This window comes from Dendropsophus ebraccatus, chromosome 10, assembly GCF_027789765.1.
Source record: "Dendropsophus ebraccatus isolate aDenEbr1 chromosome 10, aDenEbr1.pat, whole genome shotgun sequence".
Lineage (NCBI taxonomy): Eukaryota > Metazoa > Chordata > Amphibia > Anura > Hylidae > Dendropsophus > Dendropsophus ebraccatus.
Window position 1 is genome coordinate 69,356,604 of NC_091463.1, and position 144,179 is coordinate 69,500,782.

The window sequence follows — 144,179 nt, forward strand, 5'->3', positions numbered from 1 at the left end:
CAGAGACCGCTGCATGTATGTGCCCACATCTGCCCTGCTCATTCCTTCCTGCTCCCTGCAGTCTCTGTCCGCCCTTGTTTCCCATCCTCTCCATTACTGTACAGTAACTTATAATATCACATATTCTGCTGTTTCTGAATGTTTGTTTCATTAGTTTTACATGTTATTCAGAATAATAAATCATTATTTTGGAGTGTGGAACCAATTGTCTGCATTTCTATGAATTCTTATGGGAAAATTTGCTTTGGTTTAAGAGTGGATTTGGATTACAAGCACGGTCCCGGAACAAATTATGCTCGTAATCCAAGGCACCACTGTATTTGGTATCGCCGTGTCCGTATTGACCCCGTCTATTAACCCGTTACATTAATTGTCCCGCCCAATTAACGCCGCAAAAAAATATATAAAAAAAACTAATCAAAATAAAACATTTTTGTTAATCCCGCCCCCTCATTTATAGACACGTGATAATATAGCTATACCTAAACTGTTTTGTGTCACGTCTATGACTGGTGTATTTGCTACAAAGTATACAAGCTGGTGACACCCTGTAAGTAAGGGGGTGGCCATAGTGCCCTATCAGAGGGCACATTATGTAGCATAGGCTTCTCCTGTCTTCAGTAGGGAGTGGTGGGGAATGGACATTCTCTGCAGCCCTTAGTATCAGAATAATTCCTGCTTGTAAAGAGGCCTTTTTGGTGATAATTTTATATCATTGTTCATGATATTTCCCTATATAATAAACCCCTTGTGTATTGATAATTATTCTTCCTCTGTCTCTGGACTAAATGGCTCAGACCAAACCGGGGTGGCTACAGCTTTGTTCATTGTCTATGGGGCAGCTGAATGCTTGCTGACAGAATTTAAACTTGCCTGGGATATATATAATTAGAGATCCCAGGCAAGAGGTTCGCTCATCTCTTATATATATATATGATAAGAAGGGAAATACAAAAAGAGCAGACTAGATGGACCCAGTGGTCTTTTTCTGACAACAATCTTCTATGTTTCTATATGATCAAGCTGTGTGATTAATGATAAATTTTGCGCACAGACTGATGATTTTCACACAAAAGTTCACACGTGCAAAAATTATAAATCTAGCCCAAAATGTTGATTTACGCAGCTTCTTGTGAACAGTCATAGTGCTGACCAGCATCAAGGTAATTTTCAGAAATGAAGACAAACAATTGTGTAGTTTCACTCACAATTACCCCCCCAGTTATGTTATGGTCATTATAATAATAATAATAATAATAATAATAATAATAATAATTAAATATTTATTGGCTTTTCAAACTTAATAATTGTGTTTTTCCACTCGTGACTTTTTGCAAGATCAGAATATATTTTATAGAATAGCGAAGAGAGAACTGAAAACAGGATATGATTACAGCACACAACGCGCTGCTAAAAAAGTATAGTGGAGATTCTGTGAAAAGAAGGAAATGGCTTCAGTTTGTTTGTCTGAAAGATTAAGTTGCATTTTGCAGCTGCGCAGTAAAGGCTACGGACAGAATCTGTGTTTTTAATGTTATGCATGCATTATGTGTAATGAATCAATTGATTATAACAATTTTTTCTTGTTTTTCCTGGTTTTTTTTCTTCTGCAGCTTGCATAAACTACAATACACTGCAAGCTGCTCAATTACGTTTAGTTTAAACAGCAAGATAGTTGTTCATTTGCAAACAGGAGACAGTGGAGACTCCTTCTGGGTGCAGTAGCCTCCATTTGTTCTCCCTCTGAGATCAGGTATACTGTGACTTTTTGCACTGTTACAAGACTGATTTTAAGTGTAGTCATCCATGCTTTTGAGCCCTGCAAAAAATAAGAATACGTCTGGGAAATAGACAAAATGTAGTGACAAAGCGGAAGGTTTATCAAACATGGTGTAAAGTGAAACTGGCTTAGTTGCCCCTAGCAACCAATCAGATTCCACTTTTTATTCACACTCTTTGGAAAATGAAAAGTGGAATCTGATTGGTTGCTAGGGGCAACTGAGAAAGTTTCACTTTACACCATGTTTGATAAATCTCCCCCAAAATGACTATGTTCTGCCCATTAAAGCCTTCGTAGCTGTAGGCCCCACACTGGGCTGCACATCGGGTTTACTTCAGCATCCTTTTTTTTTTATAGATTCCTGAAGTGTAGCCCAGTGTGGGGCCAAAAACATGATGTAAACCTAACCTAACCCACTCATAGGTAGTGGGGAGACGTGTAGAGCTCCCAGTAGAAGTTATGGAAATCAGATTATATTATTACCGATTCAGTGGTCTTCCTTTAGTTGGCATATGGCTATAAGTTTGTCTCACGTCTTGGCACCTCCTTTCTTTCATCTAACTATACTACCCCCAAAAAATCTGACCAATACAATGCAAGTAGCTCCGAACAAATGAATATAGTTAATTCATATGTAAACCATTAATGGTCCTACTAAGAGCGGAATCCCTCTGATGACTAAAAGAAGCTATGTAATCCCAACCCCATCCTCCCATTCTGTTAGATGGAAGCTTCTCAAAAAGCATCTTCCATAGGCACAGGTGATTTTACTATGGAATATACTATATATCTAAATGACTTATAACAAAAACAGGAAAAACGTCCCTTCTGTCCTAAAGCACAAAGGCTAACATAAAACTCTGAATATGTCTTTTACTGATGAAAGATACAAGGTTGTCATATACTAACTGTGGTTGAAGCATGTCTTGCTTTTTATAGATTACAGCTTACTGGTTGCTTTGCTGTACTGTTTCTAGCCACTCATATTCTGTGTGAACTCTACCATAGACACTTGTTTTTTTTCTGGTGAATTGTGGCAAAATAACATGGGTCACATGACCAGATTACAGTGCATCATCTGATGGAAGTAGGTGATAAATGCAGACAAAGAGCCAACAGTAGTAAAAAGGAGGAACTGGTTTTATCATAATGCATTATATGTGAAGATTTTCTATACTTTCTCTAAATTAGAGAATGGAAAAACACCACTTTATATTTTTATACTTTTTAAACGTACCAAAATATAGACTGAAACTACTTGTAACGGTGGCCAGGCATCCTAGCTGCCATCCTTTTACTCACCACTGTGTCAATCTTCTCCCATCTGCATCTGGGTGGTGTGTCCATTCTACATCTTGGTCTGGGTAATTCAAGCCTTGGGCCTAGCCGCATGGAGCAGCATGTGTCCTCTCTTCGTGCATGCCCATCCTTCCCAGATTTAAAGACTTTAAGGAGAAGTCAGACGAAATTTTTTATTAAAGTATTGTATTGCCCCACAAAAGTTATACAAATCTCCAATATACACTATTACGGGAAATTGCTTTTTTCCCTGCTCTTACTACTGCATCAAGGCTTCACTTCCTGGATAACATGGTGATGTCACAACCCGACTCCCAGAGCTGTGCGGGCTGTGGCTGCTGGAGAGGATGATGGCAGGGGGATGCTCAGTGTCCCTCCAGTGCCCTGTGTCTCTCTGCCATCATCCTCTCCAGCAGCCCCAGCCCCAGCTCTGGGAGTCGAGTTGTGACATCACCATGTTATCCAGGAAGTGACATCATCATGTTATCCAGGAAGTGAAGCCTTGATGCAGTAGTAAGTGCAGGGAAAAAAGCACTTTATAAGCATTTTCCGTAATAAGTGTATATTGGTAATTTGTATAACTTTAACTTTAATAAAATATTACTTTAATAAAAAATTTTCGCCTGACTTTTCCTTTAATAATCCCCCCTGTGGGTTAGGTTTATAAGGAGGCTTCCTGCACATGTGCCCTTCCTGATTGTCATGGTGCTGTTTTTGCAAAAGTTTCCTATACCCATATTACCCTACTACAGTGTTCCAACACTCTCCATCCTGATTCCCCTGGCCTTTTTTTTTTTATTAGATTGGTTTTTATTAAAGTAAAAAAAAACTTAGCTTTTTCTTTTTTTGAAAATACAATCAAACAAAACACCAAAATAACATAACAAAAGTTCCCGTGTCCTAGTGTTCCTGCTGTCTGGCCCTGCACCCCCAGTTGGTTTCCGTATTCCTGCATGTGATACTGACCCGACCTGTGTTTGTAAAAGCTACCCGTTCCTGCAGTCTGACCTGCACCATGTGAGCTGCACCGTCTGGCCTGCACCTGTGTCTTCGTCTCCAACATCTGACACCTACATCTGTCACCTGCATCTACTGTCTACATATTTGCTTGTACTGTCTATTTGGAAACTGGAATGGCTACCTTGCCATCTGTGCTGCCCGGACCAGCTGCCACGTAAGGTAGCAACCTGGCGTGTCCTCCGGGCAAGCCTATCTACACCAACAGGAGTATCTTATGGAGAATGGAGTTTATACTAAGGGTACTATTACAAGAAATGATTATTGGCCATACTTGGCCGATTACCGGGCGATAATCGTTTAGTGTAATGGGTCATGCTAAAAGGCAATAATCAGCTAACATGCTCGATGACGGCTGATCTTTGCCTTGAAGCATGTTTTAAAAAACGTTAGCGACGGTCTGCTAACTGTCGCTCCGTGTAATAGGAGCGGTGGCCGCAGACCTCCGCTACCTTCTATGGGCCACCCGGATGATCTAAAGATAGTCCGGGCAGCCCCTCCTGCTGCTCCCTGCTCAATTTCTTTGCGACAGGTTGGCGCTCGCTTGCTCCTAAATATTGGCCCATCTAATACAACCCTAAAACAACGTCCTTAGGGACAGATGGTCTTGTGGCACAGAGGGCTCACGTCCACTGATCCTGACACTACTATGTTTGAACATAGGCTAATTGACAAAATTTTGTTAGAGCTAAAATTGCTGATTCACTAAACATTTAACATATAGGGTTGTGATATTCTTGTGTGATTGTGTTCAAAGCTCAGCTAAGCATTAATTTGCTGCTTAAGGGTCCTTCCATCCAAAGATAACATAAGTTAATGATTTCATAATTTGCACAAGAACATGGAAATCACCCAATACTCGCTTTCCAATGAACTAGCGTGATGAGAAAAAGTCTAAATAAAATTATCACACTAAGAACTATTAGCCTGTTATTAACTTTGCCAGTTTTATGTGACCAACAACATAAAACTCGAGTACTAATTTAAGACTTTTTTTAATTACAAAGTCTGAGAACAATATTGTAAAACAGCCTAACCACATCAAGGCAAATCCATTTATAGCATGTCCCATGATGGTTCTAATATAATTTCTTTTATAATAGGCTAAAACTGCCTGCATGTCTCCTTAAAAATAAAAAGATACACTCACAGATATAGTGCAATATACACCTGGGGTAATCTTATAGAATGTATCCACAGAAACTAGGAGCATCAAGTCAAATTTAAAGTGTCACTGTCGTTATAACTTTCAAAATCTAATTCAACAGTAGAATAAAATAAATTTGAAATAAAGCAAGTTTGCAATATACATTTATTTTTTATTTTATTTTGTTATCATGCTGTAAAACAAAGCTGAACTTACCAGAAATCCAAGTCCAGTCTCCAAAAGGCAGGTTTCCTGACTTGTGCTGGTTGAAAAAATTAGACTAAACACAGGAACAGAGAGTCACGGCTCAATGTGTCCATCAATCACATGACTGCCTTCTCTGTGAGCGCTCAGATGTCCTGGGATACACAGGACTCCCTGTTTTCTGACTGTTTCCTGTTTTTTGAGAAAAAAAAAGTCAGAAAACAGGAAGTGCCGTGTTTTCCATGATAACTAAACAAAAAAATAATGAATGTATATTGCAAACTTGCTTTATACTTTCTATACTTTCTACTGTTAATATAGATTTTGAAAGTTATAACAATGGTGACACTTTAACTTGTAATAAACAGTAGAAGGACTTAAAGGGAACCCATAATATTCAAATCTGCTAGCATCATGTTATAGAGCAGGAAGAGCAGATTGATATATAGTATAGTGAGAAAAGTTTCAAGATAATTTGTCATTGCCTTATAAATCTGTGCTCGTTATGGGCTAAGCAGTCAAGTGGGCGGTCCTATTGAGCAATTGACAGCTATCTGACTACAGTTGTGTGTAGAAATCTATAGAAGAGGGTAGAGGGTAGAAGAGGGTGGTAGAACATAGACAAAGGCAGAGACAGTGCTGCAGCTTGCAGTAAGTATTATATCTAACCTCATTTATGTGTGTTATTATTTTTGATACTTGTAAAGCACCCTTGATTCCAGATCTCTGTACATTATAAGAGGTTAACATAAAGATAGAATAAAATTAAAGAGGTTTTCTAATGTAACCTTGCTTGTCCCCTATTAACAGGGGATCTCTCTTGCTCTTCCCAATGGCTCCAAAAAGAACAAATGGTGCAGTGGGTCACATGTCCACACGGGGCTCCATTCATAACAAAGAGTCGGGGTGCCAATCTAGAGATCCCCAGGGAACACAGAAGTCGGACCACCCGTGATCTCACACCTGTCCCCTATCCTGTAGATAAGTAATTTTAAATCGGAAACTCCCTGAGTAAAGTAAATGACATACTGGTACATAGGAAGAGAAGATTCTGTCTAAAAAAGCTTAGAATCTACAAGTGTTTAGGAGCTAATATAGCAGCTAGGCTCCACCCACTACCTCAGGGACAACTGAAAACTAGAGACAGCTTATTCTGGTGCAACATTAACCTAGTGCAATATATTATGCTTGGTGCATAACCCAAAGGGGTGGTGCATAAGTCCTTGAAATATATATATGTATGTATACACAGTATACATCCTCCCACACTCCAAAAACATTTCAAGTAATCAGAAACCTCAAACTATGAAAAATTAAGTATTCTGTGCAACAAACTGTATGTCTATAGAAGCAATTGTGAAACAAGTTCCAGGAAGTAACAAGAAGACTTAACAAGAACAACCATTGACTTCCCTATAAAACTTGTCAGCTTTCTTTATTCGCTGTGCCTACACGGTTCTGTTGTAATGATCAAATTAACACGTACGCAAAAGAACTATTGCAAAAGAAAAATGCAGAAATCAGGAAGGCTATATTCATTGTTTTCAGTCTGCCACGGATAACACCACTAGCTTTATTTGCAATCATATTTAGGAATATCCATTTTTTCTAGTAAACAAAAGTTGTTACTAATCTGATTTTGAGAATGGATCACAGTTTAGCAGGAAGGGGTGAGAGGGATCATGCTTGATAACAGAAGAAGTAAGCATTTTTGTCTGATAAGATATATTACAGAGCTTGTTATATTCACTTATACGATATATATTTGCAAAGTTTGCTTGAACTAGAGTGCCTATTTAAGATGGCAAGAGAATGTTTGTATATAACAGGAAGTCCTAGCTTTATTGTACCCTCCCCTTCTTCTCATCTCATCTTGCACAAATACAACCCTATGAACCTATGACACGCATGTCAGCACTGACGTGCGCAGCTATTTTCAATGACACGTGGGCGCATACAGCGAAGTATGGGGCCGCATGCCGAGAACGACATTTTACCCTCGGTTCCTGTCTGGCCAGGAGCAGTAGCCGAGGATAAAACATTTTCTGTAGTGTAGTGTACTAGATGCTCTGTACCGGAGGTCTGTAGGCCAAAACAACAGACCTCCGGCACAGAACGTCTACTACACTACAGCAAATGTTTTATCATAGGTTACTGCTCCTGGCCGTGCAGGAACTGAGGATAAAACGTCCTATCTGGGACTTCCGGTTAGGCCAGGGACTTTCGACCTCACCTCCGCCCGTTGCAGCAGAGAGACGCAGGGGACACTTCTCTGAGGGCCTTGTGATCGCTATTACCAGCAACCACATAATGGTTATAACCACAGCAACCATCATCCAACCTACTGTTTTAGGGGGCCGTGGACTTCTAAATCACAATCATTACTGAGATAAGTGAGGGGGAGGCTGGGAGAGGTGAGAGCCTGTGCTATGTTGTTATTAAACAATAAATATCACTAAATTATCTTTTTTTTTCTTAAAGTGACACACCACCTGAGTTATGCTCATTTTTTTGGTGAATTTTGACACACCAAGCTCAAAAGGTTGCCCATCACTGGCCTAGAACAAGGGAAGCCCACTGCAGCTGACATCAAGGCACAGAATGGAGGTGCTGGAATGGTGCCATGACATCATGCTTCCGGCAACAGAGCTGCACACATAGTAAGCATGGCCGGTGAACCCCTTTAAGACAAAGCCCCCCCTCTATAGTATTATTGAAATGCAATTCTTACAATTGCCCTATGATCTGTTGGTATACAAAAAAGATAAGTTTAAAAAAATAGAAACTGAAGGAAGACAATTAGTAACGCAAACCTTAATTTTACCAAAAGCCCCAGAAGCCTGATGGGAGAAACTGAGAGTCAGATTGTGCTAGGTTTGATGCAAAGTGCCTGAACTTTATATTGGTTTGCGTACTTCTGGATGTGAAGTTCTCTGTAAGCACAGAAAGAAAAAATGGCCTGCTTTTCTGACATCTGACAACTTTTATTGTATCTGATGGCCTGTAAAAAATTCAAACTATTGTTAACAAATATATGTTCCTTAAAGTCGCTCTATTCCCAGTCTTATAGCGCTTTTATCCTTTGGTCTATGGGGCTTTGTGAGATGTCATTTTTTGTGCCATGATGTTTTATTTCTATGGGTACCTTGACTGCCCATATGCGACTTTTTGATCGCTTTTTATTACATTTTTTCTGGATTTGATGCAACCAAAAATGCGCAATTTTGCACTTTGAGATTTTTTTACGCTTACGCTGTTTACCGTGCAAGATCAGGAATGTGATAAATTAATAGTTCGGGCGATAACAAAACATGTTTATTTATTTATTTATTTATTATTATTTATAACATGGGAAAGGGGGGTGATTCAAACTTTTATTAGGGAAGGGGGCTTTTTATTAATAACACCACTTTTTTTTTTTTACTTTTACACTTATACTAGAAGCCCCCCTGGGGTTAGGGTTAGGACAGTGGAGAGGAAGGACAGAGAGGCGGTGCAGGCCTAGGGAACAGACACCCTAAGCCACACCAATTTGACACAGGGCTGCAAGTTTAAAAATAGTTTCTAGGACAATAACTACATCAGTTGCCAAACAGACCCCAATACAGATCTTGGATTTAAAGCAGCTATGCGATGGTACAAGCAGGTGGGGGGGCAGATTGTGGGTACAGAGTCGCTTTAAAGCCTGAATAAACCGATTTAGTTTTTCTTTCTGGTGACCATTGTCCAAGCCTAGAAAAACATGGCTGCTTTCCTCCATAAACAGCATCATCACTGTGGGGTTGTGCAGCTCGGTTTAATTGAAGCGAATAAAGCTGAATTACAATACCACACACAATCTGGGGACGGGGTTGACGCTGTTTTTGCAAAAAAGTAGCCGTTCTTTTTCTAATGCTGCATGACCCCTTTAAAAATCAATAGTAGGTCAAACAATACCAGTACTACCGTATCCACAATTGCAAACACACTAGTTTGCCCAATTAGCCACCTATAGGGATCGACGACTAGATAAAGAAGGACAAATAGTATTTTAGAAAGAACAGTACACCATGCGCTCTATCATACTGTGCAGTAGAGTAACTACAAAAAAGACAAAACAACTAAAGTGTCAGTGTGAATGATACAAAACGTTACGTTCAGTATTAGTTACAGACGGCTATTTAACATAACATTCCTGTTTCATTGTGCATTAGAGTCACTCAAGCAGTGTACGCTATTTTTCTAGTTGATCCTTTGGCCAGTTTCTCACTATTGTATTTACTGTGCAATATGTACATAGTGTGCACAGTATAATGTTCTCTAAAACCACTTTCACTTAGAGAAGGAAAACAACACATAGGGTGCTCTATGAGACAAGCATCCATACTGGTGTATAGCCTGGGGGGGGGGGGCTCTTCGAGATAACAGAGGTTCTCAGTGTATTTTATCATGTTTAGAGCACCACATGCTGCAGGCCTTATGGCATTTATAAAGTAACAAAAGTTTTCTATAAAGTCAAAGCGAATGTACCATTTTCTTCATGTGAACTTCGGCCCACTCTATGCACTGTAGGCGGGCCCGGCGCCCCCCAGGGTAACAATATCCCCTTCCCTTGGTGACATGGCTTGATTAGAATCAAGTCTGGCCACATCACAGAGGGGAAGGTGTATTGTTACACAGGGACGCTGGGCCCGCCTTCAGTGCATAGAGGGGGCCGAAGTGGACATGTAGAAAATGGCGCCAATCGTGGGAACTGTTTTTTTGTTTTGAAAAAGCACCACGCCGCCAGGATTTCTGTGCCGGAGAAGACTAGGTAGTGTAAAAAAACCAAACAAGCGAATTGGAAGGGGGTGGCAATGGCATGCATTGGTAATCACCTTCCATGCTAAAATTACTGTTTTGGTCACAGCTGTTAATTTGGCAGACTCATAGGGGTGGGTTCACATGCAATGGATCCGCAGCAGATTTCACAGCAAAATCTACTGCGAATCCCTTACTGTCATTCTGAAAAGGATTACATACTTGCAGCAGAATTTTCATCCCAATGCGAGTATGTGAACGCCGGCCCCCATAACCCCCCGCCAGCCCGGTGTATACATTACCAGTCCACGCTCCGGCGTGCTTCGGGGGCTCCCGGCACATAACATAGAAACATAGCAGATTGTTGGCAGAAAAAGACCACTGGGTCCATCTAGTCTCCCCTTCTAGTATTTCCCTTCTTATTATCTTAGTATAGATATACAGTGGTGCCTTGGATTACGAGCATAATTCGTTCCGGGACCGCGCTTGTAATCCAAATCCATTCTTAAACCAAAGCAAATTTTCCCATAAGAAATCATAGAAACGCAGAAAATTAGTTCCACACCCCCCAAAAAATGATTTATTTATCTGAATAACATGTAAAAGAATTGAAACAAACATTCTGAAACAGCAGAATATGTGATATTATAAGTTACTGTACAGTAATGGAGAGGATGGGAAACACAAGGGCGGACAGAGACTGCAGGGAGCATGAAGGAATGAGCAGTATAGGGCACAGTATAGAAGCACTCTGTCTGGGGAGAGAGGGGTTACAGCTATGGAGAGATTACCTCCACAGTCCTGTCCCCTGATGCAAGCCCCAGCCTGAAGTGGATCTGCTATGATTTGGAAGGTGAGGGAGACTTCCTGGGTCAGAGTACAGTGCTGTAGACCCTGCTATGCAGACCATGCCCCTCCCCCACTCGCCCTCCCACCCAGCACAGGGAGCTCTTAAACCAAAGCAATGCTCTTAGACAAAGTCACAATTTTGAAAAACTGTGAGCTCTTTTTGCAAAACACTCTTATGCCAAGTTACTCTTAAACCAAGGTACCACTGTACGTTTATCCCAGGCAGGTTTACATTCTGTTATTGTAGATTTACTAACCACATCTGCTGGAAGTTTGTTCCAAGCATCCACTACTCTTTCAGTAAAGTAATATTTTCTCACGTTGCTTCTGATCTTTTCCCCAACTAACCACTCACTGTGTCCTCTTGTTCTTGAGTTCATTTTTTTCCTAAAAACACTTCCCCCTGAACCCTATTTAGTCCTTTACCAGATATAAAGATTTCACATCATGTCTCCCTCTCTCTCTGCTTTCCTCCAGACTATACAGATTCAAATTTCTAATATGTTTTATGTCTGACACCCTCCACCATTTTTGTAGCCTGTCTTTGGACCCGTTCTATTTTATCAATATTCTTTATTGGGTGAGGTCTCCAGCTTTCTAATCAGTGGCGGTCCCCACTTCTATATCTATACATAACTTGGCCAATCTGCCTCTCAGCAGTCTGGGAAAGCTGTGTGACAACCTCTACCATGGCGGCCACTTTGGTTCAAACCTGGAAATAAAACCTGTTAAACATAACTTAATCCAGCGCTACAAAAACATGGCCATTTTTCCCCTACTGTTGTCTCCAGTTCAGGTGCGGTTTGCAATTAAAGAGGATGTACCACCAGGTACATACTCTTTAACTTGAAAGCACTGATCGAACGGCGCCGGCATGGGGAAGCCGGTGCCGCGGTCTGTTTTCCGGACTGAGGCCCGGTTCCCGTACACGGCGCCGTTCTATGCACGGGATCCGGACGGTGCTCAAGCACTGGAGGCCGGCCGGGCCGCCCCCAGTGGGAGGGTATTCCCTCCCCTGTATGACGCGGCTCCATTCATTATAACGGAGCCGCGTCATACAGGGGAGGAAATACCCTCCCACTGGGGGCGGCCCGGCCTACCTCCAATGCTTGAGCACCGGCCGATTCCGGTGCATAGAACGGCGCCCTGCATGGTTAATCGGGCCTTGGTCCGGAAAATGTACCGCGGCATTGGCTTTCCCGTGCCGGCGCCGTACGATCCGTGGCTTCAGGTTAAAGAGGATGTACCTGGTGGTACATCCTCTTTAAGCTCCATTTACTTCAATGGAACTGAGTTTCAAAACCCCACCCAAACTGCTATATTCCCCCATACAGAGGTATGTTCTATACTACCCCATACAGGTGTGTGCTATATTCCCCCATACAGAGGTGTGTGCTAAATTCCCCCAAACAGGTGTGTGCTATACTCCCCCATACAGAGGTGTGTGCTATACGCCCCCATACAGAGGTGTGTGCTATACGCCCCCATACAGAGGTGTGTGCTATACGCCCCCATACAGAGGTGTGTGCTATACGCCCCCATACAGAGGTGTGTGCTATATTCCCCCATACAGAGGTGTGTGCTATATTCCCCCATACAGAGGTGTGTGCTATATTCCCCCATACAGAAGTGTGTGCTATATTCCCCCATACAGAGGTGTGTTCTATACTCCCCCATACAGGTGTGTGCTATATTCCCCCATACAGGTGTGTGCTATACTCCCCCATATAGAGGTGTGTGCTATACTCCCCCATACAGAGGTGTGTGTTGTATTCCCCATACAGAGGTGTGTGCTATATTCCCCCATACAGAGGTGTGTGCTATACTCCCCCATACAGAGGTGTGTGCTATATTCCCCCATACAGGTGTGTGCTATATTCCCCCATACAGGTGTGTGCTATATTCCCCCATACAGGTGTGTGCTATATTCCCCCATACAGGTGTGTGCTATATTCCCCCATACAGGTGTGTGCTATATTCCCCATACAGAGGTGTGTGTTATATTCCCCATTCAGACGTGTGTGCTGTATTCCCCCATTCAGACTTGTGTGCTATATTCCCCCATACAGAAGTGTGTGCTATATTCCCCCATACAGAGGTGTGTTCTATACTCCCCCATACAGGTGTGTGCTATATTCCCCCATACAGGTGTGTGCTATACTCCCCCATATAGAGGTGTGTGCTATACTCCCCCATACAGAGGTGTGTGTTGTATTCCCCATACAGAGGTGTGTGCTATATTCCCCCATACAGAGGTGTGTGCTATACTCCCCCATACAGAGGTGTGTGCTATATTCCCCAATACAGGTGTGTGCTATATTCCCCCATACAGGTGTGTGCTATATTCCCCCATACAGGTGTGTGCTATATTCCCCCATACAGGTGTGTGCTATATTCCCCCATACAGGTGTGTGCTATATTCCCCATACAGAGGTGTGTGTTATATTCCCCATTCAGACGTGTGTGCTGTATTCCCCCATTCAGACTTGTGTGCTATATTCCCCCATACAGAGGTGTGTGCTATACGCCCCCATACAGAGGTGTGTGCTATATTCCCCCATACAGGTGTGTGCTATACTCCCCCATACAGAGGTGTGTGCTATATTCCCCCATACAGAGGTGTGTGCTATACTCCCCCATACAGAGGTGTGTGCTATATTCCCCCATACAGAGGTGTGTGCTATATTCCCCCATACAGGTGTGTGCTATATTCCCCCATACAGAGGTGTGTGCTATATTCCCCCATACAGAGGTGTGTGCTATATTCCCCCATACAGGTGTGTGCTATACTCCCCCATACAGAGGTGTGTTCTATACTCCCCCATACAGAGGTGTGCTATACTCCCCCATACAGAGGTGTGTGCTATATTCCCCCATACAGAGGTGTGTGCTATACTCCCCCATACAGAGGCGTGTGCTATATTCCCCCATACAGGTGTGTGCTATATTCCCCCATACAGGTGTGTGCTATATTCCCCCATACAGGTGTGTGCTATATTCCCCCATACAGGTGTGTGCTATATTCCCCCATACAGGTGTGTGCTATATTCCCCCATACAGAGGTGTGTGCTATACTTCCCCATACAGAGGTGTGTGCTATATTCCCCCATACAGAGGTGTGTGCTATATTCCACCATACAGAGGTGTGTGCTATATTCCCCCATACAGAGGTGTGTGCTATATTCCCCCATACAGAGGTGTGTGCTATACTCCCCCATACAGAGGTGTGTTCTATACTCCCCCATACAGAGGTGTGTGCTATATTCCCCCATACAGAGGTGTGTGCTCTATATTCCCCCATACAGAGGTGTGTGCTCTATATTCCCCCATACAGAGGTGTGTGCTATACTCCCCCATACAGAGGCGTGTGCTATACTCCCCCATACAGGTGTGTGCTATATTCCCCCATACAGGTGTGTGCTATATTCCCCCATACAGAAGTGTGTGCTATACTCCCCCATACAGAGGTGTGTGCTATACTCCCCCATACAGGTGTGTGCTATACTCCCCCATACAGGTGTGTGCTATACTCCCCCATACAGGTGTGTGCTATACTCCCCCATACAGGTGTGTGCTATACGCCCCCATACAGAGGTGTGTGCTATACTCCCCCATACAGAGGTGTGTGTTATACTCTCCCATACAGAGGTGTGCTATACTCCCCCATACAGAGGTGTGTGCTATATTCCCCCATACAGAGGTGTGTGCTATACTCCCCCATACAGAGGCGTGTGCTATATTCCCCCATACAGGTGTGTGCTATATTCCCCCATACAGGTGTGTGCTATATTCCCCCATACAGGTGTGTGCTATATTCCCCCATACAGGTGTGTGCTATATTCCCCCATACAGAGGTGTGTGCTATACTTCCCCATACAGAGGTGTGTGCTATATTCCCCATACAGAGGTGATGTGCTATATTCCACCATACAGAGGTGTGTGCTATATTCACCATACAGAGGTGTGGTGCTATATTCCACCATACAGAGGTGTGTGCTATATTCCCCCATACAGAGGTGTGTGCTATATTCCCCCCTACAGAGGTGTGTGCTATACTCCTCCCATACAGAGGTGTGTTCTATACTCCCCCATACAGAGGTGTGTGCTATATTCCCCCATACAGAGGTGTGTGCTCTATATTCCCCATACAGAGGTGTGTGCTCTATATTCCCCCATACAGAGGTGTGTGCTATACTCCCCCATACAGAGGCGTGTGCTATACTCCCCCATACAGGTGTGTGCTATATTCCCCCATACAGGTGTGTGCTATATTCCCCCATACAGAAGTGTGTGCTATACTCCCCCATACAGAGGTGTGTGCTATACTCCCCCATCCAGGTGTGTGCTATACTCCCCCATCCAGGTGTGTGCTATACTCCCCCATACAGGTGTGTGCTATACTCCCCCATACAGGTGTGTGCTATACGCCCCCATACAGGTGTGTGCTATACTCCCCCATACAGAGGTGTGTGCTATACTCCCCCATACAGAGGTGTGTGTTATACTCCCCCATACAGGTGTGTGCTATACTCCCCCATACAGGTGTGTGCTATATTCCCCCATACAGGTGTGTGCTATACTCCCCCATACAGGTGTGTGCTATACTCCCCCATACAGGTGTGTGCTATACTCCCCCATACAGGTGTGTGCTATACTCCCCCATACAGAGGTGTGTGCTATACTCCCCCATACAGAGGCGTGTGCTATATTCCCCCATACAGGTGTGTGCTATATTCCCCCATACAGGTGTGTGCTATATTCCCCCATACAGGTGTGTGCTATATTCCCCCATACAGAAGTGTGTGCTATACTCCCCCATACAGAGGTGTGTGCTATACTCCCCCATCCAGGTGTGTGCTATACTCCCCCATACAGGTGTGTGCTATACTCCCCCATACAGGTGTGTGCTATACGCCCCCATACAGGTGTGTGCTATACGCCCCCATACAGAGGTGTGTGCTATACTCCCCCATACAGAGGTGTGTGTTATACTCCCCCATACAGGTGTGTGCTATACTCCCCCATACAGGTGTGTGCTATATTCCCCCATACAGGTGTGTGCTATACTCCCCCATACAGGTGTGTGCTATACTCCCCCATACAGGTGTGTGCTATACTCCCCCATACAGGTGTGTGCTATACTCCCCCATACAGAGGTGTGTGCTATACTCCCCCATACAGAGGTGTGTGTTATATTCCCCATACAGACGTGTGTGCTATATTCCCCCATACAGGTGTGTGCTATATTCCCCCATACAGGTGTGTGCTATATTCCCCCATACAGGTGTGTGCTATATTCCCCCATACAGAGGTGTGTGCTATACTTCCCCATACAGAGGTGTGTGCTATATTCCCCCATACAGAGGTGTGTGCTATATTCCACCATACAGAGGTGTGTGCTATATTCCACCATACAGAGGTGTGTGCTATATTCCCCCATACAGAGGTGTGTGCTATATTCCCCCATACAGAGGTGTGTGCTATACTCTCCCATACAGAGGTGTGTTCTATACTCCCCCATACAGAGGTGTGTGCTATATTCCCCCATACAGAGGTGTGTGCTCTATATTCCCCCATACAGAGGTGTGTGCTCTATATTCCCCCATACAGAGGTGTGTGCTATACTCCCCCATACAGAGGCGTGTGCTATACTCCCCCATACAGGTGTGTGCTATATTCCCCCATACAGGTGTGTGCTATATTCCCCCATACAGAGGTGTGTGCTATACTTCCCCATACAGAGGTGTGTGCTATACTCCCCCATCCAGGTGTGTGCTATACTCCCCCATACAGGTGTGTGCTATACTCCCCCATACAGGTGTGTGCTATACGCCCCCATACAGGTGTGTGCTATACGCCCCCATACAGAGGTGTGTGCTATACTCCCCCATACAGAGGTGTGTGCTATACTCCCCCATACAGAGGTGTGTGTTATACTCCCCCATACAGGTGTGTGCTATACTCCCCCATACAGGTGTGTGCTATACTCCCCCATACAGGTGTGTGCTATATTCCCCCATACAGGTGTGTGCTATACTCCCCCATACAGGTGTGTGCTATACTCCCCCATACAGGTGTGTGCTATACTCCCCCATACAGGTGTGTGCTATACGCCCCCATACAGAGGTGTGTGCTATACTACCCCATACAGAGGTGTGTGCTATATTCCCCCATACAGGTGTGTGCTATATTCCCCCATACAGAGGTGTGTGCTATACTCCCCCATACAGGTGTGTGCAATACTCCCCCATACAGGTGTGTGCTATACTCCCCCATACAGGTGTGTGCTATATTCCCCAGTCAGGCTATAAGGCATCCCCCCTAGTAAAGCTGTGGGTCCTCAGTATCAGAGCTGGGTGGTTTCCTGCTTTGTTCTCTATCACGGACGCTTTACGGCGTGCGTTCTGCTCCAGTTAATTCTGCCTTTTCACCCCACAGCCCTGATGCTTTGTTATGGCTTTGCTGTAGTAATAACAAAAGCAGCACACACCGCCTATGTGAGGACACGGCTCTCCCACTCTGCATGAAAACTGCTGTGTGGAAACACAGGCCCATCAGGAAACCAACTCCTAGTGCGCCTCGCATCTACGTCACCGCTCACAGCCCCGCCCACACCGCGGCTACTACACCGCCTGGCCACGCCCCCTGGATGAGGTCGCTATGGTACCACACTCCCATTCCCCTCCCTCCCGGCCGACCCCCTTTAAGCCCCGCCCGCGGCTCCGCCCTCCGCTGTTTCCCTCTGCTCTTTCTTTCTCTATTTTTTCCTCCTCAGCGCTTTCTACCCACAATCCCCCGCGAAAACCCTACAATGAAATTTAAGAAGTTTTTTAGGTTTCGGCGCCATTTTCGATTGGACTGAGGTAAGGAGGGATTTTTTTTTCCCAGGGAATAACTCGCCGGAGCGGTTTGTGTCTTTTATTCCAGTTTCCCTTCCCCGGCAGCCGTCTTCTCCGCTCTGAAAAATCAGGAAAAAAATCAGGAAAAATTCCCGTGGTGTCCGGTGTGTAGTGGCGGCCTCCCCCCGGCTCCGCCCGGCACAGAGCGGGGAGAGGGAGCGACCGTTACCCGGGGAGAAGCCGCGCCGCCGGCTGGGGCTCCGAGGAGCGCGGTGCGTGATGTGACCCGGCGGTGCCCGGAGCCCCGCACACCCGCCCCGCATCACACCCGCCCGGGGGCAGCAGGCGCGCAGGAGGGGGGAGGGGGCACTTCCACATCACTTTCCGCAACACTTTTATTGCTGCGGTTTTTTGTTTTTTTTTCGTTTTTAATTTATTTTGTGTGTTGCTTTTTTTTTTTATTTTCACTTAATTTTTTTTTTTACTGGTTTAAAGTTTGTTTGTTCTTTATTCTAAGTTCTTTCCTCTTTGGAGTCTCCTGTACACACAGATCCTCAGGCTGTTGTTTTGGTGAAGAGGACTCATCTGGTGGGGGGAGGGGGGGTCTTATATGGGGGGCCTCACTGAGGTGACAGGGGTATTAGTGAGAGGACTCATCTAGTATGGGGGGCATTACTGAGGCGACAGGGGTATTAGTGAGAGGACTCATCTAGTATGGGGGGCATTACTGAGGCGACAGGGGTATTAGTGAGAGGACTCATCTAGTATGGGGGGCATTACTGAGGCGACAGGGGTATTAGTGAGAGGACTCATCTAGTATGGGGGGCATTACTGAGGCGACGGGTATTAGTGAGAGGACTCATCTAGTATGGGGGGCATTACTGACAGCACTTACGGGGGGTGATATTAGGAGGACACGTATTATTGGGAGGATAGGTTGGGGGGGGGGGGTATTACTAGGATAGCTCTTATGGGGGCTTTGTATTAGGAGAGCACTGCCGGGGGGCTTTATCCCCCTACTGTAGGGTGGGGGTCTGGAGGGCGCAGCCTGCTATGGAGGGTCAAACAAAGGGTCCAGGAGGCTTTTTTCCCCCTTGTCTGTCACTTAGACCTTGTTGCTCTATTATGTGACAAACACTGTGACTATCCGTGTTATTCATAGAGGATTTTGCCCCTTTTTTTCTTTTTACACCTGGATTTTTCAGCAGAACAACGTGACAATATTGTCATTATCTTTAGATTGTGTTTTTTTTTGTTTTTTGTTTTTTTTTTTACTTTAATAACTTGTTGACAATAAAGTTATATGAAATGATAAAAAAAAAAATCAAAGGTGAAGTTGATTGTTGAAATTCAAAAAGAAAAACTTTATCTGTATTATGGCAGGACATGATAGATATAGATTTTTTTTTTTTTTTTTTTTTTGGTGGAGGGGGACACAGATATGCATGTTGGTAAAGATCCTGTAACTGCATCTGACAGAGATGGGGGGCTGATGGAAGTGTAGGTAGTATCCCCTCATGTTTATATATGTGTAGTATATACATACCCCATGGCCCCTCATGTTCATATATGTGTAGTATATACATACCCCGTGGCCTCTCATGTTCATATGTGTATAGTAGCTTCATCCCCTCTGGCCCCTCATGTTCATATATGTGTAGCATATACATACCTTGTGGCCCCTCAAATTCATATATGTGTAGTATATAAATACCCCGTGGCCTCTCATGTTCATATATGTGTAGTATATACATACCCCGTGGCCCCTCGTGTTTATATATGTGTAGTATATACATACCCCGTGGCCCCTCAAATTCATATATGTGTAGTATATACATACCCCGTGGCCCCTCAAATTCATATATGTGTAGTATATACATACCCCGTGGCCCCTCATGTTCATATGTGTAGTATATACATACCCCATGGCCCCTCAAATTCATATATGTGTAGTATATAAATACCCCGTGGCCCCTCGTGTTTATATATGTGTAGTATATACATACCCCGTGGCCCCTCAAATTCATATATGTGTAGTATATACATACCCCGTGGCCCCTCGTGTTTATATATGTGTAGTATATACATACCCCGTGGCCCCTCGTGTCTATATATGTGTAGTGTATACATACCCTGTGGCCTCTCGTGTTCATATATGTGTAGTACATACATACCCCGTGGCCCCCTTGCTTATGTGGTGTACTGGGATTTTTTTAAATTTTTTTCAAATCTATCTTTAAAAAAGTTACATTGCGATGGTTTAATAGCAAAATATCATCCTCCATCTTCTTTTGATCATGAATTTATCGTTTTGGTTTTTTAATAATTTGTTTCCTCCACCTATACTATAAACACAACCTGTGGAGAGCCCGGCCAGTTGACTGGAAACTTGCATTTTTTTTTTCATTTTTTTTTTGCAAGTCCTCGAGTGATAGAAGTTATATTTAGTGTGTGTATATATATTATATAAAATTTGCTATGGGCTCTTATACTAAACATGTATGTGACAAACTGATCAGTTGCGGCCACACTGTAAATGGGAACAGGACACAATGCGCAGGCCGCAGCACTGGGTATATTATCTGGCACACTATAAGATCAGCTTAGAGGATACGTCCAGGAATTGCCATTTCTTTGTGCACCGTCCAAGACAAAACTAGAACGTCAGAGCTTCTACCGCAGGGAACAACCTTCAGTGTTTCCTTGTAAAGTGAAGGGTCACTCCAGACAAGTCCTGCCCCAGCACCCACAATAAGGCCTCTCCCCTCTGCACATATGAAACCCATTAGTTGTGTTACCACCGTCCTGCACTGTCTTTGAGCTCATCTGAAACACTGCAGCTCCTGTTATTGGCAGCAGGACAGCCTAACAATTACTGTACGTGTGTAGTACCGCACATCTGTGGAGTTATGTTACAGACTGTAATAAAAAAGATTTAGGGTTATGTAAGTGTGAGCTTTGCTTTTATTTGACTGTAAAGAATCAACAAATAGCGATGAAAAATAACAGTTAAGCAATACATTTATAACCGTGTATCCATCCGAGCTGCCACAAAAACCACAGAAAAGTAAAAACAACTAGAAAAGGCTGAGTACCCCCTGGTGAGATAGGGGTTTGTGGTAACGTATTACTATAAATCATAGGAACTCTGTAATGTCCACAGTGTATTTAAAGCCTGGATATGATGCAGGGATGGGGATGGGGATGGGAAGGTGGGATGACCTCTCAAGGGTTAATGGTAACCCCTGGATGTGAACTCAGTCCTTATCCACATAAGCACAGTTCTCACTGAGGATAAAGAATTCATGGTTAGTGTTTTGGAAATTGCGTGTTCTGTTGAAATTGCGTATACTGAAGTCCCTAACTAACCACACTATACCAATGTTGTTACAGAGCCGGAGCTGATGTCACTGTGACGTACTCACTACAGTAAGTTTCTTCTTTATTTCTCACGCCTGTAGTGTGACATCTGTGGGACTCTAAGGCATCGTTCACACGTGTTACACATCTGCAGTGTCTTTTTAATTGAAGTAGAATTTATATAATTTTTTTATTTAATTATTTTTTTTTTAATATAAAGGCAAATCATGTTGCAGCAGATTTGCATGGGTGCTGTTTTCAGACCATAGAAGGCAATGGGTTCCATTTTTCTCACCTGCAGTTCTGCAATATAACAAATACAGCACGAAAAAAACAAAGCTTTAAAAAGAAATCTAAAAAGTGGCCAACTCAGAACAGTCAGAAATGGTATAAATTGTTATATTTAAAGCACACAATTACATAGTGCTTATACATAGCATATAAGGTGATCAAAAGCTGGACAGTGGTGTGTAACTAAAGGGAAATAAAAAGAAATCCACCATTGATGATCTGTTGATTGAATGGGAATAAAAGTTGGATTCAGACTATATTCACACGCAGTAAAAAATAATTTTGCTGTAAAGCAGCGCTTTCACGAAAGGTTTGACAGATTTTCTTATGTGCCCCTTTGTTGTCCATGAAAAATCGATTGTAAGTGCACTCACAAGGGATAAAAAAAAATCACTTTATTTCAATGACTGGTAAATAATTTGCATGTTCAGCATTTTTGGTGTATTTTATGTGTGGTGGGATTAATGTGTGAAATAAAAAATATGTTAAACAACAGTAAAACCCTTAATAAAAAAAGGACTATTTTATTTTAACCAATTTGGGTAAATTAGGCTTTTTTTAAACAGCTATAAAAAAGGCCTCAAGCTATGAAACCTAGAATCGATAAATTTATTTAAAAAAAAAGCCTAATTTCCAATTTCTTAAAGGGAATGTGTCACCTAAATTTTATTTTACTGGTTAGAGTCAGGTATGAAAACATGTTCTTTTAATCCAGTCTGTTTCTATTTTCTGACAGTAATATTTTTATCTCCCTTTTTGTACATTGTTATGGGGGCAGCCATATTGCCTGTGCTGTTCCTAACAGCATTTAATCTCATGCTTTACAGCATAACTCATGGACATAGACGACAATAGACAGACTCTGTCCCCTTGAGATGAATAAAAACATCACTGAGCATACACTGTGACCTTTGAAGAGGTCATTCCACAGGGAGCTGCTATTGTCTTGTACTAATGCTATCAATCTACTGGTGTCACATATTGCTGCAGTGCTGTACATATCACTTTACAGCAGCTTCCTCTTATTACTACAAAAAGAACAGTAAGTCTCAGCTCAGTTTTAGCCCCAGTGGTGAGAATGAAAACAGAAAGATCTCAGGATTATTTCATAATAAAGATAGAAAAATGGAAAATTTGAAAAAAGTCACCAAAAAGTCTTTAAAAAATGTTTACCTAAAAACATAATTTAAACAATGTTATTTTCTGATGACACATTCCCTTTAAATTTGAGCCTGAGAATAAAGTCTGATACTGCTCACCATCATTGTGTACATTGATCTGATTTGGGGTAGTTTCACACACTGCATTCTTCTAGAAAAACGCCATGTCGGGAGGATAAAAAAAACAAACAAAAAACTGCATCCAGGTGAGTCGATGAATATAAGATACTGTATTTAATATGCTTCTTTTTTTTTTTTTTTATTGTCTCATTCTTTCCCCTTTTTTAGTGGCATTTTTTAAAAACACGGCATGCTATAGCTATGGTGTTCTCCCAGTTTGTGGTGGCTTTCCCTTTGTAGATCTCCCATCATCTCCACATGTAAATTTTTTGCTCATATTCTTTAGCAACTCCAGTATCACATGACATACGATGCAAAAAACACAAGCACTAATAAAAGCTACTCTGGTTAAAAAAACAGCATCATGATGGACAAAAAGTGGAGTTTTTCATGGTGTTCTTTCAGGGCAAAATAAAGCCGTGCAAAAACTGTGAAGAAAGACTCAAGATGGGATGGTACTGGCACTTGGTGAATATAGTGGCTTAGAGAGCTGGACCATTGTTATCCTCGTTATAGGTAAGATATGTCCTGGACAGACTGACTGGACAGCGTGAAAGTGGACAGGGACGTCCAAGTTGTCAATGTATTTACACGATTTTAGGAAGAATAACAGATAAAGAGTTCTGGGGAAAAAATGTCCCCAATAGTTATTTTATGGCAATGCAAATATGTCAGGAGAGCTGACAGGTTGTCTTTAGCCGTGCAGCCATCATATAATGACATTTATCTGACCTTCTCTTTCGCTTGAGTCTGTCTAACATTAATATGCTTGGACAAATACTGTAGAACTTAGGAAGCGGATGACTCCAGTAAATCACTTCATGCATGTTATTTCAGTGTCCTACCAATAAAATCTTCTATACACTGCCAGAAACAACCTAAAGGGTTAGTTGCCAATAGCAGATTTCTATTCACATTGGCCACCTACTCTCAGGAGTCTGAATGGTATGCATAGTCTCATGTAGTTAAAAAAAAGTATATCTTACAATGAATGTGTCATTTGTGTATCTCACACAGGTCTTGTACACTATAGTTAAACACAGCCCTACCATGGTACTGGGTAACAAACAGGTTTAACAAATACACAACCCAAAAACTTACATAAGTAAATTCAGCCAAATAACTTTAGGTTCAGGCCTGTTCTTCCTGTCAATACTGAGTAATACAGCTGGTTACCAAATTTGATTTGATAAAAATTCTCGGTTATTTAAAAGGCTCATCAGATGCTTTATAACAATGTGTAGTTTTATAAATCCGGCATTGAAGGGTTTTCACTATAGAACAGGGATGTCAAACTCAGGCCCTCCAGCTGTTGCAAAACTACAAATCCCATCATGTCTGGGCACCCAAAGCTTTAGCTTTGACTGTCCAGGCACGATGCGACTTGTAGTTTTATTAACAGCTGGAGGGCCTGAGTTTGACATGTGTGCTATAGAACATTGCCAGGCAAGGTAAATGTTTCTTTTCTTCTACAAGACACTTTTTCTCTTCTTTAGGCGCTATGTTCCCATTATGGGAACGGGCTGTCATTAAATGGCTAAAGGCGTCCGTCCATTGATAATGACAGCAACAAATAATAATCGTTATCTAACTAACCTACTGGTATAGGGCCAGGGACGCTGAAGAAGATAGTTTTCTTACCTTCATCCTTGGTGCCGTTCTCCCAAAAGCCTCTGTTTTATTGACTTGTAAATTAGGTGGTTTGGTGCACTGGGGGCAGGACTACAGCCCTGATACACCAACCCACCTGCCTGCTGCCGTCTAACCAGTAGTGACATCTTTCCAGCTGCTAATCATCGCCAGATGAATATTCATGGACAGGCAGGTGGATCCCTGGTCCCTGCAAGTTCTTTGGGGAGTGCTTTAGGGAGGAACAGGACTACGTACATCACTTTTTCCAGTCAAGGATGGATTTATAAATGGAGGCTTCTTATGGACCTGGATGTAAACCGAGCCTTACCTTACCAAGTTTGGTTCTTCAAAAAACCTTGGCGCAGTTGGTGTGGTAGGGTCCTGTCCCATTGATTAGAGTGGGAGCACACAGAAAAGTATCAAGTTACTTCTGTCCCTGCACAATACCACATCTCATTGAACTTAGCAATAAGGTTGTTTTTTTTTTCCCCCTAGGTGAAACCACTTTTTTTTCCTGTGTGAACATGGCTCAATAGTGTATGTGAAGGAGGCCTGAAAATAGCGATAGAATCTGCTGCTTTATGTGCAACAGACAGAACTTAGAGTGATAAAACAATTTTCAGCTGGGCTTATCAGTTGTATGCTAACTATCTAGTAATAACCTTGATATCTTACAGATTCTCAGCACCCAGAATGTGGACCATCAGATATTATACATTTACACATATTATTCTGTTTATATCTCAGTGGATGAAATTGCACAAACCCTGCAACTTTTGTCTTCTAGGTTGATAATCCTAACCATCCACTAATACCTCCTATAAACAAGTGCTAGGGATTTTTAACTGACCTTTAAGGAAAGTGGCAATCTTCTGGTTACATAAAGAATATTATTAATGTTTAAACTCTGCTTGTAAGTTACATTATAGCAAAAGAAGCTGTTGGACTGTCATGGTAATAATGAAAACCTAGATCTATCGCCACCTCCTGGCTAGCAGAATAGGGGAAATAAACTAATAACACATAGGTTAAATTTAGGTGTTGGGTTGAAATACCCCTTAAATCATCCAGGAATTATACAAAGCAAGGTTATATGATTATATATTCTTCTTTTCTGTTTTAACTTAACACTGGATGCAGTTAAATAGAAGAATAAATACAATACTTACATTACTATTCTCTGCTGCAGAGAGTCAGACTTTTCCAAGTCCCTGAAATGCAGAAAGCTGGAATGCCTCCTCGCTCCCCCTCCCATCAATATTTCTGTTTGGTTGACAGAGTTCCAATCAGGGTCAGGTATGGGAGGGGAACTAAGAAGTTGTTACAGCGTGTCTGTAGTGTCTGTAGTGTTTGAGTTTGGATAAAGTTGGCAAATGCTCAGCACTTGATTCCGTGTGGCTGCAGAGGTTGGATGCCGCCTTAGGGAGTCCTGGAAAACATTGATGTAGCCTGTAGGTGTATCCATGCTTTCCTGGCAGCCCAAACACCTACAGCTGCAGGGAATCAAACACTGAGCCTTCACATGTAAATAAAATTGCCAAACTCGAACATTTTGAAAGGAGAAATCTGGTAAAAAATTTTATTATATTGCCCCCCAAAAGTTATATAAATCCCCAATATACACTTATTATGGGAAATGCTTTTTAAGTGCTTTTTCCCTGCACTTACTACTGCATCAAGGCTTCACTTCCTGGATAAAACGCCCCGACTCCCAGAGCTGTGCGGGCTGTGGCGGATGATGGCAGAGGGATGCTCAGTGTCCCTCAGTGTCCCCCTGCCATCATCCTCTTCAGCAGCCACAGCCCACACAGCTCTGGGAGTCGGGGCGTGACATCACCATGTTATCTAGGAAGTGAAGCCTTGATGCAGTAGTAAGTGCAGGGAAAAAGCACTTTAGAAGCATTTCCCGTAATAAGTGTATATTGGGGATTTGTATAACTTTTTGGGGGTAATACAATACTTTAATAAAACATTTCAGCTGGACTTCTCCTTGAAAGGTTTGTTCAACATTACTTGTCTGCACTTTAGGAGCCTGAAAGAACCTCTTTGGCACTTTGCACTGGAGAATAGAAGCCATTTTCTATATAATGGGAACACAGATGGATATATGAAGAGGTACCATGTATCTTCTTGTCCTAACCGCTATCTAACAGTGTCACAAATTTGGTACGTGAATTGCAGCTGACAGACTCCGTTTAATGTGGTTTCCAAAAAATGGGGAATGGTGGATTTTTCAAAACAATCCTGCATCAAAATCTGCACCAAAAACCACATAGCAAATCCATGCTGACTTCCAGGAGGTGTTTGCAGAGCAGTTCAATTGTTTGGATATGTTCTTATTAAAGACCAAAAAACAAGCGATTGTTAGTGGATAGTGGATGAATTAGCTCGGATGTGCTTGCTTTTTCTAGTTTTATTGACTGGAAAGAAGTGTATTCAATCTTTTATATAATAACGTAACACACAGGATCTTTTCCTTTGTTATAATTCATTGAGCAGATGGTATGCTAAGTGGTAGTGTCTGAGAACACACCATGAACCACATGTAGCAGAAAAGGTTTGAGCTAATAGATCTCCAGTGTAGATTTGTTTTTATTGAGTCCACTCAAAACGCAGCGCTGGGCTATGTTCACACAAATGGTTGAAACAAGTTTAAAAAATAGTTGTTACTGGAGGCCTGATGAGAACTATACAACTTTTGGGGGTGGGTTTTTTCTATATATTCAAAAAAGACCATGTTTTTTCAGTGGGACGAAACTTGTTACACAAATCACAAAGAGGATTGAATGGGAATGTTTTTTTTTTTTTGCCCTGCTTTTATTGACTAGCTGTTTTAGGGACTGATATTTTTATGTGTGTCAAATAATTGAGTGAACCTTACGAACGTTTCTGTTTGTCCGAATGTGAATGCTCTGCATTTGACTCCCGCTGCCTGCAGAACATGGATGACACCCTAGGGAGTCCTTGAAAATATGGATACTTCCTTAGGCTATAGCCATGTTTTCCTGGCAGCGCTAGGGCTGCATCCATCTTCTCCAGGCAGCCGGAGTTAAATGCTGGCCATTTAGGTTCTTACAAACCCGAACGTTCGGCATGTTCGCTCATCACTAGTACGTGAAGTGGCTGAACGTTGATGGGGTATGTTAGACAGTGTGTGTTGTACTCCAGCCTTCCATCCAATGCAGATGCTGCAAAATCTCCTTTAGGCTGTGCTCCCACATTTGCGAGCCAAATGTGGTTAAAATGTAGACTTCACTTCTTCACCAATAGCCACATGATGCCAGGATTAATGGAAACATTGCACAGCTATTGGTGAAGAAAAGGGTGTGTTTTTTTTTCTGCCACATTCAGATCACAGATGCATGAAACAGGCCTTAGGACACATTACCGCAAGTATAATACATGTGTAATACGCATGCAGGTCCCGGCCTAACTGGAAGTATGATGACAGCTGTAAGTCACCCAAAACATGGTTAGAGCAGGAGGAAAAAAAAAAAAAAGTACCCATAATGAACGAGTGTGAAGCTGACCATATGCTTATACTTGTTAAGTTCTTGTCTCGCCCATATGGTCTGATTCACTGCCTGATTATTTTGCCGGGCAAATTATATTTCCTATGAGAGTCTATAATAATTTTAGGAACTGATTACTGGTTGACAACTTTAGTGTCTGTTTTGTTTGTTTGGATTCAATGTTCACATTTGTGTTGGAGAAATCCCTTGGCCGTCGCATTTACACTTTCTATCTAAAATACTGGACAAAATTGCATCACATATGGCACTTTTTTTTTTTTCCAGTGTATGATGGACAGCATGATGAAACCTGACACTGAACACCAAGATAACCCTACAGACCCAAGTGACTTTAGTGTTCAAGCTGATCTTTTTTTAATTTTGTTTTACAGGATTATGGTGCGCTAGAAGATCTGTTGTCGGGAAAAAATTCTCTAGACTGAGGTAGCAGCACATCATGGTTTGTAGAAACAAGGAGATACAGACCATTCTGAGCTGCCTCTTCATGCCAGAGATGAGCCACCCTTCAGATCTCAGGACATGGATAGATAGACCCTTCTTTTTCTATTTGTTTGTGACGCATAAAGAATTACATTTCTTAAATAAAAGGTCCTGGGATGTTCCAGATGCTTTAAGTATTTCTGGGTTAGCCCTCTTAATCATAAACCTTGTTACATTTGTAGCTTTGGTGGTATGTTTGTGTGCTATGTTTTTGTGCAGTATGACTAGTGTTTTACAATGACTACACATTGTACTGCATAAAAAACAAACTGGTTTCCTCTTGTGTAGCTAAAATACAACCCTTTACAATGCCCATTTGCTCCTGCTTAGGTTCTTTCTAAAATGAAGCCAAATTGCTATGTAAAAGTTACATCAGACTGAGGTGTATCACCAGTGCAGTGATCTGTAAGCTATCTCAATCAGTGGGGCTAATATCACACAGGTATAATGCACAGCAAAGTCTAGTTTCACACTAAATATTCTAGCCTGCCTGTCTGAGCTGAAGCCATTGTTTACTCAGCTGTGTGAGGGACCTATCGGTAAGGTGTGTAGTGATGCTGTAGCAGCACGTAAATACTGGAGTGTGATCACTGTGCTGCTCTCCAGTATTACACTGCTGCTCTAGTAATGCTACGCTTCCCTGCTTATAAGAGAGGCTCATGTGTAACTAAAGTATATTGAAGCTCCTGGACCTTTCATCTGCCAAAACATTTTATATACCTACTACGGTTTGCAACCCCCCGCCCCCAAAATACACATATGCTATTACATTGCACCAATAAACTGTACATACTTCAACAGCCAAAAAAGTGAATCGGTCACTCTCAACAAGTTTATAAAAGATGGCTGCACAGCAATATCATGCTTAATAAACTTTTTTTTTTTATTAAACCTTTCGATATGTGTGTGCATGAGCCTTCATTTAATTAAAAAGCACTTTTATTCAGTGGTGGATATTGTTAAAATAGGCATGGGGTGTCCTTGGATCACAGCTCCTCTTCCTCTATATCAACGCCTCGTTGCAGAGTCCTGCCTATAATCGGTACCATGCTGTACACTAATGGTGCAGGCACAATGAGTTATCGAGGCTGTGACTTCCATTTGTCAATGGCTATCTCACCTTGGTCCTTGAGTCAGAGAGACCCTTGGGCCAGGTTTATCAAAGGGCGCGAAATATACACTGGTGTAAACTTCCCACATAAACCAATCACAGCTGTGGTAAAATAAGAGGAACTGTGATTGGTTGCTGTGGGCAGTTTACACCAGTGTATATTTTGCACCCTCTGATAAGTCTGGGCCATGGTATCTTTCATATATCAGTCTGCTTCTGGAATGTAGACAAAGGCTTTCATTCTTTGGTGCAAAGGGTGAAAATTTTTCTTTCCGAGGTCCTGTAGGCTATAACATCACCTTGCTCCCCCTCCTACCCCTGCTTAATGGATGGCCAAAAGCTGACCAATTCTGTTTAATTTCCACCTGAAAAGATGAATCAAATTCATTAGTTGATTATTTTACTTTTTTAAATCCTTTAAAGTTTTGAAGGAAATCTAACCAAGGGGGAAAAATGCAAGTATTATTCTGTTGGTTTTCTTGAGGTATAGCTGGTTAGCCCTGAAAGACCAAATTCTATTTTCACCCCAATAAGATTTTGTGTCTCAGGATTTAATCTTCCAGCTAGGCCTGGGCCCTGAAAGAAAGAGAAAAGTGGCCTTCAGAAAAGGGTGGGGAACGAACCCATGACATTCCATGCCCCTCCGCAAATTTACGGGCGCGTGAATGCCCCCTAAGCATTCTGAAAATTACCAGAAGTGGCCACTGTTTGACTTCTACATGTCTTATTGTGTAATGTAAATCAACCAGCAACTGGAAATGAATAGTGGTGCACCAAATACATTTTGACACAGATGAGCCAAAATATCTGTGTGTAGCCCCAAATTTCATTTTAGGTACAATGTGCAGGGAAAAAGAATAGTGAGCTGTATTTGTTTATGCCTTAGATGAGTGTTCATGCATGAAGCCATGTTTGGGTTTGTCGAGAAAATTACTCTATATATTTTAGAGGTGAGAACTTTTGAATTTCTTGAAAAGAAACTGGCACTTTGCAGGGTCTGTAACCTTTAGAGCTTATTCACACGTTTCCCCACTCTCCGGATTATACTGATATATCATACCGGGTGGTGAAACACTCCATCACAGGGCTTCCCTGTCTGTAGGGCCCGTAATTTATGGGTTTTGTGAATAAGCTCTTAGGATATGTTCGCACACAGTAAAATCAAAAGGTGACTGTAATCTTGAGTGAAAAGGCGGCTGCGGCAGTAGCTTTACAAAGTGGAAAACAATGTTTTATTATGCTGCGTGGATCCAGAAAAGGGGCAGCAACTAGTCATTAGAGATGTTCGAACGTCAGGAAATTTTAGGTTTGATCGAACTCGAACATTTTCGAACGTGCAGCGTTTGATTCCCGGTCCGTGGGGGAAGGCGGAGACAGCCCGAGTACCACCTGGAATTCCCTGATATAGCCTAGGTAATAGGCTGAATCCCAGAATTCCAGGCGGTACTCAGTATAAAAAGATTTATACAGCTTGTAACATAAAAAGCAGAAAAAAAAGCACTTGTGCTTTGCCAGAAGTTGATGCATACAGTGCACATCAAGAACAGATTTGTTATAAAGTATATAGACATTTAGCACTGCATATCACTAGAAGTTTTCCTCTTCAAGCAAGGACATTCTAATAAAACAGTAGGGCAGAGTACCTATTGCAACAAATGGCATAGTGACATGTCAGATGTTTGTATCAGTAGTGTTCTGGATGCCCCTTTTAACTTCGCAATGTACACTTCTGAAGCAAGTATTATACGGATTTACACTGAAAGTAAGTCAGACATCTGGAAAGTCTACATAACACTTATTTTTAGCTGTGTGCAGGAAAGCGCTTCTGCCTCTTCACTTTAGTAACTAGTGGAGAAAGCACCCAGACTCCCACTGGTCACTATTGAATTCACCAAGCTTTGGATAAGCTAAAGTACGCTTTAAACCAAATGTACCATCAAGTACACTCGCTTTAGGTATTGCATATTAATAGAGGAACAAGGAAGGCCAATGCCTTTTTAAGATTTTTTTTTTTTTTTTTTTTTTTTTTTTTTACATAGGCCTGGTTCCCACACATGGCGCTGGTCTATTACTGAGCCCCCGGCCCGGAATGAAGCACTGGAGGTGGGCCCCCTATGATGTGGCTACATTGATTCTAATGGAGCCGTGTAACAGAGGGGAGAGGTTTTCTCCAAAAGAGAGGGGGCCGGCCAGTCTCCAGTGCTTTCGCTTAAGCTGGTGCTTGATAATAGACCGAAGCAATGCGCAGGAACCAGGCCAGGGTCAAAAAAAAAAAAAAAGGACCACGGCTACAGCTTCCCCAAGCCAACACCATTCTATTCATTTGCAACACTTTAAAGTGAATGTACCTGATAGTACATTCACTTTAAAGGGGGTTACCCCTTTAAAGTGAAGTTCCATTGAAGCGAATAGAGCCAAGTTGTAATATTTCAGACAGCTCAAGGCACTATATATATTTTTTTATCCTTAATAACCCCTTTGAGGCAATACCTCCTCATGCTATCCTTCATTAGCAGGTATGGTGTGTGATGGAAACTTTTTGAAACTGGGACTTGTGTCTGTAATACAGACGCCAGAATGCACCTTAACCCCTTGACATCAGCCATATGGGTATATACGTTTTAACTGCCGATGGCTTGTACAGTTGGAATGTATGTATACATTCCTGGTGTATAGGGGACTTTAATGCATGCAGCACTGCTTTAACCCCTTGCCTCTAAAGCTTGTTTTGGCCTTAATGACCAAGCTAACTTTTCAAAATCTGACCTGTCTAACTTGCGATTATAGCTCAGTGATGCTTTAACGTATGCTAGTGATTCTGAGATAGTTTTTTCGTAACATAATCTCAGGGTATAATGAGCATATTGACCCTACAGGGGCTTGAGGAAAGTATTCACCATTAGGCTGCGTTCACACTACGTATATTTCAGTCAGTATTGCAACCAAAACCAGGAGTGGATTAAAAACACAGAAAGGCTCTGTTCACACAATGTTGAAATTGAGTGGATGGCCGCCATATAACAGTAAATAACGGCCATTATTTCAATATAACAGCCGTTGTTTTAAAATAACAGCAAATATTTGCCATTAAATGACGGCCATCCACTCAATTTCAACATTGTGTGAACAGAGCCTTTCTGTGTTTTTAATCCACTCCTGGTTTTGGTTGCAATACTGACTGAAATATACATATACTGACTGAAATATACGTAGTGTGAACAAAGCCTTAGGCTGTAAAAAAAAAATTGAAAATTACAATTTTCCAATAATTTATACGTTTAAAGTTTCTCATTTTCAAAAGGAACATGAGAAAAAAAGCACCCCAAAATTAGTAACGCAGGTTCTCCTGAGTACAACGGAACCCCATATGTGGGCGTAAACCACTGTATGGGCACACAGCAGGGCTCAGAAGGGAAGGAGTGACAATTAGCTTTTTCGAAGCAGATTTTGCTGAAGAAGTTTCCGAGCACCAGGTGCGTTTGCAGTGCCCCTATAGTGCCAGCTGAGCAAAAAGTAAACCCCTCAAAGAATTCATTTTGGGGTGTGGCGAGCATTTTGACCCCACAGGTATTAGAGGAAAGTATTCAAAATTAGACAGTAAAAATGAAAAACTCAAATTTTTCCAATAATATGTTGGTTTAGTTTAAAATTTCTAAATTTCACGAGGAACAGGAGAAAAAAAAATGTACCCCAAAATCTGTAATGCAGGTTCTTCTGAGTACAACGGTACCCCATATGTGGGCATAAACCACTGTATGGGCACACAGTGGGGCTCAGAAGGGAAGGAGCGACAATTTGCTGGAGCAAAACCGCAGTTAGTAATAGTTATTAGAATAGCGCAGTTACTAAGATAAAATAAAAAAAAAAAATGAGATTACAGGTAATGTGGGGTGGTTATGGGTAATCTGGAGGTGGTTACGGGCAACCTGCCGTGGTTACGGGCAACCTGCTGTGCTTATAGGTAATCTGGGATGGGTACATGTAATTTGGGGTGGTTATGGCAATCTGTAGCGGGTCACTGGCAATTTAGGGTGGGTATGGGCAATGTGCAGTGGTTAGAGGCAACATGTGGTGGTTATGTGCAATCTAGGGGGGGTGATGTGAAATCTGTCGTGATTACCTGGGGTGGTTACAGGCAACCTGCTGTGGTTACGGGCAACGTGGGGAGGTTATGGGCAACATGGGGGCGTTACGGACAATCTGTTGTGGTTACGGATAAACTGAAGTGCTTAAAGGTAATCTGGGGTGGTTACGGGCAATCTGGAGGGGGTCAATGGCAATCTGGGGGGTTACATGTAATTTGGCGTGATTACGGGCAACCTGGGGGGGTTACAGACAATCTGGGATTGTTACGGATTAACTGAAGTGCTTTTAGGTATCCTGGGGTGGGTACGGGCAATCTGGAGGGGGTCACTGGCAATTTGGGGTGGTTACGTGTAATCTGGCATGATTACAGGCAACCTGGGGCAGTTATGAGCAACCTGCGGTTGTTATGGGTAATCTGGGGGAGTTAGGGGTAATTGGGAGTAAACTGCAATTATTACTATAATAAAAAGTGTTTTTTGTTTTTTTGTCACTTTTTGTACTTTTGCACATTAATTTTTACTATATTATTATGATTACTGTGATAGAAACTATCACAGTAATCATAGTTCAGTGAGAGAGACTAAATTGGTCCCTGTCACTTTAAATTTTCAGAGATGACTGCTTCTGGAGCGCATGCGCACTTCAGAAGCAGCCTGGACATATATATACCACCGATCGCTTGTACCGGGACCACACAGGGGGGGTCGCCGGTACAGGGGTGGGGGGGGGGGGTCGCCGGTACAGGGGTGGGGGGGGGGGCAGGATCAGCAGCGCGGCTCCCCTGATGCGTTCTGGCATTGCTTTTCATGATGTCCCTGAACGTCATATTGGGGGAAGTGGTTAAAGTGGCAAGCACCAAATGCACTAAAGAGAGAATCTGGTACAATGCCGGACATCAGCAATCACGCTGCTGTCTGCCAATAATCCCTTAAATTCTGTGATTGCTACGGATTGCAGCATTTAAGGGTGTCTGTGACCTGTTAGAACCCATGCAGCAAGACTGTGAGGGTCTTCATCAGTGTCCCTGACAGACAGAGGTCCCTTACCCATTACCCTCCTTGTCAGGATCGACGATCTGCTCTTGGAGTCTGCCTCGGGCAGACTCTACTAGCAAAGTGCTGATCTCACTAATTAATCCTTATATGGCTCTTAAAAGGTGAGGAGGAGAGCATCGCTTTCGTGTTACCTGGATATATGTGCATCAACAACCTTTGGTCATGAGGGGGTTAAATATGCTCCAGTGAAACCTGGCTATGGCAAATCTATAGCTGTAAGGCACTTTGCGGTGTCATGAATCTCACAAGTTTCCGCGTAGTCTGGTTTTATTGTCATTAACAGCAGGATTACATAAATGAATCAAACATTTACTTTGTGATCAATGTGAATAAAATTCCAAATCTTTACAAAATTCTAATCCTGCTTGTGTAAGGATACATCTTCTTACAAGCAGCTTATTCACAACCTTCTCATCACAAAAGATAGATACTTTCTTTAAATATACTTTAAAAAAAATCAAAGAAAGTCAACTTCTTTTACAATATGCGTGAAGATGTGTTTGCAATATTTTCAGGGCCAAGTTATTTTACTAACTGCATTTTATTTTTCAGAATACACAGATCCAGGTCCGTACTGGTTTTTCTGTATCTCTGAAAAGCAGAATATTAAACTAAAATTATTTATATATAAAAAAATAAATTACGTATTTAAAAAAAAAAAAAAAAAATAGGTCTACTTGAGGTCTATTATATATTCTATACTTGAACACAGTGTACAGTATGAAGAAAAAAAAAAGGTAATCAGTCCTTTACTCCTGCATCATATTATCCTCTCCCCTAAGTATAGGCATAAAGGTTCTGCAGTCTGGCAGGTCTTTAGTGTCAGACTGTGTTATCACTGTGTTTCGTGGGTATGCAAAATGGTCATTTTATGGCTCAAGGAATTTATGTATTTTTTCCATTCAATTGAACCACCTTGTAAAAAAGCTTACTTTTAGTCCCTTTCGTCCCAAAACGTGTGTCCATAGTTTAGAACTAGAGCTGGGCGAACCTCAAGCACACTCTGGTTCGTCCAAATCTGAACGCTCTGCATTTGATTGCCGGTGGATGCCGGTTTTAGGATGGAGTCCTGGACAACGTGGACATAGCCTAAGAACCCAAGCGTGCTTGAAGTTCACCCAGTTCTGTATAGCATGTAAATGTCCCAAAAAAGGTCTCCTTGCAAAAAAATATTTTTATGGCTATACATTTTGCTGTAGTTCTAAAGATGGACATAAAAAAAATAAATAAAACTGTATGGTAACATAGCCTAACACAGAAAAATCCCAAGATACTGGACTGTCTATGCCCAGCCACTTCTCTGGAAACCTGAGTGAGCACATCTCTCCATTCCACCATCCAGTTCTGAGGACTCAGCAACCAGATCTGCATCAGTGGGACAGAATTGTAAGAGACCAATTTCACTGTAGTCAGGGGATATTACTGGTGAGCTGCTGCACCAAGGTCTGCCAATTCCATACATACAGGGAAAACAGGCGCACGTTTCTCTGTCAGAAAAGTAAACATGTCTAAGCTTGGAAGTAAATCTGGATTTTGTCAATAAGTTATAGTCATTTTTTTTTACATTTTAAACCATACACTCCGAGCTGTTTCCTCTGCAGGGATAGTGCTGTCTGTTTGGTAATAGATTGTCTATACCCTCACTGACACTCCTATACAGTAACAGATAAGCATGTCCTGTGCATTCACAATGCTATGGAAACAATGTCACTCTTTAGATATTCCTCATTTACTGTGTACATATTAAAATGCTTTTCTGGGCTTTTCCAAGCTTTTTTTGTATAGGTTATGCTTATGCTGGCCATATATAGCAGAATAGTAATCTTTGGCTAGTTTCATAATGAACTGTATAGTCTGCATTATGGCTACCACCCCCACAGTTCTACTAATTTAAGTGGCAACACTATTTTCATATAGTCTATTAGTCTGAAGTGGGAGTCCTCGATTCGGGGTCTTCATCTTTTGGACAGAAAGAGGTTTCATATAGTGCCTCTTTCCTTAGGAGGACCTGTACTATACAGGCAACCTACTGACATGAATGGACACTGCCTAATTTTGTTAGTGGTGGCGCTGCAGGGACACTGAACACTTACCGCCAATGTGAACAGCTACCAGCTGTAACCTAAGTGTCCCCATGCTAATTTTCAAAGGTCACCTCTACCAAATAGGAAGTATCCAAAGTGTGGCATCCCTCTAAATTTGGCTCTATAAAACGGGGCAACACACTTTTTTTTCCAGATTTACCCAATTGTTGAAGCTCAATTATGAGTTATCCATGATAGTTTAAATTATTATATGAGGGGAACATTCCTAACAAACATGTATACAATTGTATTTTTAGTACTGGATGTTTCATTAATTAACAAAGAATCAAAGACTAATGTAGGAGACAAAAACTTTTGCACTATTCTTCACAACCTCTTTGTATGGAACTGCCTTACTAATATAAGCAGCAACATCACTCTGGCATCTTATAGTGCAAGTCTCTTAAGTGCTTTAAATTTACATGGATGAAAATTTTGGAAACTCTAGTTAAATAAGTGCTGACGAGCAATAAAAAATGCTAACTCTTACACATTTCATTGTACAATATGGAGACCTGTCCATGGAGGTTACATTTTGACAGTGAAAGAACTGACAAAGTACATTTGTTTCATGCAGTCTAATGTGTGATGTGGAAGATGTTTATGAATGACGTCAGGATATCCATCTCAGCCTTAGGAGCCGACAACCAATCAATGATTCAAGTATCTTCTATGCCTTGTATTTCTCTTTCCCGTCCTCACTGATTACACAAATGTGCTGAAATAGATCAGATTTGGCATGTAAAAGACAAGGCAAGGAGGAAGTTAAAAAGGTACAATGTGAAATAAACAAGATTCTTAAAGAGGACCTGTCACCCCATACCGGGGTGACAGGCTCCCGACCCCCAGCTAGATCCCCATATACTCACCTCATCTGGCCGAGTCCCGCTCCCGGGACGGAGATATCTTGGCGAGAAGCCGGAGCGCGCGCTGTGGAGATAGTTCCGGCGTCCATAGAGAATTAATGGAGCCGGACTCATCTCTGCAGCGCGCACACGGCTCCATTCATTCTCTATGGATGACGGACCTCTCCCCACAGCGCGCGCGCCGGCTTCTGACCAAGATATCTCCGTCGCGGGACCGGCTCCGGGACTCGGTCTGTATAAGGGGATCTAGCTGGGGGTCGGGAGCCTGTCACCCGGGGAGGGGGGGTGACAGGTCGCCTTTAAGAAAAACTTCACCATTTTTTATCACTAAGAGCCCGCTCACACTACAGAATGTGCGCAAAATTCTATGCAAAAAACACCCTCCCCTACTCCCACTGACTCAGCGCTCAATCCTGCCTTCTATCTCTTTAAATGGGAGGGCTCGGGGGCCTTCACTATCTGCGCAAGCCCTCCCATTAAAGAAAATAATAGGCAGGATTCGGGGCAGAGTCCGCGTGGAATTTCGTTGCCAATTCTATAGTGTGAACAGGCCTTAACAGCCAATTCCAATGTGCAAGTACAGACAGTGACCCAATAAAAAATAGAGCTGCACTGTGATTGGTTGCTGTCAGTAACAGCCAGTTTTTCTGTTTCATAAATCTTCCCTAATGTTTCTTTTGCTTTTCTCCACCTATTATAAGTAAGGTATAGCAATGTGGCCTAGCCAGCGGCCATCTTTTCATGCAAAACTGTAAAGTACTTACGTTCAAGTCTCTAAAGTATTCATTGTAGTCTAATGCGTATCCCACAACAAACTTGTCAGGCACTTCAAATCCTACAACTGCAAAGTTACACAGGAAAGGTGATAGGTTAGACAACTGAAGAGCAGAAGCACAAGACTTACATGGTTTGTTTCTTTCCCTTCTTTCTCTCTGTTCTAATATATCAGGACCTAACTACTCCCCCATAACAACACCCTGCGGTACTCTAATGGACAACCTTATAATTTATCATACACTGTGTTGACTTATACATCTATCAGTCTTAACACAGAGACCCCTGGATCCCAATACCTGGCAAGTACTCATTTTAAACTTACCCCCTCTGCAGCAGACACTACTGTTTGCCAAATGGCTAGGCGAACAATACCATGCGCAGACCCCAAAAACAAGAAGCTCTGTGCAACAGGACTGGCTCTGGGAGAATGGGGGTAGCATGGAAGGTAAGTATATGTCTTCATGTTATTTACAAGGCTAAACTCATTTTCAAACCAAATTTACTACTTTGATATCCCTTCAGTGATTAAACATACAATATAAGACTACTTACAATCAGGCCTATATCCAACACTGCGAGGGGTTCTCTTTACAAGTAAGCTGTTTAAAAGAAACAAAGATGTAATTAAGAACACAACCTATTTGTTTAACACTGTAGTCTAAATAGGGGACACTACTAGATTTTTCTTCTCTTCTACAAATTTATCATTTTTCACTTTTCAGTGAAATTTTAGTATTGACTATTTGGCCAGAATAGTATTAGAAAGCGGTGTGTTTCCCTGTAGTACTAAGTCAAGAGGTACATCTTTTACATGTCTGCACTGTTGTCCTGGGGCCACCAGTGTGACACACAGCAGTGCTGCATTCACTACATGTGGGCACCCCCTGCTGGCAGTAGCTGTAAATTAGTACAGAAAAAAATCCAGTTATTTTTCATAGAATGTCATGCCTTTATTCTACAAAAGAGTGGATATTTCGGATGGCAATTAGTAAATCTGTGAGGAAAAACAACACAATTCTACCCATGTCACACACAGTAAAAGCGTTTGTGACATGGGACAGTGGTTTTATTACACAGAAAGATGTGTAAAAAATATGTATATAATAATCTTTCCATGTGTATGCAGGCTAATGATAATTTGTGCGTGTGTGTTGTTGATGGCGTCACTTAAAGGGGTTGTTCACCAAATTTTTTTTTCTTTCAAATCAACTGGTGCCATAAAGTGCCAGAGATTTGTAATTCATTTCTATTAAACAATCTTAAGTCTTCCAGTACTTATCAGCTGCTATGTGTCCTGCAGTAAGTGGTGTTTTCTTTCCTGTCTGACACAGTGCTCTCTGTTGCCTCCTCTGTCCATGTCAGGAACTGTCCAGAGCAGCAGCCAATCCCCACAGAAAACCTCTCCTGCTCTCCAGACTGGAAATAATACAACTTCCTGTTGGGCATACAGCAGCTTATAAGTACTGGAAGGCTTGAGATTTTTTAATAGAAGTAAATTACAAATCTCTGGCACTTTATGGCAGCAGTTGATTTGAAAGAAAAAAATTTATTACAATCGTTCGCATACTAGACTACACAAATTATTGTAACTACGATCAAATCTAATAACTATTCTGTGTTATATGGAGCCATTCGCATAAGCATTCGTTGGCAATCATTTAGCGATAATTGTAGAAGATGAAAAAAATCGCTTTGTCTAATAGATATATAATGAAGTATAATTAAAAAATTTTAAAAAGCTGGAAATGTAATATCTGCACAACCAATGTGCTGTATTTCACATATCCATCACAGCTGTTCTCAGCTACTATTGTTATGCGGTTACCTGGCTACTTTAACCATTTTGGGATTGTACTTCTTCAGCATTGCGAGCAATGTCTTCATTGTCTTTCCCGTGTCAATGATGTCCTGGGAGAACAGTAAGGAAAGAAGTCACTATACTGAGAAATTATATTTGTTCAATTATATAGGTGCAGTCTATTATTATTATTCTGTTTGAACAGTGATTGGGTGACAGTTCTACATCATAACTTTCAGGCTATTGCTATAGGGCCACTCCAGCTGAAACTACATGCTGACATATAGCATATGACATGGCCTATAGGGGTCAGGTGTCAAGTTATAGAGTTCCACCTGAGCAGCAAAGGAGGGGTATATGCAAGTTATTAAAAATAAAATAAGTGCTAGTGCCACTTTAAATGGAGCAATCCTGTAGGTATAAGCTCACAGACCTGCACCACACTTTGTGATTTATACATCAGAAAAATATCTAAGGAAAAAGTAAACACCTCCTTAAAATTAGTTATAGCACAAAGTATGTGTTCTATACAGTCCATATAGCCTGTAAATTATTTATTTAAAAGGAAAAAAAGACCTTTAAAACCATTATAAAAATGGTTAAACTCCAACTTACCTCAACAATTAGGACATTCTGGAAGGAAAACATAAAACAAAAACGTTAAACCACAAAATGATTTCAGTAAAACAAAGCAATCTGGCTAGCTACCTTTTACAAGTAGCAGAATAAGTGTTTTTATAGCAAAACTTGTTCTCTATAATTGGTCCCTTTCTCCAAGGGGTAAAAAACAAAGGTAAAAAAAAAAAAAAACACAACAAAAAAACGATTGTTAGTCGGCTGAACATCACTAGAGATGAGCGAACTTGCCGGATTTGTGGTTCGTATGGCATAGGCTGTATCCCAGTTTTCCAGGCGTTCCTTATGCTGTATTCACCCGCTGCACAGAGCCGACAGACAGCGGGAGTCAGACGCTGAGATTTCTGGTTCATACGAACCAGAAATCTGGCAAGTTCGCTAATCTCTAAACATCACCTGGGTTAAAAGGGTTGTCTAGCTAAAATCTTTTTCTTTCAAGTCAACTGGTGTCAGAAAGTTATATTGATTCGTAATTTACTTCTATTAAAAATCTCAAGTCTTCCCATACTGCTGTATGTCATGCAGGAAATGTTATTTTATTTTTAGTCTTACACAGTGCTCTCTGCTGACATCTCTGGCCGAGACAGGAACTGTTCAGAAAAGGAGAGGTTTTCTATGAGGATTCATGGAAAACAGAGACAGAATTCCAGAGATGTCAGGAGATAGCACTGTGTCAGACTGAAAATAAAACAACATTTCCTGCATGACATACAGCGGCTAATAAGTATGGGAAGACTTGAGATTTTTTAATAGAAGTAACTTACAAATCTATATAACTTTGACACCAGTTGATTTGAAAGAAACAGATTTTTGCCTCCATAAATGAGTGCTGATCTGCTGGATCAGTGCCTGTTAACAGGCGTGGGTTGGCTTGCATAAAAAAAACAAAAAAACAACTATGCTGCTTTCACACAAGTTGATATTTATGTAGTGGTACATAAGCTTTTTCCTGTCTGTGTTGACCTATGTAAATAAAAACTGATTAAAAACCAAGCATGTGCGACTTTCATCTGTTTTGTGGATGTACAGCACCTATTAAAGTCTATACAAAATTCTTAAAGGGGTTTTCGGAAATAACAAATCTCTTTATATTGGTGCCTGTTGGGAGGGGGGTACTTATACGTACCTCCTGGGCTCATGTCGCTACCTCTGTTCACTGGCACCAGTAAGCATACCGGGTCTTGGGTCGGAGAATGGATGTGGCAACGTGAGCCCAGGAGATAGGTTACCAATGTAAAGAAATTTGTTAGGTCAGAAAACCCCTTTAGACCATAATACACCTGCGTGTGATCAATTTTGTATGTCTGAAAGATTATCTATAACGGTACAATATGATCCAGAAAGCACCTGTTTTGTGGATCCCTATTACACATCAAAACCTTGGTGTATACCTGACCTGAAGTTGCAGACTGCACTGGTCAGACTGAATGTCATACAGAAGCCATGACTATACTTAATTAAATATGTGATATATAAGTAATGAACAATACCCACCTTGCCTGTCAAGGTAGAAAGATCATCTCCACCTATAACTTTAATGTCTCCTGTAGACTGATCATTCTGTAAGAAAAGGACAAAATACTCATATGTAACAAAACCAGGGTGGGTGTGGACATAGAGAAATATTCTAGGGAAAACTAAAAACTATAATGATGAGCATTATGGATATAGAGGGTACCCATACAAGTGGTTGTGGGTTCAACTGACAGTATAAGGCCATGCTTACACAACGTATATTTTCGAAAAAGTATGGCCGTTGCTGCCGATTGCAACAATGACCGTGATCAATACGAAAATATATGTTACCTTGCAGTCTATGGAATCCCGATTGGAATGTATACACGTAGTATACTGACATGTCAGTTTTCTGCAGCCGCTATTCATTGAATAGCGGCCATGGAAAACCCTGTCAGTGCACACAGTGGAGCGAGTCCGGCCGCCTGCTGCATTGTGTGCAGTAGAGAGTTCTGATGCGGGCACGCACTGATTCTGCCCGCATCAGAACTACAGATCATCTGGTCGCTACTGCAGTACCGGCCGGGATGATCTTTAATGAGACCAGCCGGGTCACGGAACGGCCGCTCTCATACAGCGTGTGAACATAGCCTAAGATTGTGGTGGGGATCCTATGTGCCAGAAATGGCACCCAGAGCCCTCTTTGCTGGCATGTGTAGTGTTGCCCCAATGGCTGTGCAGCTCTGTCCATTTAAATGTATGTGCGCCTTTAGGATGCATGCGCAATTGACTGATTGCAGGTGGGCAGGACTTCCAGCACGGGCAGTGTCTCTAACACACACTGGCTGTGCCTAAAGACAGAAGAGCAGAGCAGTGCCAGGGAAGCTGCATCGCTGGAGCGTGTGTGAGGCCAGTTGGAGTTTGGTGGGTTTATTTTTGTTTAGAGTGGGCATTTACACAGAAGGGCCCAATATTATATTGGAGCTGCACAGAGGGGCCTAATACTGTATGGGGTATAAAGGGGACATAATACAATATGGGTCATAGAAGGGCCAATACATATGGGAAATTTGTTTAGAGATAAGATTCTAAAATGTTCTTTCTGTGGTGATAAATCATGCCAGGCAGAAGTCCTCATGATGGCCTAGGCAGATGGAGAAGAAAAGGAAGAGTGACTCTGAATGGAGAAGACGCCCCCACGTGAGTCACTGGATGTAACTGCACTGTAAAGAACCTGTGTACAGCTGGAACCTAGCTTTATATGGGCACTGTATGAGGTGATATTGGTCTTCGTACAGTGGATTTTATTTAGTAGCAGTGGCGCCATTAGTCAGGATACAGTGGTATTAGTAATTATGTAGTGGTAATATCTGCCCCTTGTAATCTGGTAATGTTGGCATTAGTAGAGTGGATTTGATTAGCGTCAGTATGGTGGTAATAGCAGTGGTTATGGTGTGCCAGTAATATTTGCCCCTCATGTACTGGTATTATTGGTAGTTTTACTTACGGTATATAGGATTTGGTCAGTAACAATATATTGGTAACATGTATGGTGATATTTGCTCTTTATATACTGGTGTTATTTGTTTCCCACTACATACCTAAGGAAGGCTATCATCACTACTTACACCCTGGGGCCGTGCAGCTTACAGTGGTGCATACAGCACAGGTATAAGGAAGACAGGAAAGAAAAGTGTTGGCCAAATAATGTATAGGCACCTTAAGATCAGCTTAATACCAACTTCTATTATTTCACACTGATGTCCACATCAGTTTATTACAACACCCATGCCTATCAATCCACAATAATGTGCCAGGCAGACAGCAAAGACTCAAAAAGCACAATAAATATAATCAACCTTGCAGTTTGCTTCTTGGCCACTAGATGGCCCCTCAGCTTTGGTTAGTACTTACACAGTAACTCTTCAGTCTAATAAAGTCTACAGTCATGGGGATTGACCGATCGCTGTTTCGATTTAGTGCCTTGATGTAGTCAAGCAGATCAGCAAAGAACTTGTATCCACCCTTTAAAACGCAGAGTGCAACTATGTGGTGGCCACCCATATCCTTCATGATATCCCGGGCTAATCTTTCTGTCCTGGCCATTGAAGGAGAAAAAAAAAAAAGTGAAACAGTGATGTTTACAGGTTCTGTCAAAGAAAAGAAAGGAATATTTGGGAGATGATAGTATATAATATCACAAAGGAAATCTCACAGCATCACAAGACTTCTACATGGACTGCAGCTAATCGATCTTCTCCAGCAGCTGCTACTTAATGTCCCTATCTTTCAAGCCATCTTTCTGTAAAAGTTACCAGCGTCATAGCTTTCAAGCGTATCAGGCGTGCAGGACGTAGAGTGGTGCAGTTAGCCATTAGCGTAGTGCTATGGGACAAGTAATGCAAGTTTAAAGGGGTTATCCAGCGCTACAAAAACAAGGCCACTTTCCCCCCTCTCTTGTCTTCAGATTGGGTGGGGTTTCAAACTCAGTTCCATTGACGTCAATGGAGCTTAATTGCAAACCACACCCGAACTGGAGACAAGAGAGGGGGGAAAAGTGGCCTTCTTTTTGTAGCACTGGATAACTCCTTTAAAGGGCTTCTCCCTCACCATTATGTCTCTGGCAATCAGCTTATTGCTGGGGAAAGCAGCAGGTGAATGGGTGAATATGTAATGTATGCTTGGGGCACGTCCTCTAATGAGAAACACTTACTAGCAACCCTCTGCTCTAGGCTAATAGAGAAGGCCTCATATCTATAGATGTCAGAAACATTCTCGGAATGTTTTTTTTCTTCTTTTTTTTAGAACTGATAAGCAAAAGGGAGACAGCTTGCCCTCTGGTGCCACCTACTGGAGGTAACAGCCTTGCAAGTCAATTTTTGGCCTTAGGACATGATGCATTTTTTTAATTTTTTTTCCTTTAGAGCATGAGTAGCTGATAGGTCTCTGAACTCTGTTCTTAAAGCAACTCTGTACCCACAATCTGTCCCCTCCCAAACTGCTTGTACCTTCGGATAGTGGCTTTTAATTTAAAATCTGTCATGGGGTCCGTGCGGCAGGTGATGCAGTTATCCTAAAAAACAACTTTTAAACTTGCAGCCCTGTGCCAAACTGGCGTGGCCTAAACTGTTAGTGCATTAGGCTGGCACAACCTCTCTGTCCCTTCTCCCCATCCTCTTCATCATTAGGAATGCCTCAGGCAGATTTTCTACTATTCCTCACCTGTGTGAGCATGGCACATGGGCTGGATCGTTAAGGCACCTGTAGTGTTTTCACTGCAGAGGAATAGTAAAAATCCTGCCAGTGGCATTCCTAATGATGAAGAGGGTGGGGAGGAGGGATGGTGGGGTGGTGCAAAGTTAGGTCTCACACACAATCTAGGCCACGCCAGTTTGGCACGGGGCTGCAAGTTTAAAAGTAATTTTTCAGGACAATAACTTCATCACCTGCTGAATGGACCCCAGGACTGATCTTGGATTAAAAGCAGATATCCAAAGGTACAAGTGGTTTCGGGGGGGAGGGGGGGGTCAGATTGTGGGTACAGAGTCGCTTTAAGGAGAGCGCCAAAAGATGTTCAAACATTACCCAGTCAGTCCTACAGAATATATACACACTATTTCCATATCCAACAAGCCTCGAGTGGATAAAAGTTGCAGGCTGTTGTGAATCTGGATTTGCTAATGTTGGTCAACTTGTTATTAGAGAAGGCCACATCTAGATGTAATGCACATTTATTGAAGCACTATTCTGAGACCAAGCTTAAAACCATTCTTTATTATGTATGTATGTCAAACATAACAGGGCTGGTTGTCCTGAGAGCTCCTCCAAAGCCTGTAAGCTTCTGTTTTGTGCTATACCCCAGTGATACCGGATGCACAGGGGAGACAAAGGTTACATTGTTTCCTTTCCCACATAATCCACTAAATTATTGCTATTTAATATTTTATCCTCTTATATTTGTACAATATTTGTAAATGTAAAAGGCAGAGACAGAATCCAGCTGCAGCAGAGTGACCACTTTATTAACAAAACCCTGTCCCCAGCCCCCCGGCATATTGTGCAATTTGAGGCATCAGTATTAACACATGACAGAGACTTCCTAATAAATGCAATATAGATGTGGGCCACACAAACAGGAAGAGCACGTGACAACTATTGCACAGTACTTAGGACTACTGCAAACTTCTCACTGAGCACATCCATGTGATCACATCATTACATGTATGAGCTGCAACATCCACCATGTCATTTGTGGAGATTGGTGGATAAGAAAAATCAGGTGACATCTTCTAGGCCATGTGTGCTCTGCACCGACTCAGACCAGAAAACTGCACAGAAACGTATAGGTCTTGGTTATTAAAGGTGGCATATTCCCTATGTACACACAATTGCTTGGTGTAACAGACTATTTAGAGTGAAAAGCAGAGAAGTAACTTCTTAGGATAAACATGTAATGGAGATATTGTCAACACTTTCACACACTTACCAGCATTAGGCCACATAGACACTTGGGGGGAGATTTATCAAACATGGTGTAAAGTGAAACTGGCTCAGTTGCCCCTAGCAACCAATCAGATTTCACCTTTCATTTTCCAAAGAGTCTGTGAGGAATGAAAGGTGGAATCTGATTGGTTGCTAGGAGCAAGTGGGACAGTTTCACTTTACACCATGTTTGATAAATCTCCCCCTTGGCTTCCAAACCCCCATCCATCCTTAATTGGCAACATAGGATAAGAGAGGAGAGCCATTCCCAGGGCACATTTCGGGTACTGTTTCCCTTATCCCCTGAGGTGGGTTACTTTCCAAACTTTGGCAATTAAGAACTGTTGGAATCTGGGAGGCTGTGGCTGGCTTACCTTAAAGGGGTTATCAAGCGCTACAAAGACACTTTTTCCCCCCACTCTTGTCTCCAGATTGGGTTGGGTTTGGAACTCAGTTCCATTGAAGTAAATAGAGCTTAATTGCAAACCACACCTGACCTGGAGACAAGAGAGGGGGAAAAGAAGCCATGTTTTTGTAGCGCTAGATAACCCCTTTAACAGAAGCCATTGAAGCCTTGTAATGAGCTTAGCCAATAAGCGCCCGTCTACAAAGTTGGGTCTGTGCACCTGCCCATGTAATAAAGTCCTCTGACTTAAAGGGAACAAACAATATAGTTCCCAGCAGCAGAGTATAGATCTACTGTGCAGCTCATGGAGCATTCCAGCCACGGCTGCAGCAGTAGCTTTACAAAGGGAAAAAAGATTACACCCCTTGAGGCGGTGGCAACTAGTTATCCGCCCATGACTAGTCACAGTCACCACACTGTGCCTGTTGCGCGGGGACGATTGATGGGCAGAGAGACCCATTAGTGGCTTCTCTGCCTTTCAATCATCCCCGCACTGCCCGCTGACAGTCAGATAGTGGTGACTAGTCATGGGCAGCTCCCTGCCCAGATGAGTAGTTGCTGCCCCGGTCCCGGCCTCAAGCGGCATAATAAATATCTTTTTCCTCTATGTACAGCTACTGCTGAAGCTGGTATGCATCACAAGCTGCACGGTATCTATACTCTGCTGCTGGGAACTATATCAGCTGATTGGTTCCCTTCAAAACAAGACAAAGCAGGGGCCTATAGAAGGGCAACTAAGGGGCCTATTTCACGGAGCGATAAACGATTTGGCCGATTATCGCTCCGTGGAATAGAGACAACGATCAGCCGATGATTGTGTCATCAGTTGATCGTATATTTAGGTTCAAACCTAAAATCATTGGGCACTGACTGTGCATCCCTGCGTGTAATAGCGATGCGCTGCGGGCAACCGGCGATCTCACAACCACCATACATTACCTACAAATGCTGCAGGGCTTCTCCTGCGCTCCTTCTTCCTCCTGGTCCCGTGTGCAGCAGCAGCTCCTTTGGAGCAGCCTGTCTGAGCTGACAGACTGCTCAGCCAATCACTGGCCAGGACTGCCACGGCCAGTGATTGGCTGAGCGTTCTGTCAGCTCTGACAGGCTGCACTGAAGCTGCTGCTGCGCACGAGACCGGGAGGAAGAAGGAGCGCAGGAGAAGCCCTGCAACATGTGTAGGTAATGTATGGTGTTTAAACAAGGGCTGCAAGGACATTGGTATTGATGTCCCTGCAGCCCTCGCTAAACGATTATCGGGCCGTGGAATCTAGCAGATCGGCGCTCATTTACATTATTGATATGGCCCCCATCAGATTCCTGAAGGAAGAGGCTGCACAAACATTGCTAGTGACGTTCATACAGCCTGGTGGCAGCATTATCAAGCCTTATAGTAAGATATAGTATAGTTGCAACTTGTAAGTGAGCAACAATCTCGATGATATGTGCTTGCTTACACAGCGGGTCAGGATGTTTAATATGGGCTTAAAAAATTAAAGTTAATTTAATATTTTTTGTACCACAGTGCAAAGCAATAGTTGCAAAATATGGTCAAGGAATCCATAGCCTTTAGTTTTTATTAATCTAAGCAATATATATAACAAAATTATAATGAAAAATGGTTGTAAAGCTGTACACAGCCTTTCATTTCTGTGCCCACAAGAACCATGGATAATGTCGCAATTTCCTACAACTACCTAGCAACTGCTAAAAAAAATCCAAGACTATAAATTGATGTTTTCAATGTAATCAGATTGGAAAGAACATTCTCTGCCGTTTTACTCAAACATCTCAATAGTCCATTAAATTCCAGAGACACATACAGGATAAGAATGGGTTATAATGAGTCATTTACAGCTAAAAATAACAATACTTATGATGTTCACATTCCCTGCCCAATGCTTCACTGGAACTGCAAGTGTAAATTCTAACAAAAAAAAAAATTTCAGAAGAACATCAAACCAATTTTGAAATGTTGACCCCCGCCCTTCCCTTTCAAACCACTAATTCTTCTATGCTACCTAAGACTCCTGGCCTGCCATCATAAAAGGAGGAGGAGGAGAGGACCAGATGCAATGCAAGACAGGTCAGTGGCCCAGCCACGGCTTTTTGACTCTTCGGACTAATACAAAGAATTGTTTTGCCCTTTTGCAGCCACAGACATGTATAAGTACCATTGCTATGAATGCAACCATAGCTGTGTAAGACTGTTAGCAGACACAATTTCTACACCTTGCTGGGTTCAGTCTCTGCTGCCAGTCGTTACAAGGGAATGATATAAGCAGTAGTCAGCACGCATGCTTCGGCTCCAGGCGACTCATCTATTTGCATGATACGCACTAACAGTGAAAAGGATTTTTTTATCTAAAGTTTATTTTTCTTATACTTGGAGGAGTATTTGTTCATGTGATGGCTACGTATTTATAAATATGGCAATTTTTATAAAACAGGAGATATATAATAACCTCTTAATGACCAGGCCTGAAAAGGCCTCAATGTCCGGCTCATTGTTATTGTTTTTATTTTATTATGTTTTTGTTTTGTTTTAGGAGTGCTGGAAAACACAGATCCAGTGCTATATCCACATTTTCCCAGACTCCCTACAGCTGCATCCAACTTCAGCCACCAGTATTCAAATGCTAAAGGATCGGACTAAAACGGGTTATCCAGCGAAATTTTATTATTTTCTTTATAATCAATTTGTTTTAGAAAGTTTTATAGATTTGCAATTTTCTTCAATTTAAAAATCTCGAGGCTTCCCATACTTATCAGCTGCTGTATGTTTTGCAGGAAATGTTTTCTTTTCAGCCTGACACAGTGCTCTCTGCTGACATCTATGTCCGAGACAGGAACTGCCCAGAGCAGGAGAGGTTTTCTATGGGGATTTGCTGCTGCTCTGGACAGTTCCTGTCTTGGACAGAGATGGCAGCAGAGAGTACTGTGTCACTCTAAAATGAAAAGATTTCCTTCAGGACATACAGCAGCTGATAAGTATGGAAGTATGGGAAGCCTTGAGATTTTTAAATTGAAGTAAATTACAAATCCATATAACTTTCTGAAACCAGTTGATTTGAGAGAAAAAGATTCTCTGGATAACACCCTTAGGGTGCCTTCACACCTACCGACTCGCAGCGTTAATAACGCTGCGAGTCGGCTAGGTCCTGGCAGATCACTGTCAGTACATACACGCAGCGGTCTGAACGACCGCTGCGTGTATGTAAATCTGCCGGCCGCTTAACCCCTTCTGATGGGGGCCGGCCGCCTCCCACTCAGCTCTGTATACATTACCTCCTCGCTCCACGGGGTCCCGGCGTCCTGCTCTCGCGCCCGGCCAATCAGTGTGTTGCCCTGCCGCAGCCACTGATTGGCCGGGCGGGAGAGCAGGACGCCGGGACCCCGTGGAGCGAGGAGATAATGTATACAGAGCTAAGCGGGAGGTGGCCGGCCGGCATCAGAAGGGGTTAAGCAGCCGGCAGATTTACATATACGCAGCGGTCGTTCAGACCGCTGCGTGTATGTACTGACAGTGATCTGCCAGGACCTAGCCGACTCGCAGCGTTATTAACGCTGCGAGTCGGTAGGTGTGAAGGCACCCTTAAGTACGCTTATCTCTACTCATCTCTATTAAACAACTAGTCTCCTTTATGTTCACTAAACTTTCACCAGCTTCAGTACTTTCCCTTTTCAGTAGTTTTATAACTATCGCTCACTGTACAGGTTTCTGTATGAAAATAAGATTTCTTCATTCTTAAATACTCCGATATGATTATCAGCCAAGCCAATGGTTAGGAAGTCATGCATAACCTGCACAAACACATTGTATAATTCTGGTCTAATAGTCTTAGAGCTGCATAAGGCTTTCTGGTACATAAACTACCTTAAAGTTCCCTGAGGGGTGGTTTCAGACATGGTGTACTTCCAAGGGGGGTGGGGGGGGGGGGGGGGGGGGTCACACCAATTGCTACATACTAGGCCACTGTTTTTGGGTGAAAAAAGCCACAAAACTGCATTATGAAGCATCAAGAGACCGCATAGAAAATTAATCTAGGAAGGAGGCCCAAGAGCAACCCACCTGTCCATTATTAGTCCATGGGGAATGTAGACCTTTTCCAAATCCGCTGCATAATGCTTAGGAATACAGAACAGGTCAAGGTCGTATCCTTGTTCATCATCAGCCAGCTGCAGAAGACAACAAACAAAGTGGAATAAGTTATCATCTACACTAGAAATACACAATCCAGGATAAAATGTAAACTAAACCATATGCAAATACCACATCTCCCTAGCACAGAGACAGACCATTCACAGAACGCCAAAAGCGTCTTCATTGCCAGGATGTTTTATTATTTCAGTCAGCCATTTATTAGAAACCCTCAGACAGTCTAGCATACATTGGGCTATGAGGTGCTGGATTATAGGGTGTTTCTTAAAGTGTCACTGCCGTTTAGATTTTTTTTTTTTTTTTTTTTTTTTTGCAGAAATCAATAGTACAGGCGTTTAAGAAACTTTGTGATTGGGTTTATTAGCCAAAAAATGCATTTTTATCATGAAAAAGCAGTTTGATGCTCTTCCCCCTGTCTTCATGGTTCTCTTATGGAGAGGGGTGGAGGGAGATGAGGCACCATCACAGGGCTATCTCCTCTGAAGTCAGCACTGACCTCTGAATACCGGCTTTCACACAGCTCCCACTGTGTAATCCTTTGTAATCTCTGGTGAGCATCCAGACAAGCCAGAGAGCCAATAAAAGAAACAGGGCGAGTGCTTCTTTGATGGGGTATTCCCATCTAGGGTCTTCAATTACATATCTACAGGATATGCCATAAATGTCTGATAGATATCCCAAAGTCCGAGACCCACACCTATGTTGAAAATGAAGATCGGCTTGGTTACAGAAGGTTGAGAGTGGTCTGCAACCTAACCCAAGCAGGTACCACCAAAAGGAGCCATATCTATGTTGAAAAGGAGTCCCCCCCAGCCCCATCTGGCCTGTCTGCAGCAGCAGGTGGTGGTCAGGAAGCCAGACAGGCTCTTATACACAATCTCCTATAGCAGTTAATAGAAAATGCACCAACAGCACAGCAAAGACAATGGGAGTTAGGTAAACAAAGTAAAAAAGCCTGCTTGGCTGTTTCCAACTTCCTGACCACCCCCGGCGGCCAGAGGACCTTGTTCTTCATAGAGATAACCTGCACACAAACATACATATTTATTTCCTGTGTCGTTTACAGTGTACAGGCCCCTGAGATGCTCCCAGCTATAGTCACACCACTTAATGGCAGCTAAAAGTAATTTTACATTACTGACGCATTTCAGTCACTGGTTTCTAGGGACACACTTTCTAATGGTTACAGCTTTTAGATTGCGCTTTTAGGCTGAAAATCCCTAGCAACCAGTCTGTATTATACAACTAATGGCAAAGTGGGACTGAGGGAGACGAGGGGAAGATTGGCAGTAATCACACCACGTCTTCTACATTGCTTATTGACACATTTGTGGAGAAGCCTTCTTTGTAAATGTCATTGGTGTGATGCATCAGGTCTGCATATAAAGTGATAATTAGCAATCCTGCCAAGGCTAAAGGGGATATGACAGTGATGTATACTTACCTGTCCCGCTCAGCTGCAGCTGGGTGCCGGTGGGAGCGGTGCATCAGTGGATGTCACTGAAACGCACACTGGCGGAGAAAGGGCAGCCTGGGAACTGGCAGCTAGGACGGAGTGGGGTGGAAAAGCATACATCACTGTCATGACCCCCACAGCCCCAATAGGATCGCTAATTATCAGTTTATCCTGAACAACCCCTTTAAGGAACTAGATAGTCTGCCCTGTGAGGCATCTATTCATATTAGAGAATAAGTAGACTACCCTTTTGAAGCAACGGTGGTGACGACTGACAAGGTTTTAATGAAGAGCTGACACAATGGTGTTAGACACTGGAAGAACTAATCCTGGATAATAGACTAGGTGTGAATGTTTTTCTATCAACAAGGGTTGGCTGCTGGAGGCCAGAAAGCAGGCCAATAGGGAACCAGGGTAGCATCATCAGGTAAGCACCAGGGGATTGGTAAGGAGCTCATACTCAAAAGAGACTCTGTACCCACAATCTCCACCCCCCCCCCCCCCCCACAACACCACTTCCGAAAGCTGCTTTTAACCCAAGATCTGTCCTGGGGTCCGTTTGCAGGTGATGCAGTTGAAAAAAGAACTTTTAAACTTGCAGCCCTCTGTCAAATGACGTGGCCTAGAGTGTCTGTGGCCTAGGATTGCACTGCCCCTCCGTCCCTCGTCCCCACCCTCTTCCTCATCATTAGGAATGCCTCAGGCAGGATTTTTTCTATTCATCACTTGTCTGAACACTGCACAGGTGTCTTAATGATCCAACCCATGTGCAGTGTTTAGACAAGTGATGAATAGGAGAAATTGTTCTAGGGGCATTCCTAATGGTGAAGAGTGCGGGAAGGAGGGACGGAGAGGTGTCCCAATCCTAGGTCACAGACACTTTAGGCCACGTCAATTTGCAACAGGGCTGTAAGTTTAAAAGTAGTTTTTAGGACAATAACTGCATCACCTGCCGAACGGACCCCAGGACAGATCTTGGATTAAAAGCAGCTACCTGAAGGTACAAGTGGTTTGGGGGTGGGGGGTGGGTGAGATTGTGGGTACAGAGTCGCTTTAATGCCCAAAGGGAGAATCTGCAAGATTTGGTGCAGGTTTTCCTAATGTGGATAACTGTGCAGCTTCTGCATATGTAAAAGTCTCCTATATGAAGAGTAGTTGTCATTCCTAGAGAACATACATTTTCACATACTTAGCACAGCATAGGAGTAACTATATCTGCTGTGTGTGGAGAAACTGATCCGTCCGCTCTCCAAAATGAAAAACACGGTGCGGAAACTGTGACGTGCATGTCTATTTACAGCAGGTACGCCCAGCTACATGGACCAGAACACTGATTACTTGTGGTTTACCAACAACTACTACTTTACACTCTTACTGCTGGGGAATCAAACACTAGGGATGTAAAACGGAATGTACAAGGTCTAGAAACCCGACGCTGTATTTGGTATGAGGAGTCAATATATAGAGGATCTGTACAGGGATGAACCATTCTGCATACTGTAGTATCAGAATATGACCTAAAACTCAGCAAGCGTTAAAGCATGTTCTACCTGGCTGGATCCGTATTTTAGGTGTTCAGTTTTATGAATATATCTGACTGCCTATAGAGTTTTCCTGCTTTATCACCACAGTCTGAAGTTTGCTTTAACACGTGCTATTTAGACACAGGTTTCTCTCAAGGGCAAAACTGTGTGAAATATGTAACCTTGATTCCTCCATACCTACAGCCAAACACCTCCACAAGCATCTCCCAAGTGCTCAGAAATGTAACAAACATCCTGTTATACAGAATATCACATAAAATCTTGGAGATCCCGACCAAAGGTGTGCTCAGCCGTAAAATCACCAAACCCGTGCCAAGCCCAGCACCTGCAGCTAGGGGGAGAGAGCAGCGAGGAGCACTGGACCATTGCGACCATGTTATGGATATTGTCAGGTTTTAGTTTATACAAGAATGTAGAACTAGAGGAAATATATCCGGTCGATGAGTCAGGTGTAGGAGCCGACTGTACACATACTTGCCTATTTTTGGCGAATAGCTTTGGGGGGAGAGATTAGTGAAGTGACATAACATATTCTACATATGACCTTCATCATATTCAGCCCACTCCTCAAAACAATGTGCAGCAGACTACAGACTACCCCCTCCACTAACCCATCGCCTTGGATGCTTCTCAGTGCCCCCTCTGCTAATAGACTTGGAAGAGTGTCTTGGAAGAGAAATCATCCAAGAAAGAAAGCACCAATGTCTTCAGCAAAGCTGTATGGCCTGCCCTCTGGTCTCTTCCAATCACCTCCCATCAGTACTCTTAGAACTGTCCAGAACAGGACAGTTTCTATTGGGATTTGTTACTACTCTGAGCAATTCCTGTTGTGAACACAGGTGGCAGCAGAGAGCACTGTGTCAGACAGGAAAGAATACACCACTTTCTGCAGGACATACAGCAGCTGTTAAAGGGGTTGTCCAGTGTGGGGGCACTTTTTTGGAGGGACCGGGGAGGAGGTGGCTGAAATAAAAGACGTTCACTCACCTCCCCGGTTCCAGCGGCGGCTTGCTCATCGCGGCGCTTCGGTCCCCGGTGTCTGACGCCACCCGAGACGCTACGTCTCAGGGCCGCTCAGCCACTCAGTGAAGGAGGCGGGATCCGTGTGAAGTCCGCTCGGATCCCGCCTCCTTCACTGAGTGGCTGAGCGGCCCTGAGACATAGCGTCTCGGGCGGCGTCAGACACCCGGAAGCGGCCGGGTACCGGAGCGCCGCGTCTTTTATTTCAGCCACCTCCTCCCCGGTCCCCCCAAAAAAGTGCCCCCTTACTGGACAACCCCTTTAAGTACCAGAAGGGTTGAGATTTTTTTTTTAGGAGTATCCCTTTAAGTCAATTTTATTTTCTGAATGTTATTCCTTAACAACTCAGACACATATGGTCTTTGCTCCACCCAGAGAACCCCATATTTTTCTTACAGTATAATGTAATTTCATATCTAATGTCTATAAGATTAAGAAGCAGGGATAGAGATTTTGATGAATTCACTGTATTAGAGAGTTATTCTCATGCAGCCTATGTTGGCACAGTAACACTGCCGTACATTTATACCCACAATGTATATCTATGAGGGGCCAGAAAGATGTTAAAGTGTCACTGTCTGTGTTGTGTTTTTTGTTTGTTTTTTTGCAGAAGTCAATAGTACAGGCGATTTTAAGAAACTTTGTAAGGGTGCGTTCACACCTACAGGATCTGCAGCAGATTTGATGCTGTGTTCAGTTAAATGAAATCTGCTGCAGAAAATCAGCTGCAGATCCTGTAGGTGTGAACGCACCATAATTGGGTTTATTAGGAAAATATGCCATTATCTGCATTTAAAAAGCCTTTCCCCAGGTCCCCCTCCTCTCTCTCATTCACTTCTCATTATCAGGAAATCTTGACTCTTTTACATCAGTCGGACCCTGTGTAATCTATGGAGAGGGGACGGGGGAGGAGGGAGATAAGTCGCCAGCAGAGAGCACAGAACAAAGGATTACACAGTGGGACCTGTGCCAAATTCAGAGGTCAGAGAGGTCAGTGCTGACTTCAGAGGAGATAGCCCGGTGATGTAGCTGTAAATTAACTCTTTGTTGTCTTGTTTTGGTGCCTCATCTCCCTCCACCCCTCCCCTCTCCATAGACAACCATGAAGACGGGGGGGGGGGGAGAGCTTCAAACTGCTTTTTCATGAGAAAAATGCTTTTTTTGGCTTAATAAACCCAATTACAAAGTTTCTTAAAATCACTTCTACTATTGATTTCTGCAAAAAAAACAACAAAAAAAACAAACATTATAAACAGGTACACTTTAAAACTAAACTTATACATTAAGGAAAATTGCACAGTTCTGTTATATAGGGCATTCTAGTGCCAGCATCTATTTACACAGTAAGTGTATCTATATAGCCTTTGCTCCAGAAATAGATAATCCATTTAGTGTATACACAGAACCCACCAATGGGGCCCGTGTTATGTCAGGAGACCAGCGTTCACAGTTCACACATCGAAATTCTGATTTCCACATCAATCGCCCAATAGATGTCATATTGACATTATGTTATTAAAGCAATACCAGCTCAAGAATGGTAATGGCTTTCAGGGTATGTAGCCTGCAGACTATAGTCAGTGATTACCAAGACACCAGAGCTAAGGGTCCCTTTACATGGGCCGATATGGGGCTGTGCAAGGATGCAGATGAGAACTGATCAGCACTTGTTTGCAGCAGCTTCAGAAGGCACGATCGGCAACGCTGCCGGGATGCACAAACAATCCCTGCATGGTTCAGTGATTTTAGAGCAGAAGGAAGACACAGACAAGTTTTATGCAGGTATATATCATAAATGCAGCCTCTAAGCTTGTGGATGGTGCGGAGAATCGTAGATAGAATAAGGGGAGTGACAATATCACTTCTAGGGTGCCTTCACACCTACCGGATCCACAGCGGATCTCACTTCTGCGGATTCGAATCGAGAACTGCTGCGGATTCGGTATCAATTCACCCCTATGATAGCACATATTCGCAACGGGATTAACATCCCGCTGTGAATATGTGCTTTAACTCCCTGGTGCCCGCAGCCCCGCCATCGCATCCCGGCGGCGGCACATCCCCCCCATCCCGGCCACATCCCCCCCATCAGCCCATTTCCGGCCCGCCGCCGCGAGCATACATTACCTGCTCTACGGCGCGGCTGCAGTGAGGCTCCCGGCTCCGGTCCCGCTCAGCTGATCGGAGCCGGCAGCCTCACTGCAGCCGCGCCGCCGAGCAGGTACTGTATGCTCTCGGCGGAGGGATGCGGGCAGCGGCGGGCTGGGGGTGGGCTGATGGGGGGATGTGGCCGGGATGGGGGATGCGCCGGCAGGGCTGCGGGCACCAGGGAGTTAAAGCACATATTCACAGCGGGATGTTAATCCCGCTGCGAATATGTGCTATCATAGGGGTGAATTGATACCGGATCCGCAGCGGTTCTCGCTTCAAATCCGCAGAAGTGAGATCCGCTGTGGATCCGGTAGGTGTGAAGGCACCCTTAGGCTGGGTTCACACTACGTATATTTCAGTCAGTATTATGGTCCTCATATTGCAACCAAAACCAGGAGTGGATTAAAAACACAGAAAGGATCTGTTCACACAATGTTGAAATTGAGTGGATGGCCGCCATATAACAGTAAATAACGGCCATTATTTCAATATAACAGCCGTTGTTTTAAAATACCAGCAAATATTTGCCATTAAATGGCGGCCATCCACTCAATTACAACATTATGTGAACAGATTTTCAATCCACTCCTGGTTTTGGTTGCAATATGAGGACCACAATACTGACTGAAATATACGTAGTGTGAACCCAGCCTCAGATTCTATTAGTGAGTGGAGGTGCCAAAGGTACTTATATGTGCATATAAAACACACAGCAGGGCCTGGCAGGACTGAACTGGACATTAATGTTTAGGCAATTACAGGCAGGTTGGATCAGGGACTATGCAGCATGTGTGGTGGAGGTGTACACGTCTAGAGAGAAAGTGGTTCAAAATAATTAAACTATACAATTCTCTAACAGCTAGCTCAGTCTCTATCACAGGTCAGATTAGTCTCCTCTCCAGGATCCCAGGCTCCCTCTTCTTTGGTCAGGAAAGGGCTACTATGCTACTTTCTGACTGCTGTTAGGGTGGTGTTACTCCGCCATTGGAAGTCTTCCACCTCTCCATCCCTTGCAGAAGCAGAATCTAAGGTCAACTACATAATGTGTATGGAGGAAATGGTGGCGAAGGATATGAATAGTAACAAGCGGTTCACCCGGACATCGACGACTTGGATACAGTTTTGTGTTATCATTCCCTTACATTAGCTGGGACACAGTAAGATTCAGTGATGACTGTCCTCCTCAGTAATAGTGCCCCTTATAGAGATCACACTGTAATCGCTAAATGTCCACTAGATACATTTGTTGCAGATTTTTTTTCCCCCCACTTAATCGTTGTGTTGTGTGTGTTTACCCTGTAATTGGGCTCCTGATTGGCCTCTTCTTAGGACCCTGTTCACACGTCGCAAAACAGGCGGAAATTCCGAGCAGAATTTTTTTTTTATATAGTGATCCATAATATCAACAAAAAAACATCAAAATCGACCTGGGCTAACTAACACGTTTCCCGTACAGGCACACGTTGATTTTGATGTTTCTCTGTTGATATTATGTATCACAATTAGAGATGAGCGAACCGCGTTCGGGTTTGAGCCCATCCGAACCCGAACGATCAGCATTTGATTAGCTGGGGCTGCTGAAGTTGGATAAAGCTCTAAGGTTGTCTGGAAAACATGGATACAGCCAATGACTATATCCATGTTTTCCACATAGCCTTATGCTGGGTTTACACGGAGCGATAATTTGCCCAATCGTACGATTAACGATTTCTAAGTAACGATTTTTCTTTTATAATGATCAGCATTTAGATGGAACGATATACCGTACAGAAAATTCGTTTTCCGATCGTTTTGCGATCGCTTAGGCCTATCTCACACATAGGTAAAATCAGTGAACGACTGTTTACACGGAACGATCTGCGAATTTTTTTACGAACGACGATTTAAGAACAAGTTAAAAGATCAAAATGAACGATTTCTTGCTCGTCGGCGATCGTTCGCTGCGTTTACACGTACGATTATCGTTCGAATTTGATCGTTATCGTGCAAATTCGCACGATAATCGTTCCGTGTAAACCTAGCATTAGGGCTTTATCCAAGTTCAGCAGCCACCGCTAATCAAATGCCGAAGGTTCGGGTCCGGATCAACTCGAGCATGCTCCAGGTTCGCTCATCTCTAATCACTATATAAAAAATGTATTCACTGCATTGCTGAGCCCACGTGAGAGCTTACAATTACACACCCACAGATCCATAGATCTCCCATTTACATTTTCCCTAATACCTAACTTAAGCCCCGCTCTTCTCCTTCTGCTCCTTGTTGGTCTATCCGCCTTCCTTTCTAGATTTGATAATTGCATTATTATATGACCTGATTACTGTAGTTATTTACATACTGTTCGTAGATATATAGTCACTATTGTCCACGACAAAGAACATCCAGCTACAAATTAGGGCCATTTCATGTAGTTTCCTTCTACTCTATGGAAAGAAACGGCATATACTGTACACCTGGATCTTTATATCACTGCAGATATTTGTCTTTAGTCCTACAAAGCAGGGTAACAACAAAGTTTTTGACTGCCGGAAACTGTTTATGAGAATGGGGGTCCCCCTCTCTAGGAGCAGGAAGACGACAGTGGGGGAGCTAGGTTATCTCCTTCCTGCAGGACTTGAAGGGAGCAGTCATATCCATGTCTGACCACCACTCCACCAGGAGGACCAATGTAATTGGTGAGGGCTCCATGATCAGACCCCACCAGACACTCATCCTGTGAGTAAGGGATGAGTGTCTTTTTGTGGGGAACTCCCTTCTTCTCCGAGACACAAGACCCCTGTGTATCAGTATAATGTAGAAGGGTGTGAGAAGGGGAAGGAGCACAGTAATAATGAAACTGTAAGTGTGACACATACTCTGCATGTATTGCATGGGTGCAGGGTCACAAGTATCATCAATGGCTTATGGAGTGCATGGGGGGGGGGGGGGGGGGGGGGGGTCGGCACCATCTTATCCATCTCCCCTTCTCCTGGCCTTCTGCTTTCAGACCCCTTCCTAATGCAATCCCTCCCTACAGCCGACATACAATTGTGGGTCCCTCCATATTCCCACCTCTTAGATCCCTAGCTAGTAACATGCAGACAGACGCAGCTACATGATGCATCTTACTCATCTGTTCCCAGACATGTGGGTTTTTACTAGCCGATGACCAAGTTGTCCCGCAGCACCTTGACAGCAGTGTAGACTGGTCTTAGATATCTGTCTGCCCACAATATCCTAAACCAACACTACCTGTGGCTTTAGGACGACTGCAAAACTACAACGCTACCGGGCATGTTGGGGGTTGTAGTTCTGCAACAGCTGGAAAGCTCAGGCCTCGGGCACATTGCCTTGGGATGTCAGGGCATGCTGGGAGTTGTTTATAACGCAGACAGGGATGACATCTGCGTTACTTGTAGAGCGTGGGCCTCACAAGTTTTTCCCTCCACCCCATGTAGACAATGCGGTGCACCACCTAGTGAGCTGCCTCAGCCATGACACGTATGCCCCCTGCATCTTACAATAACACGTGTTCTCTCAGTCGTTACAGACAACGTGGTCCTTATATCTACCCCCAACCATTATATGTCCTCCGTTCAAAAAACACACGTCCCTCTATGTAACGCTACATAAATCTCCATCATATTATGTGCAGCCCTCCCTCACACCTCCCTCTATGGTGATACATAACCTGGCACACCTGCAACAACCTTCTATAGGATAAGCATAACGCTGCCCGCATACACTATCACCATATAATCCACTCACATGGTCATGCCCCCGTGCCCTCCCACTATACCAGCTATGTGATGGGCCTCACTTCATCATTTATCAATGTCGTCATATACAATATGTGTAGCCCCCACATCACAGGCTCTTCCTCTAGCCCGACTTATATGGTGACCTATCACAGCCATAACCTACAGGCTTCTTCCCCCCAAACCCCTGTGTAATCTCCTGGTACAGCCTGGCGATGCCCCTTGTAATCCTGGTGATGCCCCCTGTAATCCTGGCAATGCCCCACATATTCTAGTGTCCCTCCTGTAGAGCCTGGTGATGCCTCCTGTAATACTTTTGTGATCCCTGTAATCCTAGTGATGCCCCTCTGTATTTCTGGTGTGCCCCCTGTATCGCCTAGTAATGCCCCTGTAATACTGGTATATCCCCTGTAATTCATGTGATGCCCCCCCCGTATCCTAGTGCCCCCCTGTAATCCTAGTGATGCCCCCTAGAGCCTGGCAATGCCCCCTATAGTGCCTGCTGTGCCCCCTGAAATCCTGGTGTGCCCCCTGTAGAGCCTGGCGATGCCCCCTGTAATACTGGTGTGCCCCCTGTAGAGCCTGGCGATGCCCCCTGTATAGCTGGTGATGCCCCCTGTAATACTGGTGTGCCCCCTGTAGAGCCTGGCGATGCCCCCTGTATAGCTGGTGATGCCCCCTGTAATACTGGTGTGCCCCCTGTAGAGCCTGGCGATGCCCCCTGTATAGCTGGTGATGCCCCCTGTAGAGCTGGTGTGCCCCCTGTAATCCTGGTATGCCCCCTGTATAGCTGGTGATGCCCCCTGTAGAGCTGGTGTGCCCCCTGTAATCCTGGTGATGCCCCCTGTACCGGTGTGGCTGTGGCCCGTTGTTGCCATGGCTCCTGCCGGTCACTCCCTGCACCTCAAGCTCCCGTCCCATCCCGTAGCCGGTGTCACCTTCCTCTCCCCTGCACGCAGCAGCCCCCCAGCTCCCCGGGAGCAGAGCACCGGGCCCGGCCTCACTCACCACGACACAGGGGCTCGCCATGTCTGCTGTGCGGGAGCAGGTCAGCAGGGAGAGGACAGGCTGCGGGTGTATGCTCCGCCGGGCACCGCTCTCCTCTCAGCAGCAGCACAGGCCGCAGCTCCAGTCACACACATGGCCCGGGGTCCCGCCCGCCGAGGAGGAGGAGGAGAGGGGAGGGGCCGGCCTGTCACGTCCGCTCCTCCTGGTGTGCGGCACCGGCTCATACACCCACATACACCGCTGCTCCACACTGCGCTCCCGGCCAATAGGAAAAGGTGCGGCCCGCGGCTCATGTGCGGGAATGAAACCGCAGTGCGAACCGCAAGAGGCTCCCATCCGCCTACATTACAGCGGGATTCAGCGGTCACTGTGACCCCTGTACATCGTCCTCACACCACCACAGGGGTCTCCTCAGTACTAGTGCCTCACACCACCACAGGGGTCTCCTCAGTACTAGTGCCTCACACCACCACAGGGGTCTCCTCAGTACTAGTGCCTCACACCACCACAGGGGTCTCCTCAGTACTAGTGCCTCACACCACCACAGGGGTCTCCTCAGTACTAGTGCCTCACACCACCACAGGGGTCTCCTTAGTACTAGTGCCTCACACCACCACAGGGTCTCCTCAGTACTAGTGCCTCACACCACCACAGGGTCTCCTCAGTACTAGTGCCTTACACCACCACAAGGGTGTCCTCAGTACTAGTGCCTCACACCACCACAGGGGTCTCCTCAGTACTAGTGCCTCAAACCACCACAGGGGTCTCCTCAGTACTAGTGCCTCAAACCACCACAGGGGTCTCCTCAGTACTAGTGCCTCACACCATCACAGGGGTCTCCTCCGTACTACTGCCTCACACCACCACAGGGGTCTCCTTATAGGGATCCCACAGTACAGGGGTCTCCTCAGTACTAGCCCCTCTAATAGGTATCACACAGTACAGGGGTCTCCTCAGTACTAGCCCCCTTATTGGGGTCACACAGTACAGGGGTCTCCTTAGTACTAGCTCCCCTTATAAGGGTGGCACAGTACAGGGGTCTCCTCAGTACTAGCCCCCCTAATAGAGATGACACAGTACAGGGGTCTCCTCAGTACTAGCCCCCTAATAGGGATCACACAGTACAGGGGTCTCCTCAGTACTAGCGCCCCTTATAGCCATCCCACAGTACAGGGGTCTCCTCAGTACTAGCCCCCCTTATAGGGGTCACACAGTACAGGGGTCTCCTCAGTACTAGCCCCCTTATAGGGGTCGCACAGTACAGGGGTCTCCTCAGTACTAGCGCCCCTTATAGCCATCCCACAGTACAGGGGTCTCCTCAGTACTAGCCCCCCTTATAGGGGTCACACAGTACAGGGGTCTCCTCAGTACTAGCCCCCTTATAGGGGTCGCACAGTACAGGGGTCTCCTCAGTACTAGCCCCCTTATAGGGGTCGCACAGTACAGGGGTCTCCTCAGTACTAGCCCCCCTTATAGGGGTCACACAGTACAGGGGTCTCCTCAGTACTAGCCCCCCTTATAGGGGTCACACAGTACAGGGGTCTCCTCAGTACTAGCCCCCCTTATAGGGGTCACACAGTACAGGGGCCTCCTCAGTACTAGCGCCTCTTATAGGGGTCAAACAGTACAGGGGTCTCCTCAGTACTAGCCTGCCTAATAGGGGTCACACAGTACAGGGGTCTCCTCAGTACTAGTGCCTCTTATAGGGGTCAAACAGTACAGGGGTCTCCTCAGTACTAGCCCCCTTATAGGGGTCACACAGTACAGGGGTCTCCTCAGTACTAGTGCCCCTTATAGGGGTCACACAGTACAGGGGTCTCCTCAGTACTAGCGCCTCTTATAGGGGTCACACAGTACAGGGGTCTCCTCAGTACTAGCCCGCCTAATAGGGGTCACACAGTACAGGGGTCTCCTCAGTACTAGCCTGCCTAATAGGGGTCACACAGTACAAGGGTCTCCTCAGTACTAGCCCCCCTTATAAAGATCACTTATAGCTAAATGTTCACTAGATACATTTTTGGCAGCTCTTTTGTCTGATTACCCTTAAAGGGGCACTCAAGTGGAAAGTTATATAGATTTGTAAATTACGTCTGTTAAAAAACTCCAGTCTTCCAGTACTTATCAGCTGCTATATGTCATGCAGGAAGTGGTATATTCTTGCAGTCTGACACAGTGCTCTCTGCTGCCATCTCTGTCCATGTCAGGAACTGTGCAGAGCAGTAGCAATCCCCATAGAAAACCTGTACTTCTCTGGACAGTTCCTGCCATGTACAGAGGTCTTACTTTCTGTATCTCAGATTCCTGAGGTGACACAATTTTCAGTGATGTCACATTTTAACCCATGATGTACTGGTACGCCATGGTGTTGTTAAGACTTTCTACCTAGTGAGCAGCAGCCAGCCACCACTAGTAGCGGACTATTAACTGTTTAGATGCCACTGTCCAAGCTGATTGTGGCATTTATGCATCATTGGTGGTATGGCAGGACAGATCTTCTCCCGGTGACAGGATTGCTGTACTAGGCCTCTGTGGCTTCCAAGGCTGATCTATTACACCAGCCTGCTATAACCAGGAGACCATCTGTACATGCCGCCTCACATAGTCTCTCTCTGTACTTCTTTGCATGTACCATGTTCCTCAGGGAGAACCGAAACCACCTGCATCACAGCGTATAATGCAAATCTACCGTCTGAAACCAGGATGATTTTTTTTGTAGATTTTCCCAATGAGGTTAAAAACAGCGGATCGGGTTGCATGGCCGTCTATTGCGTTGTGGTTTGCAATTGCATCACAATAGTTTCCACTAAAAACTGCAAAATAATATCCGCCACATACTGCAAAATGAACATCAGTCACATCCCAGTCTGTAATATCAAATGTCCAGAGGGTTAATAAAGAACTCCAGTGATAGTATTAAACACTATTTTATATATACATTTTCATGAATGTCCCCATTGATTTGAATGGTATTTTCTGATGGTAAGTATCGTCATGAGGTTAGGCGAGATGGTGGATGGTGGAAATTTTTACCCAAGCCTTCCCCATACTCTGGCACTCGCTACCCCAACACATCAGGCGATGGTGGATGAGAGCCAGACGTGTTGGGGTAGTGAGTTCCAGAGTATGGGGAAGGCTTGGGTAAAAATCTCGGAGGCAATAGTGTGAGGTACTAACAAGGTGGAGCACAAACAGAGGTCATTGGAGGATCGGAGGGTGTGTGAGGAACGGTAGCGGGATATCAGGTCAGAGATATATGGAGGGGACAGGTTGTAGACATCTTTGCACATGTGCCCCCCCCCCCCAACCGGTAAAGGTCTATGGGAGGAAAATGACACAGCCTGAGCATGGTGGGTTTTTAAAAATTCCTTTCTTTATAATTCTCACTTCTTTTAAACTCATCTAATTTTTCCAAGAAAAGCCAATAATAACATCAAAACTGGCACGTGGTATATTTGGGGGGGCTGAGAAACACTGAGATTTGACGTTTATTCAGGGCAGTTTTGCAAAATCGCAGCAGGCTGTGTGTTTAGCAGTTTCCCCATAGACTTCTATAGGGGGTAAAAAGAACTATTACATCACTATGCACATTGGCGTCCCCCCCCACCCCCCCCCCCCCCCCCCCCTCCCCCCCCCCCCCCCCCCCCCTCCCCCCCCCCCCTCCCCCCCCCCCCCCCCCCCCCCTCCCCCCCTCAGTGGTGTATTTTGGCTGAGGCGCCTGGTCTAGATTCAAGGTCACATGCACCCGGTCACCTCCGATAAGCTCCGGCCGCTAATAACTGATGGGAAAAAATAAACAGGGAAGCCTGGACTTTGAAACAGATGATTAATGATTAATATCACATTGAACCTGACTGTCCTTATGGAAGTGATATGCACATTATGCAGCAGAAGAGAAGACTCTTTAGGGGAGATTAAAGGGGGGGGTTCCCTGGGATTGGCATCAGGGTGTGATCTGTAACCTCGATAATCAATGGGAAGAAGGGGCAGCAGCATCCACCAGTCACTTCCACCAATGCGGCTGAGTGAAAAGGGAGAACTGTGCCATGCATAGGACCCCACCAAACTTTAGGCTATGCCTACATGGTTATTTAAAGGGGTTATCCAGCGCTACAAAAACATGGCCACTTTCTTCCAAAAACAGCCCCACTCTTGTCTCCAGCTCAGGCGGGTTTTTGCTGCTCAGTTCCATTGAAGTGAATGGAGCTTAATTGCAAACCACACCTGAACTGGAGACAGGAGTCGTGTTGTCTCTGAAAGAAAGTGGCCATGTTTTTGTAGCACTGGATAACCCCTTTAAAGGGAACCAATCACTGGAAAACCGCATATAGAGCTTTTGAAATGTGCTGTTAGAGCACACAGCACACTTGCCACACGTGTTTCCATAGCCTCCGTGCCTTCCCCGTGTAAGCCGCAAAGTAACGTTATAAACTGGCGCCCTGTATGCTAATTACCTGAGGTAGTCACCTGGGCGGTGTTCAGCTAGCAGGTAGTCACGGTCCCCTGGGCGTTCTTCCGCTGTAATCACGCCCCTCTGGGCGTGATTCAAATGGCAGAGTGGCTGTGGCGTCACTCGGGAGCGCGCCGTGCCCAACGTCGTCGCGCTTACGTACTGATGCCGGACGCCGCCGCACATGCGCAGTGCAGCCGCTTCCATTCCGGTTGGACTGCGCCTGTGCAGAATAGCCTCGAACTCCGGCTAACAGGCTATTCGAGGCTATTCTGCACAGGCGCAGTACCGCCGGAATGGAAGCGGCTGCACTGCTCATGTGCGGCGGCGTCCGGCATCAGAATGTCACAGCTACTCGGCCATTTGAATCACGCCCAGAGGGGCGTGATTACAGCGATAGAACGCCCAGGGGACCGTGACTACCTGCTAGCCGAACACCGCCCAGATGACTACCTCAGGTAATTAGCATACAGGGCGCCAGTTTTATAAAGTTAGTTTGCGGCTTACACGGGGGAAGGCACGGAGGCTATGGAAACACGTGTGGCAAGTGTGCTGTGTGCTCTAACAGCACATTTCAAAAGCTCTATATGCGTTTTTCCGGTGATTGGTTCCCTTTAAAGCAAATGTAAAACATCGGCGCAGAGCACAGGAACTGGTTGGCATTTTCAAGAAAGTACTGTGCCAGCACCAACCGGGTAATGTTTTAAAAATAAATGTACTTGATGGTACATTCGTGTTAAAAGTTGGCAGAACATCTAGTCCAGGGGTGTCAAACTCAGGTCCTCCAGCTGTTGCAAAACTAATTCCCTCACGCCTGGACAGCCAAAGCTTTAGCTCTCCAGACATGATGGGAATTGTAGTTGTGCAACAGCTGGGGGACTCCCCGAGTTCGACACCTGTGATCTAATCTGATCTTTTATTCCTTCCATTGTTGGCTCACGGTTAACATGGACAATGACTCAGTCACCCATCACCAAGATTGGTCTTATTGTCTGAAAATTTTATTTTCTGTTACTTTGTTTTTGCTGCAATGTTAAAGGCCTAGTTCAGAAAAAACTTTCAAATCTCTGGTGCCAGAGATTTGTAATTGACTTCTATTAAAAATCTCAAGTCTTCCAGTATGTATCTGCATGTCCTGCAGTTGTGTATTCAGTCTGACACAGTGCCCTCTGCTGCCACCACTGTCCATGACAGGAACTGTCCAGAGCAGTAGCAAATCCCCATAGAAAACCTCTCCTGCTCTCTAGACTGGAAAGAATATATCACTTCCTGCAGGACATACAGCAGCTGACATTTTTGAATAGAAGAACATTACAAATCTCTGGCACCTGTTCATTTGAAAGAATTGTTTTGGCTGAACTACACACTAAACCCCTGATGGCGAACCTATGACATGCGTGTCAGCACTGACACGCGTAGCCATAGTCGCTGACACGCGGCCGGATACAGAAAGGTATGCGGCCGCATGCAAGCTGCAAGGCCGTCCAGTGTACCTTACAGTGCAGGCCGACCCCACGTTGCGCCCGGACGCAGCTACTGTGACGTCACCCAGCACAATAGCTGCGTCCGGCCGGCACGGTGCCACACTCCAGCCATGCCTGCTCCTGGTGCCACAGCCTGCATCCTGGACCGCAGCAGGATTGTAAGTGTGTGTGGGGAGGGATTGGGTCAGGTGGGGTATTGTGTGTGTGTGTGTGTGGAGGGATGGGGCCAGGTAGGGTGTTGTGTGGGAAGGGATTGGGCCAGGTGAGGTATTTTGTGTGTGGGGAGAGGATGGAGTAGTGTGTGTGTGTGTATGTAGGGATGGGGCCAGGTGGAGTATTGTGTGTGTGTGTGTGTGTGTGTGTGTGTGTGGGGAGGGGGGGTCAGGCAGGGAAGTGTATGGGGAAGGATTGGGGTTAGGTGGGGTAGTGTGTGTGGTTTTTAGTTTACTTCACACAATAATTATTTTTTGGTATATTAAGTACAGTTATATATTACAGTAAAGTATTTTTGCTATTTAAACTACAAATAACGCAAAATTATGGTGTTTTTTCTCGAAGTGACACCATTCGAGTTATACTCGTTTTTTCACCGAATGCTGACAGACCTAGCTCAAAGGGTTGTCCATCACTGCCCTAAACAGTTTAGTAAAAACAGTGCTATTCTGTTATATTGTCCCCCAATAAACAGAGTCCAGAGTAAGTCTTTCGTAATTCTTTTAATTAAAAAAAAAAAAAAACAATTACCATAGGTGTTAATAAAATTAAACCTGTACAGTAGACAATCGTTCGCACTACAGTGGTCAGTTGTGCACTTTATTCCAAGGTTTCCACCCTTGCTGTACATTAATAGGAAAAACATGACAAAAATAAAAATCTGCCATTTTATCTATATTTACCCAGAGCGGAGCTTTAGTAATCCCTAGTAAAGCTTACATGAGAAATTCATAGCTATAAGACAGTGGCAGACCTGAAATAAAAGCATGTAAATGTTACATACCACTATAAATAATTCTTCATGCCTAGCTAGTACAACTATGCTTACTGACATACACTAAATACACAGCAATACATTATACTAAACAGTATCTTGTCACTGACCAGAAGATGCTTGTCAAGAATATACAAATACAGCTATTTACATGGTAAGGCACTTTAAGAACGTGACATAACAAGACCACGGGTACATTGGATAGCAGGGCTCTCCTGATCTCTCTTCATGATAAACAGCTCCTATGAGGATCAATATAAAACATGCAAGTGCCCTTGACTACTCCCCGGCATTCACAAAGTTACAGCAAAGCCCGATCTACAGTTAAAGGCAGCATCCACCTGGTCACAATGCATCTTTAGACTATACAGTATGGGGCGTCCTGCATGTTACATTGGTATTAGTGTGGTGCATGCAGTGTGCGCTGCTTTAATACAGTGAGACTAGTCATTCTTATGGCCGTGTATCCCACTTATCTGCAATTGTAAAGTGAAGGAAAACCAAGGAGGGAAAATAGTTCTTACACTTAACTACAGGTGAGTTTATTCTCCTACAAAGCTGGCATCTGGGCTGGGGCTATACAGTAACTGTGGCCACAACATGGGTGCACAGGCAAAGATGGTAATGCCTTGCTGTACTGCAACTAATTCAAGTTAGTGGGACCCGACAATCACCAGAAATCCATCCAGTGTGGCAGCTAACACAGCCTCATTCACTTATAATAGCCGCAATGCAGAACAATTCAGAGTATGCAATCTTTAGCCACATGACCTATATTGCCCTGTAGCCCTAAGGGCTAATGCACATGTCTGCAGAATTCTATCCATACACGGAGGGTGTCCTGTGGATATTGGAACTGATTAGTCATTAGTTGCTCCTAAACGGTTGAAAAAAAAAAAAAAGTTTGCGCTGGTGTACTGACACAGCCGCGCAGCTGTATCAGTACACTAGCGCAAACTTTTAAACGGTATCGGAGCTCCCGACATAATGATGATGCTGGGAGCTCAGAGGTCCAGTCGGCAGGACACTGTCCATGCATGGATGGAATTCTTCGGATGTGTACATTAGCCCTAACCCGGCAAATTGTATAAGCAGGAAGCCAATGTCTATGCTTGAATACCATGTTTTTACCCAAATAGGTTTAGAATTCTGTGCAGATTCATTTCTCAATATATGTTCTGCCTTCTACATAGATATATTAAGAACTAAATAAGCAACCGTAAAAAAAAAACAAAAAAACAAAAAAAAAAAACGAAACGAAAACTGGTCATTTCAATGCTGCCTAAGCCAGAATTGATGGGAGAGGTCCCTGGTGGAGTCGCCCTGTCCCACCAGCCTTGACTGATAGACCTTTCCCCATACCAGAACCGGGATCAATCAACGTTGGTGAGGAGGGGAGACGCCGCTTGGAACCAGCCAATGAAAGCAGTTCAGGCAGCATGGAGGGTGATGACCGATTCCCTTTAAAGTGTTTCTGTAGATGGAGCTTGAAAGTAAATTTAAACTCCGCAAGACTCCAAAAGGTGACCACATAGCATATATGCAGTACCCGCTCCACTGTAAGTACACACTGGTACATCAATATGAGAGCCTATACCCCAACTCTTAAGCAGAGAACTCCACACTGCATTATGTCAGCAAAGGCTATTCAAGTGCTTCAAAGCTTGGGAGAAGGGCAACACAAGAGAGGTGTATGCCACAGTACATGGTGTACCTATATGGCAGCCCAGTCTAGAAGAGCACAGAAGAGGTGTGCCTTACAGACCATTGTGTTCAACACCTAGTGGTGCAACGTGGGACCCTTCTGTCAATGTAGGAATATGTATAAACGGAGTGTTTCAAAAGCAAAAAAGTAAAGACATTAATGGTGAAAACACAAACTGTAGCTGCAAATCACAGCGGGAATTTACCAGAATACTTGTGCTGCGATTATCCTTATCCTTCCGTTTTACAATTAACTTCTTCACATGGCAGTTTTATTTTTTCAGCCAAAACCAGAATTATATCAGGGTGGATTCAGACACAGCTTATGAGTAGCATTTTTATGGCCTAAAAAAAAAAAAAAAAACTTTGCGTCTCTCCCCCCCCCCCCCCCCACCACCACCACCACCACCACCACCACCACCACTTGCAGTGACATTTTTGAGATGAACAAAAGACAATGCATTGAACTATATAGGAGAAATACACAACAGTTTGCAGAAAAAAAAATTGCCATGCCCAAAGCATGCTAACTGAGCAACAAAAAGCAAGAGGAGAAAACCTCCACTGGGGGGGTAGAAGTATTTATGGGAATTCATAAAATCCCATTGACTTACTGCTAACAACTGGCCATGGGGCTTTTTTTCTCAAAACAAATGCCATGCCGTTTTTCCAAAAAATTTATGCTGTGTAAAACCAGCCTCAAAGTCTTTGACCTAGATTTCCATTTCAGATGCATCCTGGTTTGACTTAACAAAATATGCATTAAAACTGCATCAAAACTTATTGGTGTGTACAAATGCCAATGCAAATACAATCCTGTTGTCATATAGTCCTAATAATATTAATATGGCGGATTGGAACAGGACTGGCATCAATGTACATATTGGCCAATTTTGACTTTTTAGTTTATCATATTTTATGGTCCTTTTACACGGAGCGATAATTCGCCCAATCGATCGTTTGATTTTGAAGTAACGATGTTTTTTATAACAATCATCGTTTAGACAGAACGATTAATCGTTTAAAAAAAAAATGTTATTTCGATCGTTTTAAAATCGCTTAAGCCCATCTCACACATAGGGTAAATTGTTGAAAGACTGTTTACACAAAGCGATCTGCGAATTTTTTGCGAACGACCAACGATTTGAGAACTTGTTGAAAGATCAAAATGAACGATTTCTCGCTCGTCGTTTGATGGCTTGCTGTGTTTACACGATTATCGCTTAAATGTAATCGTTATCGCAAAAATTCGAACGATAATCGTTCCGTGTAAAACCACCATTAAACTCACACTGGATTTTTTGCCCATTGTCGTTAATAACTATTTCATGATTTTCTATTTCAAATGTAATTTTTTTTTTAAACTGTCCCTGATCTGCCAGTTTCCCACATGGGGCCCCTCAGGATACAGCAATGCCTGGCCCAATGGGAGCGTGGGCAATACCTACAAGAAGCAGCAAGTAAAAGTCAAAGGAAATTTATCAAGCCCCTGCACCTATTTATGTTAAAGAGGTTATCCAGGATTAGGAAAAACACCCAAACTGAAAACAAGTGTTTCCGGAAGAATGTAGATATGTTTATCTTTTTGAAAAATAAAATTTTAAAATTCAACTGAAGCCAAATCTATGAATTGTATCAATTTGATTGATGAACAAAGTTTTGTGCAGACTCCACTCCAGAGCAGGCTTCCATAGTTGATCAGCTGTCAGCCTTCAAAAACTACATCAGTTATGTATCATGGCACAGATGTAAACATGTATCTAATTCTCAGATGTCCGTGGCAATTTAATAAGTCAGGCTCATAAATTCAAAAACTTCCACAGATAGATGGAAAAAAAACTGCAAATTCCTGATAAAATTCCCCCTTTCTGTATAGGCAATTTAGACTATAGCAAGTTACTCAATCTGAAAAACGTATTCAGCATTACAATGTTAAATAACCCTACAACCTGGGCTACCCGGAGGCTTGTTGCACTACTAGTCACCAGGACTTAACCCCGTCCCACCAGCCTTGACTGATCAAAGGTGTGCAGCACACATCATAAATGTGAATCAAGCCTTAAAGGGGAACTATATGTCCCTATTGCACAGGGGCCGCCAAAGAGGAAGGTTAGTCTCTTACCTTCCTCCTCTGCGTCCTTACGATGCAGTTAGCCTTGTGCTCCATGTTCCGGTGAGACCGTTAGGACCACTGCCCGTCCCCACACTACCGATGCAGCATGCTCCATTTATCATTAGAAAAGGGCGTGCTAGCTGGGGGCGGATCAGTGCTATCTTGTAACCTGCTGATAGTTCCCCTTTAAATCCCACATAAATAGAATGATCACTAAAGTCCACTGCATTAGTACGATTAAAAAATAAAACAACTCTTCTATATGGTGATGCAGCACAGCTCTACTTTAATAGGGTTCAGCTGCTACCTTCTCTTAAAAAAAAAAAAAACTTCCCAGGTTCCCCCCCCCCATAAAATGTGATTAATAAATGGGCAAGACGCAGATATGAGAGCTACCGTCTGCCCAGTGGGCATGCTCACAACTTACCATGTTATCCCCATTCTCACGATTCTTTAAATTGAACTGGACGTATCTGATGGACCATAAAGCCAAGTAATCCTCTTAACAATGATTGCGAAATATCTGAAATGTTTCCCATACATATGACATTCTTTACTCTGGCTACAATCGGCCACTGCAATAAGTGTATCACATGTACAATGCAACAACATTGACACTAGATAGGAAGGAAGTTCAGCATCTGGCATTGTGGATTGTCATATCAACTATCACACCAATATGGGTAGGAGGCAAAAGATCTATGGGAGATAAACCAGCTCACACTAATCCTACTGCCTCTCAATTCACGGTTAGCATTTCCTAATATATAATACCAGGGACAAGAGACAGGTGACTGCCACTCAGCAAGACACTGGAATGGACTGGACACTGGAATGGACAAAGTTAGGTTATACTTACACAGGGTTCAGGAACTGGACATAAGGGCAGATACCCCAGGGTCCTATCAGAGAACAGCCCAAGTTATGAGACAGGTTGGTAAATAATTGTATAGCCACTTGTATAAAAACCTGGACATAGTACCAGTGACTTATCCACACTGCAAGCCTGAAGGAGAATCAGGATATGTTGACGCCCAGCAGATCTATTGCAGACATTTCTGCAACTGTAAATCCATCCCATAGATGTGAAGTGAGGGTGGGGATGCTGCAGAAGATGCATGGATTCTTATGAGACCCATTCATATGTGTGTCAACCTGCCAATCTGCCCCATGTGAACATGCTCTTAATCTAATGCTTGCAGCTAAAGGTTGATTCTCCCTAGAACAAACTGCAGACAGCCCTAGGTTCTGATAATACATCATGTATTTATGCTGGGAAATAGACATGTACAATATTGCTGTACCAAACAATAAAATAGTGGCGTATTTATGGCCGCTTCTCATATAAAAAGTCTTTTTGATCACTGGAATGCCAAGGGACTGGGGTTGTTGGGAAAAAGGAACAGTAAAAAAAAAAAAAAGGAAGAAAAAAAAAAAATAGGAGGCTACCAACATGATGTGAGATACTTATTTGCTGCCACTTGGGAAGCAAAATACCTTGCAAACTACTTCTAGCCAATTATATCTTCCTGAGTCCAGGAATTCACTGAAAAACCATTTTTAAAATCAACTATTTAAAAAAAAAAAAAAAAAAAAAAAAAAAAAAAAGCCTGAAGTAGATGCAAAGAAAATAACCACCCAAAATGCCTGGGGTGGGGTAATGACTCCCGAATATCACGGACCAAACACAGTTCTTGTGTTTAGAAATGACTGATGGGGAAAAAAAAAAAAAAAATCATACACCCCCCCCTCCCAACCAGCAGATTTTTACAATCTTTGCTAAAAATGCAACTTGAAAAAATGTCCAGCATTCCCCCATCACAAATGTGCGGTGCACTGCCATGCTTCTGGCACGTCTCTCCGATGTTAGTTTCCGTTGACCTGCGGTGGATCGTTATTGCCATGTACATCGGCTGCGTTCCCTTTGCTCCTGCTCTCACGCTCCTCGTCTTCTTCATCTCTCTCGTCATTCCCACTGTGATTTTTACAATACAGCCTGTGGAATATAATAACATATAAACAGGTTATAAGTTTACAGTGGACTATATTGGCACACTCAGGTATTCTCACCTCATAAAACAATGACATTTCTAGGATGATTGGTGGGGCAAAAAGCAGGAAAGCAGGACTTCAGACACTTTTTAGAATTAGCAAGTCTATACTGATGACTTTATGAAATGGGATGGAATACCCCATGTACATTCAGAAAGTTATGTCAGAAAGTAAGTCACATTTTGCTGAAAAAACTAACACAGCCCCCCCTATCAGCTGATCCCAAGATCCCCAAATCCCAAACATTCAGTTGATACTGCCAGGAAAAGAAAGCAGAGTACTGCCGTACTTTTTGCAGGGCAGCTTTGCCTACTATAATATTTTTGGACTTATGTGAGGCATCAGCAGACAACCCGTATGCTTGATATAATAGGGGAACACAATTCTCCCCACATAGCATATCCTCCAATATACCAAGGCACATATACAAGCCATAAATAAAGATGTCCTTGTATTCCAATCCACTGGTTTTCACAGATAAAATTTGACAACTAAAAATCCTTCGGCTTAGAGGTAGGTTCACACTACAGAATCCACATGGAGAAGTTCCGGTGGACTCCGTCCCTTGGATCCGCTCGCGGCAGCGCGCATCTCTGCCTGTCCCATAGACACCATTCTATGGCCATGTCATTTCCGCCGAAAGAATAGACATGCCATAGACGGCCATAGAATGGTGTCTATGGCACGGGCGGATATGCGCGCCACAGAGAACGGGTACGAGCGCTGGAATCCGCCAGAACTTCTCCGTGCGGATTCCATAGTGTGAACCTAATCGAGATGTGGTTACTATAGAAGGACACTGCAGTCAACCTACTCCATATGAGAACATGCAAAAATACTATAGGCTAAGGCAACTGAAGTGTCATAATTTCCTCTACTAACACTTCTCAACTCGTACACGCATAAAGAACAGGTAATAGGTAAGAAATTATCCAAGACATTGTGGTGTTTAACACATCAAGATTGATAAAATAAACAACCAAAAAACAGTAAAATCTAATGCAGAGAACGTTGCAGCACTCACCACCAAGAAATCTTTAAGTCAAATGGTGAGTGCAACATTCATGTGTTGACTTTCCTTAAAGAGTCACTGTCGTTTTTTTTGCAGAAATCAATAGTCCAGGCGATTTTAAGAAACTTTGTAATTGGGTTTATTAGCCAAATCTGCCATTATCTGCATGTAAAAAGCCTTTTCCAAGGTCCCCCGCTCCTCTCCTTTCTGTCATCCACTGCTCAGAATCAGGAAATCTCGACTGTTTTTTCATCAATCAGGTCTGTCTGGTCTATGAAGAGGGGAGGGGAGAGGGGGAAGGAGCGAGATTAGCCCACAGCTGAGAGCTGAAAACAAAGGATTACTCAGTGGGGGAGCTATTCAGAGGTCAGTGGTGACTGCAGACGGGAGAGCCCTTGTGGTGAATGTAAATTAACTCTTTGTTGTCCTGTTTTGCTGCCTTTACTTTCTCTCTCCATAGGAAAACCATAAAGACAGGGGGGAGAGCTTCAAACTGCTATTTCATGATAAAAAAATCATTTTTCGGCTAATAAAACCAATTACAAAGTTTCTTAAAACCGCCTGTACTATTGATTTCTGCAATAAAAATTTTAACGACAGTGACACTTTAAAGCGTACAGGGATTGTGATCACAAGCAGTTTAAGATACTCGCTTTATTTTTTCATTTTCTATTTAAGATTATCTATGTTTAACTAAACGTTATACATATGACCAAACTGTGGTCAATTTATAGTCCGTTTAGATGTTTGGCCTTTTCTCTGTTCAAGAAAAGAGACCAAACAAAGGAAGTCTCAGTGCTTTGTGTGCTCACACAGGAAAAGACACCTGTTCATCATGTAGGTTGTATATCAACTGAGGGCAAATAACTTTACGTTATTAACTTTTGCCAATGATATCATCATCTCTGCATGATTACCAGTAGACAATGCTCTCTGTTATGACACAATTGTCAGTATAATGTTACTGTGTGGTTACAGAGATTTTGGTGTTGTGTCACAGGAGGGCTGACCGTACAATGCAAGCACCCCCAGGATTCTCTGGACGCACGGCAGCTGTACACACACACACACACATACCATTGGCATCAGTGGCCATTGGTATAACATTGAGTTAAACAGAGAAAAAAAAAAAAAAAAAAAGGATATTGCAAAACTGCGATCTCAAATTCTTTTGATTTCTTAAAAAAATAAAATAAAAACTGCGACAGTCGCTGGACTGCTTCGGACCAGATTTGTTGGAATCATTATTGCAACAGATGTCACCTATGTAAGGCTAGTAGTAATGGCTGCCATTTAGCAGTCACAGAACTGCCAAATAGTTTTGGAAACTTGAAACCAATGTGACTTACGCAGAATCTATTCATTCATCTCTAATGGGGATGCTAAATCAGTCCATCACATTCATTTACTATATACATAAGATGCAAACTTGTCTTGCTCACACAGATGCATAACTTGTTGTACACAAGAGAGTTCATACACATAAATCATGTAAGTGTGTGAGCAGTGCAGGACTTCAGCCTTTAGACATGGGGGGAAAAAAAAAAAAAAGAATGTTTCTATTCAGTAATTCTGGAAGACTAACAACTGAAACATCCATGAACATTGAGTTCATCCAGTCAAACTTACTTGTAAATTCCTCGTGACATGTTTTCAATATATTTAGCCTTATCCTGTACACCACAATGATAATGATACGTTTTCACACAGGCCTTGATTTCACATCCAATGGTAGCACCTAGGAGTCCACACAACGTACACTTCTGTAAGGGACAAACACAAAAAAAGTAGAAGACAAAATATGTGAACAGAGTAAGTAATATCCAATACACATCAATGCAATGAACTGTATAAATATGCACCAACACTAATGCAAAGGAAACCTGAAACAATGTACACCTGTTGTAACCAGACAGCCCAACATACTGTGTTCAGACACTGCATTATGTTGCTATATTATAGATGCAATTTTTTGACCTGCGCAAAATCAAGCAAACACTACACAATAAATGAGGCCTAATATACTGACCTAACATACCTTCCCAACATCAGACCCCATCAAAGAGAAGCGCTGTAGTACAAGAGTAAAATGTACACATATTTACCATGCGTTTGCCCCGTTTCATTTCTTGTATCACAGTTTTTATGTCAAAGTCACCAACTTCAGCCCTTGAGGTTGTTGTTAGTTGGACTGTACCAGAGGAGAAAAGCTGGGGGAAAAAAATTTTTAAATTTAATGGTGTTCTTCATGCTCTGTAAGGCAGAATCTAACACAAGGAGTTTGTCATGTGATTGTCTCCAGGCATTATAGCCGACTTGGTTTATTAAAGTACAGTAATACAATGGTTCAGTCTGTAAACAAGACTCTTGTGAAAACAACTTTATGAAGGAAGAGAACTGGAATGTCACTATAAGACATGAACAAATTTAACAGAAGTAGCGAAGTGCTTTGTTAGGCTCGGCAGTCAGCTTGTCAGCAGACTGCCTTTAAAGGGGTTATCCAGCGCTACAAAAACATGGCCACTTTCCCCCTACTGTTGTCTCCAGATTGGGCGGGGTTTTGAAACTCTGTTCCATTGAAATAAATGGAGCTTAATTGCAAACTGCACCTGAACTGGAGACAACAGTAGGGGGAAAAGTGGCCATGTTTTTGTAGCACTGGCTAACCCCTTTAAACTCCATGCAGCTTGTCTCTGGGTGCCTGAAAAAGCTGGGTCCAGTCCTGGGAAACTCCTCCCAGTTTCCCAGGACTGGATCTAGCTTTTCAAGGTACTCCGAGGAGCAGAGTTTAAAGGCAGCTGACTGCCATGCCTTGCAAAGCGAATACTGTAATTTTGCTCATCACTAGTCACTACAGTCTGTAAGAGGTCACATACTATAATATCCAAACAGAAGTCTATTGGTAGAAGAAACCCAAAACATGTGGTGAACAAACATGTTAAGGTATATAGATTATATGTAAATCATGGCCTAAGAGGAGAACCCAGTCTCAAAGAGCCACTCTCCCCTCGGTCAGATGCCACTATTTACTGCTGCATCTAAGGGGTTATATGGCTGGATGCTTGTGTTCACCATGGTGTACCACCCTGAAATGATTCTACACACACACTAGTATAAACACATACCATGCATTTGTAGTGAGCGGCTGCTTTTTTTGCATTAAATAGATGAAGCTTCCCTCGCGTTTCGTTTTCTTCATCCCCGGCATGACAGAAACCACATTTCGGTCTACTGTCACTGGGACTGCTTCTGTGGGGCGACCTGTCTCTCTGAGGAGAAAAAGCAATAATATGATAATTAATTTCCTCCCTTGGAAAATCTGTGAGTGAATAAAACATTTCATGTTGCATATATGATACGCATGCTTTTTAGCTGCTGTACATTGGTATTTTTCAGTACATACAAATGTAGCACCTCTATTGCTGCAATAAAAATGATTGTCTTTCTTTTACAGTCCTGAAGTGTCCCAGAAGAGTGTCGGGGCACTGCGGTGTCACAGGCCACAACGACTTCCCCCTCCTTAGTGGACAGCTACAGCTCTACCTGTCAATTGCAGCAGACATGCAATGAGCTCATGAGCTTGTGTACTACCATGAACACATGCTGTCCATCAAGAAGAGAAGACAACCAGGGAGAGGCAGTGTGGCCATTTGTCTCTGCATTTTGGGCTGGTAATAAACGTTTATTTTTCCATTAATACTCCAACAAGGGTTCCTATCATATAATTTATGCTGCTCTTGACAAACTCAACTACAGGGACCGCAAATGCAAAATGCCTTTGGACAGGCATTATGCACCTGATCAGGTAATAAGATGGCTATACAACTCTAGCCTATCCTCAGAATGGCAAATATGCTGTACAGACTTATATACTGAGGCCGTTTAGTGGCACGGAGTGTGACAGTACGGCATTTGGCTTACATGGGATTGTGCAATAGGTCTAGGTTTACTATAATGGTAGGTTTACATAATTGACTTGCCTGCACATCCCGAGATGGTGTTCCTTCCTTTGCACAAGTTATTATATTGCTATAACATCACTGTCCTGGGTATAAAATGAATTTTATATCTGTTCTGTAGTACTTTATCATGTGTTTTGAATTGATCAATAAAGTTATGTGATTTCAATTGATTTGGAGCTTTTGTATAAGATTTCTATATCACCTGCTGAAGTAGGCAGGCGCTGCAGGACAGAGTGGGATACGCATGAACGGCTGCTAGCCTATAACTGTGCATAGGGAGAAACCTGACAATGGTTAGACAGTGGGCAGGGCTAGCAGACAGTGGGTGGGGCTAGCTGCTGCTTGTGAATATCCGACTCCTTATTCTGCAGCACCTGACATCAACAGGTGAACTACTGTATGTAGCATAATAAGCGAACGACCACTGAAAGCAGCACGTCTGTTGCTAAGCGATGGCAGTACAACTTGTGACTTGTGAGGTTTTTTTTTTTTTTTTTTGTTTTTTTTAAACTTTCTTTATATATTTTTTAGTTTAAATAATTTAACCCCCCCCCCCATCCCCACAGAGTTCTTCTTTACCCCAAGCACAGTTACATAGCGAGAAATTCTCTGGAGAATCCCCTTTAAGAATGTCTAGCAACTAACTACACAGCGACAGAAGAAAGGCCAGGCTACAGATGAAACCGGAGCGAGTGGTTCACCTACATGAAGACAGGGAGTCTACTTGGATGCAACTAGAAATGGGTATAGTCACTACCCATCTTAAAATTTGGGAGATTCTCTCTCCAGATTCTATATTAATACATATAACTTCTTTTTTGCAAAAAAAGGCATTTATGGTCCTTGTTTAATCCAACAAGGGTGAAGCCCTTTGAAACAGCCACATTCATACCACAGTATTGCAGGTCTCAGAGATGACAGCCCTATTTGCTCAATGGGATAACCATACGCATATCTTAGGGTAATGAGACACAGACACCCCATGTAGTCATATAGAAATGCCATAACCGTACATGCAGTAGCTGTGGATTCTAGTACAAGCCAAAAAGAAGGGAGAAACTGTGTGGTTCATTACAACATTTTAGACCTAAAATCGGGATGTCTGAAGAACCTATATGGATGAGGAGTGGTATACTATTCTCTAAGAAGAACATGAAGCTGAGCTATACCTTCCATATAGTTAGACAGATCTCTTTATAGGCCTCCAATGCTATGTGCCATGCCTCAGTCAGGCAACCAACCAGTGGAACTCTCACACTGACCAAACAGTGAGAGAACTTTTTTTATACGCAAGTAAGTTCCCCATAGAGCACTGAAATCGTTCCCCGAGTTAGAGACTGTAAGAAGAATTTGAGAATAGTTTCAGAATACAGTTATCATTCGTGAATATGGATCCTCCCCAGGAACTCAATTTGTATACAATGTCTCAGCTGAAGACTTGATACTTGCTATGCATACGATTTTATAACAATCCCATTGTACATATACCAAGTTAGTAGTCTCTGTTATGTTAAGAGGAGTGGTATTCAGTAAGAGCAGAGTTGTGGCATAGCGGTGTGCAATAGTTGAATCCTATTACAGAGCACACATTACCATTGGGAGAGAGAGCAGTCAGAGGATAGGGGAATCTACGGAAATGCAAAGTCTACCTATAAGATTGCTAATCAATAATATATTGAATTCTATAATTTAGTAGGTGTTACTGCTTAAACAGTACACATGGTCCTCTTTCTTATTCTGCCGCCTAAAAATGTGAGTGTCACATGGCTCTAATGGTTTTTGGCCCAAAATGTCCCATCTCGGCAACCAAAGGGCCGACCTTAGCTTAGATGTGCTCCTTATAAATAATGACAGAATTACTTTAACCATCACAACTTGCATTCCCCATTCCCTTTTACCACAGCTTACACTGGAACTGCTTTCTGTCTCCTCTGTACATTGTGAAGATGTGAGCCGGCTCTCATCAGACTGTCCTCTGGCATTTGTAGTCCTTGACTTTCCACGCGAGCCCCTTCCCCTACCACGACTACGGGGTGACGGACTTAAGTCTCTGTGACCAAATTCTTCATCTAATTCATCTAAAAAAACAAAAACATTATGATGTCTGTGCCATATAACTTGTCGCATTCAGGACACATACTATATACCAGTATTATAGAGGAGACCACCAGCTAAAGCAGTGATGGCTAACCTTGACACTCCAGCTGTTGCAAAACTACAACTCCCATCATGCCTGGGCATCCAAAGCCATATCTTTGGTTGTTCAGGCATGATGGGAATTGTAGTTTTGCAACAGCTGGAGTGTCAAGGTTAGCCATCATTGAGCTAGGGTATGGGGTCTTACAGCTGATACATACCTGGGATTTCTGCAACCTTCTTCACGCAGTAGTTTTTGAACAGAAATATCTGACGTGGACCCAAATTAATGTCAATTTTTGGATCCAAATTAATGTAAATTTATGAGGCAGAATCTGCTATCAGAAATCCATAGAAGTCAATAGGAGTTTGTGATTCTTCTCCAAAATCTGCCTCATGGTGAATGAGGATTTCAAGCAGAAGAACTTCAGCAAGGAAACTTTCAAAATTCGTTTCCTTAGTGTGCACACACTCTAAGGGTGCCTTTAAAAAGATTTATCCGACAGGTTTTTGAAGTCAAAGCCAGGAACTGATTTAAAAAGGGGAGAAATCTCAGTCTTTCCTTTATGACCTGTTCTCTGTTTATAGTCTCTTCCTGGCTTTGGCTTTAAAAATCTGCCAGATAAATCTCTGTGTAAAGGCACCCTAAGGCTCCATACACCAGCTGGCTTGCCATAAGGAGAGCAAATACCTTCCAAAAAGTGGTAAATATAAAGAAACTTCACCCTGATAATGATGCAAGGCTGCCACATTGACTCTGTGCAGTCCAAAAACCTTCAGCGCCAATAAAGGGAGCAGAAACATTTTAAAGCTCTTGGACTATAGAGTAATGGTGCATCATATAAGCTTCAGCAAATATATTAAAGGAGAAGTTCGGCGAAAATGTTTATTAACCCCTTAAAGACAGAGTCAATTTAGATTTTTCCTCCTTGTGCTTAAAGTGACTCTGTACCCACAATCTGACCGCCCCCCCCCCCCCCCCCAAACCACTAGTACCTTCGGATAGCTGCTTTTAATACAAGATCTGTCCTAGGGTCCGTTCAGCAGGTGATGCAGTTATTGTCCTAAAAACAACTTTTGAACTTACAGCCTCGTGCCCTTTGGGCATGGCTTAGAATATCTGTGCCCTAACTTTGCACCACCCCTCCATCATTAGGAATGCCACTGGAACATTTTCTCCATGCTGAACATTTGCACAGGTGTCTTAACGATCCAGCCCATGTGCCAGGCTGACACAGGTGGGGAATAGGAGACAATCTGCCTGGTGCATTCCTAATGAAGAGGAGGGCGGGGAGGAGGGACAGAGAGGGTGTGCCAGCCTAATGCATACACAATCTAGGCCACTCCCGTTGGGCACGGGGCTGCAAGTTTAAAAATTGTTTTTTAGGACAATAACTGCATCACCTGCCAAACGGACCCCAGGTTAGACTGCGGGTACAGAGTCGCTTTAATACAGGCCACTTCTTCTTGAACAAGTTTAAAGTGACACTGTCATTATAATTTTCTAAATCAACTGTATATAATATGATAAAGCATGTTTGCTATTTACATTAATTTTTAGTTTTCATGCTTTAAAGCTATACTTTAAAGCCAGTCTCCTAAAGGCAGCTTTTTATTCTTGTGCTGGTTGAAAAAAAAAAGAAGTCCCGGCCAGTACAAAGTGTCATGGGTCATTTAAATGCCTTCTCTGTGAGCGAGCCGATGATCGGGACTTCCTACGTTTAGTCTTTCAAGTTTCAACCATTAAAAAATTTTGATTGAGATATTTATTATAATGACATGCTAAATTTAACCAAAACCAGGAGAGATTGATTAAAGGATCACTTCAATGAAGCTGTCCCAGGTGCTCTCCACAGTCTGGCAAGTAGAGATGCAGATTTCTCATGGACAAGTCCTAATAACTCGATTAGGGCTTGTGCACAGAGTTCGCCAGGCATTGTACAGTTGCCTCTGACCACCTGGCTTGAGTTGTGTTTCACCAAACAGAGGAGAGCATGTGGGACAAAGTCATTGGACTGACCCTTTCTGCCTTCATATTCAAGAGTTTTCCAGATGAATTTACCTTCTGAGTTGTGCATCTGTTCTTTGTGTTTCCGGCAATAAATCCTTAAGAGAAGGGGGGGAAAAAAAAAAAAAAAAAAAAAAGTATGAAATATGAAAATGACCAATTAACACAAGTGTGCATGTGCAATAAAAAGCAGTATTTCTGTTCCTGGGCATATTCCTGAAAGCTGGTAAATTGTATAGTGCTGCATTATAGGTATTTTTCATGAAACTGCCTAAAACATTACACATACACTTTGGGAAGCTTGGCTGCATTATGTATAACCTTTTACAAACGTGAGAACAACAGGAATATCACCAATTTACTAGCAATTATAATGAAGACGTTCTTTGCTGCTTTGTTATGCTCAATAGCTATTAACCTTGTTTGAGTAACATTTATTCCCCAAGAGAACATGGCTCCCCATCCACAGACAAGTAAGAAGCTGCTGCTCCAAAACCGCTGTTTAAAAAAGCAGCAAATGGGGGCAAAGGCTTTTTTTTTTTTTTTTTTTGGAGAAAAGTCATCTGATCTAATAAAACAAAAATATAGTTGTCTGACCATAATGACCATCAATATGTATAGGGAGAGGAAAGGAAAGGTTTGCAGACCAAAGGAAAACATCATGTGAACAGTGCCCCTGATCAGCTGTCTCTACACTGTGTAATGAGGGGGGTAATTTAAGGTGAAGTTACTTGCGACCTTACTGTGACTAAAGGGGTATTTCAGGGAAAGTTGGGGAAGGCGGGGGGTCCGACTTTTGTACCACCCCCGGCCCTGTTGATCTCCGTATCTGGCAGCGTCTTGTGTGTAATGAGTAGAGCCGCAGGTACTGCACGTGACCCGCAGCTTTATTCATTCCTATGGAGGGACAGAAAGAGCCCAGTACACTGGAAGAGTGCTGTACCAGCAGCTTTATTCATAATGCAGAAGCCGGGTGCCTGATACAGAGATTGGCGGGGGTACAGAGGTCTGACCCCCGAGATCTCATACTGTTCCCCTATCCTGTGGATAGATGAAACGTTTATTTTTCCCCCTGGAAACCTCTTTAACCTTCCCGGCCTCACAGAGTGCAGAGACAGACAGCCAGAGACATCTTTACATCAGTCATCTCGGAAGAGAGGGAGGAGACTGAGGAGCAGTTTTCTGTGTCTTCTGCAGAAAGCAGCAGGCTCAGGACTAGGGACTGAAAAGGTAATGACATGTATGGAATTGCCAGTCTCCAGGTAGGAGAAAGATTTAACATGTATTTTACCTGAGTGGAATACTTAAATAGTAGTATATGCACATCATATAACAGATAAGGCAATCATTGTAGCACTAGGTCAGCACACATTGAACAACATAAACCAAGTTTACTTCATCATGTACACAACTGACTGCAACAGCCCCAACACCATCTATAGTTAAAGTTGTGGCACACTGGACAGTGCCCCTCAAAATACACACATAAGAACAAACTACTGAACTGGACTATAGATACTCAAAAACGCAGCAATGTTATCACTCACAGTCATACTTTTCGTCTTTCAGAGTACAATCCTGTATTAGATCTGGAATACAATGTAGGAATTTTTTTGCAACCTTTCACTATGTGCTACATAACTACTGAAACTCTTAAGAGGATTTAAATGTTCTTACAGGTATACTCCTTGTGAGGGGTTTTCCTGTATCTGGGCTTTATCGTGCAGAGCGCAGTGGTAGTGATAGGACCTGCGACATGTCTTCATCTCACACCCAATTGTTGCACCAGGACAGTGACACAAGGTGCACACCTAGGAAGATAACCAGACAAAAAGGGATTAGAGAACAAATCCATAGCACAGTGTACTGAGGCAAGTGGGGAGAGTGGCACTTGATTGTTTTAGCTCCTGTGTGCTGTAAGGTTTTTGCTGTGGATTTTGGCTAAGGGTCTGATATGGGGCAGTGTATAGATGCAAACGAGTGCCGATAAGAGAGATTGGCACTCGTTTGCAGTGCCTTTACAAGGCTTGATTAAACACGTGGCCGGGCCACACAAACGATCACTATCATTCGTGTGGCCATTAACATCCACTGCTATTGGCTGCACATCTTGCGTTCACACAGGGAGATGTGAGGTCGGTAGAGATAAATTTACCGCTGAACAGAACACAGTGCAGCAGTCTTCCAAACCCGAACAGCCAGCAATTCGGGGAGTCCCCCTTCTTCAGATTATGGACAAAATACCTACATTATTTGTTCATAATCGGAAAGGGGACACCCATTTTGGTGTGTGTATGAGTATCTTCACATTCCGCCAGCAGTGGCTTTTTTCCTGGCGATGCCACAGCAGGTCTGGTTATTATGTTATGTCTGATAATAGACCCTGGGCCAGGTAGACCGGCAGGGGGGGTCCGGGAATTTAACAAATAAATAATACTTACTAGTCCTAGTGCCTCTGCTGCACCGTCCCCAGGTCCCGCTGATGGCCGCCGGTTGTAATCTGGGTACGTCACATACCCAACTTTTCCAGCTGCAAGGCCACGGCCCGGCAGAGGTGTTGTCCCGCCCTAGTGACTGGCTGAGTGAATCTGCCGGATATGTGACATTGCAGCTGGAAGAGATGTAGAAGGCCAACGGCTGTCAGCTGGACCCAGCTGCAGTGCTGCGGGGACACGAGGGTAGGAGAGTATACTTTGCTACTTATTAAGTTCCTGCACTCCCCTGCCTTTTGGCTTTAATTTTCTTATTCACAGGACTTCTCCTTTAACTCTGGCAACAATAAAATACACTTTGATTTTCGCAGAAATGCAGCAGCAATCTTCGCAACATACCAGTTTCTTGCCCCTTCTCAACTCCTTCTGTATGTCTTCTATGGAAAACCCACCAAGGTTTTCACTGTCAGATTGTGAGGACACGAGTGCAGAAGAAAACAGCTAAGAAAATAATGAGAAGTCATCATCAGTACTCAGTTTAATTATGAATTCGCTATACTTCAGATACACCAAGTTTACCAGGACAGAAAACCTAAGTATAGATAGTGAGAGACAAGCTGTATGCCTCAAAAGAGACATTATAACTCACACAGTAAGGAAAATGTAACTATAAAAGGTAACAGTTTCCTCAAGAAGTGGTACCAACCAAACATCTGTGGTGTGCTGCCACCTTCTGGTTACTGGACATCAGTAGCTGCCCGCATTCTTTTTCTATGTTCGACCTGCAGAATCCACATTTACGTTGCCGCAATGACCCTTTTTTCTGTCCAGAAGAGCCTGACATGTTCTGCAGCTCGCTCTATGCCAAGTTCACAAGAAACTGGAGAGAAAAAAATAAAAGTATACTTTAAACTTCTGGTAATATAACATATTATTCAGCTACAGATACCATACCCATCGGATGGCCAACAGCTATTCCTCCCGATACCTCTATAACATGAATATTCGGGTCAGCAAAGCATTCAGGTGTTGTCTATGGGGAGGGGAAAGCTGCTGTCAGACTCTCTGGTGGCAACTTACCTCTCTGAGAACATGATGGCATGTTGAAATCCCACATGCTCCATCCTCCTCATAACCAATAGCCTCTATCTGAGGAGAGTCAGGAGACCCCATAAAATCAGCATGTACTGCCAATATTTTGTGTGTTTATGGGGGCCTTTCGACCTGAAGATTCCACTCTCCCGCATTACTCTCTTTTCCCTTTAAAGACAGGGATCATTCTTGTGCTTATCAGAAAAGTGGCTACACATGTAATAAAAAAGGCTTATATGGGGAAAAGGAAAGGTATTACCTGTTTTCCTCCTATACTTCTACCCTTGGCACATGTATGGAGAATACCTGCTGAGATCAGAGGGTGCAGGTACCAAGTCACAATCAGGTTCAGGCAAAAATAGGTCTGCACATGATGTCAGCTTAACATAGGCAACAGTAAAACTCCACCAATAGGCCCCCTTATCCACACCAGCTTTCCACCACATGTTTTGCATGCTGGTCATGTGCTTTAAAGGAGAAGTCTGGCGAAATTTTTTGTTGAAGTGTTGTATTGCCCCCCTAAAGTTACACAAATCATTAACAGCTATTCTTCTGAATGACTGCTGTGTAATATTAGGTTTCTTCCGCCTTCTTCTGGATGCCCATGGTATCACACCCATTAAAGGGGTTATCCAGCACTACAAAAACATGGCCACTCTCCCCCTACTGTTGTCTCCAGATTGGGTGGGGTTTTGAAACTCAGTTCCATTGAAGTAAATGGAGCTTAATTGCAAACTGCACTGGAGACAACAGTAGGGGGAAAAGTGGCCATGTTTTTGTAACGCTGGATAACCCCTTTAAGCCGTTTGGTGTAGGTGCCAGGAGCGATCAGCTGGTCTCTGAAGAAACTCAGTAACTGAAATGTGTTCAATGGGAACCTTCATGCTGCCAAAAGCACAGGCAGCATGGACAACAACAGGCAGCCCTACCACAATGATGTATGATTCAAAGTGGCACAGGGTGGCATGGTCGCCTTGGAACGATGGGGTTGTGGGTTTCCTCTGAGTACTCCAGTTTCCTCCCACACAGCCTGATGTTGACACTTAGGGGAAGATTTATGAAAGGGTGTAAATATACACCTGGTGTAAACTGCCCACAGCAACCAATCACAGCTCAGCTTTCAGCTCTGGTAAAATATAAGAGGAGCTGTGATTGGTTGTTGTGTGCAGTTTACACCAGGTGTATATTTACACCCTTTAATAAATCTCCCCCTTAGAGTGCATTTACAGACAGATTTATCTGATTGATTTTGGAAGCCAAAGCCAGGAATGGACTGCAAAAGAGGAGAAATCTCAGTTTTTCTTTTATGACCTGTTCCCTGTGTATCGTCTGTTCCTGGCTTTGGCTTCAAAAATCTGTCAGATGAATCTGTCTGTGTAAAGGCACCCTTACATTGTGGGCCTCACTGGGGACAGGGACCAATGTGAGTGATGACTAGCTCCATACAATATGCTTGCATCATTTACATAGAAGTTATTATTCACCTTGGTTATGTCATATCAGAGAAATCAGACTGGGGGTCTCTCAGCCCTGACTGACATCTCTCTCCATATTGGTGTATAGATCTATCAGGGTCCGCAGACCACCCTGTTCCCTGCTGACTTCATACTAATGATCTCTTTGAAACGTCACAGCCACGGTCCGCCATTGTGAGAGGTGGTCAGGGTTACATGCTGCCTGTGGTGACAGGCTTCCTGTGACTATTCCCAGGCTCAGCGGAGAGCTTATGGGCACAGGGTAAATCTCACATACATATACATTACAAGGAGGATGTCATGAGGCTGTGGTGCTTAAAGGGGAGATCCCAAGAATAAAGTAGATCCCTTATCCGCATGACAAGTATGTGATCTGCGGGGGTCCGACTTACCATGAGAATTCATATTCATCACAGTGATAACCTGTCTGACCTATACCAGGACAGGACTCCAGCTATACCAACTCTTTCACCATGTATATGTGCCAGGCCTGTTACCTAGCAACCAGTGGGTGACTACTCCAGAGAGCCATAGTGCAGTAGGGTATTAGACATGTACAGTCTGCACCAGGTGGGATCTCGGGTGACAGCACCTGCTGACAGCTGTGCCCTAAGGCTGACAGCCCCCCAGATAGCTCAGCACTCTGCTGGCTGACAGCCCCCCCCAGATAGTTCAGCACTCTGCTGGCTGACAGCCCCCCCAGATAGTTCAGCACTCTGCTGGCTGACAGCCCCCCCAGATAGTTCAGCACTCTGCTGGCTGACAGCCCCCCCAGATAGTTCAGCACTCTGCTGGCTGACAGCCCCCCCCCCAGATAGTTCAGCACTCTGCTGGCTGACAGCCCCCCCCCCAGATAGTTCAGCACTCTGCTGGCTGACAGCCCCCCCAGATAGCTCAGCACTCTGCTGGCTGACAGCCCCCCCAGATAGCTCAGCACTCTGCTGGCTGACAGCCCCCCCAGATAGTTCAGCACTCTGCTGGCTGACAGCCCCCCAGATAGTTCAGCACTCTGCTGGCTGACAGCCCCCCCAGATAGTTCAGCACTCTGCTGGCTGACAGCCCCCCAGATAGTTCAGCACTCTGCTGGCTGACCGCCCCCCAGATAGCTCAGCACTCTGCTGGCTGACAGCCCCCCAGATACCCCCACACCTCGCCCTACGCCCCACGCCCCAGCGCATCACGTGACCCGCCCCCCAGCAGTGGCTCATGCATCCCGCCCCAGAGTCCCCCAGCATCCTCATTCCCCACAATGGGATCCGGCGGGAGTCCCAGGCTGCCCGGCCTCCCGCGCCTCTCCAGGAGGCGGGCTCTGAAGCCGTGACAGTGCGGCGCTGAGCAGCAGCGGCGGCGTCTCCCCCGGGCCTGTCCTCCGGCCACACTCACCCGCTGAGCCCCGCTCCCCTGCTGCCAGCACTGTCACTCTTATTCCAGGAACAGCTCCGTAATCTCTAGTGTTTGTTTCCTTTCATTCGAAGACGCACGACGTGCTGACGTCACGCCCAACGGCGGGAAGAGCCGTCACACGCCCCCCTGCACGCACGCCGCGCATTAACCCCTCAGTGCCCGCAGGCTGGTAGGCTTCCGCACAATGGAGAGCGGAGTGTGACTCACTGCCTATTGTGTATGACGGCTATGGCTGCCAGGAAGGCTCTGAGTCACTGCCCAGTCACCTGCCTTCCCTGAGCACCGAGATTTATTACATCGAAAGTCACAGCCATTACACTGCTCACGGCTGTCACCCTCTTCTGCCATACTTATCATCTGCTGTATGTCCTGCAGGAAGTGGTGCATTCCGAGGAATGCTCTCTGCTGCCATCTCTGACTGTCCAGAGCAGCAGCAAATCCCCATAGAAAACATCTGCTCTGAACAATTCCTGGCAGCAGAGAGCACTGTGTCAGACTGAAAACACTTCCTGCAGGACATACAGCAGCTGATAAGTATGGGAAGATTTGGGATTTTAAAATAGAAGTAAATTACAAATAAAACTATACAACTTTCTGATATCAGTTGATTTGAAAGAAAAAGATTTTCACTGGACAAGCCCTTTAAAGCCAATAGAACATGCATGGGGAACCTGCTGACATACTGGCCAAGCATTCATACAATGGGGAGAGAAGCGGGAGGGGGTCCTTGTATACATCATCTAATACTGATGTATGTTCTACATAAATAACCACTTTGCCATTCCACACTGGGGAGCGCCTACTGGTTGCCTCTGGACACATAGGAAATGCCCACTTAGGCATAGTGGCCAGTGACTGGCTGACTATGTATATACCCTGTATATTGGGGGGCAAGCAGGAACTGCTCCGCAGTGGGGACTGGCATTGGGAGGGGATCAGCAGCAGATGAGTACAGTGGTACCTTGGTTTAAGAGTAACTTGCTTTAAGAGCGTTTTGGTTTAAGAGCTCACAGTTTTCCAAAATTGTGACTTGGTTTAAGAGCATCGCTTTAGTTTAAGAGCTCCCTGTACTGGGTGGGAGTGTGAGTTAGGGAGGGGCATGGTATGCATAGCGGGGTCTGCAGCACAGTACTCTGACCCAGGAAGTCTCCCTCACCTTCCAAATCATAGCAGATCCACTTCAGGCTGGGGCTTGCATCCAGGGACAGGACTGTGGAGGTAATCTCTTCATAGCTGTAACCCCTGTCTCCTTGGACAGAGAGTGCTGCTATACTGTGCCCACATATTCCCATGCTGAACAAACACCCCTTCCCCATTGCTGTCATGTGACCTCTGACAGCTTTCCTGCTTCTCTATTCTAGCCCGTTGTACTACGCTACTGCATTATGGGGATCTGCAGTTCCATCCTGTATCTACAAACTGCTGCTGTGTTATCAGGGTTATGCAGTTACTATACATTATACATCACATGCTGATTGTTATACTGTACAGTAACTTATAATATCACATATTCTGCTGTTTCTGAATGTTTGTTTCATCTGTTTTACATGTTATTCAGAATAATAAATCATTATTTTTGGGGTGTGGAACCAATTATCTGCATTTCAATGATTTCTTATGGGAAAATGTGCTTTGGTTTAAGAGTGGATTTGGATTACAAGCACGGTCCCAGAACCAATTATGCTCGTAATCCAAGGCACCACTATACTTTTTTTTTTTTTTTTCTTCATCTCACCCTGAATACTTTTATATATTGTCTAAACTAATTCTCTGGACTACCCCTTTAATGAATAGAAGTACCCAGGCTGTAAACAGTTATATAACAGTATATAGCAGTTGGTGTACTTGTAGTATGTAGTAAATATAACCTTCATTGTAAGATGCCTGACAAAATGTTTTGTTTAAATGGACATCACTTGAAGATGGGTGGTCACCCGCTAATTAAATTGCCAAATAAACTGGCATGACTAGTGTGGCTCATTATAGGTCCGTCTGAAATATATAGAGACATCTTTCTCACCATACACAGCACTATGTGATGCTATGCACAGAAGCAGCCAGTTATTGTAGTTGGAAAATCCCTTTATTCCACTGGGGATTTCCTAATTAACAAACAGTTTTGCTATATGTTTTATGTGCAGATGTGGTGCAGCTATGTAAAGGTTACGGTAATGCACAGATAGGGGTTTTCCAGGCAAAATTGATTGATGTCCTATCATTAGGATATGCTATTAAAGGAGTAGTGCGGCGCTCAGCAATAATTCACAGAATAACACACATTACAAAGTTATACAACTTTGTAATGTATGTTATGTCTGTGAATCGCCCCCTTCCCGTGTCCCACCACCCCTGCCCGTGTACCCGGAAATGTGGTGCATTATACATACCTGATCCGCGTCGCGCCCGTCCGCCATCTTGTGCCAAGACATCATCTTCTAGAGGCCGGCCGAACAGCTCATGCCGGCCCTGATGCCGGCCCCCCTCTGCCGCGTCATGACTGTGCTCAGCCGCGATTGGCGATATGCTCAGCCAATCGCGGCTGAGCATCTGATGATGCCCTAAGAGGACGTCATTCTCTGAAGATCAGAGACGGGGGTCGACACGCGTCAGGTATGTATAATGCACAATACTTCCGGGTACACGTGCGGGGGTGGTGGGACACGGGGAAGGGGGCCAATCACAGACATAACATACATTACAAAGTTGTATAACTTTGTAATATGTGTTATTCTGTGAATAATTGCTGAGCGCCGCACTACCCCTTTAACAGCTGGCACCACTGATCTGCAAGGCTTCGGCTGTCTAATCGACAGACGATTAGAGGGGGTTTCGGGGTGTCTGCACCATTCCGAAGAGCTGTTACTAGCCTAGTAAACCTATTTCATGGGAATCTTTCGCTCTATATATGTATATCAAATATACGATGACAGGCCGCCGTTGTGTAACGCAAGCGCCGCTGACGTGGAACGCAAGCCAGAGATGACGTTGGCGGAGCGCAGGTCTTTGAATCACGACCCTCTGGGCGTGATTACGGCGCTGGAAGCCGCCCAGGACCATGACTAGTTCAGCCCACCATGACTACTTGGGGCTGATTAGCATACAGCGCAGGACTTCACAAATGTACGATTGAGGGCTAATAAAGGGGGGGACGGAGGGGACAGGGGGATGTTTGGGAAGCGTGCTGGGTGATGCACGTTTCCTTATCAATGGGGGCAATTTCGGCGTGATTGGTTCCCTTTAAAAGGCTCACATGCTGCAGATTTGTTTCAGAAATTTCTATCACTGTTCTATTTATCTGTATGTAGTTTACACAAATGCATACACATTTAGATGGATGCAACAGATGTAGACATTTCTGTAAGGAATCTTACATGTGAATACAAAGACACTTATGACCAGATTCCAACAAATCCTGAAGAATCCTAGAGACCAAAAATGGCTCCTGTCAAGTTTGTGATTTTTGATTGCCAGAATAATCTTACGAGCTACAATATTTTCTCAACATAGATATGAGCGAACCTTGAGCCTGCTTGGGTCTGTCTAACCTTCTTTAGCAACCAGTATTCAAATGCTGCACACTTGGTTTCAGATGGACCCTAGTGTGCTCGAGATGCACTCATCTCTGGCTGAATCATAAAAATGGCTGTTAAAAAAAACAGACTACTGCTAATAGAAGGAAAAAGTACAATAAAAATGGATACATAGAACTTTTTCAGTTTGGTTATATTTTATACACAAAACTATTACTTTTCATTAATGTAGAGTTTCCGTAACAAGTCCAGTTCAGCCACATCTTGACCATGCTGATGTCTTTCCAGCTGCCTCTCTTCCTTCAGAGTCTCTATTTCTTTCAGCAACTTTTTTATTTGTCCCTCGTACCTAAGTTTTGTCTTTTCTGAAGCAATGATGACTTTAAGTTCCTGCCGCTGCTGTAAAGTATTCAGCTCCTGCTGCAGATCTGTATTTTGGAGCTGGAGACGTCGTATCTCCTCTGCGGCTTTACTCAAGCTTGTTGTAAGTTCTTGCACCCCGGCACATTTTCTATGCACGTCTTTCCTCAGGGCCTGCAGATCGGCCTCCTTTTTCTCCCCCTCTTTCTTCAGTTGATTAATCAGGACACTTTTACATTCATTGGCTCTTTTTGATGCTGCCAATGCTGTTTTCAGAGCCTCCAATTCCCTTTCAGTCTCCTTTTGTTTGGCCTTCAATTCAGATATCTCAAGCTTGCAAGCACTAAGCTGAAGGCTGAAATGAGCTCCCTCAGAATGTTTTTTATTCATTTCGGATCTTAAGAGATTTAATTCTTTCTCGTTCCATATACAATACCCGCTGCTGTTACTGGTTGTAGCAGAGTCATTGTCCGCTTTCTGATAGGACTCACAGGTGGCATGTTGGGCTGGAGCTGGCAGGTCCTGCACCAAAGACTCTCGAACGATCATCTTAGACAAGAGGTCTCTTTTCTTCTTTTTTTCTTTTTCTTGAAACTCGCACAATGCAGCCCTGTAGATTGCTTCCACCTTCTGGGCTCTCTCCTTCCCCTGTTTTTCCATTATCAGCAGTTCTGGCTCAAAACTTCCATGTAAGAAATCTTCTGCGGTGAAGTGTGGAGAGAACAGCTCCTCAACCCAATGTTTTTTACTGTTTTCCATCTTTTACCAATCGAGGTTTTTTTTATGAGACAGGTATCCTTTTAAAAGGAGAAGTCCGGCCATTTTTATCTTTTGGCAGCTGTCAAGGGAAAAGTTAATACAGAACACTAACCTCTCTACGTTCCCGTGATGAGGGGAAAAATGCCTTTCCGCCTGATGGATTGCCCGCTCAGCCAATCGGTGACTGCAGCGGTGTCCTGCCCCAGTCACTGATTGGTTGAGCGGACATTAACCAACCAGGTCGTGACTTGGGCTGGGGGAAGATCCCAGATTGGTAATGCGATGCATGAGAGGCGAGTTAAAGGGAACCTGTCACCCCCCGTGCCGGGGCGACAGGCTCCCGACCCCCGTTACAGCCCCCTATACTCACCTGATCCCGCCCGGTCCCTCTTCTGGATCCGGTCGGGTCACGAAGATATCAGCCGCTGCAGCCCGGAGCGCGCGCTGAGAGATGAGTCCAACGCTCATAGAGAATGACGGAGCGCTGGACTCTCCGTCATTCTCTATGAGCGTTGGACTCATCTCTCAGCGCGCGCTCCGGGCTGCAGCGGCTGATATCTCCGTGACCCGACCGGATCCAGAAGCGGGACCCGGCGGGATCAGGTGAGTATAGGGGGCTGTAGCGGGGGGTCGGGAGCCTGTCACCCCGGCACGGGGGGTGACAGGTTCCCTTTAAGCTTGTTTTTTATGTCCTCCCTGCCTTCTTAAAAAAAAAAAAAAAAAAAAAAAAAAGTCCTCACACCAGACTTCTCCTTTAAGGGGTAAAGCTTATTGCTTACTCTCTGTAAGGTGTTATGCACACAGCTGTATTATGGTTCATTTGTTTTTTTCAATGGTGAAGTCTGAAAGGTCGGACCCCCACTGATTCTGAGAAAGAAGGAGGCACAATGCCGATTCAGTGTTAGAGCCCCATTCATTGTTTTTCCCTGCACTGTGCATAAAAGACTGATAGGAGGTCACATCACTGACTCATTCTCAGGATTGGTGAGGGTCCCAGAGGTTGCAACCTACTGATCATAAAGTTACCACATATCCTAGTGATTGAAATATCCCTTTGAGTTTTACATCAGCAATAATGTGAGAAATTGAAAAGGCTTCTATAGGAACACGGCTCTGTAATGCGCCATCCAATGGAAAAACTACCCTTTTTACTTTCAGAAACTATATAAATCTGTGTGCCTCTGTAAGGAATCAGAGAGTTACAAGGGTATAGAAAAAGTCTGCACATGCAATATTACACCTTTGTACAACTCTGTGGTTGTACAAAGATTAAACATGTGCATATGTTATAATACTGCAGAGAACAGAGACAGGTCATGCAATTGCTGGGACTCCTGGCTATATGACTATTGCACTGCTAGCACTAGCTGGTAGCAAGACTTGGTTGTGTGTTCTTCAGGCCATAAACTGGTAATAAATATGATGCTGCTGAGGTGGGAGTAAAAGAAAAAACATACTTACCTAATGCCACTCCCCCGCAGCTTCTGTTTTTCTGGTCCTCCATTCTTCTGTCTTGTTCCAAGAAGAGCTTTGGGTACAGGGCCTGCTGCCTCAGCCAATCCCAGACTGCAGCAGTGTCCCACCTCTGCCAGTGAGTGGTTAAAGCGGTGGGTACTGCACTGATTGTGAGACTGGTAGTAATTGAATGGGAACTACATAAGACTGAGGCTAGGTAAGTATGTGTATTTTTCTACTTTTCTCTGTCTCAGCAGCAAATGATTTCTTAATACAAACACTGGAATATCCCTTTAATACTAAAGGTTACACAGTAAAAAAAAAAAAAAAAAAAAAAAAGAGACATATGTCCATCAAGTTTAACCAAGTAGGGGAGAAAGAAGATGTCTGGGTGAATAAAAGGGATGGGATATAAGGTTGTTTTAGTCATATGATAACTATTTATGCAACAATGTCCTAGCCTGGGAACAATAATGAGAAATGTTACGCTATGTTGCAAATGAGAACTTCTCAAGAAAAGCCACTCAAAATAATGCAGAACAAAGTTCCAGGCAACTCTGTCAGAACTCCTCTGCTATACACACAGATTGGGCAGTTCCAGAAGACTTTATGCCCCATGGAGACCAAGGGAAAAAAACAAGATTTCTCTAAATTCCTCAGGTTTTGTAACCTTAAAATATTCATAGAGCCAAATAAAAAAAAATTCTTCCCTTGATGAACTGTACAGCAGGAGCCCAAAGATGACAGTGTCACATACAGTAGTTTTTACAGACTTTGAATACCACATATTTTACTATGGGACTGCATATAACTCCATGTGTCATACATTATATGCAACTACAATAATGAGAACATTTTGTAGTTTTAATTTTTTTGTGAAATTTTTTTTATCGAACTACTAAAGTGGAACCCTTGTTACGTCTCTTTAAGGCTAGGTTCACACTGCGTTTTTGCAATGATTTGTGTGCATCCGTTTTTCCACTGACTTTCATTGTAAAAAAAAAAACGGATCAAAATAGATCTGTTTTTTTTAACGGACACAAAAGTAGTGTCAGCTATGTTTTTGTGTCCATCAAAAAAAAAAAAAAAACAGATCTGTTTTGATCCGTTTTTTTTTTTTTTTAGCCTTACCAGGGGAATGGCCCGATCAGAGCCATGTGTAAAAGGCAGAGCAAACAAAAGCTGTTTTACCTGCTGTTCACATTGATTGTGCGGGCCTAAAAATCATCATTTGTTGGCTCCACATCTTCCTTCATAAGGGTGCGTTCACACATACAGGATCCACAGCAGATTTGATGGTGCAGATTTGAAGTTGAAGATTCAAAGCAAATCAAATCTGGGCCATCAAATCTGCTGCGGATCTGCTGCAAAAGAGTAAACTGTTCACTCCACTCTTTATTTTTCTCATTTTGATGACTTTGAACCCTTTTCTATTCTTGGAACTTTTTTTTTTTTTGCTAATACAGTCATTTGTAATTTAACTTCATTAAATTAAATGTATTTTAAGGGACAACACAGACACCTCTTCTGCACCGACGTTTCTGTTCCCAACTTCAGGGGTAACTAATCTACTTTATTAAAGAAAAGTATTAGTGAAAAATGTAAATCTTTTTTTTTTTTAGTCTCTGCAAATGTTTGCTGCAAAAAAAAGTAGTGTCCAATCAGTGTGCACATTTGTAGATTATCCTATTGGCAACACATGATGTACAGTAATGTCATGTTGGCCATAAGGCACTATGAAGCAAGCTCAGATGCTGACCAGATCCCAAAATAATTTCAGACCCCAGTCTAAAGCAAAAAAAAAAAAAAAGCGCACACAGAGCAGACATGTAGTGACACACACCAGGTCTGGACATCCGAGCATTGTGACTTTATGTGCGCTGGCATTAGGACCTAGTCCAGTGGTGCCCTTAGAAGACAAGTCTGCAGATGTATGAGGACTAGTGATGAGCGAGTACTAAAATGCTCGGGTGCTCGGTACTCGAGACAAATATTTCCCGATGCTCGGGTGCTCGTTTCGAGTAACGAACCCCATTGAAGTCAATGGGAAACTCAAGCATTTTTGCAGGGGACCCAAGCTTGGCCCAGGGAAGGTTGCGTGAAAACCTGTCAACCTCAGAATGAGATGGAAACACCACGGAAATGGACAGGAAACAGCAGGGTCAGCATGTATGGATGTCTCTGAGGCTGCCTAATCGCACCATTACCATTACTAAAAAAGAAAGCAACCCTGCAGATGACAACAAATACTGGTCAGACTAGTTTTTGGAGGTAGTCGTATAGAGTCTGTGTGTAAGTGGTGCTTTATGGTGTATGCCACCTCTTAAACAGGACAATGAGCAGTGAGGTTCTATGGAGCTGTACTACAAACCACAGCAATACAATGTACAACAGCAGCAGCACTAGCTACAAAAAAAGGACTTCTTTGGGGTCTGTATACACCACCTGCTGTCACCGTTCTGCCAGCAGTCCATCACCGCTGCACTGCAAGTCCCAGCCAGCAGCCTGGAGTACTCCGAACAAAGGGCTGTTGGATTCTTTCTCTAGTATTCCCTGCCAACAGGAATGCTAATTTCCACCCTAAGGCTCTCCCTGACAAGCAGCAGCTCTGTCCCTATTCTCTTCCAGCATGAATGTGAGGCGAACACCACCGGCCCAGATTCTTATATGACCGGGTCATCTGATCTGGCCAACCAATCGCTGCTATCGACATGTAGGGTTCCCACGTCATCGCACGATGTACCAAAGAGTCTCCTGCATGTTTATTGGCTGAGAAATTGCGCCCAAACTTGCTGGAAAAGGATGATGCCATTTTCTCGAGTATCGCGAGATGCTCGTCCGAGCATCGGGCACCTTCGAGTACCTTATTACTCGAACGAGTACCAAGCTCGGATGAGCATGCTCTTGGCTTTGATTTGAATGATGCAAATAAAATCTGACTAATAACTGTCTAGTTACAGATAATAATATGAAAGTGTTGCTGAGCAAACATTATAGCCTCTAAAACATAAAGGGAATCAGCCGGCGGAGAGGGAAGCGGGAGCATGTAGGGACGAGTGGCGGATTTCACATCGAGTTTTCCTACACAATTATTCTGTGTGCATATATTCTTAAAGTGACTGTACCACCAGGCCCAGGATGACAGACTGGAGGCAGGCCGACCCGCCCCCAGTGGGAAGAAACCCCAGCCCCTCCATGACGTGACTTCATTAGAATCAATGGAACCCTATCATAGAGGGGCGGGGGTTTCCCCCCACTAAGGGTGGGTCAGCCCGCCTCCAGTGCTTCAGCCTGGGCCTGGTGGTACAGTCACTTTAAAGGGGAACTATCAGTAGGTTAGACCAATCTAACATGCCGATAGCCCCCTAATGCGTACGAGCGCCGAGGAGGAAGCTATGTCTCTTACCTTCCTCCTCTGCACTGTTCCCGGGCAGTTAGTAGTTTCCTTGTAGTAGAATCCTTGTCCGGAGAACCGTTAGGAGCACTGCCGGCCCCAATTGCGCTGAGCTGGCCCGCCCACTCCATTGATCATCATTAAATAATGGGGGAGAGGCATTGCTCCAAGCCGAGGATTCAACTACTTACTGCACAAGAACTGTGCCGAGACATACCTTCTTCCTCTGCGCCCCATGTGCATTAGGGGGCTATCAGCAGGTTACCTGCTGATAGTTCCCCTTTAAGCTACCAAACATTGTTAGTACACTGAAAACAAAATTTAATTAACTCCTGCGCTGTCTGGAAATGTGGCTCAACTAGGAGCAGTCTGTGGATCCCAAGTAGTCATGGTGCTGGGGCTCGCCTCTCAGGGCGTGATTCACAGTGCTGCACCATCACTGCATCACAGAGAGACGGCCTGGCAGCCCGTAACTGTAAGGGTGATGATACAGCCCATAGAGGTGTGATTATAGCACTGGCCAGCTCCACGACTACTTGGGATCATGTACACCCATACATGCTGATTGTCTTCCCTGGGGCAGATGGGACTTTGCAGAAAGCCAATGCGACACGTCACATCACTAGAAATATCCAATATTGGTTGGAAGAAAATAATCAAAATTTCCAAGTACTACCCTGGCTTCCTAATTCCCCAGACTTGAATCCAATCTTTGGGATAACCTGGATGGTCGCGTTTGCTCTATAGATCCTCCCGCTCCAGCTGCTGTGGGGTGCACGGCAGTCAGTATGTCTCCAGACACCTGCGGCAATCTACCAGGACCTTACTGCACCAACACGAGCCCATCTAGCTGCTGTCTGCACAGTATAGGAGGTTACTCTGTGGTCATGATAATAATAATGTGACTCCATTGTGTATATTTACAAGACTGCCCTACAACACATACCAAACAGCAATGTGTGAGCTTGTCACCAGGTTTTCCTGTATACCTAAAAATTAAATCTCAAAAAACAAGAATGCAGAGGTGAGAGACCCATTAGACAGGCAATATCTGCCATTCAGGAGACTGGGAAAGTTGGGTGACAGCTCCTTAGGGAGCTGCAATGGCTTATAGTGGGGACAGAAGTATAATTACCAAGTTGTTTGAGAAATGGGCAGAAGTGAAGGTGATATGGCCTATACCTAGCATGGTAGACAGTTTTTAAGCAAGTCTTAACCAACATGGATGCCACATATAACAATACACACTGTATACTGCATGGTTCCTTAACCTGTGCTGGGAGTGTAGTCGTTCAGCTACATGAGAGTCACAGGCTGAGGAACACTACAATGTATTCTGTCCCCATAGATACAGCCCCAGCTCCTCACCCTCCGCATCAGCCGGGAATCCTGCTCCTCTCTGGGACTCAATGGCAGAGATTTAAACCCGCGCATGCGCAGTGTCGCATCCCGTACGGGAAGTAGCCGCACGGCACTCATCCTAGCAGCCACACGCCGCAGCCCCGACCTAGCAACCAGCGAGCACGTGACCTGCACCAGCCACTAACTTTGAAGCTAGTGCCAGGGACTTGGAGAACATAGCATGACTGATATCACGTGGTCCCTGACTGTAGAGGTTGATGAGGAGAGTGTGGTGGGGGCTGTGAGATGTTTGTGTCCCAGTGCACTGGTGTCTTTATTGCACACAGTAACTTATATGACTGATCCTAATAAAGCATCATATATCATATTAAATCTACCAGAATGTTGCTGGAACAGCTGAGATGTTGAAGGAATTATCCAGGTTTACATGAACATAGCAGTTTGGATTTCTCCCCAAAACAGCGCCACATCTGTCATCAGGTTGTGTATGGTATTACAACCTCGCTTTATTCTCTATAATGGAACCAGGCTGCGATACCGCACACAAACTGAGGACAAGAGTGGCGCTGTTTCTGGAAGAAAGTAGCTATGTTTTTCTAATCCAGGATAACCTTTTTAGGCTATGTTCCAGCACAGTATTTTTGCTTGGTATTTTGCAAATAAAACCAGGAGTGGATTAGAAACACAGAAAGGTTCACACGACGTTGTAATTAAGTGGATGGTCATCTTTTAATGGCAAATAAATACTGTTATTTTAAAACAACTGTTATTTGCCATTAAATGGCGGCTATCCACTAAATTTCAATAGTGTGTGAACATAGCCTCTCTGTGTTTCCAATCCACTCCTGGTTTTGGTTGAAAAATACTGAGCAAAAATACTGTGTGTGAACATAGCCTAAGGGTGCCTTCACACGTAGCGGTTTTGCAGCGGATTTCACGCTGTTAATTTGCAAATCTGCTGCGGATACAGTGCCTGTTCATTCCTATGAGAATACATACTCGCAGCGGGATTGACATTGTTAATTCCGCTGCGAGTATGTGCTCTCATGGGGATGAATGACAATGGATCCGCAGTGGATTTTGCAGCGTGAAATCCACTGCAGATCCGGTATGTGTAAAGGCACCCTAAGGATGTGTTTACACGTACAGGATCCGCAGCAGATTTGATATCAATGTAACTAAATAATTAAAGCATCAAATCTGTGCCATCTGTGCGGATCCTTTACGTGTGAACGCCCTTGTCCCCTATGTCCCCCCCCTAAGATTGCGGGGGTACTCCTTTGTTTTGAATACAGATGCAGGTCGACATGTGACCCACAGCTCTATTCATTCACTTTGGAGCCGTGGCAGGAGCAGGGGGACGACTTTGACACTGGGGGGCGGAGGGGGGGGGATGTAGGGGGGTTCGGTGGTGTTCACAAAGGTCAGACCTCGCCACAATCTTTTACTTGGGGACAAGTTTGTTTTAATTGGGGAACCCCTTCTCCAACTAACTCTCATGGTGGAATCCACAATGAAATATGCCATTGAAGTCAATGTGACCCTGTATTTCTGCTCCAGATCTGCCACATGAATGCTCATCTTAATCTTGAAACCATTTGCAGGAAACATTTATGTAGCTCTGCTATTCTGTTGAGGTCACACACAGCAGTTTTTGTTGTTGTTTTTATGTTTGGAAAATTACGCAGTTTTTGTGCCACAGCCAGACACGGATTCAAAAAGTTAAAAACATATAAAGAGAGGACTAGTACTTTTCTTTTATGTTGGATCCACTTCTGGTTTTGGCACAAATATTACAGTGGTAGTTTTTCAAAACATAGCCACTAGCTGACTACATTCAGGCCATATAAGTTAATGGGGGTCGTATATGTCCATGCACAGATACATCAGCACACAATTTTGACAGGGTGCCCACATATCTGTGCCTCAGAATCTTGGTGTGAATGCCTCCTTATGGGGGAAATCTGGATGTCATTATGAGGCTATGTTCCCACTTTGGGAATATATTGGGCCGCCTTGTTAAATAGGCGGCCGATAATAATGATCATTGTCATTGTTATCGGCTGTCTATGCTATGAGGTGACTGTCTTCCCCGATATGTTCCAGAAGTGGGAACATAGCCTGAGAGTGTAGTCTAATGCTGGGTTTACACGGGACGATAATTGGCCCGATCGCACGATTAATGATGTCGGAGTAACGATTTTTTTTATTTAACGATCAGCGTTTAGACGGTATGATATTTTAAGATCGCCCGCCCGCAGCCCGGCCTACCCGCAGCCCGGCCCCCCGCTCATCCGCAGCCCCCTGCGCTGCCCCGATCGCCACCCCCGCCACCCCGATCGCCACCCCCGCCGCCCCGATCGCCACCCCCGCCACCCCGATCGCCATCCCCGCCGCTCCAATCGCCACCCCCACCACTCCCGCTCCAATCGCCACCCCCGCCGCTCTTGCTCCGATCGCCGCCGCCACTCCGATCGCCGCCCTGCCGCCGCTCCGATCGCCCCCGCTGCCCTGGCCACGAGCATACCTTACCTGCTCGGCGTAGCGGGTGTTCGAAATTCCCGGCTCCCCTCTTCAGTGCATTGATTGGCTGAAGAGGGGAGCCGGGAATTTCAAACAGCTCCTCTTCAGCCAATCAGTGCTGCCGATCGGAGCGGTGGCGGCGGCGATCGGAGCGGCGGGAAGTAGCGAGCGGCGGTGGCGGGGGGCGGTCGGAGCGGCCGCGGGGGTGGCGATCGGAGCGTCGGGGGTGGCGATCGGGGCAGCGCAGGGGGCTGCGGTTGACCGTGGGGCCGGGAATTTCAAACGGCTCCTCTTCAGCCAATCAGTGCTGAAGAGGAGCACTGATTGGCTGAAGAGGAGCTGTTTGAAATTCCCGGCTCCCCTCTTCAGCCAATCAATGCAATGAAGAGGGGAGCCGGGAATTTCGAACACCCGCTACGCCGAGCAGGTAAGGTATGCTCGCGGCCGGGGTGGCGGGGGCGATCGGAGCGGCCGCGGGGTCGGCTATCGGAGAGGCGGGGGTGGCGATCGGAGCGGCAGGAGCGGGGGTGGCAATCCGGGCGGTGGGGGTGGCAATCGAGCCGGTGCAGGGGGCTGCGGATGGGCGGGGGGCCGGGCTGCGGCTGCCGGACTTTCGCGATGACTGTTTACACGGAACAATCTGCGATTTTTTTGCGAACAACGATTTAAAAACAAGTTAAAAGATCAAAATGAACGATTTCTCGCTCGTCGTCGGATTCGATCGTTATCGTGCAAATTCGCACGATAATCGTTCCGTGTAAACCCAGCATAATGCTCCTCTTCAGCACTGATTGGCTGAAGAGGAGCCGTTTGAAATTCCTGGCTCCCCTCTTCAGCCAATCAGTGCTGCTGATCGGAGCGGCGGCGGGGGCGATTGGAGCGGCGGCGGGGGGGGGGGGGTGGCTTCGATCGGAGCGGGGGGCTGCGGTTGACCGTGGGGCCGGGCTGCGGATGAGCGCGGTGCCGGGCTGCGGGCGCGAAATTGCAAAACGATTGCAAAAGATTTTTCCGTACAATATATCGTACCGTCTAAACGCTGATCGTTATGAAAAAAAATTGTTACTCCGGCATCGTTAATCGTACGATCGGGCCAATTATCGTTTCGTGTAAACCCAGCATTAGGGTGCGTTTACACAGAAAGATTATCTGACAGATTATCTGCCAAAGATTTGAAGCCAAAGCCAGGAATGGACTAGAAAAGAGGAGAAATCTCAGGCTTTCCTTTATGACCTGATCCCTTTTTATAGTCTGTTCCTGGTTTTGGCTTCAAATCTTTGGCAGATAATCTGTCAGATAATCTTTCTGTGTAAATGGACCCTAATGCTACGTTTACACAAAGCGATAATTCGCCCAATCGAACGATTAACGATTTTGAAGCAACGATTTTTTTGTTATAACGATCATCATTTAGATATATATCGTACAGAAAATTAGTTTTGCGATCGTTTTGCAATCGCTTAAAGTGACACTGACACTGTAAATTTAGCGTTTTTCATACCTTATTTCATATCATACGTCATGGTGCTTGTTCAAGTATAAAGTGTCCTTTTATCAACTGCAGATTGTATTAAGTGGACGTGGCCTTGAGACATTAGCACCCCTTAGCCCCGCCCACAACGGCACCGTTGGCCCCCCCGCCTTGACACCCATTGGTTGGCCAACGTAAAGGGGGTGGGGTCTAGACCTTTCGGCCAGCCTGTTCCAATGGCCTGCGAGGGGGCAGGGCCAACTGTGGCATTGTGGGCTGGGCTAAGTGGCGCTAATGCCGTGAGGCCCCGACCACTTAAAACACTCTGCAGTTGATAAAAGATGACTTTTTACTTGAACAAGCACCATGACGTATGATATAAAATAAGGTATGAAAACCGCTAAATTTACCCTTTAAATGTGTAGAGATGTCAGAATGCACAAAGGGGGTGACAGTGTCACTTTAAGCCTATCTCACACATAGGTAAAATCAGTGAACGACTGTTTACACGGAACGATAGGCGAATTTTTTGCGAACGACAAACGACGATTTAAGAACATGTTAAAAGATCAAAATGAACGATTTATCGATCGTTCGCCGCGTTTACACGCACGATTGTCGTTTGAATTCGATCGTTATCGCGAAAATTCGTCCGATAATCGTTCCGTGTAAACGTAGCATAAGTTTAGGGAAAAAGGAACATACAGTAAAAGGAGAAAATGTCACATCTTGGGAACATGGAGCATGGTATAGGTGCTTATAAATGTATATACTATGCAAAACAGGTCACTGGCCCATCCGTCAGCTGTAATCTGCTCCTCACAGCTGCCATATCTCATCTCTACTGCTGCAGTGAAACTCAAGCTGCAGCTAATGGGATGAGCAGATGGCCCAACCATATGGGAGAACAATGCTCTGATATGACCAATGGGAAAATATGTCCTGAAAGCCTCATATGTTGTTATTGGCTTAAAGGGGTTTTCTAGGAATTCATTGATTTTTATTTCACATGTAAAATGTACTGCTTCATTTACTAGTATATATTTTATTACAAATTATGCCCCAGTGTCCTTGCAGTAACATGTACAGGACAAGTCACAGCATAGTCCTATATACTTATATGTAGTACAGCTACATATAAGAAATGTGTCAGTGAGTGAATTGAACAAACTGCATCACGTGGCTGCATCATCCAGCATTACATCCTTATTTTACATTCTGACATCATCTCGTCATGTGCCTGCATCATTTAATAGCTGTTCCATACCGTCCAGATGTCCATCTAGAGGTCATATGGTATCCAGTATGTCTAAAGCCCCTATTAAACGGGGCGATCAGAGGGAGCAAGTAAGCACCAACCTGTCAGGTCAGTGCTTGCTTGCTCCTCGTCCCCCGCTCGCTGCAGGCTCTATTACACACACTGGGGGGGGGGCTCTGTGGCAACACTGCCACTATCTCCTATGGGCCCCCCGGAGGATCTAACGATCCTCCGGGGGGCCCATAGGAGATAGTGGCAGTGTTGTTGCCGTCCTTATTAAGGCCCTATTACACGGAACGATTATCGGGCGTGTTCAGCTGATATCGGCCGTTACGGATGCTAATTGTCGCGTGTAATAGAAGGCAACAATCAGCTGTCATGAACGATGTCGTCTGATCGTTGCAGGTGTTTGCCTTTCAGCATGATGAAAGACAGGCATTGTGCATGTCGGCTGACCGTTGTCTTCTATCACACAAAGCAATTATTGGTCGTAATGGATGATAATCGGCCAGATATGGCCTTAATACTGTACGCATTCAGGGCTATAATTATTACTGGTGGCTGGTGGAGGTAATATCCATTTGAATGACAAAGCAAAAGACGTAACCAGATTATTTCCCATCTCTTTTAATACATTAACACATTTACATATAAAATCCCTTTACAATTAACATATATCTCAATACCAGCAATTTATTTTCTTCATTGTTAGTAATTTTACAGTTCTGTCTAGTTCGGGCAGAAAATGACATGGATATGAGAAAACGATTTCCTACCTTTTTTGTCTATATAATAATACTAGACTTTGTGGCACCGTGTTGATTACTTTTAATACGCTCACCATTGGTTGAAGTGAGCTGTACAAAAATGGTTTTGGTCTTGGCTAACGTGATGGCATGTGTTTATGCTTGGGCATGTGATTCCGATTTCTGTGGAATACGTTACCAGCTCATATGATGCATGCTTTGACCAAGGCTTGTACAAAACAGGGGTTCAGTGACCTCTAGTGATAGAAGCTGGCAATGCACAGGACTGTTTAGGGTAGGCTTATGCAGTATTTACTGGGTACAGTGGTGCCTTGGATTACGAGCATAATTCGTTCCGGGACCGTGCTTGTAATCCAAATCCACTCTTAGGGTATAAACCCACACACCGTATACACAGCATATTTACTGTTGCGATACGCAGCAAATACGCAACAAATACGCAGCAGATTAGATCTAAATAACTGAACACAGCATCAAATCTAAACCATCAAATCTGCTGCGTATTTGTTGCGTATCTGCTGCGTATACGGTGTGTGGGTTTGTACCCTTAAACCCAACCATATTTTCCAAGTAAGAAATCATAGAAATGCAGACAATTGGTTCCACACCCCAAAAATAATGACTTATTATTCTGAATAACATGTAAAACAGATGAAACAAACAATCAGAAACAGCAGAATATGTGATATTATAAGTTACTGTACAGTAATGGAGAGGAATGGAAACACAAGGGCGGACAGAGACTGCAGGGAGCATGAAGAAATGAGCAGGACAGATGTGAGCACAGTATAGCAGTACTCTCTGTCCGGGGAGAGAGAGATTACCCCACAGTCCTGTCTGCTGATGCAAGCCCCAGCCTGAAGTGGATCTACTATGATTTGGAAGGTGAGGGAGACTTTCTGGGTCAGAGTACAGGGCTGTAGACCCCGCTATGCAGTACAGGGAGCTCTTAAACCAAAGCAATGCTCTTAAAGCAAGTCACAATTTTGAAAAACTGTGAGCTCTTAAACCAAAACACTCTTAAACCAAGTTACTCCTAAACCAAGGTACCACTGTATAATCAATTTAGACCATGGTCCCTTAGCCCTTAGGGGACACAGCTACTTTTGGTGTTTATGACACGGCGAAATTTTTCAAATATGACATGTGTCACTTTATATATTAATAACTCTGGAATTCTTTTACCGATCCTTGTGGTTCCAAGATTGTTTTTTCGTGACATGTTCCACTTTATGTTAGTGGTACATTTGGGCCGATACCTTTAATTTTTTTTGAGAAAAACTCCAAAATGATGTGAAAAATTGAAAAAAAAATGCATTTCTCTACATTTGAAAGTCTCTGCCAATAAGGAAGATAGTTCTACCACATAAATTATTGATTAATTCATATCTATAACATGTCTACTTTATGTTGGTAGCATTTGGTGAACATGCTTTAACTTTTTTAGGATTTTAGAGGCCGTGATTGTTTAGTAGCAATTTTCTAAATTTTTGTGAAAATTTAAACTGGGAATTCTTTAGGGACCAGTTCAGTTTTGAAGCATATTCTAGAGGCCTGGATCCTAGAAACCCCCATAATTCACCCCATTTTGAACTCTTCACCCTTTGAAGTATTCAAATTGACATTTAAAACTGTTTTTAACTCTTTAGGCATTTCAGAGGAATAACTGCAAAGTAAGTGTGAAAAGTAAAAATTATTATTTTCTTGGCAGACATTCCAATTCAATCCTATTTCTTTCATACCGCACAGCTATAAAAAGTAAAATGCAATAAAACATTTTTTCCTCTGAATCTGCAGTTTTTACAAATACCCCATTTGTGGGTGTAAACCGTTGTGCAGGCGCACAACACGGCTCAGAAGAGAAGGAGCACCCTTTAAATTTTGAAGTGGGGATAGTGCTGGAATAAATGTAGGAGACCATGTTACAGTTACAGAGCCCCACTAGTGCCGAGACAGTGGGAACCCCCCATAAGTGACCCCATTTTGAAAACTACACCCCTTAAAGAATGTAACAAGGGGTACAGTGGGCATGTGGACCCTACAGGTTTTTCACAGTTTTTTGCAAAAGTGGGCCGTGAAAATGAAAAATCACATTTTTCACACTTATACATTGGTGAAACCTCAAATTTTTCAAATTTCAAAAAGCTTAGAGGAGAAAAAGCCCCCCAATATTTGTAAAGCAATCTCTCCTGAGTACAGAAATACCCCATTTATGAACGTAGAGTATTGTGTGGGCGTACAACAGGGCTCAGAAGAGAAGGAGCACCTATGTCTGTGTGTGCACGGACGTTTACTGACACTTACTGATGGACACTGACTGACGGTTACTGACACTCACTAATGGACACTGACTGACGGTTACTGACACTTACTAATGGACGCCAACTGACACTGACGCTTACTAACGGACGCTGACTGATGCTTACTAACGGACGCTGATTGACACTGACGCTTACTAATGGATGCTGACTGACACTGACGCTTACTAACGGACACAGACTGACACTGACGCTTACTAACGGACGCTGACTGACGCTTACTAATGGACGCTGACTGACGCTTACTAACGAACGCTGACTGACACTTACTAACGGACGATGACTGACACTAACGGACGCTGACTGACGGACACTAAGATCTCCCTTATTACTGGGAGATCACAGGGGAGGGGGTACTTTTTATTATATGTATGTGTGTGTGTGTGTGTGTTTTCTACAGTATATGGATGCAGGCTCTGATCTCCTCACAAAGTGAGTGATCAGAGCCTGCATCCATGCTCTGCCAAGATCAAATACTGTGATTGGCAGCTCTGATCACAGAGCTGCCAATCACAGTATATAGCAGCATGTACCAGCGTCATCACACAGACGCTGGTACATGCTGCTGCTGCAGCACTGGCTCCCCGTTCCCAGAACTCACTCTAAGCTTGGGGATCCGGGGAGCCAGTGCTGCCAGGAGGAGGTGGAAGGAGACACCTGCTGTGACCCCCACCGGTGGCAGCGGCAGCGGCTGCTGTAGCGGCGATCCGGGGGGGGGGGGGGATCATGCTGCAGCAGGAGGGGGACCCTCCAGCACAGCGGCAGCGGCGGGAGGCAGGGGTATGGCCCGGGGGGCTGACACGGCAGGGGGGGCGGGACATCGGCAGGGGGGCGGGACGGATCGGCAGCAGCTTCCCCCGGATCCCTGAACTCGACAGAGACCGGGACCCGGGGGTTTACCTTTCACTTCACCGGTATCAGTGGATCGTTACCGATCCACTGATGCCGGAGATTGGCTGTGCTGGACACCTTCAAAGGGTCCAGCAGCAGCTACACTAAACTGTCAGCTATCAGCTGTCAGTTTAGTTTCGGCTCCCGGTCACTGTTTGTGTAAACAGTGAGCACCGGGAGCCGGTCAGTTATAGTACGTCCTGGTGCGGAAAGTAACCTCCTGCCAGGACGTACTATGACTGTCTGGTGCGGCTAGGGGTTAGTCCTTGGAATAATCATTACAACCATCCACAGTGGATAGTAAGGGGTCAATGAGCTGAAACCTATTTTCTTACTGTGACGTAAATTTACACACAGTGAGTTGGTGCTTAAAGGGTTGTCCAACACAAAAAAGTGAGTGTCGGGCTAGGTTGTAGAAAAAAAAAAAAAAAACGAAGAAAACCCCTTTTATTCACTTGCCCCTTCCTCAGACACATGCCTGGTCTTAGGGAAGAAATTATTCGTGCAATTGTTTTAATACGCAGGAAGCATCCACTCTACTTACCAGTGGCCGTGCCAGCATGATCAACCTGTGGAGGGGTGGTTGACAAAGAGAAGATGCTGATAATAGTCATTGAAGTCTTGTGATGCTAAGATCAGCAGTGATCATGACATAACAAAGTAGAGGAACTTTGCCTCCTGATCATCATCACTGAGGATGGTGATTGACAGAATTTAGTTTTAAGAGGCAGCTGTTGGGCTCATGGAGACTTCTCAGCAGTTTTCAACCCTCAAAATTGGTGACAACCCCATATACAGGACAGGGGAGAAGTAAAGTAATCAAGAAGAATTGTGTGTGTGGCGCTGGATGTGGCAAGGTAAGAAACCCTTTATGTAAAAGTAGAGACTAAGGAGGACATTTATTAAGTCGGGCGTTTTTTTTACGCCGGGGTTACAAATGTCCCCGCAGCTCCGGAGCTCAGAGGATTTATGTAGAGGCGCACTGCTTCCACATAAATCCTGTGCACACGGAGCTGTCCATGCTAACAAAATTTAAGAGCTGGCGTAGGTTTCACTGTCGTTTTCCTCTGGAAAAATTATAAATGTGGCACACGCAGAGTTTGCGCCCCCTCTGTGTGCTGCCGCACCCCCCGTAACGCCCGATGCGTTCGCAGGAGGGGATGATGGACCCAATGCGAATTAAATATTCGCAAATAGACCATTTGCAAATATTTTTACACTGATCGGGCCCATCTGCGCCTAAAAAAGGCGTTTTAGCCTTTTAATAAATCTCCCTCTAACTCTTTTGATTGTATGCACTAGTGATGAACGAACCTGACAAAGGTATCTGACAGATTTTGAAAGCCAAAGCCAGGAATGGATTTGAAGGGAGGAGAAATCTCAGTCTTTCCTTTATGAACTGTTCCTTGTTTAGAGTCTGTTCCTGGCTTTGGCTTCAGATACCCTCTTTGTGTAAATGCTCCATTAGAATATAGTAAGGAAAAAACTAAACAATACACTTTGCCCCGAGGGACAAAATTATCAGCATTTGATGGAATTTAGCTTACTCTCTATCTGCTGTTATTTCTCTATTTCTAGTAGGAATCTTTCCAAACTCCCCTATAGTTCAATTGTGAAAAAAAATCTCCTATCCATTCCAATGGGTAAGCACTACAATTTTCTACCTTTATGACTGGTATAGTCACACACAGCAGATTTGCAGCAAACAGTTTTGCTTCCAACCTGTAGATTTGAATGGGACTTGTAGAAATCCTTGTGCTTTCTCCTGAAACAATACTATTTGATGAGGTAACGACTAGGTGTGGTTATTTAACAGTGGATTCCAGATAGTTCCTTTCCATCTAAGGGCAGCTTCACACATACCGGATCCGCAGCGGATTTCACGCTGCGAGTTTGCAGCGAAATCCGCTGCGGATCCTGTAGTGTGAAGCTGAATGGGTCCCATACACGCAACGGATCCCCTGCCTCTATGGGACCTGGGCGTTTAACGCCCCCCCGCCCCCCGCACGGCAGCACTGATTGGCTGATGGAGAACAAGGGGAGCCAGGAGCTTCACACAGCTGCGGCGCCAAGCAGGTAATGTATGCTCGGGGCCGGGGCTGCGGGGGGTAGTTAAAGGGGCTGGGTCCCATACAGGCAGCAGATCTGCTGCATGTATGGGATCCATTCAGCTTCACACTACAGGATCCGCAGCGGATTTCGCTGCAACTTGCAGCGTGAAATCCGCTGCGGATCCGGTACGTGTGAAGCTACCCTTAAGGTCCATTTACACAGAAAGATTATCTGACAGAATTTCTGCCAAAGATTTGAAGCCAAAGCCAGGAATGGATTTGAAAAGAAGAAAAATCTCAGGCTTTCCTTTATGACCTGATCTCTGTTTATAGTCTGTTTCTGGCTTTGGCTTCAAATCTTTGGCAGATAATCTGTCAGATAATCTTTCTGTGTAAATGGACCCTAACTGTGCTCAGGGAGCAGTTAAATTGATCAAACCCTATACAGTGGTGCCTTGGATTACGAGCATAATTCGGTCTGGAAATTTGCTTATAATTCAAATCTACTCTTAAATCACTGATATGCAGACGAATGGTTCCAAACCCCAAAAATAATGATTTTTTTTATTCTGAATAAAAGTTACTGTACAGTATAGCAATCAGCATGTGGAGTATAATGTATAGTAAGTGCATAAACCTGAAAATACAGCAGCAGTTTGTAGATACAGAATGGAGCTGCAGATCCCCCAGAAACATTTCTATATAGCAGTACAGCAGTATGAATGGCTGAGTATGAGTGCAGGCACAGTATAGCAGCAGTGTGTATAGCTGAGTATGAGTGCAGGCACATTAAAGCAGGAATGGAGAGGATGGGAAACACAAGTGCTGACAGAGACTGCAGGGAGCATGAAGGAATAAGCAGGACATACGTGGGCACATGCATACATCGCTCTCTGTCCAGGGAGAGCGGGGTTACAGCTATGGAGAGATTACCTCCACAGTCCTGTCCCCTGATGCAAGCCCCAGCCTGAAGTGATTGCCTGATTGCCTGCTATGATTTGGAAGGTGAAGGAGACTTCCTGGGTCAGAGTAAAGTGCTTTTGGCCCCCGCTATGCAGCCCATGCCCCTCCCCCACTCCTCCTCCCACCCAGTACAGGGAGCTCTTAAACCAAAGCAATGCTCTTAGACCAAGTCACAATTTTGAAAAACTGTGAGCTCTTCTTACAAAATGCTCTTAATCCAAGTTACTCTTAAACCAAGTTACCACTGTACTTACCATCACTGTATCAATCTCTGCTGTGATATTCTTCCTTGTGTCAGTACAATCAACAGTTAGTAAAAAACAAAAAAAACAAAAAACGCAAACTAGAATTAAAAGAATCTAAATGTTTAAGCAAAATAATGATAAAGTAAAATAATAATATTACATTTACCTCTAAATGATATAAGAAACTGTAATTGTAACATTCCAAAAGAATGGGTAGATTATATGTACTTTAAATGACCCTTATAAACATAAAAATACTAAAGTGTATATAAAAGCATTAAAAAGTAAAAAGCTGCTTCCCACTTAATACCATCATAAATCTTCACTTAAATCCAAAATTAAAGGGAAATACAGCATTTCCACTAAAGCATACTTAAAAGACAAGTAATCCATCCTGTTACACACTACGCTATTTTTTTGCAATAAAACAGCATCCGCCTTTGACAATCAACTTCTTGACGGAAACTCACACTCACTAACTCAAGTTCCACAGGTACAGGTCGTGACCCGCTGATTGGGTCAATGAGTAACTGGAAACTAAGGCTTTTACTGAAGCGAAAAGTCCTTTCATAAAAGGGTGAAATATTCCTTTATGCGCTTATGCTAGGAAGTGAGGAAAAAGTGCATAGGTTTTTATGTTCCAGTCATGTAGAATGAGTGCGGCTCTCACACAAATGGGAGAGCCAGCAATGGGAGTCATTAACAGATTAGTCCTGTAGGACGTCAGACTGGCAGTATGACCCCATGCATTGGTATATGGTATCTGAGCATTTACATAGTTATTAGCTATTATTGGTAGAAATCCAGCAAATCCTGTAGCACAACACAAGTGAACATTCTATTTAATTTTTCTAGAAGGATTAGCGCCCAATCTACAATTTCACAATAAGCCGCTCCACCTATGGGTTTAATGATGGAAAAAACCATAAACTCATCACTACTCCAATCCATTACGAATGTTGCCATTGATCCCTTCAATAACCTAGACCACCAGGGAAATTGTCAATAATCTTATTACTTTCCCAGTACCCTCACTCATATTAGATATCCACACCCTCGCATCTACCTATTCTTCCAATGAGTAGTGGTTGTTTATTGTGCCCCAGGCTTATCCTGACAGTTCTTTGACTATTTTGGCTTTCTCGCTTTCTATCTTGTGAAACACTGACAGTCATTATGGGCAACTTTAGCATCCCTATCAACAAGCTAATCTCCCCATCTGCCTCTTGACCTCTGTCTCTATCTTCTGCCTTAGGGCTTTCACAATTTATTTATTCGTCTACTCAGGAAGATGGACATTCACTAGATCTGATGTTCTCCTGACTCTTCTTTCTTTGGCTATGTTCACACAACGTTTTTTTTTAGCTTCTTTTAAAATTTTCGTCATTTTGAGTCAAAAATAACCGACGTTATTTAGCTGTCTGGCCTCCCCTCCCCAATGACTGGTGTTTGTACATTATTCTAGTTTGGGTTACTATTTGGCCTTTGGTTGTGGCTTAATTGAAGTCCATTTATTAGTAAAAACGGAGAAAGAACGGCAACAAAAGAAAAACTGTGTGTGAACAACTAGTAAAAAACGTCCGCTGTTTGCAAAAGACGTCCCCAAAAAAATTTTCATGATCATTATTTTGACATCCGCGGCGATAACATCCATTATTTAGTACATTGTGTGCATTGGATGTCCGTCTTCCCATTGATGCATTGCATTTAGTTAAATCGCGACAAAAACAGACGTTTTTTAAAATTGCAAAAGCGGCCGCCTGTTCTCTATTTTAGATGTTGTATGAACATAGCCTTTTACTGTCATAAATTTTCATCCTACTCAGAATACACCTACCTATCACTCATATAGAAATCTATATGCACTAATCAACAGTTAAATAACCTACAACTTCCCCTACATTCCCAATGTTTAGTATACTGATTCCCCTGAATTGTCCTATACACAAATAGGGAAAGAGCTATGAATCAAACCCAATGGTTCATGGAGAAGCCGCCAAGACCATCCAAAAGATAAGGAGCCCTGCTCCCACTCGGTTTTTAAAGTATTATTAGGCTGGGTTCATACAACATTTTTTCAAAACCTTTTTTTTTGCAAAAAATGGATGCATTTGTGTGCATCCGTTTTGATTCGTTTTTCCATTGACTTCCATTATAAAAAAAAAAAAAATGGATCAAAACGCATCCATTTTTTTTACATACACAAAAATAAGGTCAGCTACGATTTTTTTGTGTGTTAAAAAAAGTCAACGGAAAAACGGATCAAAATAGATGCACACAAATGCATTGGTTTTTCCATCCATTTTTCATCCATTTTTTCTTTAAAAACAAAAAACAAAAAACGTAGTGTGAACCCAGCCTTACTTTAAAAATTTGCATAGTTTCAGAGTGAATCATAATCTGTTCCTGCTTCATGTTTCCAATCATTTGGACAGCATGGAACTGATGGCAGGTTCTCTTTAACCTATTATGAGGTTTGTGGGCCCCCTACCAGTACTAACAACTGAGCAGTTTGCCTTCTGCTATCCTGTGCACTGGATACACAGCAGGATGTGGAGGAGAATACTGACTCATTTTACTGTAGAGGTGAGTAGTGGCTTGCTGTGGTTGTATATAGGCCCCTGTCAGAGCTGTGAATCCTAAGGCTATGCCTCTGGGTTTATTACAATAAGTAAATTCTTACAGGGCCTCATGTGAAGGTACAAACCTTAGGCTGGGTTACATTGTGTTTTGTGTTTCAGCTCCCCTGTTTCCAGTTCATTATGTTTAATTATTCTGTATTCTAATTATTGTATTATTGTATACAACAAAAAGTATACCTTGCAATGCATGAACCCAGCTTTATATGTACTACAATTAGATTCTTCCCAATGTGCTGCCCACAACTTGTGCCCAGGACTACACCTTTAACATTTAACCTCACACCCAGCCGATGCCTGTTGGGAAATCTGCAATGCAGACCTATAGGTATTGATCTTTGTAAGCACAGCACACACATAAGTAGTAATATTATCTACCTCTTGTATGCTGCAATACCTTATTATAGACAAATTATATTCACATGCAGAGCCAGACTGCTTGCATTGGAAAGCACATAGGCCCATTTGTATGGTGAATGTAAAATCTGTCTATTACGATATGGTGTGATGTGAGTGCAGCATGGTTATACATCACATAGTCACAGGGTGGCCTGGTATTACAGCTCACTTCTATCCATTTGAATGAGATTCGACTTTATCGTATACTGTCATACCATTGCTGCCTTGCCCTGGGTTTAGGTATCCCTAGCTGCCTGAGCTTATACCGCCGCCATGTGGTCAATCAGATGAAGAATGTAGCGGACAGACAGGGTCCTATACAATATCCTTTTCAGTTGAATGCTATGTACAGTATGCAGATTTTAAAATGTGAATTATATTACAGTGGTGATTCTGTTTACAGTATGCCGTGTGTGTACATATGGATTAGCACTATATCTGGCCATTATTAATCTTGTATTTGTTCTGCAATCTAAATCTATGTCTATGGTGTCTGCACACACACAGAGGAACAGTCTATTTATTTACGGTCTAAAAAAAAAACACAGCTCCCTGCAACCCCCTACCACCCCCCACCCCCACCTTACCCACTCGCTGTCGGCGTGTGTAATAGCTCCGGCAGGGAGCGGGGAATGAGGAGCTGGTAAGCACTCACTTGCTCCCTCTCATTGCCCCATGTAATAGGACATCACTTGACAACGACTGATAACAACCCCCCTTCCCCCTGACCACACTCAGCTGTTATAGGCAACCCCCTCCCCCCAAACCAATGTTTTTTTTTTTTTCCAGATTCACCCTGTTGCCAAAATGACCAAGAAACTCAAAGAGAAGGCAGTCATGTGACTCATGCCTGTATTGGGCCATGCAACTCTGTACAGGTCAGACTTCATGTGTTTAGTCTCTTTTTTAAACAAGCACAAGACCAAAAAGCTGCCTTTAGGAGACTGGACCTGGATTTCTGGTAAGTATAGCTTTGCTTTAAAGTATGATAAAGTACATATTTTACATCTACTGTTGATTTAGATTTTGAAAGTTATTACAACAGTGGCCATTAAATAACAGGAAAAGAAAGCATTTTTGTCTGATAAGATATATTACAAAATTTCTTATGTTCGCTTGCACTATTGATCTATTCCAAGTTTGTTGAAATGACAGTGCCTATTTAAATATACTTATGTCCTACAATATACTACATTTTCCATTGTTTTATGAAAAATATATTTTTTAATTCAATTAAAAAAAAAAAAAAAAAAGCTCCTGTATCTTCCTGTTTCCTATTTATTATGGTGCCTGATATTCGTTTCGAAAAATAACCAGTGTGTCTAGTGTTTGTGGTCACACATGTTCGATAGCTCAGTCTTTTGTATCAGAATTTAAGTCATTCCCGTTATTTTCCAGGACATCCATGAACAATCAGCATGTCAGTAGAAGGGTACTATCACCTGCGATATACATAAATTGTGTAAGAAAGAGAATCCAAAGAACATCAGGGAAGCCATAAGAAATAAATAACAGTAATACCTAGACATCTAGGAGCAGTTCTTAAATTATGTAATTATTCCAATTGAAAAAGTGTATTCACATGAAGGATTTTTCGGACAAAAAAAATTGAATGCAGATTTGAGTCAGACCCTTGGATTTCTGCCATAGATTTCCTGTTTGAATTCCCTATTCCACCCCAGTAATTCACTTTGCCTCAGTGATTGCCTTTTCATGTATCAGGTTTTTTTTGTTTTTTTTTCAGTTCATGCTGTCTGAACTTTGATGTGGATTTTCCAGGGAAATCAATGAGAGACACAGAATATCCATGTGAATAATATGTGTGGACATCCCATTATGCATTTCACAATCTTAGCTGGGTTCACACTACGTATATTTCAGTCAGTATTGTGGTCCTCATATTGCAACCAAAACCAGGAGTGGATTAAAAACACAGAAAGGATCTGTCCACACAATGTTGAAATTGAGTGGATGGCCGCCATTTAATGTTATTTACTGTTACATGGCGGCCATCCACTCAATTTCAACATTGTGTGGACAGATCCTTTCTGTGTTTTTAATCCACTCCTGGTTTTGGTTGCAATATGAGGACCACAATACTGACTGAAATATATGTAGTGTGAACATAGCCTTACTGTGATGTACTATTTACTCCTGTAAAAACTAATGAATCTTTAAATGTTTAAATTTTTCTGTATGTAAAGTATCAGATTTAGTTTATATAATTACAGGATTGTTACAGCATCATGGAAATCACGGAAATATTTTCTCATAATTACTTAAAGGGATTTTCAAAACATATGAAACAAACAAACATACACAACACTTAGATCTAACCTTTTGGCATCTCTTGGGTAAGTATATTACGTTCAACCATGGAGCTCGAATTACCCTAAATTAACATTGCATACTGTATGAAGTTGCCTATTAACTGCAAGAGGAATGCACCCAGCCTACAAATTTTGTTTAATAAAAAACTAAATAACAACCCTGTAAGCCAAAGTCTGACACTACAGGTCTTGGGTAATCTAAGAACCATAGACCCTTTCCTGAGTTGTTGCTCCTCCTCAGTACAGAGTAGGGTCCTGATCAGGTCTACGATAGGTACTGATTCTACTAATGGAGATCCAGCTAGTAGGGAGTAATTAGATCAGTGATCCATAGGAAAAAGTATGCTGGGTCTTCATAAGTTAAATCTGTTCCTTCTATGAAGTATCGGTTTTATATTCATTTTTGCTTTAAAGCGAATGTACCATTAGGTATATTGTTGTTGTTTTTTTTTTGTTGTTGTTTATTTACAGAAGCAGATGAGCACTGGCAGAGGATTTCGGTGGGATCAGAAAAATGCCACATCACTAACAAATTATACACAAATGGATTTTATTGATAAAAACATAATAAATACCAAAAGATGGTCCACAACCAATGACAAATAAGGGGGACTAACAAATCCGGGACTAGTACTGTGTGGCACGTAACACATACCAATAATATACAATAGGTAGTACAAAACAAAGTGCATAATGATCATCAGTCACTATGTGACAACGTTCTGCTCATTTGCCGGACGTACACGGCTTTTGTGCAGGACTCAAAAGCGTAGTCAACTACGCTTTTGAGTCCTGCACAAAAGCCGTGTACGTCCCGCAAATGAGCAGAACATTGTCACATAATGACTCCGTCCTGCTCATTTAAGTCAATGTGGCCGCCGGCCGCACTTCGGGCTGCACGTCGGGCTGCACGGCAGCATCCTTTTATCACTGATTTGTGCCGTGTAGCCCGACGTGCGGCCAAAAACGTCATGTAAACATACCCTTACAAATGTCCCCACAGCTCCAGAGCTCAGGGTATTTATGTAGAGGCGCATTGCCACCGGAAAAATGATAAATGCGGTGCACGCAGAGGCCGCGACCCCTCTGTGTGCTGCCGCACCCTCCATAACGCCCCTTCTCCACCCCACTGGCAAAGGTGGCGCGGATGGGGCCGATGCGAAAAAAATATTTGCAAAATTACCCTTTGCAAATATTTTTACGCCAAACAGCCCCATCTGCGCCTGAAAAAGGCATTTACGCCTTTTCATACATGTCCCCCATAGTATACACTCTGTCCGGGATCACTAGCAGCCGCAGAAAAACTGACATGTCAGTTTTGTGCAGCCGCTATTCATTGAATAGCAGCCGCACAACACTGACAGCTCACACAATGGAGAGTGCGGCTCCAGCTGCACTCTCCACTCTCCATTGTCTGCTATGGTGAACTTCACTGACACCAGCCGTTCTGTTACCCGGCCGGGTCACAGAACGTCCGGTGTCTGACGTAGTTTAAACCCAGCCTAAATGTGCAAATCTGCAATTAAGGTGCATAATGTATACCAGAAGCTGGGTAGGCAGTGTATGCACATTTCACCCCCAGCCTTTCTTGAGGCCTTTCCCTTTTACCTGTTAAGAAATCTGAGTACTGCAAATAGAAAAAATCATTTTAGTGAGTCATTTCAATATTCAAAGCTGGGTCTAGAGTACCCGTATAATTAGACACAATGGGGGAGATTTATGAAAGGGTGTAAATATACACCTGGTGTAAACCGTCCACAGCAACCAATCACAGCTCCTCTTATATTCTACCAGAGCTGAAAGCTGAGCTGTGATTGGTTGCTGTGGGCAGTTTACACCAGGTGTATATTAACACCCTTTCATAAATCTCCCCCTATGTATTGAAATCCTTTAAACTATATGGAAATTGTATCAATATCATAGCTACAAATTGTTAGCGATATTAAGGCGATAATTGTGAAGTATATATACTGTAGTCTGACAAGTTCTGCAGGATAACTCATTGTGAGGCAGATGAAACATATTAGTTGTATCTTTAAAGGGGTACTCCGGCCTGGGGGCTTTTTTTTTATTCTGGCCGGGGAGGAGGTGGCTGAGGGCAACGACGTCCACTCACCTCCCCAGTTCCAGCAGCGAATCCCTGCATACCTACATACGCTCCCGTCTCCACTGCCCGGCCACTTCCTGGTGTCTGACACGGGCTCAAGACGTGACGTTTCAAGTCCGCTCAGCCAGTCAGTGACAGAAGCGGGATCCCACCTCCGTCACTGACTGGCTGAGCGGACTTGAAACGTCGCGTCTCGACCCGTGTCAGACACAAGGAAGCAGCCGGGCAACGTGGACCGGAGCGCCGCGATACGGGACTCGCCGCTGTAACCGGGAGGTGAGAGGACGTCGTTGCCCTCAGCCACCTCCTCCCCGGCCAGATAAAAAAAAAATCCCCAGGCCGGAGTACCCCTTTAAGGGTGCGTTCACACGTAACGACTCACAGCAGAAATCTCGCTGTGAGTTTAGCAGCGAGATCCGGTACGAGCTAAGGTCCTGGCAGGCCCTTGTGACTACATACTCACAGCGGTCTGAAAGACCGCTGTAAGTATGTAATGCAGCCGACCCCTTAATCGGCTCCCTTGCTGTCGCTATACATTACCTGTCTCCTTGCTGCACAGGGTCCCGGCTTCCTGCTCTGCCATCCAGCCAATCAGTGTGTTGCCCAGCCCAGCGGTCTTGTAGTCACAGGGGCCTGCCAGGACCTTAGCTCGTGATCATTTCTTCTGGTGGGCCCCTATGAACATTTTTTTCTGGTGGGACCCAGATACCCCAGTCCGACACTGTGTGTAGGACTGAATAAGTCAACAAATTACAAAGAATTACTGGATAAATTTGAAACTGTTATAATTTGTGTTATAATTCAGCATTATACCAGTATTTCAGGAGTGATAACTTTATGGTCAACAAAATTGTCTTATCTATGCAATGTATCTACCTTCACCCCCCCCCCCCATTCACATATTTTTGTTTTCACATAGTGCCAAAGATTTAAAGCCAAAGCCAGGGATGGATCTGAGAAGAGGAGAAATCTCAGGCTTTCCTTTATGACCTGATCTCTGTTTATAGTCCATTCCTGGCTTTGGCTTCAAATTTTAGGCAGATAATCTGTCAAATAATCTTTCTGTGTATATGGACCCTTAGGTATATTAATGTGGTGCTATTTATCCTATAGAAATCTATTCTCTATATTTCAACTGGAATATATTAACAAAAGCTTAACCAAAACTTTTTAAATTTTTTATTTTTTATGTGAAAATGTTTAAAATTCATGGCATTTTAACTCCTTCCTCTGTATGAGATTTTTTCGCAAAATTGTAACTCCTCACATTCAAGAGTCAGAGCTTGTATATTTTTTCATATAATGAGCCATAAGAGGACTTATTTTTTCCAGGACAAATAGACCTTTATTTTATAATAAAACATACTACAAAACAGAAAAAAAAAATATTTCTGGGCAAATTTTTTTTTTTTTTTAAACTCTGCAGTTCTGCACTTATTAAGTGATTTTAAGGTGCGTTTACACAAAATGATAATTGGCCCGATCGTACGATTAATGATCTCGGAATAACGATTTTTTTTCACAACGGTTAGCATTTAGACGGTACGATATATCGTACGGAAATTCGTTCTGCAATCGTTTTGCGATCGTTTAAGCCTATCTCACACATTGGTTAAATCGGCGAATGACTGTTTACACGGAACGATCTGCGAATTTTTTGCGAACGACGATTTTGGAACATGTTGTAAGATCAAAATGAACGATTTCTCGTTCGTCTTTTGATCGTTCGCAGCATTTACACGTACGATTATCGTTCGAATTCGATAGTTATCGTGCGAATTCGCACGATAATTGTTTCGTGTAAACGCAGCATTACTCCCTTTACTTGCTCACTTTGCAATTAAACTGATATGTAATCTTTATTTTTTAGGTCAGTACGATGCAAGCGATAGGCAGATTACTGTTTATACTTTCTGCACTTTCTTACTAACTTTAAAAATTGTAAACTTTTTAGAAAAAAAGGTTTTCCATATACTGACTTCTATAACCTCATAATTTTTTTTGTCTATGGAGACTTATGGGGGCTTATTTTTTGCGCTATGATATGTCCTTATCATTGGTACCAGACATGGGTGGATGTGACATTTTATTAGCTTTTTATCCCATTTTATCTAATAGACGATATCACCAAAAATCAACAATTTGGGCTTTTGATGTTATTTTTCATGTACGCCTATCACCTTGCAATATCAATAATGGCTTATTTTGACGATACAGACAATTCTGCATGCAGCAATATCAAATATGTTTTTTTGTTTGTTTGTTTATTAGAGATGAGTGAACCGGGTTCGGGTTCGAGTCGATCCGAACCTGATCGTTTGGCATTTGATTAGCGGTGGCTGCTGAACTTGGATAAAGCTCTAAGGTTGTCTGGAAAACGTGGATACAGCCAATGACTATATCCATGATTTCCACATAGCCTTAGGGCTTTATCCAAGTTCAGCAGCCACCGCTAATCAAATGCCGAAAGTTCGGGTTCAGATCGACTCGAGCATGCTCCAGGTTCGCTCATCTCTATTGTTTATGTTTTTATTTTAAAGATGAGAAGGGGGGTGGTTTAAAATTTTAATATGTAAGTGTTTTTGTACTTTTAAAAACATTTTTTCCCCACATTTTTAAGTCTGCCTAGGGGACTATAATATGCAATCATTAAATTGCATATACAAATCAATGCTATATTTCTGCATAGCATTGAACAGTTATATCTGTACCCTGCTGATATCTGCCTGGGCCAGAGTCAATCAGCAGAGAGGCCGAGAGACCACAGAAGGTAAGTATAACCCTACAGCAGCCCTAGCAACCAATTGGCGCCGAAGCCCTGACATATAGGGTAACATACAGCTGACACTGCATATAGTGTCACCTGCATATAGTACATATAGTGTCAGCATATGTGACAGGCTGCCGTAAAAAGGCATATCGGCAGTCATTAACAGGCTTAAAGGAGAATTTGGGGGTTGGCCTTTTTCTTAAAAAGAATCGGGGAGGATGTGGTTGAACATAACAACATGCACCTACCTCCCCAGCTCCAGCGCTGGAGTCTGCTGTCCTCCGCTATGGTTCCCAGCTGCTTCCTGGTGTAAGTGGGGACATGGGTCGTGACGTGTCAGACCCGTTCAGCCAGTTAGCGGCCCCACCCATTACCTAATAATAGTAAGTTCACACCCATCTGACTATTAACTGAATTGTCAGACAAACTATAAACCCACATATCTTGGGAAAGGAAGATATGTTACTTCATGTTCGTAAAATATTTAGCTGTCCAGAGTTCATGTATAATTCACTCCAGTTTTGTTGTGTAGATTATAGTAAATATGCTGGGACGCATAAGACTGTATCCTCCCACTTAGTCTCACCCACTTTTAAAGTGATATTACTGTATTTGCAGTTCACTGCACCGTCCACAGGCTTAGATGCTATATATGCTGATAAATGCTTGTATAAAAATTGTATGTCTTCTTTCTGCTCTAAATTTGCTTAATTTCATTGGTCGACAGTGTCACCCTCTCCCGAAGGCGAGATATGGCCCGACTGCCGTGAAGCCGCGCCTAGATAACACTTCACAGATGAAATGAAAAGATTTTAGAGCAGAAAGAAGACACAGAAAAGAAGTTTTATACAGGTATATATCGAATGTGCAGCATCTAAGCTTGTGGATTGTGCGGAGAACCACACATAGAGTAAGGGAGCTCATGGCCGTGCGCCATTCCGCCAGCTCCATAGACACCATTCTATGGGCGTCCCAATTCCGCTATCCGCCGAAAGAATTGACATATGAATTCTTTTGGCAGAATGCAGAATCCATCCATGCATAGAATGGTGTCTATGGCAGGGGCGGAAAGGCATGTGGCTGTGAGCGCGTACTAGCGGATTCCGTAGTGTGAACCCACCATGATAGATAGATAGATAGATAGATAGATAGATAGATAGATAGATAGATAGATAGATAGGAGATAGATAGATGGATGATAGATAGGAGATAGATGGATAGGAGATAGATAGTAGATAGATAGATGATAGATAGATAGATAGATAGATAGATAGGAGATAGATAGATAGATAGATAGGAGATAGATAGATAGATAGATAGATAGGAGATAGATAGATAGGAGATAGATAGATAATAGATAGATAGATAGATAGATAGATAGATAGATAGATAGATAGGAGATAGATAGATAGATAGGAGATAGATAGATAATAGATAGATAGATAGATAGATAGAAGATAGATAGGAAATATAGAGATAGATAGATAGATAGATAGATAGATAGGAAATATAGAGATAGATAGATAGATAGATAGATGATAGATAGGAAATATAGAGATAGATAGATAGATAGATAGATAGATAGATAGATAGGAAATAGATAGATAGATAGATAGATAGATAGATAGATAGATAGACAGATAGGAGATAGATAGATAGGAGATAGATGGATAGATAGATGGATGATAGATAGATAGAAGATAAATATAGAGATAGATAGATAGATAGATAGATAGATAGATAGATAGATAGATAGAAAATAGATAGATAGATAGACAGATAGGAGATAGATAGATAGGAGATAGATGGATAGATAGATGGATGATAGATAGATAGAAGATAGATAGAAGATAGATAGATAGATAGATAGGAAATATAGAGATAGATAGATAGATAGAAGATAGATAGATAGGAAATATAGAGATAGATAGATAGATAGATAGATAGATAGATAGATAGATAGATAGGAAATATAGAGATAGATAGATAGATAGATAGATAGATAGGAAATATAGAGATAGATAGATAGATAGATAGATAGATAGATAGATAGATAGATAGTGTTGAAAATTGGATCAAAACAGTTCAGCTCAGGTGGTAAGACCAGAAAACGTCATCAACCTATGAATGCATCCAAAATGTATTTTTTTTTGTCTTCTCATTGATATTCAGTGGAATGAATACAAAATGTTTGCTTTGATTTCTGTTGGAAATAAAAAAAAAACATTGTGATTGCCAGATAATATGCAAATATTGATAGGAATATCTATAATAAAATCAATTGTTGTTACAAATCATGCGTAAGAATCTGAATTTATGTGTAGAGCCAGTCAGCAGTAATGCATAGATAAAGCAATATGGGGTGATCAATCTAGATAGATAGTTTTTTTGTTTTTTTCATTCCTTTATAGCATGTGTTCAGATTTTAGTTAGAAAGTAGTTTCTTTCTTCTTTCAGATTAGCTCCCTTCATCTTTTGCATGTGTTTTGTGCTACTTGGTGCTGGTGGTATAAAGGGGGATGGGGGGAAGGGATATACTATACACAACAGGAGTTTAAGGGTCATCAGCTTTTAGCCTCAGCATGACCACCTCTTTAAAGTATGAGAAGATCACGTGGTCCATTCCAGGCTGTTAATAATTCATTCAGAGCACGTTTTACTCTTGAGGAAATGCTTTGTTCTTCAGATTTCCCTTGCACCCCTCCCCCTCCCCAACACCAGAAAAAAATAGTAATTTTCTTACACACCACTCTCACATAACACACAAGGAAACTAAATGCATGTTATGCAATCTCTACCAGTCATTAGACTATTACAGCACATCAGTGAGTTTTTGTAGTTTTGTATGATAAAATCCAATGGTCTTTAACAAAACTTTAAAACTTGCAGCCTTAAAATAATTGGGTAAAATTTAACACAAATTCTGAATTATTTCAGGTTTTTGTTGCCGGGTTGTGATTCCTAGCAACCATAGTAATGTGATTTTTCCTGAATTTCTGGTCTCTTCTGCTAGGACTTTTAAAGCTTTAAAAAAAAAAATTCTAGTTGAAAAATCAGGGCTAATATTATTTTATTGTTATTTTATTCTAAACAATTTACTATTAATATTATCAATACTACTACTACTACTAATAATAATAATAATAATATCATTTTCAGTATTTATCAAGGTAAAGGACTGCATCTATTATTATTATTTTTTTAAATCTTGTATATACTTATTCCTTTGACATGATAAACTACCCCAGCTAATATTATTTTAGACTGAATACTGTATTTATATTATTAAATTATTATTCCTTTAATTATTATGTAACAGTGATATAGAAGTGTGCAAAATTGTGTAAAAGAGTTATTTTAACATGCATTTAAATACAATGTTTTTGGGGGGTGAAAATACAGTTGGATTTTGATAATTACGGCCATAATTAATGATCATGCTTTTTTTATTTATGGCCGTAGTTGTCAAAATACGGCCATATTTTCATCTCAAAAACCTTTGTGTGAACATAGTCTAATACTTTTATATGTACAATATTTGCATGTAAAAGAAATCGATATCCTAACTATTACCTCAAACATATTAATGCTATGTGTGTGTTATGGTGCCTTTACACAGACAGATTTATCAGACAGATTTTTTAAGCCAAAGACAGGAACAGACTATAAACAGAGAACAGGTCATAAAGAAAAGACTGAGATTACTCCTCTTCTCAAATCCATTCCTGGCTTTGGCTTAAAAAAATCTGTCACATAAATCTCTCCGTGTAAAGGCGCCATTAGCTCCACCCTGACATCAGGTCAACAGATCTTACTAAATGTAACCATCTGCCAGTGATCTGCAGATAAATATCTCTATGTCTATGGCCAGTGGTAATTTAAAGGGGTTATCCTGCGCTACAAAAACATGGCCACTTTCTTTCAGAGACAACACGACTCTAGTCTCCAGTTCAGGTGCGGTTTGCAATTAAGCTCTATTCACTTCAATGGAAGTGAGACAAGAGTCGTGTTGTCTCTGGAAGAAAGTGGCCATGTTTTTGTAGCGCTGGATAACCCCTTAAGGGTATAAACCCACACACCGTATATGCAGCAGATATGTAACAAATACGCAGCAGATTTGTTGGTACAGATTTGATGCTGTGTTCAGTTATTTAGATCTAATCTGCTGCGATTTTGCTGCGAGTTTGCTGCGTATCGCAGCAGTAAATACGCTGCATATACGGTGTGTGGGTTTATACCCTAAGGGCCCTATTCCACCAAACGATTATCGTTTGCATATCATTAACGATCTCAAACGACCACTATTGCGAAAGACCTGAAAACGTTCACTCATTTCCATTGAACGATAATCGTTACTTATGATCGTAATTGCGATCGTTTTTTCTTCGCTATTTATTCGCTATTGCATTCGTATCTATTGCGAACGACCGAACAATGTCTTATTCAACGCGAACGATTTGCGAAAGAGCAACGATAAAAATAGGTCCAGGTCTTTTAAAGCGATCAACGATTTCTCGTTCGGTCGTTAATCGTTAACTGCATTTCAACCGAACGATTATCGTTTAGATTCGAACGATTTAACGATAATCTGAACGATAATCGTCCAGTGGAATAGGGCCCTAAGGGTATAAACCCACACACCGTATATGCAGCGTATTTGCTGCTGCGATACGCAGCAAACTCGCAGCAGATTAGATCTAAATAACTGAACACAGCATCAAATCTGTACCAACAAATCTTCTGCGTTTTTGTTGCATATCTGCTGCGTATACGGTGTGTGGGTTTATACCCTTAACAACAGATGTAAAAACACTAGTGCAGAGAAAAGCTGCAATAACCAATCAGACTGAAGCCCAGTTAGGAGCAGCAATGCAATTGGTTGTTATGAGCAATTTCTCCAGCTTTAATTAGTAATATATTTCCTCTAAGGCATTGTTCACACACACACACGCACTTTTACATGTGTTTAGGTGGTGTTTTAGTTTGTTATAATAATTTTTTCTGGTCCTGTACCTGTGACTGGACCCTAATGTTCCTATTACACAGAACGATTTATCGTTAGAATTTGCACGATAACGATTGAATTTGAACGATAATCGTACGTGTAAACGCAGTGGACGATCAAACGACGAGCGAGAAATCGTTCATTTTGATCTTTCAACATGTTCTCAAATTATCGTTGGTCGTTCGCAAAAAATTCACAGATCATTCCGTGTAAACATTCTTTCAGCGATTTCACCTATGTGCGAGATGGGCTTAAATGATTTTTCCGTACAATATATCGTTCCGTCTAAACGCTGATCGTTATAAAAACATTGTTCATTAAAAATCGTTAATCGTGCGATCGGGCGAATTATCGCTCCGTGTAAAAGTACCATTAGGCTATGTTCACACACCCTCAAAATTACGTTGTTATTAGATGGCCGTCATTTAACAACACTTAGTCGCCATTATTATAAAACAACAAGTGTTATTTGTCAGAAAATGATGTCCATGCTATAAAAATTATTACAGTACACGAACATAGCCTAAGGTTATATTCACATGTGGTATTTTGAGGCTCAAAAATACACCTGTATTTTAAGCAAGTTTAATTGTTGCTTTTTGCAATGTGTTTTTTTTTTGTGCCCCCCCACAAAACAAACATTAAGAAGGCTTAAAAGATGCATCAAAAACAGATGATAGGGTCATTTTACCCCCCCCCCCCAAAAAAAAAAACAAAAAAACCCAAAAACCTACAGCCTGGATTTGGCAATCTCTCTAAGGGCACAAACTGCCTGATTGGCTGATAGCAACCAATCGGAGCTAAGGTTTCATTTTATCAGAGAAGTACGAGAAAGGAAAGCTGAGCTCTGATTGGTTGCTTTGGGCAAAGCGGCCACATTGATAAATCTAGGTCTATGTGTGAGCACAATGGGGGAGATTTATCACACATGGTGTAAAGTGAAACTGGCTCAGTTGCCCCTAGCAACCAATCAGATTCCACCTTTCATTTTCAAAGAGTCTGTGAGGAATGAAAAGTGGAATCTGATTGGTTGCTAGGGGCAACTGAGCCAGTTTCACTTTACACCATGTTTGATAAATCTCCCCCAATGTGTATAGGGTGCTCAGAGAGGTGCCAAGTATTGTGTGACATATGTCTTTACATATTACCATTGATTGACGTTGCGATGCTTGGCCAGCGTGCACACCACATTTTTTCCCACACCAGATTTAAATGATTTACCGTGAAAATTTGTAGCGTGTGTGATCACTTATAACTGTGATCACACTAATTATCGCCTGCCGGGAAGAATTACAGGGCACGATTACACAATGGTCAGACGAGAACACATTGGGGGGATTTATCAAACATGGTGTAAAGGGAAACTGGCCCAGTTGCCCCTAGCAACCAATCAGATTCCACTTTTCATTCCCCACACACTCTTTGGAAAATGAAAGGTGGAATCTGATTGGTTGCTAGGGGCAACTGAGCCAGTTTCCCTTTACACCATGTTTGATAAATCTCCACCATTGTCTGAAAAATTGCTACGCATAAAGCCAGTCTGACGCATTCAATAACGACGGCGTTAGAACTAGCCTATAATATAGTGGGTTCCAGTGTGCATATACATTATATACATCATATGGCCAAGACTATAGAGCATGCATGGTGTTTTCCCAAACCTGCTGGAGCTATAGGGGACCACTTACTATTGAGTCTAATGGTGCGTTTACACAGATTTATCTGACAGGTTTTTGAAGCCAAAGCCAGGAATGGCTCTGAAAGGAGGATAGATCCCTGTCTTTCCTTTATGACCTGTTTCTAGTCTGTTTCTGGCTTTGGCTTCAAAGATCTGTTAGATAAATCTGTCTGTGTAAGCATGCGACTTTTCTAGAGTCTCCATGATATATGATATGGGTGCGTTCACACCTACAGGATCCGCAGCAGATCTGCAGCAGATTTGATGGTGCAGATTTGATGCTGTGTTCAGTTATTTAAATGAGATCTGCTGCGGATCCGCATCAGAAATAAGCTTAATGATGAATTGAGAACTAATCCCGGACGATGCAAATTTTTGGGTGAAAACTCAAAACGTGCAGATAACAAATAGTTGTATGTAAAAAATATTTGCTTGTCGAATTCTAGATAATAATTAGAACTTAGACAAAAAAAAAGGTGCAAAGTCCTTGATAAATTTCCCCATAGTGTTTTTTCAGCCATTTTTTTTTTTTTTTTTGCTCCCATAGACTTGAAAAAACGCCCAAACCCCAAGTTTAAAGCTATGTTCAGAAAATGTGTGAACAGCGGCCGTTGTAGTGAGAGCCAGCCATCGGCCATTGTTACGCTGAACTGAAAAATGCACAATGGACGGAAATAATTCACATTAATTATTTCCACGGCCGTACCGAACAACGGCCATTGTTCAAAACAAAGTGTGAACAACGGCTGTTGTTTGCACTGACTTCAATGCAAAACATTTTTTTACGACAAGAACAGACGTTGTTTTAATTGCAAACAACGACCGTTCTTGTCATAAAAAATGTGTTGTGGGAACATTGCCTTAATGTGCACTTGAATTTTTTCTGCCATTTTTTTCTCACATACTTCAATAGAAATCCTTGCATGACATGGTAAAAGAATCCTGTGACCTATAGGGTACAAACACACACACCGTATACGCAGCAGATATGCAGCAGATTTGATGCTGTGTTGTTATTTAGATCTAATCTGCTGCGTATTTGCTGCATATCGCAGCAGTAAATACGCTGTGTATATGGTGTGTTTATACCCATAGGGTACAAACGCACACACCGTATACGCAGCAGATACGCAGCAGATTTGATGGTGCAGATTTGTTGCTGTGTTTAGTTATTTAGATCTAATCTGCTGCGTATTTGTTGCGTATTTGCTGCGTATCGCAGCAGTAAATAAGCTGCGTATACGGTGTGTGGGTTTGTACCCATATGGAGAAAATGCAGCTGATAAAAACAAATGCATTTACTAATTACACACTATTCAGGAGGGGGTGCCCCAAAAAATGCATCATGGGGATAAATGGTAGATTTTTTTTTATTTCAGGGAATTAAAAACTATGCAAAAAATACAATGTGTGATGGCCGCCATAGACCCTATTAACGTGGTATCTCCTCCACATACTGTTTGCCTCGTCTTCTTCTCCCTTTTCTTATTTTCATTATGATGCAATACTTATGGTGTTTTTTTTTTATCCCCACCAGAACAGTGTGTATCAGCACATGTGTTTTTGTAGCGTTTTTTTTTTTAGTTTCCAGCTCATTACAAGTCACGGGATGCTTTGAACATGTGACTCAAGAATTTCTATTTAAGAATGTGAGTGGGAAAAACAAGTCATAAAAAAACTCACACACATATTTACATCTTTTTTTTCCCCTATGATTTTTATTTGCAACCCATAGAGATCTATTAATCAAATTAAAATACCACAGACTGGCTACATTTTTCTTTTAAAATATTACCAAGTTAGCAAAACAAATGAACTTGATAAAAAAATAATAATAATTATTGTAGGTATTGTGTTTTATATGTCCCAGCAAACACGTGGATGCATTTTTTTTTCTTCTTAAATAAATAAATTAAAAAGTGTGGTGTTGTCCATTTTTTTTTTGTTCTTCTTCCAGAAAACGCAGTTGTTTTTTTAAGAGGCCATTCACACGCACAGCATCTGCAGCAGATTTGATTTTGTATTCAATCATTTCGTTACATCTCTATGGGAAGCCGCAGATCCTGTCCATGTGAATGGACCCTTATGGTGCGTTCACACCTACAGGATCCGCAGCAGATCTGAAGCAGATTTGATGGTGCAGATTTGATGCTATGTTCAGTTATTTAAATGAGATCTGCTGCGGTTCCGGTAAGTGTAAATGTACCCTAAGGGTACAAACCCACACACCGTATACGCAGCTTATTTACTGCTGCGATACGCAGCAAATACGCAACAAACACGCAACAAATACGCAGCAGATTAGATCTAAATAACTGGACACAGCATCAAATCTGCACCACCAAATCTGCTTCAAATCTGCTGCGTTTTTGTTGCGTATCTGCTGTGTATACGGTGTGTGGGTTTGTACCCTTATAATGTGTTAAACAAAGCAAAAAAACAAACAAAACGCCCTGCAGAGCTGTGTGAACGACCCCCTAGATTCAGCTGCTGTGTGACAGAATAGTTGCGCACTCAGGTGTTTACCACACACCGGGGCCCGTCTCGGATTCCCGGGGTGGGCTCCCCCGGTGCCAGCTGCAGGACATCATTAATTATGCTAATTGTGTGAGCGGATATAGTCCCCCCCAGCCTGGTTGGTAAAGTGAAGGAGCCGCCCTGGGCTCCAGTCACGTGATGAGCAGCTCTTCGCGCCACTTTTGTAAAGCCCCTTTTTTCTGGAGGTTTTCTTTTTTTCTCCCCTCCTTCCCTGTACATGAGGTAACGTTGTGTTTATGTTTTTTTGGGTGCCGTCTGTCGGGTCGTGTGAGGGGCTCCAGCGGGCCCGCCCGGGTGAGGTGGGTGCAGTCCCCCCTTTCACTACGTACTTTGTGTGTGAGGGAGGGGGCTGCCGGTGTGGATGTGTGTAGGTGGGCGCCCCCACCACCTGTACGAGTCAGCCTCCGTTTATGTGCGGTTATGGGGGGGGGGGGGGGGGGGTGCGGCTTTCTTGTCGTGTGAACAGCTACTATGTAGCACTTAGTGAGTCCCGGGGCTCGTGTGTAGCCGCTGTGTGTGTGGAGGAGGAGGCAGATTGCGCGGCTGAGATTGCCCTGGCCGCAGCGTGTGACCGGGGAGGAGGAGGGGGGTGCGCTTCTTTGTCTCCGGCCTGGACTTGTGCTTTGCTCCTCGCTTTCCCCCCCTTACTTTCTATCTGCTCCATATTGTCTCCTCCGTGCACTGTGTGTATAGGAGCAGAGCCGATATACCGGGACCCCGAGCACATGGCGCAGTGTATGGAACAGGGAGGAGGAGGGGGATCGATCACTTTCTCTCTTCCCCCTCTTCTCCTCCTCAGGCCTCGGAGGTGTTTGTCCCCATGGCGCCTGTGTCTTCCTCCCGGGCTGCACCATGGGAATTGTAGTCATTTTTTATTTGTTGTGCCATGAGGTGTTAACCCTATGAATACCGATCATGAGTCAGAGACCGAGGTTGTGTAGTTGACTAATCTATTGTTCCCTGTAAGCAGCCATTTCAGGCTAGAGATCGGTGACTGGTGCCCCCCCTCTGGTCCGGATGCCGGCAGACCCTCTCCTCCTCTTCTCTCCTTCCTCCTCTTCTCCCGAGGATTCCGCGCACCTGTAGTGTATGAGGAGTTGCTGGCGCGGAGCACGTGTATCGGCCATTTAAACTCCTCGTGCTGGCTGCGCTCCGGGGGGGCGGCGGGGTAACCTAGGTGGTCGTTGTTTGCTGGTGACATGATGGAATGGGTGGGGGTGGGGGAGACTCCTGCTATGCATTGCAGTCCAGCGCAGCAGGGGTTAACGTTTGGCGCGTTTTTGTGGCATTTGAATTGCCGGGACTTCATTTCCCAGCATGCCCCTCTGCTTCCCCCTCCTCTTCTTTAATCTCAACACGAGGGACAGGGACGCGTGGTGTGGTGGAGGAGTCCGGAGTTGGAGATTGCTGAAGCTTCAGGTAATGGCCGGGAGGGAAGATGGAGAAGAGGGTGAGGGGCAGCACGATGCCAGGGCATGGACAGGGCTCATTGCCCATCATCGGCTTACTAGGGGCCAATGGCCATTGTGTGCAGGGAGCATGGCACTCAGCTGCTCATAGCTCACCCATGTCACTAACTCTACGAAGTTGTACTTATTTAGGAGTTCTCACTTGGTTTGGCCCTCCTAGTACATGGCCTCTAGCATGACCCCCTGCTAGTATTTATATGACACCAATGTATTCTGCCTCACTACATAACAAGTATCCATGTATAGACACAATGTATAAGTGTGGGGGCTATCTACCAGAGCTTAGTCTCATCTCAGATAGTAAGGGCTTGATGTGTAGTGGGTGAGCCAGTGACCAGGTGATTGTATGTACAGATATAAGTGTGTGTATATATATATATATATATATATATATATATTATATTTTACCCTTTATCCATGCTAAGTTTATATGGATATAATTTGTTGTAGCTCATTATGTGTTATGCCTCTGGCCTGTACACCGGTCCCACACACTATCAGTGTCCTGTTCATAGAACACCCTGGACCTAGAGTAAAATCTTGGTTTCATCACTTAGAAGTACTTTACAATATTGCAAGTTGAAACAGTAAGACAATGTATGATCTATTGGTGTGAAAATTAAATCTTGTAAATGGGCTCTTAAACTGTTTACAGGTGGTCCTTAGACACAACTATGAAGGCAACTACTACAATATAACTCTGTATGCATGATCAGTTATCCTAGTTGTGTATGTGTATAGGATGTGATGGAAACTAGTTTATCAAATATGTAAGTTGGTCATTAAAAACATTGATTACTAATCAAATATGCTTATTGTCCAAGATGGTATTAATTTACATCACCTCCTATACATCCATCCACTGGTTCAGGTTTATAATGAATGATTGTTTCCCCCTTGAATATTCAACAATTTTATTGACTTTTTTTTTTTTTTTGTTTGCTCTTCCTCTTCAGGTAACTGAGCACTCCTTCCATCAGAAGCTGTGAGCAGTGTGATCAGTCTAGGTTATGCAAAAGTGCTTATAGTGCAGGTAGCAATTAGTACCTACTGCACTCTAAGCACTTCCAGCATTGCCATGGCAATTGCCTCATTTGCAGCGGGCACCTGTATGTGGTCTTCTTGCTGCTTTGTGTTAAGGTGCATCTAGTGCAGTTAGTGGCATAGCTTAGAATCTACTGCTCTAAATGCTCCTTTTGGCACAAGGGGTTTACATGTAAGTCTGTGGGAAGACTGTCTAATCGCCCAGAATTTCTCAACCAATGATCAGTCCAGGCTGTGCCAAAGTGCTCATAGTGCAGGTAGCTTTTTAATAGTTTCTACTGTAATATGGGCACTTACAGTACTGCCGGAGATGTGCCCTATGGAATGACGACGACCATGGCCCACTATATGATTTTTTTCCATTCCTGTTAGTTTGGCAGGTTTGCACCAGCTGATTACAATTGCTGTGCAAATCCATGCAAAACTGACAGTGGTGGTAACCTGCTGCTGGAGATGCCCTTCTGGAAGCTTGTGTAGTGTTATCCTCTGGCTCCTCCATGGGTGGGGATTTGTTGCATTACTTGTGTGTTATAAAAGTATTGCACTTGTCCCGGCCTGTGGAAGAAAAAGGACTATCAACTGGTTTTACTGTGACATTTTGTTCTTGTTTTGCTGTTGTCGGGTGGATCACGATGCAATTTTATTTAGATTGGTAGGAGAAAAATTGCACGGTATCCATCTGTAAACCGCATAACTATTCTGTGACTACTGCTTTGTAACTTTATAACAAGGAGTGTTCCACCTTCCGAAAAGGAATGGTACTTGTATGGAGGCTTTACACAGTGTGCTGGAACTGTAATATGCTGCATGAGCCTAGTCCTATAGGTCTGCTCTGAGAACACTACTACTTGGTGCTGCACAGTATTGATAGTCTTCTAAGGGCCTATTAACATGGCAGTGTGCTGGAACTGTGAAGCAAGTGGATGGTACATCACCACCTTAATGCAAACTTGTCTGGTTGTTTTACAATCCTAAACTGGCTCTATACCATATTACTGTATCTTACAATGTTTACACATTTTCTCCTTTATTTTTCAAGTGTAGTAAAAAGTCTAGAACAGTCCCCTTCCTCATCAAAAGGGAATGTCGTCAGTTGTTTCCAACCAGTTAAACACAATTATTTATATTTTTCCTTCCATTTTATGGTTTAAGTTTTCACATCCTGCAGTTTTTATTCTCACCACTGGGCCTCAAACTAAGTTCAGACTTCCTGGTCTGTCAGTGGTGGTAAGGAGACTGCTGGGAAGTGATGTCTACAGCTTTACAGCGAAAGCTGACACCAGGACTTAAGACAAAGGAAGCTCCGCTTCCCCTCCCCTGTAGAACGACCTCTGCCTAGGTCAGAGATCAGAGCATGCTTACAAATGTGTCCCATGGTAAGACGGTGAACACCTTCAGACCCCATTCTATCTTCATGGGGCTTACTGTAAAGAATATCACTAAACGCTGGCTCTGGATATGTTGCTTCTGCCTTAATGTCCTTAAAAGCTGCAGTCAGAAAATAGAAACTTACTAAAAAATATTTCAGTACCTGAATTTATTTATCATTGATTAAACTTTTATAGTTGACACTCCTAGAAAGAATTAAAGTAACTTTCATAAAAAAAAAATGGTGTTGGTAGGGATTCAGGTGCTAAGAACTCTGCCAATTGCCAGGACGAAGGGGGAGGCACGTGTTCTGCACCTTCATATCTGCTACAGCGAGATGAATTCTGTCGACGGCTAATACACTTAGCCAAACCCTGACCGATATGCACTTCTGACATGTCGCTAGGATGTAATGTTTTTAAAAATGGTAGTTATACAATAACTGGAATGCCCAATCTAGATCAATTATGCCCAGGTGTTTCTTTACTAAGGCATGGTTCACACTGCATATTTCCATCAGTTTAATGTTTAAAATAAATGATGCTGCTGTCATGTCCTAATGTCACATTGCAGAATCCACTTCATGTTGACTTATAATAATCAACTTTTATGGACACAAATATGATTTGCTTTTGTCTGTATGTTAAAACTAAATGTACAGAAATAAATGGGGGGAAAAATGTAGAGTGTAACCAGCCCAAGTGTTCAAACATGGTGTAAAGTAGAATTGGCTCAGTTACCCCTAGAAACCAATCAGATTCCACCTTTCATTCCGCAGATTCTTTTTAAAATAAGTGGAATCTTGTTGCTAGGGGCAACTGGGCCTATTCTTAATTTACACCATGTTTGATAGATCTCCCCCAATGCATTTTGCAGTCTATTACCCCCTCCCCATACTCTTGCTGTGTTCCTACCTTTGCAGTCACAATAAAATGCATTTTTCTAAGTTTATAGGCAGCAGCTGGCAGAACACGACTTTGCAAGTGTCTGTCAGTGTGATTTAAGCCTAATAATGAGCATAACATGGCAAAGCTAGCACTGAAAATGTTACTTCTAACTATGTAGTTAATGTAATGGTATTGGTTTAGGGTGGTAAAACAACCACACACAGCTGAATGGGTTGTCTTTAAAATGTGTTTTTTTTTTTTTTTTTTTTTTTTTTTTTTTTTTGCTTTATTGCATTTTTAGATTTGTGAAGCTAATGGTGATTATACATATAATAAAATTCTTAAATCACATCTCTAGTTCTCTAATTTGACATGTCCTGCTTGTCTTGTATCTGAATCAACTGCTGTTTGAGAATGTCGGGGTGTATTAAATATGTACTTTAGTAATGTCCATTGTAAAGCACAAGAACTTTAAAGTACATAATTGCACATGTCAAAGTTAAAGGGATTCTCAAAAATAAAAGCCAGCATACTAGTGGTGTAAAATATACAAAATTCACTTTGGTGCTGTCTGTCATACTGTACCAGACTTTTTGACCTGGTTCTTCCGATCTGAACATACTACAGCCTAAACTTCTAATATTGATGTGTGAAATGAATGGTGCTGTGGCCCAGAGCACTGTATGATCAGACTGCTGGGGACCATGCAATCTTAGTTATGCCCTATTCTTTGTGTACTCTGGATAGGGCTTAAGGGTACGTTCGCATAGGACGCCTCGCAGCAGACATCTCTCTGCGAGATCCGCTACGAGGTAAGATCCTGGCAGGTTCCTGTGTATACATACTCGCAGCGGTCTGAAAAGGCCGTTGTATGTAATTCAGCCTCCCCCCTTAGTCAGCTCCTGCTGTCTGTATACATTACCTGTCTCCCCGCTGCACGGGGTCCTGGTTTCCAGCTCTCCGGCCCAGCCAAACAGTGTGTTGCCCAGCCGCAGCCACTAATTGGCTGGGAGGGAGAGCAGGAAGCAGGTTCCTGTGCAGCAAGGAGACAGGTAATGTATACAGACAGCGGAAGCCGTTTAAGGGGGTGGCTGAATTACATATTCGCAGCGATCTTTCAGACCGCTGCAAGTATGTATGCACAGGAACCTGCCAGACCTTAACTCGTAGCAGATCTCGCTGCAAAAGTCATCCTGTGTAAATTTATCCTAAAGGGGTTGTCCAATTAGTGAGGTGTTCTTTTCTTCTTCAAATCAACTGGTGTTGGAAAGTTAAAGATTTTTAATTTGCTTCTATTAAAGTCAAGTCTTCATACTTATTAGCTCCTATATCTCTCTCATGCAGGAAAGGTTTTGTTTTTCAGTCTGACACTGCTCTCTGCTGACATCTCTGGCTGAGATAGGAACTGTCCGTTATGAATCCCCATAGAAAACCTCTCCTACGGACAGTTCCTGTCTCGCCAAGAGATGTCCGCAGAGAGCACTGTCAGACTGAAAATAAAACATTTCCTGCAGGACATACAGCAGCTGACAAGTACTCAAAGACTTTTAGATTTTTTTTCTAAAAAGTAAATGACAAATCTATATATTTTTCAGACACCACTTGATTTGAAAGACTTTTTACACTCCAGGCTTTCCCTTGCACACTGCATGCTCAATATGTCTTTCTCCCATACTTTTTTTTTTTTTTTCTTGCTTAGGTGTGCAAGGCTTTATTCACACACTGATATAAAGGTCTGTGGATGAAGCTCACTATCTACCTCTGTGAAAACCCATGTGATTGCATCTATTATTCACAGATCTGTTTTTAACCCTTTAAGGACGTGGCCCATTTTCGTTTTTACGTTTTCGGTTTTTCCTCGTGTTTAAAAGGTCATAGCACTTGCATTTTTCCACCTAGAAACCCACATGACCCCTTATTTTTTGCGTCACTAATTGTACTTTGCAATTACAGGCTGAATTTTTGCATAAAGTACACTGCGAAACCAGAAAAAAATTCATAGAAGTGTGGTGAAATTGAGAAAAAAAACGCATTTCTTTTATTTGGGGGAAATGTGTTTTTACGCCATTCGCCCTGGGGTAAAACTGACTTGCTATGCATGTTCCTCAAGTTGTTACGATTAAAACGATATATAACATGTATAACTTATATTGTATCTGATGGCCTGTAAAAGATTCAAACCGTTGTTAACCAATATACGTTCCTTAAAATCGCTCCATTCCCAGGCTTATAGCGCTTTTATCCTTTGGTCTATGGGGCTGTGCGAGGTGTCATTTTTTGCGCCATGATGTGATCTTTCTATCGGTACCTTGATTGTCCATATATGTCTTTTTGATCACTTTTTATTAAATTTTTTCTGGATTTGATGCCACCAAAAATGCGCAATTTTGCACATTGGGATTTTTTTGCGCTGACGCCGTTTACCGTACGAGATCAGGAATGTGATTAATTAATAGTTCGGGCGATTATGCACGCGGCGATACCAAACATGTTTATTTATTTGTTTACTTTTATTTAAAACCTGGGAAAAGGGGGGTGATTCAGACTTTTATTAGGGGAGGGGGCTTTTTACTATTAACAACACTTTATTTTTATTTTTTTTACACATATACTAGAAGCCCCCCTGGGGGACTTCTAGTATATACACTGTGATCTCTCATTGAGATCTCTGCAGCATAGATATGCTGCAGAGATCCATGAGATCGGCACTCGTTTGCTTTCGGCTGCTGCAGCCGAAAATGAACGAGTGCCGAGCCGAGGACGGCGCCATCTTGGATGCGTCCCCGGCCGGCATCAGTAACGGAGATCGCTCCTCCGGGACAAGGTCCCGGAGGAGCGATCTCCCCCACTAGACCCCAGGGAAACGTTGCCTCCGGTAATCGGAGGCAGCTGTCAACTTTTACAGCTGCCTCCGATTAGCTAATTAGCGGGCACGGCGATCAGACCGTGCCCGCTAATAGCAGCGGTCCCGGGCTACTCGCGGCACCCGGGATCGTGGCACTTCAAAGCTGGGCCGCTGCGCGGCCCCGCTTTGAAGTGCAAGTGCGGACATATGACGTACCGGTACGTCATATGTCCTTAAGAGGTTAAAGCTTTTTAAATTGCACTGATTACATAACTATGTTCACGTATTGCACTGATGTCTGATCTGCGATCCATAAGAAACATGGATCTAAGACTTCTATGAGGGAATTCTTGCCTGAGTGATCTCGTCTGAGTTATGACATGTCCTAGATTTTCACAGAACGGATTGTCTATGCATGGGGAAAAACGGAACGTGTGAATAGTAATGGACTTTTGAAATTGTCCGTGATCATGGATAACGTTACAGAAGTTGTGAATAAAGTCTTAGGATTTCATGCAGCGAAATCCGCTGTGGATCCAGTGCCTGCTCATCCCAATCAGAATACATATTCGCAGCGGGATTGACATTCCACTGCGTGTAGGTTACTTGACCTCCACCCCCTCTCAGCCGGCGCATACATCACCTGCTCCGGGGTTTCCTAGCTTCTGTTTGTCCCGCTCAGCCAATCAGTGACGGAACGTCCAGCCGGGAACCCCGGAAGCAAGCTGGAGTGGGGAGCAGGTAATAAATGCTTCAGCCAGCACTGGATCTGCAGCAGATTTTGCTGCAAGTTTGCAGTGTGAAATCCGGTGTGTGAAGGTACCCCTAAAGGAGGAATCAGCGAAAATTTGTAAGTATTGCATTGCCCCCCCCAAAAGATATACAAATCACCAATATACACTTATTACAGGAAATTTTTTATAAAGTGCTTTCTTCCCCAGCACTTAATACTGCATCAATGCTTCACTTCCTGGATAAAATTGTGATGTCATGACACGACTCCCAGAGCTGTGCGGGCTGTGCTTGTGGCTGCTGGAGAAGATGATGGCAGTGAGATGCCCGGTGTCCCCTTTCCATCATCCTCTCCAGCAGCCACAGCCCGCACAGCTCTAGGAGTTGGGTCATGACATCACCATGTTCTCCAGGAAGAGAAGCCTTGATGCAGTAGTAAGTGCAGGGAAAAAAGCACTTTATAAGCATTTCCCGTAATTTGTGCATATTGGGGATACACTAATTTTAAGGGGCAATACACTAATTTTTTTTTTTTTTTGTTGAACTTTTTCTTTAACTGTTCACCTGCCCATACATGGTAGCTTTGGTTCTAGCTTCTGACACATACTGCAAAAATCAGAATTTTGACATTGCCACCCACCCAGCAAGATAAAAACTTAAGTGTTACATGTGGCCACATTCAGATGAAGGGCTTTAGTACTACTTTAGCTCTACTCTGCTGCACAAGCCGCTATAATGGGTGTGCAGCAATCCACTATGTGTTTATAAACTTAATAACCTGTAAACAATTGCACTGCTATCTAATGTTGGAAGTGAGCAGCTGTCAGACCTGGCATGACTAAATGCAAACACTTTATTTGGGGTTTTCTGTTTGGAATAACATGTTCATTTTATAGCTTTATCTTTACTGAAGCGGCAATACTAAAGGCCCTATTCCACAGGCCGACTGACAGCGCTCGTTTGCTCTTCATTCCCCACTCGCTGCTGCCGCTATTCCACGCAGCAGAGAGCAGGGGGGCTGCCCGGGGATCGCTGATCGTCAGGGCAGCCCATAGGATACAGCAGAGTCGGCTACCGACGCTCCTATTCCACAGAGCAACGGCAGAAGATTGTTGCTGTATTATTCGTTTGTCTCAACATGTTTGAAAAACAAACAATGCAACGATCAGCCGACATGAACTATTTCGGCTGATCGTTGCTGTAAATTCCACGGGACTATTATCAGCTGATATTCATTCCGTGGAACAGGGCCTTGAGTCTGGCTTCTACTGTTTGTCTATAAGGCTACAGCATTTTTGCTCAATTTGCAACCAATAAAGGGGTGGGTTTAAAACACAGGCTATGCTCCTGCATTGTTAAAATTAATGTTGAATAAATGGCAATTTGCTGTTAAATGACGGTCATCCACTCAATTTTAGTAGTGTGTGAACAAAGCCTTTCTGTGTCTTCAATGAACGCCTGGTTTTGGTTGCAAATGCTGAGCAAAGATACTGCATGGAAACATAGCCTTAATGTGTGTTGTGGTGTATAAGGAATGATTGCCACTTATGCTGCGTTTACACGGAACGTTTATCGTGCGAAATCGCACGATACCTGTTGAATTCGAACGATAATCGTACGTGTAAATGCAGCGAACGATCAACGATTGATCTTTCAACAGGTTCATAAATCGTCGTTGATCATTTGCAGATCGGTCCACGTGAACAGTCGTTTGCCGATTTAAGCAATGTGTGAGATAGGCTTTAAGCGATCGCAAAACGAATTTCCGTACGATATATAGTACCGTCTAAATGCTGATCGTTATGAAAAAAGTTACTCCGACATCGTTAATTGTACGATCGGGCAAATTATTGTTACGTGTAAACGTAGCATTAGACTGTCAGATTTTGCTCAATTAATATTAGGCCCCAAGGCATAAGTCTCCAAACTGCAGCTCTCCAGCTGTTGCAAAACCACAATTCCCATTATGCCCAAACAGCTAAAGCTTTGGATTTGGCTGTCCAGGCATGATGGGAAATGTAGTATTGCAACAGCTAGAGGGCCACAGTTTGGAGACCCATGCCCTAAGGAAACTTTACAGAGCCTATTGTAGGGCTTGACTACCATGCGGCAAGGTCTGCACGGGCACATAACAATGTCCGTGCAGGCCTTGTCTTATATATCAAACCTCTATACTTGCCTACCCAGGCTCCATGTTGTCTTGCCTCTTCCCAGCAGACCAGAGCCACTGCTGATTTTTCCACCCATCTCTGAAGTGACAGGCCACTCGGTCAAAGAAGCGTCAGTCAGCTGGGAGGAGGCAGGATGGAGCATGGTGAGGGAAGTATGTTTACTATATACTTATATTGGGCGTTGACTGCGCACCCCTTATTGCATAGTGATGCACATGTTTTCAA

At 43.4% G+C, this 144,179-nt stretch overlaps 3 protein-coding genes and 1 long non-coding RNA gene across 10 annotated transcripts; 1 reads left to right on the plus strand and 3 right to left on the minus strand.

The window, feature by feature from the left end:
- The first annotated feature begins 17,751 nt into the window (after positions 1-17,751).
- On the plus strand, positions 17,752-28,712 carry LOC138765911 (uncharacterized). Of its 3 annotated transcripts, none has more exons than XR_011358650.1 (3): positions 17,752-17,938; positions 21,308-21,343; positions 28,382-28,712. It is a non-coding gene; the product is annotated as an uncharacterized lncRNA (long non-coding RNA). The 3 variants fall into 3 exon arrangements; XR_011358648.1 differs by lacking the exon at positions 28,382-28,712 and adding an exon at positions 23,251-23,380; XR_011358649.1 differs by lacking the exon at positions 28,382-28,712 and adding an exon at positions 22,881-22,932.
- Positions 28,713-34,991: 6,279 nt separating this feature from the next.
- Positions 34,992-62,561, minus strand: HPRT1 (hypoxanthine phosphoribosyltransferase 1). Of its 3 annotated transcripts, none has more exons than XM_069943168.1 (9): positions 62,320-62,561; positions 51,316-51,422; positions 44,273-44,456; positions 42,398-42,463; positions 40,883-40,900; positions 40,295-40,377; positions 39,022-39,068; positions 38,457-38,533; positions 34,992-37,544 (listed from the first exon to the last, which is right to left on the minus strand). In XM_069943168.1, the coding sequence occupies exons 1-9, from the start codon at positions 62,338-62,340 to the stop codon at positions 37,497-37,499; spliced, it is 651 nt and encodes a 216-aa protein (XP_069799269.1). In that variant the 5' UTR covers positions 62,341-62,561; the 3' UTR covers positions 34,992-37,496. The 3 variants fall into 3 exon arrangements, with proteins under 3 accessions (XP_069799269.1, XP_069799271.1, XP_069799270.1); XM_069943170.1 differs by lacking the exon at positions 62,320-62,561 and adding an exon at positions 62,162-62,243; XM_069943169.1 differs by lacking the exons at positions 51,316-51,422; positions 62,320-62,561 and adding an exon at positions 46,845-46,899 and having other exon boundaries at positions 44,273-44,508.
- A 10,898-nt stretch (positions 62,562-73,459) lies between these two features.
- Positions 73,460-90,713, minus strand: PHF6 (PHD finger protein 6). Of its 3 annotated transcripts, none has more exons than XM_069986521.1 (10): positions 90,608-90,713; positions 87,364-87,537; positions 87,057-87,158; positions 85,903-86,036; positions 84,280-84,323; positions 81,990-82,159; positions 79,245-79,388; positions 78,225-78,329; positions 77,749-77,882; positions 73,460-75,051 (listed from the first exon to the last, which is right to left on the minus strand). In XM_069986521.1, the coding sequence occupies exons 2-10, from the start codon at positions 87,499-87,501 to the stop codon at positions 74,922-74,924; spliced, it is 1,101 nt and encodes a 366-aa protein (XP_069842622.1). In that variant the 5' UTR covers positions 87,502-87,537; positions 90,608-90,713; the 3' UTR covers positions 73,460-74,921. The 3 variants fall into 3 exon arrangements, with proteins under 3 accessions (XP_069842622.1, XP_069842624.1, XP_069842623.1); XM_069986523.1 differs by lacking the exon at positions 90,608-90,713 and adding an exon at positions 89,617-89,763; XM_069986522.1 differs by lacking the exon at positions 90,608-90,713 and adding an exon at positions 87,738-88,063.
- Positions 90,714-94,371: 3,658 nt separating this feature from the next.
- CCDC160 (coiled-coil domain containing 160) lies at positions 94,372-95,285 on the minus strand. The gene has a single exon (XM_069942657.1). The coding sequence runs from the start codon at positions 95,275-95,277 to the stop codon at positions 94,372-94,374; it is 906 nt and encodes a 301-aa protein (XP_069798758.1). The 5' UTR covers positions 95,278-95,285.
- Between the last annotated feature and the right edge of the window lie 48,894 nt (positions 95,286-144,179).

Bases quoted from the DNA above. Each gene is read 5' to 3' on its own strand.
- CCDC160 (XM_069942657.1), bottom strand. From the start codon at position 95,277: ATGGAAAACAGTAAAAAACATTGGGTTGAGGAGCTGTTCTCTCCACAC.
- PHF6 (XM_069986521.1), bottom strand. From the start codon at position 87,501: ATGTCAGGCTCTTCTGGACAGAAAAAAGGGTCATTGCGGCAACGTAAA. The intron at 84,324-85,902 runs GTAAGAACATTT...CCTTCTCTTAAG, and splicing joins CCCTCACAAGGAGTATACCT to GATTTATTGCCGGAAACACA. The intron at 78,330-79,244 runs GTATGTGTTTAT...TTTTTCCCCCAG, and splicing joins CCGCTCACTACAAATGCATG to CTTTTCTCCTCTGGTACAGT.
- HPRT1 (XM_069943168.1), bottom strand. From the start codon at position 62,340: ATGGCGAGCCCCTGTGTCGTG. The intron at 38,534-39,021 runs GTAAGTAGTCTT...GTAACTTTGCAG, and splicing joins TGTTGGATATAGGCCTGATT to TTGTAGGATTTGAAGTGCCT. The intron at 37,545-38,456 runs GTAAGTACTTTA...GATCTATTTCAG, and splicing joins AATACTTTAGAGACTTGAAC to CACATTTGTGTAATCAGTGA.